Here is a 144,179-nt window from a genome sequence, read left to right on the forward strand (position 1 = left end):
CTTTTGTTGCTGCCCCACGTGCCATTTGGCGTAAAGGGTAGTAAGTAAGTAAGTAATGTTGCTGTTGGCGGTATCTGTAGTCATTTGTTTTTCATGCAATAACTTGAACATTGGTTGATGTTCGGAAATTTTTATAACAAGATATCAAACCACAAAAGAAGAGTTGGTATTGATTTGGAGGGTTATGGTCCCGACTGTTAGAAATGATTTATGTAAGAAATTCTCCAACTGATCCCCTTTTTGGTTCCGCTTGATAAAACATGATGGCCACTAGAGGCTGTTTTAGCTTTTGATTGGTCAATTTTGTAAGATCCACACTCCTGAAACCACAGGTGCCAATATTTTGAAACTTAGGGTATCACCATATATTTTCTTTTATATCTCAATCTTAAATTTTAAAAATCTTAATCTTTTTGGCTCGAAAAGATCTATCTTCCCAGAAATTTCAAGATAATCGATTTATCGATTTTGGAGTTATTACCCTTTTTTGCTGATTTTACCTTCTTTTGGCTGTTTTGATTTGGAGGGCTATGGTCCCAATTTATGAAATGATTTAAGCAAAAACTTCTCCAACAGATCCACTTTTTGGTTCCGCTTGATAAAACATGATGGCCACCAGAGGCTGTTTTAGCTTTTGATTGGTCAATTCTGAAAGATCAACACTTCTGAAACCACAGGTGCCAATATTTTGAAACTTAATAGGATAAGTGACCTCAATGCCCTCTACAAATGATCCATGCACTTTTTGTGTGACTCAGCTTGTGGCTATGGCCATTCAAAGTTGCCATTGAAATCCTTTAGGGAAATACAACTTGGCCTATAACTTTGCCTTTACTTAGCCAATGGTGTCCAAACATGGCAAAAATAATAAAAGGGAAAAATTAAACATGTGATAAAATTTTGTTAAAAGGCCATGTGAGATTTTTCCGTCACTTGGCGTCTGTCGTTGTCTTCGTCTGTCGTCCTTTGTTAACATTTCTTTAAAAATCTTCTCTGGACCATTGAACAGAATTTAATCAAACTTGGTGACAATCATCCTTGGCATATCTACTCCCAAAATTACATCCAGTATGGTCCCTCGCCCAAAACGTTGCCGCCTTTTTTCTTAATTGAACATAGGGTTTCACAATGTATTTTCGTTTATATCTCAAAAATTTTAAATCTTGAAAATCTTAAAAAGTTAAAATCAGCAAAAAGGACAATATCTTCCCTGAAATTTCAAGATAATCGATTTACCGATTTTGGAGTTATGGTTATTGCCCTTTTTGCTGATTTTAACTTTTGGCGGTTTTTGCCTATCATTTAGAAATGGAAAGCAAATTGATGATAAATATAAAGTGATAAAATATCCAGAGTTTCAATATATATTTTTTTCCAAATTGCAGAAAAAAAGAAAAAAAATTGCAGAGTTATGGCGGCAGAAATTGTCATTTTGACCATATTTCAAATTTTTTACTGTTAATAAAACAATAGCAGATTAACGTAAATTGTAAAAAAAATACAAGTGTGATGCAAATTTGGAAAAAAAATCTGTTGATTGCATTTGTTAATTTTTTTTTTTGCACTTTTGGCCTGTTATTAATTAACATAAGTAGAATGATGGTTGTTTTTAAAGTAAGATTGTTCAGTATAGTGACAAAGATTATCTGTGCAATTTGGTCAAAAGTGTGTGACTATTTTTAGTTTTTGCATGTATTTAATTTTTTTAAAGCTGTTAAACAAGGTGAGCTTTTTGTTTATTTTTAGTCGGATTTCGATAAAAAAAAAATAATGGATTCTTTAAAAATTCCCTGCCTGGTTTTTTTCTATCATATTTCCAGCTGTATTTGAAGCTGGTTTATTGAAATGTTAATGGACTGAATTAACCAAAACTTTGCAGAATGTCTGGCTATATGATGACCTACTATAAATATGGTTTTGATAAAAATATTGCGACTTAGCGTGTCAAAAAAGTAAGAGTGCACAATTCCCTGCCCTTAACTTTTTGTTATATACAAATATACTTTCTGTAAAGATATTTTTTTAAAATGTTTCCTTTCAGAATTTTTCATACTTTTTGTGCTCAGATGGACGAGGAATAATGAATTTATTTTAAGTAGATGTCTTGAAATGAGAAGGTTGACATTTGGTGAGGTAAAAAATTATTTCCAGCCTTCTTGAGTGGCCTTTAATCCGGGCTATTACCGAAAATTTCAGTTAATTATTGCATAAGGGCTTATGGAACCAAAGATTAGGGTTTTATCCCCTTTTGTATTTCAGTTAGTTGAGCACCATGCTTCAATGAAAGTAGAATAAATATTTGCCTTCGTCTGTTACCGTTTAGGCACCTTAAATCTAATTATTGTTTGTATGTGTGTTCATCAATCACGTGTTAATATTTCATCACAAACCATGGAATCTTTTAAGGTGTAGCTTTAGCTTGATGGGTTGTACTGTGTTGACAATTTTGGACTTAGATGTGCATCAACTTTATTTTGTCAAGTCTTTTGTTGATTAAGGTTTTTTTTTGTTTTTGTTTTTTTTTTGGGGGGGGGGCAATGATCACAGCAATCCTTCGTTGGAGCAATTTAATAGTAAGAGTAAGCTTAATCGAGAATTTACTTCATCAAAATTTTCGATATCAAAAGATCTTTAAAACATTCACAAATTGTTTCAACTGATACAAGGAAATCACTCTCAAATACATATGTACATGTAAATGATTAATACGTGCGGGTATCTCTCACCCTATGCTTTACGGTGATGTTCTACACAAAGCACGGAAAGCTCTGCTGTCAAATCGTTAAGGATAGCATTTTTTGTTTTAACATGGATTCGCTCATATTCTCTACATAGAAATTAGAACACTATATTTTAAAGCAGTTTTTTTTTTGTGACATTAGTTATGTCCTTATTGTATGACTTTAGATGTATCGTAATTCTCGACACCGCGTGGAATGAATTTGGATTGATTTTACATACGATGGGGACTTAACTTTTTGTAGATGTAAACTGGTCGAGGCTGGCATGTCAGTTAACTTCTAGTAGTCCTTAATTTGTACATCTGTGTTATTTATATTCGTTTTCTCTGCGTTCTTTGTAACAAGGGATTCAGACCTTTTTGAACTGATTTAGGTGTGTTTAATTGTGTAATATTTTTCCACAGTGGTCAGATTTTAAAGGGGGCTATGATCACGCCAAAGAACTTTATCCACCGCATTTTCTGCACCTGTTCCAAATCAGGGATTTCTGGCCTCTGTGTGTCTTGTTACGTTTTCATCTTAAGTTTATGTTTTATGTAACATAAGTATTTAGGGGCAACTCTTTTGCTTTACCTGTGTATAATAATGTTTTGGGGGTCAGCTGCAGCCTGCCCTGTGGTATGAGGAGTTCCTTGTCGCTCACTGAAGACAAATGGGTGGCTTCGGGCTGACATATTAATCCCGGTGGGTCTGTTGTCTCTTTGACATGTATACCATACCTATTATCGTTATATTAGGGAGGTCATGATAAAACCAGACAGGTTATCTATAATCTGAGGACAAAGATGAGACCAAGAAAATAAATAGAACCCCAGTTTAAATAAGACAAATTTGCTTATAGAGTATATACAGTAACTATATAATCCAGGGGCAACACGATTTCCAATAACATCTGGGGATACAAACCACCGACCAGCAAGATAAGCTTCCTTTTATTTTCTAAAGTGCGACTTATGGGTCGTCTCAATCATGGGTCCGTACATACTTAAGACTTTAAAACTGGTATAATAGAAAATACTTCTCCACTAAAGGGCGCAGCGTAGCACATGGATTAAATATTGACAATTGGCTGACTCGAATTCAGAATAATGAGGATGACATAAACGGCGGTTTGTCTTCTATCATATTAAAAATTCATCTTAGTGTCTAGTCTGGTACAAAGCAGGGTCTGTTCGATTGGTCAATCGTACTTGTCCTGAAATGCTTGAAATTTCTGCCATAGGATGTTAAACGACATCAATAAATCCCAAGTTTTCTCAAATGATGTCAAATCCAATGTCGTATGATATTTTGACCCCCACAAAATATTGACCCTGAGGTTAAACTAGAAAAACAGTGAGCAATGCTCACTAACATGATACACTACTCACCCATTTGATAACATGCACCCCTTTGCAAGTGAAAATTTATAAATATCAACGCGAAATTTCGGCCCTCCCCCCCCCCTTATGATAATTTGACCTCCCCCTGCATGATCTTCATTTCAGTACAAGTACGATTAACCTATGATTTTTTTTAACACTGTTTACTTCTATTTCCCATACTCAGTTAAATTCGCGACTTAAAAACATTATACATCGTTGTTTTTTTCTAAAAAAAAAAAAAAAAAAAAAAAAGAATGGTCAACATAGATACAAATATATAGTTCTTTGTAGAGATTACTCATACTTTGTAAGAAATAATTCCAAATCATCTTCCAAATATACAGAGGAAGATGTTTACAAAATATATTTTTAATCAACAACATATTTGTCCATTGTAGTGGACGCGTTTTTCAACAAACGATCGGCATTCCAATGGGAACAAATTGTGCTACACTACTTGCTGACCTATTCCTTCACTCTTATGAGGCTGACTTTATACTTGATCTGATCCGAAAGAAAGAATATCGTTTGGCTAGATCCTTTAATCTCACTTTCCGCTATATAGATGACGTATCATCTTTAAACAATCCTAATTTCGGGGATTTGATACATCGCATCTAAACCAAAAGAACTCGAGGTAAAGGATACTACAGACACTGTGACGTCAGCCTCATATCTTGACCTATACTTAGAAATCGGTGATAAAGGAAAACTACTGACCAAAATTTACGACAAACGTTATGACTTCATTCAGAATTGTCAACTTTCCTTTCATCTGTGGCAACATCCTTCAGCCCTTCGTATGGAGTATTCATATCAACTCGTACATTATGCCAGAGCTTGCCGAAACTACACAGACTTCTTGTATCGCGCTAGAATTCTAACAAATAGGCTTCTGGGACAGGGTTATGTTGCTACATGATTGAAGTCATCACTACAGAAGTTTTATGGTCGTCATCGTGAACTCGTGGATCGTTATGGTGTATCCATCTGCGCCATGAAAACTGATTTATTCAGCGTGTCATAGTTTTCCTTTCCTCGTTTGTTTACCTCGCACTTGACATTTATGAGCAATTCGGCGGGTGTTTCTAGAAATCTAAAGCAGAGGACGCTGACCCTACCGGTGCACCTGGTCCATGCTCCTAGTTTTTAGTGGAGTCCGAGTTGCTCGTTTGCTTTTGTTACTATGTATGTATGATTTTAGTTACTTCATGTTCTTTATTGTGTATGTCTGTTTTCCAGGTCTGGTCTTTGTCCCTGGATTGCATCCTTTTGATTATCGCTATAACCTTGGTTCCCTTGATTACTTGATTACATACCTTCAGCAAACTGAATAAACAAAGGGGGGTATCAACCACAGGGGAAGGTTATAACTCTCTTGGATATTTTAACCCTAACCCCCTGCTGTGATAAATTAACCAGGGGCGGGTGCAGGTGAGGGCGTAATGGGTGTACACCTCCACTTAAAAAAAAACAAATCTATCGTAATCTATTAAATATTGTATTAAATATGGCAAAGTGTCATATTCATTCATTAAACATGTCATAATATGGTTTCCTCTTGCATTCATTCTCGTTAATACGCCTCCCCTTCATAAAATCCTGGATCCTACCCGGTAAACCCCATTGATTTCATATTTTAAGTTCCCAAATGACAATGAATACACTGCTTCAATCAATAAACACCATTCAGGGAGTTACATTATCATAAGGGGGTGTATTAGTACATTACATTATCATAAGGGGGTGTGTTAGTACAACCCTGGAGGTCAAAATATCATGTGACAACGGGTAAAAAGAAGGACCCTTAGACATAGTAAACAATATATTTTCTGTTTTGTTTGAGTATAGGGGATTTATAGAAAATTCCTTTCGTGGCAGCATTACCTTTCTTCAATTTGTAATAAGCACAGTAATAAAATTACATGTAGATGTTACAGGAAACGCATGTTGTAAATTCAGAAATTATTGTTAGCATTAATTAATGCGATTTTATCATTAATTCAAAATGCATTTTTTTGTAATTTGTGGAAAAAATGTATAGAAATACATGATGAGAGATTGATATGGTAATCTTTAGTTTGTTGCATTGTTTTCTTTCACAATTAAAAAGACAACATAAATTTCTGTATTCGCAGTATCATTTTAATTGTGATATAAAAACCATATACACAGGAGTTAAAGGAATTTCACCACAGTTGACAGAGCCATTTTCACCAAATTTGGGTGAAAATGTGCTTTTTTAATGACAAAGTAAAAAATTGGAGCAAGAGAATAAAACTGCTCACGGACAACTGTTCGATACCAAATGCGTGTACAATTAGATTGCTATGCTAAGCCATAAGTCCCCCACCTACTGCCGCAGTTGAAGTGCTAAGGTACTATAACTCCCTTAAGATTTGTCAATTAAAAATGTGGCAAATTATGTAAATAATTATGATAAACTACAAATGGTGACTAACAATTCTCCAAAATGTTTAACAAAATCTGTTGAATGGTTTCTGAGGAGCTGTGTCCACAAAATGTATTGATCTATATTGTAGTTTTCAAATTCAACTTTTGAAAAGTCATGTCCTTATACCTAAACTAGAAGCCCTGTTGTGTGTTGTGACAGGAGCCACCGCGTCATTTGTAAGTAGTGATTTTTCTTAGTAAATCAAATGTGTCTATAAGACACTAATGATGACCCCGCTCGCTAGATTTGCCAAATTAAGAACATGTTAATTTTTTGTATGAAGACATGGTTGGCAGATTCAGAAAGGTTATGTACTGTTGGTTGATGCAGTAAATATCCGATATGTTGATATGTTAGGCTAAGCACTGCACAAAATACTTGCAATGAGAAAAAGAGGACTAGTGGACGGACTGGCAGATACATAAGAAATATTATTACCCCCAAAACAAACCCCTAACATTGCTGCTTGGGGTATATTTGTGACAAAAATTACGAAGTCCAACTATCACCTAGTTCCGCAATATTCCACAAAAATCAAGATCCTATGACCTAGAGACATCCAGCAAAAATATTTAAGATGTAGTTCAAAAACTACAAGAGGAGAAAGCAAGACAAGCCATATAGCCCTATTTCTGAGTAAAATGACTAAGTCTAACTATCACCAATTTCATGAAAATCGAAATCCTTTGACCTGCACACCTTCATCATGTGTAGAAATATCCTGTAAAATATTTTAGACATAGTTCAAAAACTGTACGGGGAAATAGCTGGATATATTTCTGAGTAAAATGACTAAGTATAACTATCACCAATGTCCGTAAAATTTCACGAAAATCAAAACCCTTTACCCCTGCACACCTTCATCACGTGTAGAAATATCCTGTAAAATATTTAAGATGTAGTTCAAAAACTGTACGAGAAGATAGCTGGACAAGCCAGAATCCATATATTTCTGAGTAAAATGACTAAGTCTAACTATCATCAATTTCCGTAATATTTCGCGAAAATCAGAATCCTTTGGCCCTGCAAATCTTCGTGTGTAGAAAATCCTGTAAAATATTTTGGATGTATAGAGATAGTCGGACAATTCATGATCATATGTAATCCGGACGGACGGACAGGGGTAAATTAATATGCCCCTGACTGTTTGTCGCCGGGGCATAAAGAAGGATTATGGTCACAAGTAGTTACATGCATACAAATTTTATCTAGGTTGACTTTTTGTCTTGCAAGACAATATTTCTATCGACACCTACTTCATGTATTTTATGCATTTCATTTTTGGATATCAAATGGAATAATACAAGAAAAGTACAATTTAGCAGAAATAATTCAAAATTAAAGCATATTTCAACTGAAATAAGAATTTACAAAAATGACAGCTAAATTGCCCCAAGAAAGAACTATAATCAGAGAGAGATAATAATTAAACAAGGAAGTTTCAACTTCAAAAATGGGCTCCTGCATCATTGTTTTTTTTACTTACTAAACTTCATTGCAAGAAAAAGGGCTTCAACCGACCCTGACTTGATTCATAAGTATTATTGGCTGAAAATGGAGTATTGCTTATGTTGTGCTTAAGTACATTTGTAGAAGTGTTTGTATTATCGAGCAAATTATTCAATACATAATCACAAAAAAATGCTACACATTTTAAATTTTGTTAGTAAGTTGTATTATGGGTCTATTTGATAACGTAAAATAATTCATTCCAATCTGTTAGTTTATAAGAAATATCCCATAGTTTCTATTGTATTTCAGTGTCATTCAAAGAATTATCCCCTTAATTTTTAACTCTTACAATACATTGTATATAATTCAGATCTCATAAGAACCAGGGTTATATGAATTTTTGTTCACAATAACATTTAAAAAAATGAAATATAAATATATATAGGCTCACAGTTTGCATGAAACTTAACTGGAGTGCTACTTAAATATTGAATGGGTCAAATCACACATTTGTAAGGGGGTGTAATTGTTTGGGCAAACTTGACTTCTTTGATAGAATGCCATGAAGGCAGCCTGAACATAATGAGTGAAAGTCTGAAAGGAAAAGCAAAGATGTGTCAATTTGTTTAAAAGATAAAAACCCAACATAGATGTCTGTACAATCATATAATCAATACAAATACCTTTTTATTAACTTAATACTTCTTCATAAATGAACACTGCACATACAAGGTTAACAATTAAACAGAAGTATGAAGAATCATTATCAGTCATTTACTAAGTGATTGACATTTAAGATCAGTATTTCAAAATTATTTAACCGCTCTTAACAAATTTGATGAAATTTTATAGGCTACTAAAATTTTGCTTAAAGGTCCTTCTCTTTAAAGAAATCATTTAAAAGCTATAGTTGTGTCAGTCAAAATGTATATCATCCTATAGAATATTCACATTTTCTTATTGAACATAGCTGGATAGCTGTCAAAATATACCAATCCTTCACACAGATCAAAAGATCTATTTCACCAAGTCTAAAACAAATGTAAAAAAATTAAGTCAATTGGTTTAACTAAAGGAGAAGGGGCATTAATGGCTCTTCTTGGCCAAAAATATAACTAAAAATTTAACATCAATTGTTAAACGTGTTTTAAAATGGTAACTTTGAAGAATTGAATCCATGGCAAGTGAGAAAACGTGATGACTTCTGGAAATTCTTGCATTAAAAGGACAAAGAGTAAAAAGCCTCTGGTATTGTGTGTAGTACCTAGCAAATCTCCCATGACTTGGAGGTTGTGGCTTTGATCCCCAGCCAATTTCTTAATCAGAATTCAGAGATTCTGTTCATTTAGTGCTTTTGGTCACCTACTAGAATTGGCATCCACCAAAAAACTTAATATTTAGTAAATACATTCATTTTTGGCTACTTAATACATGAAAATAAAAAGTTGTTCCTTGAGCATAGCTATATTTTCCTGAATGAAAAGGTGCCAACCCTCATGTAAACCCTGGGTCCGCCAATGTATGGAGGAATGTGTATAACCCATGCAACTATTCATTTTGGGAGGGGGTCGATTATGGAGAGTTCTTAAAACATTTTCCATCAGATCCTTTCTGGAGTTCCTAATTAATACATAATTAAATAAGTGAATTTATATTTGAGCTTTGGCCACATGTACCAGCAATCAATTCCGACCTTTTGCAACCTACAGCAGTATATCCCATGCATCGCTATGTGTCTGTGGTTGGGGCAGTAAAATTCAAGTCTCTGAATTTTCAACTCCGATCCAATTCTTTCCTTCGGCAGGGACATGAAATCTCTTTTGTCGTGGCATGATCTCATAGTTGACGTGCTACATGTATGTGAGAAGTGTTCAGAATTTTGGCGCGAAATCGGGTATTAATTATGTAGCAGTCCATGTAAGAATTATGCAAAATGATTCATAGCTGGAAAGCCTACATATTTTTATTTTTGATATTTTGTTTAAAATGTTATAGTTGACAGAAATTAACAAGTGGCTTTTCACATAACCCGTGCTCTTAGGAGATAAAAATTATATAGAATGTAAGTGTAGAATTCAAAATTAGGGGAGATAACTCTGCAAATTACTCTAAAATACAATAGAAATTATTGGGTTTTATGTGGATTATCTTCTATGAGCAGAGAGATCAGAATGAATTATTATACATTGCATGGTATAGACCCACAAAACAACTTAATAACAAAAATAAAAATATGTAGCCTTTTTTGGGGTGTATCATATTTTACAAAATTTGCATGATTCTTACAAAAACTGATACTTAATAAACTTACATACACATGACTTTATAAAAAAAACCATACCAAAAAGAAAATACTCTACTTATTTCTAAAACAGATTCTGAAAATATACAGTACTTTTAGTGGTTATTCTGTACAAGTACCTCACATGAACAAGGATTTACGGAAAGCAGTGTATGAAAAGAAAATGTGTTATACACAATTTTTGAATAATAAAACCTCCAGAACATAGAAACGTAGGTCAGAAAACAAGTATTTTTAGAAAGGTAAACTGGTGGCTGCAAACAAAAAGTTTTTTGGCCAACCATCAAGCCATATATTAAAAAAAAAGAGAGTACGAATTCAGAATAAAAAAATATTTTACAAGAAAATGACGATGTAATCTCAAAAATGAAGATGTGGCAGAAGTTTTTAATAATGTGTTTGTGAATGTGGCAAAAAATATTGAAAAAAATAAATTTGATGTAAAAAGGCTATGGGCTTGACAAAAGTTCTGTGAAGTGATCAAATGTTATACTCAATTGTCAAACCAATTACTGCTATGGTAAATTTTTTAATTGAATCTTGTTCCTTCACAGACGGGATAAAGGATGCACGTATTACCCTGATCTACAAGAAGAGCGATCCTTTCCTGAAAATTAATTACAGGCCTGTCAGTACCCTCCCCCATTCCTCCTAATTTTGTTTAAATGCTAGCAGAGCAACTTTCAGAATTTCTTGAAATATTTTTGATAAATTTCTCTGTGCAACCAGGAAAGGACATGGCTGTCAAACAACTCAACTTAAACTTTTTGAAGACTGGAAACTTGTTTTGGAACATAATAAATATTTGGCTGATATTCATATGGACCTATCAAAAGCGTTTGACTACCTCCCCCACGATATATTGATTTATAAACTGTTCTCCTATGGCCTGTCTGGGGAAGCCTGTAGTTGAATGTTATACCTTTCTAGTAGAAAACAGCAAATAAAGGTAGGTGGTATTGTAGCCAATGGGCAGATATCAATAAAGGTGTACCCTAAGGCTCAATATTAGGACACTTATTTTTTAATGTATTTATCAATGATATTTATTGATAAAGAGATTTGAATAATTATGCAGATGACAACACATTATCTTATGCTTCTAATAACTATAACAAACTTGTAAATACTTTAGAATTAGAGAGCAATATTTTAAAAGATTGGTTCCATATTAATTGTATGCAAGCAAACCCAGAAAAGTTAATTAATTATTTTTCCCACATTTATATTGTCAAATTTCAATTGTGCACTCTTTCTTGGTAACGTTTGTTCAATTACTAATACAAAGAAAATAAAAAATACAAGAAATAGCTTTACGGTATGTCTAATTTGATTAAAGCCATTCTTATGATGATTTTTTAGCAAAGGCTAAGAAGCCTACTTTACATGTAAGACGTATCAGAGTAATCACATTAGGAGCTTTTAAAATTTTATATCATCAGGCTCCACCTGTACTATCTGATTTAACGTGTAAACAAAATAATTCGTATAATTTCAGATACAGCAACGTATCACTGATACAACATGTTAAACCAACAAAATATGGGAAACGATCATTCAGATACGCTGCTCCAACCCTCTGGAATTCTCTGCCCGAAAACTTCAGGCAGTGCTCGAACTTCAATCACTTCGAAGTCATGATTTCAAGCTGGGAGGTAAAAAATGTTCTTGCGTTGCTTGTAGCAACTGTTAATCCATGCCTTGAGCAACGATCCTGAAATCATATTTTTGCTGATTTATCTTTGTTTTTTTTTCTGTCTCTATGCTTTAAGTTCCTTTGCTTGTTTTGCTTGTAATTGTTACTTATGTTTGTGTGCTGTATTTGTCTTTAAATTGTCTTATTATAACTGTTTGTCTTATTGTGTTGTCTATGTATATTACATGTATGCATGCATTGCATAGCTATTTATGTACCTCATGTCGGTTATAAAAGCTCCCAAGAGCTTACGTTGTATTGTTGTAATGAACTTGTCGACTTATAATAATGCTTATTTGAATCTGAGTAAAATTTATGCGAGTGACCGACATCTGATTTTTTTTTTGGGGGGGGGAGGGAGGTAAGAATCACCTTTTTATTTTGAGAAAATATAGGTCCTACCTTTTTTCTACGGAAGCGTATTGGGGACATGGTATTTTTTTTTAATTTGTTATATCAAATTGTTAATTTGTTATACATAGTTAACATACCATTTCATTTCAGATAAAGCGATTAATCTATCTTGAAATGTGAAGATTAAGTGTACAATCTTTAAAAAAATATATGGACCTCTGCGAAAAATACACTTATTGCACCCCATTCAAATCCATCTACCAGTTTTTACTTAAATTTAAATCAAATATGGTCTTGTAAATCATTAAGAGGCTGTCCATGTGAAAAATCAGGCTGATCCTATGATATGAGTGGCACGGGGTAAATTTTATTCCACTGATGTTTTGTTCTGATGTAATGTGTACATCATATGTAATGTGAAAATGAATTTCGATGATTTCTATGTATTTTTTTTTCTTTATTCGTTGCAGTTAATCAAAACTAACATTCAACTTTGACAAAGGATGCATTTGTGATATGGATAGGTAAAAAAATCTTGAAATCAGTGTAGTCATATTTCTTTGGAATATTGACCATGTGGTTTAATAACCGGTAAAAACGTGGTACTGTTATAACCACCCAACATTTATTTTTGCCTGATTTGTACTAAAATATATGTACATGTAACAATATTTCCCAACAATAGGAGGTTTCCCCATATCATATGGTTAAAATACATGTATATTTTCATGACTTTACATTGTAATATTTTGCATATATCAGACTCTGTTATGATTTTTCCTTGATTTCTTTTCAGTGGTTATCACTTAGAAGTTTCACTAGATGAAGTGAGAAGAAAGCAAAAGTAAAACAGACCATGAAACAAAGTTCATGATTCTCAAGTCTGGTACATGTATGTGTAGAATGAAGCAGCTGTAAATGTATATGTCAACATCTCTTAATACAAAACTATAAAAAAAAAAAACTTAAGCACTTATTTGCAAACCATAAGAATTACTTGAATTGTAATCTTACACATATTTATGAAACAATCATGCAGAAAAAGTGAAAGAAATGCACATACATTATTGAATGCAGACAGGTATAAAACACTCAGCAAATAGTGATTCATCATAAAAAAAGTGGTACTCATAAGGTATGGGTTCACTAGTAACTTTTTTGTTTTGGAAAGAAAAAAAGATGGATTTATATTCAAAGTGCATGTGTGATTAAGATATCATATTCCCTGTACTCACGACATACCATTGACTTTCCAACTCAACTGGAATCCTATATGGCTCAAATCTATGAACTACAAAGTTGTTTTTAGTTTAATGGTCTTTAAACTACATAGTAATTTTTATAACAAGAGTTTCTATCCTTGTTTGAACTGAAAAATTCCTAGAGATAGGTAATCATTTTTTGTACATACCATAGCCTAATCTAGACAACAATGACAAGGACAAATTTTAGTTTTAATTAGTTTTAATTTAGTGCTCATTTCTCTAGTATTAAGCCTGTCGAATATTTTATCTGTCCTTAAAAGATACCTCTGGTAATATTACAATTGACAGGCCTTGAAATGGCTTTAAGTTTCCTATTGTCTTCTTTTTCTGGTGGCAGCCCTTGTGTTCTTATTGTTTTGGGCAAACCTTTATTTTTAAGTAGAATGTTTACTTTTGAAGTGCACATTTGTCTTCAGTAACACTTAATTGCATATTCGAATTTAATCAAGTGTTAAAATATCTAAATATCTATGATAATACGCAATGGAAAATCATATATATTATAGTTGCAGTATAAATATCTAACCAGAATCTGCTTTGCAGTTCAAAGTCGAAAATTAGTTTTAGAAATGGAGGAGGTAGTTACTTATTCCGGGATCTGCGAGTCAAATGCGGATCCAGGCCCAGCGCAATTGGTGCGCGTCCTCCCGTCTTTCGGAGGATGTTGAAATAAAAAGAATTACTTAATTAAGCGTGATGGTTTACGTCCCCACTTTGATCAATTACCACTCCCAGGGGTCGCCCAGGCTAAGGCATATATTATACAAAAACTTAAACAGAGAAAAAAATTTTATTTGTCACAACCTAGTTAGTAGAATTTCATACATTACAGGGGTAAACCGTGTACAAAAAAGCTCACATATAACAACTAGTATCTGCTATTGATTGACCTTTTACGAATTGTGCTTAATGAACACAGCAATAAGTCTTTCGTCAGTTTCATACTGACTTTAAAGATAAAAACTATGTTAATTAGTATCTAGCTCTTTTTAGACATTAAAAAGATTGATGTTCTCTGTAATGGGCTGGATTTTTTCTCCTCTAATATGTTTTCAAACCGTCCACGTTGTCAAACCAGGCTTTCAACTCACTTTTCTGGATACCAGAGCACTTAGAAACAAATTCATACAAAAATATGTATTAAATAACCCTAATGAGCACGCCCACAATACAACTCTCCCACATTTGTGCTCTCTAGATAAGTCACGTTCTTTGCAAAATCCTCAAAAGCGACGTCGGTGCACCTGGTCCATGCTCCCAATTTTAATTGGAGTCGAGTTGATCATTTACTTTTGTTACTTTGTGTGTATTACTCTGGTTATGTTATGTTCTGTTGTGTTTTGTCTGTTTTCCTTGTCTGGTCTTCGTCCCTGGGTTACATTCTTTTGATTTCCGCTAGAATCTTGATTACTCTTTTAAACAGTTAAATGAAAGCCCATTACAGCAAGATGACCTCATGCTCATTTATGTTGATTTTTTTAAATTCAGTTTTGGACACTGGCCATACCTGTGGAAAAACATGTCCACCACACATGGCAAAGATCCCGAATTTTGACAACAAGCCATGCTGTTTGTTGAAAGACGAGTTTGGTGAACAGGAAAGATAATCTTATCAGTTAGATGTAGCTGAAGCTGACCAATGGGTTTAAAGTGAATTGATATGCCCCAGAAGTGCACTAAATGCCAGTGAAGTACAAAATGGCAAAATAAAACCTGATAGATATGCCCCCTCCCCCCAAATATGCAAAAAATATGGAATAGGGTGTAGGACGCATGATTTTTCCCCTACTGTTCGATATCAAGACGCAACAAATAAAACATAAAAAAAGACAAATATTTGTTCTAAGCTTCGAGACTATTTGCAGATATGAACTTGAGACTCCCACCTCTAATTTGACAATTGTCATCTCAGTACAAACGTATATACCGAATGAGACGATTTTGATTTTTATATTATTAATTTCCCTTTCTTCTGCAGTAATATACCAGTTTGCCCTACATATGGTGTTTATATTTCTCTTTTGTTAAGGTATGCCAGAGCTAGTAGCGACTATTCTGACTTCTTAAAAAGCCACCGTTGCTTGATAGACAGGCTATTGGACCAGAATACAAGAAAATGAGTCTAGATTTCAAACGCTGCCTAAATTTTTTTTTATTTCCGATATCCATGTCTTATTGAAAAATATTTTGTTTCTGACAAACAGATTATAGATTATGGATTTTCATACTGTCTACAAATTAGTTTTCTGTAGTTTTAAACTTGTATATTATCATTAATACTTTTTGAGACTCGTGGCTAGGATTTACATGATTTCTATTGTATTTATTTCATTTTTATTTTCATTTAATTTATTGCATATATCTTCTGTACTATTTTGACTACTGGTTTAACCGATTTTGACCGATGGCAATTTATGCTGCCATTTGTGTTGAAATATAACGGAAATAATGAATCGTGACGGAAGCAGGAGTTTTAGCGCTCTGTAAAACCTGGCTTAGGTAGTACAATACAGTTAGGTCATTTCTGAAAATTTGGTCTCATTTTGTTGAAAAAAAGCTATTTTGAGACAGTCCACACAGAATTTTCTAGTGTTTTGTCATAAAAAAGTGCATATTTTCTAAGTCCTTGGTGTGTGGAGGTTCAAGTCTTATAAGTAATTTAGTGATTATCCTTATAAAATCCAGTAGCCATGGTAACATACTGAAAAAATATTACTGAGTTTAAGTACAAATCAGGGGTGCCTTTCCAAAACTAACAGCCAAATACTATGTTTTATAAAATATCAGGCACTTAGACACTACCACAGAATGAAAGCATGCATGGAGTAGGCGGAAAAAGGTAAAAATAATAAGACCGTAAAAAATAAGAAAAAATAAGACCCTTTTCAATTCATTCCCTCACACTTTTAGTCCCAAAAGTTCGTGCGAAATAAGGTATTTTGAAAATCAGCCATCTGATGCTGAGGAGAAAACCTAATACGGCAGGGGACCGAAACATTCCGGATACCATTTTTCATTTAATTTACACCTGTTTACCATAACAAATATTACATCTGTCCATGTATAAATGCTTATCTACATTTAATCAATATATTCACCAAATTTTAACTTTTAATTTTAAGTTTTACAAAATTTGACCGGGGTAACTTGGTGTGCGAAACAGTGCGCCTTAATGTAACTGTATAGTGCACCCTTAACCCACCTTTCATTTTGAAATGCCTGTTCCAAGTCAGGACAATTGCAATGTTTTCAACTTTCCAGTTTTTACCCTGACATTGCTATTTTTCATACGGACTCTCCTTTTTAGACTATTCCTTTTGACAAGGAATTAAATGTATAATTAACTCCTTGCTTTCGACTACTGCCTAGATTTTATCAGTTCGGTAATTTTGTAAATACTCTTTTCAGGTTTTAACTGTATGACATTACTTCAGTGTATGAGCAGATGGATGTTCAATTTGAAATTTGCAAGTTGCACTATTTCATTCAAACGAAAAACACTTGATTTATGACATTATATAAATACAGACGTATCCAAAATTTCCCATTGTTCATTTTACGGAATTCTCAGTCTAGTTCGATTCCCGCTATTAGAATCATTTAGATAAAAAATGAGGAAACGAATTTATACTTTATTATGTAATAAATGAAAATGTAAGATAAGCTGATATCATTTTCTTTAAATCCTAAGCGATTTCGCTTTTAAATAAAATATTTTTTGTTGAAGAATCTATTAAAATAATTTCAAAACAGACATAATTAAAACTTCGTTTTGCCGGTTTATAACTTTGTATTGACCTACTGTGAAGAAACTTTTTTTTTACACTTTTGTTTTGATCAACGAACAAGGCCTTTAAGAAACTTCTGTCATTTCCAGCACTGAAAACGGGTCTTTAGTAGATCACATATAAGGAGTGCATGGACCACCGCGCTAGAAAGCGAATAAAAGAGGCTAAATCGAAGGCAAGACCCGGTAAGCTGCGAAGTTGATTCTAGTCACGTTTTCGCTTATTTATGGGTTACTGTGTTGTTCTCTATTTTGCCACCTTCAAAAACTTGATGTTTAAGCATATTAAACTATCCAGTACTCTATAATCACTAAGTATAGTTTACAATTTACAATTGTGTGAAGTTAAAAGTCAAGGGGGATAATTTCATTTTCAATTCTTTTTCTTTCTCTGCTTGTAGCAATTAGAACTACAATGTACTGTCCCACTAGTCACTACATTTGTAAATGTTGATCTGTCTACTTCAAACATAGACCTGTGATTTACAGGAACATACATGTATTTACAGTAATAGTAACTGTGAAAAGTAGTTCTTTTGAAGGAGAAAGTGCTCAACCACACGTATACAGCCCATCTTTCTTCCTTATTCCACAAACTGTATACAAGTCATACATATATCTCAAAATTTATACAGTAAAAGCAGTCAGACCCTGGTAGATGCCATTGCTTTGTTAAAAAAAAATTAATTTGGTTCAGTTGTCCAAAAATTTCAATTACTTCAAATGTGCATAATTCAGCTCTTTAGTACACTACTTATATGTATTTATTATCAGCAAAATGAATATTATAAATGTCAAAAACTATGTAAAGTTTTTGATGTTACTGTCTTCAAAGTTTATTTTAATTATCAAACACTGGTTAAGTGATGCCTCAATTCGGGAATTTTCTATGGTTGTAAACAAGTTTGCCCGTTGATGATGTAACACCTTTCAGAGTCTTCCTTTTCATTAAGATTGATGGTGTTATTGTCTACTTTAATTTAACAAAATGTTCATAGTTGAGTAAATTGAAAATATTTTAAATCTGCAAAAACATTAGGAAAAATTACGGAGCACTGGTCAGGCTGAGGCTATGTCATTCGTAAGGTTATATTATGTTTGAGCCTAAACCAATTAATGAAATTATATTTGGGCTATTTGAAATCAGATTTCAGTAACTATAAAGGTTTTTGAGTTATAAGGGGTCAAAGTAACCACACCCCACACAGTCTTTTATTTTTGGACTAATTTTGAATATTTTTTTTAATTGGATCACTTCTGACATCCCATCCTGCACTTTTGATTATATTTCAGATATGTATTACTGTTCTTGAGTTATAATGGGTCAAAGTTGCTACACTCCAAAATATCCACTTATTTATTTTCAATTCAATTTTGAAAAAAAATTTAAAGTGTGTCAAAAATTAATATTGCCTCAACTGTTCAGGGTTCTACCACTGTGGTTGTATCATGCTGTGCACAGAGCAGCTCTTTATTTTAATCTAGTATTTATGCCTCAAGAGACCACCAAGTAAATTAAAAGTTAGCCTAGGAACGGCATAATTATTTGGACTAATTACATGTGGGTCTTTTCCATTGTTATTTTAAATTTTGATCAAGGTCAATTTCAGAGTGAATTCAGTTTTTTTTTATTTTGCATCAAGCATCCACCTGACCATTTTATTTAAATAAAAAGCAAATGGAATTTGTTGAAATATATTTCTTCAAAAACATGATCCATAAGTTTTATGATAGACATCTATCTCATTTTCTGTCTATCTATTTTGTGATCTTATTTGACAGTAACTTGTACAGATAAGAATTCCATAGGATAAATAAGCCATTGTATGTTTGGTTTTGTTTTGTTAATTGTAGAGTTATCAACAGAGATAAATGGATGGGATAAATTTAACTACGCCAAAACATTTGATTGTGGACTTCATACAGTTAATGATAATGTAGATAGAGTTGACTCCAGATTTGTCTCTGTAGAAGAGTTCAGAGAGAAGTATGAAAAAACCTACACGCCTTGTGTTATTGTTAATGATCAACTTGACTGGCCAGCCAGGAAAAAATGGTCTGTTAATGTAAGTAATTATGATGTCAATGTAAGTTACGTAGATTTAGTTTTACATGCATTTAATGTTACGAAAATCTTATATTGGTAATTATCAGTTGGAATAACCAAAATATGATAATTTGTGACAAGAATGCTAAAGATTTAAAAGATTTAATTTGCGAGGGTAACAAGTTCTGCACTCTTAAATCTAGGGTTTATTGGGACTCGTGATCATACTTTGGTTATTCACTCTTACCATCATCTTAATCATCCTATCAGTACACTATTGTCTAAGACAAAATTATACTCAGGTTGAATGCCAAGAAGTCGTCATCTTCAGATATTTTACTAAATGGAATGCTAACCATCAGTGTGTATCATGTTGAGGACTATATTGGATTGTATTGTGAGTTTATTGTTTTAAACAGCACCTACTGGTTAATTTTAATTTAACATAAAGTGCTAAGTAAAGTATATATATATATATAATTTTTTTTCTAGAGACTGGCCAAGAAATACAGGAACCAGAAGTTTAAGTGTGGTGAGGATGATGATGGATATTCAGTCAAGCTGAAGATGAAATATTTCACAGAGTATATGGTAGAAAATACAGATGATAGTCCACTTTATATATTTGATAGTGGCTATGGAGAGGTATATTCCTGTTTTTTTTTTTATTATTATTAAACTGGCAGAGATGAACTTTCAATTTAAAATCCTTTGTATCCTTTTTAACTTAGTGTATATTAATTTATAAATGAGATTCTTTTATCTTTGTCAATGTCCCCTCCCCAAGTGGTGTTTTTAACTGAAATCATATTAATGTCCCTTCCCCAAGTGGTGTTTCTAACTGAAACCATATTCAATGTCCCTTCCCCAAGTGGTGTTTCTAACTGGAACCATATTCAATGTCCCTTCCCCAAGTGGTGTTTCTCACTGGAACCATATTCAGTGTCCCTTCCCCAAGTGGTGTTTCTAACTGGAACCATATTCAATGTCCCTTCCTCAAGTGGTGTTTCTAACTGGAACCATATTCAATGTCCCTTCCTCAAGTGGTGTTTCTAACTGGAACCATATTCAATGTCCCTTCCCCAAGTGGTGTTTCTAACTGGAACCATATTCAATGTCCCTTCCCCAAGTGGTGTTTCTAACTGGAACCATATTCAATGCCCCTTCCCCAAGTGGTGTTTCTAACTGGAAACATATTCAATGTCTCTTCCCCAAGTGGTGTTTCTAACTGATACCATATTCAATGTCTGCTTTAATATGGTAGTTGAACTGTCAAAGCTAAGTTCCATCGGTTTAAATAAATATCTTGTATCTTGTTAGAAAAAGTTCTTTAATCAGTACACATATGGTCATGCAAATCGTTATTGATGATTTGAGTAGAAAATTTTTGATGACTTGTTTAAATGTGATGGTGAGGTTAAAATACAAAAAAAATACATGTACATTAGTCTTGTTCCCGAGTCAAATGTTGGTTTAACTCGATACATTGTGAACTTATCTGGTTCCAAACAGTTGCAGATCAGAAATAAAAATGTTGTTCACTTCCATATCAAATTCAGTTTATTCAGTTTTCACTGTATTATGGCTATTAAACATGAACAATATAGAAGTAGATCGTATAGTATATCATATGAGTTTTTCTTTCATTTCACATACCATAACAACCCAAAGACACTCCTATTTACCCAAGAGCTTGCTCAAGGCTATATATGGGTTTAGAGGTGTTATTGCATGTATCATATCATATTCTATTTATCAAATGCTTCAATGCCTATTCATGTCATTGTCAATCACTTTATGTCTATTTTTTGGTGTAGTGGATTTCTTTGTGGTCTGAAGTAGCTGTTTTGGAACCAAGATGTTCAGTCTATTATACATGTAGAAAATCTTCACTTTTTACTAAACATATCATGATATGCTATAACCACATAAACATTATACCTCTTGCTTTTCAGCACCCTAAAAGAAAAAGGTTGTTAGATGATTACTCAGTACCCAAATATTTTCGTGATGACCTGTTTAGGTACTCAGGAGAAGACAGGAGACCCCCATATAGGTGAGAAAGTCCTGTAAATAAATAGGGAAGTATACAACAGACAAATGTTTCCTTTCAAGATTTGTAGCATTTTGGTCAGTAAATTAATCTTGAACTTATAAAATTAGTGATGCTTCAAATGTATGATTGTGATTTGCTCATTTAAAGACTGAGTTTTTAGGAAGACCACAAAAGTGCACTTTTATTGGGTAATTAATATAATTTTAGGCTTTGAGGGATGGAGCTATTTGTACTGAAATTACTTTTAACTTTATTGATAAAGCACCATTGTGTTGTTATATCACTGATGTCACAACCAATATATATGAACTGAATATTACATGTCAAATGCTGTATCAACCCGAGACTCTTATATCATCCCAAGGGCCACTGGCCTGCAGGGTGATATAGTTGGAGCGTTGATACAGCATTTGATACAGATTTTAACATGTCATGTTCATTATATCATTTATTTTTACTATACTTTAAGTATGATCTGTGAAGGGGTGCAATATAAGATATGATATACAGGTCTAGGGGAGTGATATAGGTCTAGAAGTGCGATATAGGGGAGACGATATAAGGTTTAAACAGACACTTATAATGCATAAACAAAAAAAATATTTTTTAATCTACATATATGATATAAATGAATGTTGCTTGTAGATGGTTTGTGATGGGTCCTGGGAGATCTGGAACTGGAATTCACATTGATCCCTTAGGAACCAGTGCATGGAATGCTCTAGTCAAAGGTTACAAAAGGTAGTGTAATAAAAAAAAATGTAAATCTATATTGGGATAAAAAAGTCCGACAAGCATAAAATTATATTCTTCATCAGTAATGAGTGATACACATTATTTTTACAATGGAGAAATAATTTAATTCAAGAACAAGCTGAAGATGAATCCATTTCTCCCATGACATCTGTGAAAAAACATGGAAAATATAAAATATTAGGTAAATTAATCTTTCAAAGAAATTTAAGCACCATTATTTAAAAATTCACATGTATTTTTTTGTCATTTATTTATAATTTGAGAATGCACTGTTCTTTCTATTGATAGATTGTTCTCACCCTGAAATACATGAAATATCTGCTAGTGATTGTTGTTAAACAGTAATCAGTCTATCAGCTCTTTCTATAACATATGAATGTTTTTTGTTTTATTTTACGTTTCAGATGGTGCTTACTCCCTACAAATACACCCAAATACTTGTTAAAGGCCAAGCGAGAGGAGGGTGGTAAACAGAGAGATGAAGCTGTATCATGGTTCACTTATATCTTCCCAAAAATTAAATCACCATCATGGCCTAAAGAATATGCACCTGTAAGTTAAACTGTTTTCAATAATTTTATAGAAAGAAATAATACATTCTGCACCAAAACCTTTCAATCTGCCAGACTAAAACTAATATCAAGTCTTTCTACGGTGCTGTAGTCCACATAAAGTTTTGCCAATAATCTTATGACTCAGACTAACAAAAGGAAATAAAGGGAACAGTTATCCAAAGAACGTAATCCAGGGGATAACAATTAGATGAAGAAAATTGACTTGCACAACAAAGAACATGATAAATGATAACCACAGAGAGACAGAGGAAAATAAAAACAAGCAACATGGACTCCACTAAAAACTGGAAGCATGGACTGGGTAGACAGAAAAAAGAGGCATCTATGAGATTTAAAATTGTGGACTTACAATCTAAAGGGGTTGTTATATACCATTTGATGACTTTCAGGTGATATTAAAGATCCTTTGCTTTTAAAGGGAAATTATTACATGTGTATTAAATTGATAATGGTGATAGTAATAGATTTTGATATTTCACATATGATTTTTTTTTTCACTTTGGAATATTGCATTGCCACAGTATCAGTGGTTGATTTCACAAAATGACACATAAGTAAAATTTAAAGTAAGTTTGTAGGTTATGAGGTCACAATGCTATTTTCTATTATGATGTCACCATTTGCAAAAAATTTTCACTGTATACCTTTGTGTGAAATCAATCACAGAATAATTTGATATTGTGACATACTGGTAAATGGTATATTTTCTGATGTCACTTATAGTTTGGAATCTGCCATTCATATAAATCATATACATGTATTCTCTTGTAATAACAAAAAAATGACACATTAAGAAAGTATGGTTCTGCTAAAAAACTTGGCAGGGGTGATTCATCATATTTTAAGATAATCAATGAAACTGTATAAATACATTTGTCAGGTCCTAAAAACAGCTCTTCTTATGTTCATGTCCATGGATCAGCTACTTAATATGAAATATTTTTTGACTGGTTATAGTATAAAACTTCTGTTGGGAAATTTTCCCATACTTTTTCTGTAGTAGAACATTAGCTAATTTTAAGTTTTAATATCTCCAGTGGACTACTTTTATTTGCCTTTATATTTTTCTAATAAAATTTTATTTGGCCAACAGAAGGATTTGCAATATATTTGGAATTTAAAAAATGCATGAATCACCCATTATAAGCCTCTGTCTGGTTTTTAGGCAGACCTGTACTTAATTAAACATTCCTAAAAATCACCCAAAAAAAAGATCACTCACCATAAATGATAATCTTCAAAAATTCTAAAGCAGGATGTCTCCCTCTCAAAATTTTCTCAAAGCAGGAGATTTGCCAAGTTTTTGTTTTTCCCAACATGTTTTGACAAGAGTTAAAGTAATTTATTATGATTTGAAGCTGAAAATTCAAATAAGACAGGAGAGATCTCCACAATGTGGATAAATCTCACATTTTGACATGGGCACTTAAGCTGGAATTGATTGAATTTTCATGAAATATCTGGAGGCTCTGGCCGAAAGCTGGAGACATAACACCCATATCACTTACTGACCGGAATGCTACATGTAGTTGTAACTCATTGTTTTTTTTTTTAATTCTGTTGACTTAAGGCTATGTAAATGTTATGATTCAGCTTGAGATCCTACAAGGACCTGGAGAAACAGTATTTGTACCAGGTGGTTGGTGGCATGTTGTTGTTAATTTAGAGGACACTATAGCAGTGACTCAGAACTTTAGTAGTGTAACAAACTTTCCTATTGTATGGCACAAAACAGTCCGTGGTCGTCCTAAACTTTCAAAGAAATGGTACAAAGTTTTACAGGTATTTTGAATTCTAATCTTTTTGTGACTTTAAACACCTCATGCAAACTGTTTTTCTTTAAAGTTGATGTCTTTATATTCTTATTCAGAAATTCAAAATTAGATAATGGATAACAAATCAAATTCAACTGATAGGATAAGGGTATTTATTGTTGGCGTTACATATACACAGGTTTTCTCACCCAAAATACAGTATGAGGCATATATTGATAATAAAATAAGAACTTAATTGAGTGTGTGGAGTATTAAATTTCCATGGTACATGTTCATATTCTGCATTAATCACACATTGAAAGCAAATGGATAAAATAGTCACCTAAGATATTTCAAAATTTCTTTGCTCCTCAAATACAAACTCAGTTGTTCTCCCTTTACTTAATCTTTAAATACATCTTACTGAAGGTAGAATCTGTTAGATAACCAACATATGCTCCCTTAAGCTTGCATTGTAGATGTACATTGTGAGTTATTATATCCCAAAGTAGCTGTATATAGGGATAGGGCTATCTGTCCTGCCTCTCATTCATACATCCTTCCATTACACAGAGAGGTACCCATTCCTCATACTCCCCTGAATGAATTTTAATGAAATGTTCATACAATCTTTATAACATATTCTAATATATCACAATTTGGATGTCAAAAGGTGTTTGTTATCAATTAAGGGAGTGGGGGTTATTAATTTAGTGAGTATTGCTCACAGTTTTTTTATAGTTTCATCTTTAAATACAAGTGGGAGAACCTGTTTGATAATATATTGTAGAAAGAACGCCCAGAAGTTGCAGCAATAGCAGACAAAGTTGATCTGAATCAGCCAACTGGGTTTAACTCTGACAGCTCAAGTTCAGGATCATCAAGTTCAAGTTCTAGTGAATGTAGTACTTGTGAAAGTTCTGATGATGAAATAGAATCAAAGTCTCGAAAGAGGTATGTACAAACATACTTAGGCCACTAGTGCAAATGATTTCTTGATTCCCAAGCTCTCCGTCATGCTTTTGTAAGGATGACTAATTCAACAATTTTAAAGTGGTATCAATGAAATGGAAATAAAATAAAAAAAACACCTGCATGGTATTTTTTTTTTCAGAATTTAAAAACAAAATAAATGTCTATTGTAAATGGAAGGAAGACATCTCTCTTTCTCATTGATTGTTATGAAACATGATCTGAAAAGCCAGGAATTAACTTTGAATGTCTTTAGTAATGTAAAAAGGTGTTGAAGTATTTATAGTAGAGCTAGAAAACCAACATTAAGTAATTTTCCTTCTGACTGAATTGCATTTTTAAACTAAGAAGCCTGTTGAAATGATGAATTTAAACATGCGTATTTCCATATAGAATTTGAATGCTTTCTTTAAATATTACAGGTTCTTGTATATCAATGGTATATATGTAGTTAACAGTTTTTGTAGAAGATACTCCTCTTAAAAACTTCATTATTTTATTTAGTATAAGTGAAGATCTTGGTAATAAATCAGATACAATTTTGTATTTTTTTGTTTTTAGTTCATTAATGCATGATTTTTGCTTAAATTTATGTTAATAAACTAGAAAGAAGGACAAGATGTTCATAAAGTAATTTCTTCAATAGAATAAATACTCAAATCTTCCCATTCATCACTATTACCAAAACTATGGCAATTTTTGTTTGATGGTCACAGAAACAAGTTTCTGAATTATAGACTTGCCTTTAGAAGATCAATGTGTCCATTACCAAGGCTCAGGGAATTTTGACAGCCCATTTGGGTCATTTTATCAAACTTCTGCAGTTGTCATTTGTTCAATTATCTGAATGAGTGAACAAGTTTGGTTTCGACCATGCCTGGACGTTCTAACATGCAAACAAAATATTGTATATCTTGGATCTTTTCATCACATAGGCAAACAGCGTAGAATTTCTGAGTGATGAAAAAAGAAATTTGCGAATACATTTTGTACATGTTTATTGATTTAAATGTTGTTGTTGACATCTGTATTTAAAGGATTCAACCGATAAATTAATCATTTCAAATTACGATTGATTCGTAGTTTCAGTACCAGGTGCTTTTGTTTCTACTGAAAGGTTGGCGGGAAAATGATGGATTTGTAAATCTTTTTTCCTAACTTTATGAATCAGTTATGAATGGATGGAAATTCTCTGAGTCAGCTTCAGACAATGAAGCTGACATTATAAAGCACATACCGGTACATGCAAAAAAAAAAAGACATTTACTAAAATAAATAGAGAAATAAATCCTTGTTTTAGACCAACTTGACACTCTACATTTCACGTTTTTTCACGTATTTGACAATAGTACAAGAACATCAGAATAAAGTTTTGAACAAATCAGTTCCTTTTTAAAAATAACTATAGTTACCATGCAGATACAAAGATTTATTTTGCAATAATTTTCTCTGACTTTTCCGTAAAAAAACTGAAAGTATTTGTAACTAAATTACATCTTGTAATTCAACCAAATTAACGCAGTTTGTGAATTTTTGTTAGAAAATTTGTATTCAGAAGGTTTTCCATTTTTTCTTTCTAAAATTCTGAAAATTGAGATATTTTTACTGAATGTTTTTAAGTATAAACATTATTTGATGATATGATTATATTAATCATCTGGATAAATTTTCTTGCAAAAAATAAAATCTTAATAGTTATATCAAATGCATAAAATAATATTAAATTTACTTGGTCATTGAATATTGAACTATTTTGCATATTTTACTTATTCCCATAATTTTCACACCTGAGGCTGCTCTTCTGATCACCAATCTATTAGCTTCTAGTAGTCAGACATCTGTAAATGAAATCTAATAATGATTTTTTTTTGTTTTGTTATGTTTTGTTTTTGTTTTTTGCTGCTAAAATAAAAACAATAATCAGATACTATCATTTCTGAACTTATTGCAATAATTTTTTTTATAATTGAGAAGAATCTAACAGGGTTTTAATTGCAATGATTTAACCTTCCATTTGCACTAAGACTTTTGACTAGGTGCCATTTACATGTTTTTTTTTTTTTATATATATTTTGTCAACATAAATATTAAAATATAGATACATATGTACATTTGATTCATTTAATTAGTTTTTTGATTGAGCTTTAAAAAAAATAGCTTTTTTAATAAATAATTAAAATTGCATTCCGTTTGGGGAAAAATTCTAAGTAGAAAGGTAATGTAGAGGCCTGTTCAGTCATCATATCAAATTGCATCCCACAGGATACTGCAAAGAATAAGAATGTGTTATGGTTTGAAACGGCAAAATGAAGATAACAGATTGAAATGCACACACTTTTCTTTGACTTAACACTGTTGAGTCTCAACAGTATCCAATAATTTATGTTATCATTCTTCTACCCTTTAGGAAAAGAACTGGCAGTAATAAGTCCAGATCTATCACACCAAATGGCACAGTTCTCAATTCTCCGAGGCGTAGAAGGTCCTACTCATCAGACAGCAGCCAAGGTAGCAAAACCACAGGGAGGAGTATCTCAAGCACACCTAAGAACTCAAGATAACAAACATTGAATTGATTTGTATAGTATTTATTGTTATGGTTGACGATGCACACAATTAGAACCTCACTGTAAACCCAAGTCTTTATTGGTTTTTCTATCCTTTAAAGTTCCAGTTTACACTGACAAACATTATTAGCATGAAATTCATATGGTTATCACATGGTTTTCATGTAAACTTCATCACAATTTATTTGACTAATTCAAGTGAAAAGAGATAATACATGTCTTCATGATAATTAAACAATAAATTAGAACACAAACCAATAACACAGAGAGCACTAACTTGTTACCACCTGTGGAATTGATTTCTACATCTAAGTAGGCTATTGTGTTGACAATACCGCAGAAGAAATCTTTCATTCCTTCCTTAGGCAGAGTTACGTGTATATTTTAGGAAGTTCAGACATTTTTTACATTCTTTTGTATTAAAATAGGTACACATTCATGACTGCTATAAATTATGATTTTGAGAGGAAAAATAACAGAAACTTCATTTTTTTTATGTTCCAGAGCATAATATGAACAATATTTTTTGATAGTTATGTATTTCTTTAGATAAATGAAAATAACTATTACCTTTAATTAATCTGATAGGGTTATTAACAATTTCTATTGACAAATGAACCCCATACTTACTGTCAAGTAATTGATAAAACCAACAATACCAAATTTGGTTGTCCTAAAAGGTAGTATCACAAGTATTATGTCTAGCTGGGATAATGATGCTTTGATAGCAGACACATAGTGCCATAAAATACCATAATAATGTAGATATAATAAAGGCTTTCTTTCAATTGTCCCAACTATCCAGATGTTTTTGTACAGAAAAAAGTTGAACTGACCAGCTAAACTATATATAGCACGTCCTTATGTAAAACACAAATTGTTAATTCTGAATGACATTATCAGGGGAGTAGCTAGACCTGTTTTATTTGTGCGCAAAATTACGGCAAAGGTTCTTGTGGGGGGGGGTCGCTCAAGGCCCCCAGTGAGTCATTGCATAAAACCTTTATTTCATCATTAAAATGTTTGTTTTTATTTCTGTTACTTTTTCCGAAAGTACGCAACTGCGTATTTGCGTATAGGCAGCTACGTCCCTGATTATCTTAGCCTGTTAGATATTGATTAGAAGGAAAATCATAATGAGGAACAAAATGATGAAATTGGTTTATTTTTAATATGACTGTTTCAAGTAATTTTAAGTTAATAATATGTAAGTGCTCAATAATTTTTATCATTCTATTAAAAAGTAATATTTATTTGAGTTACTATTACCCAATAATGATAGGTTGTTTCTAGCTTGTTCATTTGCTTTAAAGAATAGCTCTCAAATGTGGCTCTGTAAGGTTGTACATTCTTAATACCATTAAAAGGTGGTCAGTAACTTGTTTATTTTCCTTTGTTACAGTACTTTACAATCCCATAAAGTACATGTTGAATAAATACAATGCCAGTTAAATCAATAAAAAAATTTTAAGTCCAAATCAACTGAAGAAAAATGCTAATTGACAGTGCTTACAATTAGAAGATAACTGAATTGTATTTGAAGATTTAGAAGTCATCAATCCAGGATTTGTGTGCACCTGGCTGATTTAGGAGTCATCAATCCTGGATTTGAGTGCATCTGGCAGATTTAGAAATCAATCCAGGATTTGAGTGCACCTGGCAGATTTAGAAGTCATCAATCCTGGATTTGAGTGCACCTGGCATGTTTAGAAGTCATCAATTCTGGATTTGAGTGCATCTGGCAGATTAAGAAATCATCAATCCTGGATTTGAGTGCACCTGTCCAATTGAGTTTGGTGATCATATGTACACAGAGCCAGTTTGTAGGTATTTGCCACCGTCAAATCTAGATTGACAGCAATAAATCTTCAAAAACAATACAGTTACCTCCATTTAACTATCAAATATATTTGTGAAAGGAAAAATTAAAATTCTTTAAAAAGATGACAGTATATTTGAGTCAGTGGTGGATTTGACACTCTGAAATTTATAGTGTTATCCAGTAAATTATGCGTAACAAACATTGTTGCATTAAAATGGAAGTGTGATTCTGTAGGTGTTGGAAAAATTGCTTCTCAAATTTACGAATTAAATTCCTCAAATTTTATTTTTTTTGCCTTCCTCAGATCAGTTTCACTTATTTTAATGAATGATTGTGAAAAAATATTTCGTCTTTAAACAGTCAGTTGCTGAATAATCAGTTGTGTTCAGCAACTAAGGTTTTAGAAAATAATGATTTAAAAATATCTTTAAGAAATTAGGTCACAAAAAAGGTTCTTTAGATTATTTACTTATGTGTTTGTATCTAGGCATTCAGGCTTTTCTCTGTAAATGTGTACATTTAGATATATACATTGTATAATAACATAAATAAGAACACTGTACCTGGAATAAACCATAATTATCGTAAATACTTTATGTCTCAAAAGACCAAGATATGTACATGTATGGTGTTTTACTAAGTCTCAATGTGCAGGGTAATTCTGCTTTTCAGTGTCCTTTCAACATTATGAAAAAATGTAACTCTTATACCTTTTTTGTCTCTTTCAGAGGGCATTGTAAATCTGTAAGAGTGTCGTGGGTTAGGAATTATGTGATTTTTCATACTTCACTTATTGAACAATGTGTTAGTTTAAAAAATATTGTTTATTGTACAAGTAATATACTACTCTCGGTGGTCCTATTGTCATTTTAGTGTCTGTTATTAGTTTTAGCTTAAAACTAGAAAAACTTTCTATTTGTGAAATGATCCTTATGACAGGGTCTACAAAAGTCTTCCAGGATCCTAGTTGTATGAGGATTTCTTATTGAATGACCAAATATGTTTTTAGATTATCACTTTATAATCATGATATATATATATATATAAGCTTTCAATTGATGTCATGATTCTTTTTACATGGCTTACAAACATCCATGGGGATCAAAGATGTATAACAACTCCTTGTAAGAGTTTTTGCCCTTAAAATGTCAAAAATGGGGAATTTTGTGCATTTCAGCTGGTTGATTGAAAACCATCATAGATACAAAGAAACTTTCAATAGATGAAATGATCCTTACAACAAGGATCTTAGGATATAATTTGCTGAATGGCTCATAATTTGAGTTATTGCTTTCAAAAGCCACAAAAAGACTTATTTTTACCATATGTGTGAATCAGACTCTGTAGAGCCTCCAGTTACTTGTCCCAGACATTAGAAAAACTTGCAAAGTCAAACCCAGGATCAGAGTTCCTAGTCAGGGAAAGGTTTTGTTGATTTTTTACAATTATACATAAAAAGAATATTTCTTTATGCAAGAACTGTTACAGTAGACCTGGGGTAAGAGACATGACTTTTGAAATGAGTGATATGTTTCCATCATATTTAATTTCATCAAAGCCTACCAAGCTTTCATTTGAAATAGAATGAAATCAATCCAAGTTACTTTGATCTTTAGATGAGATTAATGTAAAATGCTTTACACAAGTATTCCAATGATTTGTAAGAGTTATGTCTCTTATCCCTTACCACAAATTACGTAGAAATAAGACTACTTTTGCTTATGCAGATTAATTTTTTTTTTTCAACATGACCTGGTGTTTCTTTATCAATGTATTTTTATTGTTAATATTTCCATAGAAAGATCTGATGTATGTATTTTAGGTTAACTCAGCCAAGTAATATTGATTAAAATATCAGTTTATGCATGTACCACTTTTATATGACTTTCTTACTTTGATATTATGTATAAGTTCTGATAAGGACACATGTAAATTACATATAATATTTCCATTTTGCATTTGTTTTCATACTTAAGAAACAACTCATTGCACAACCTACTTGACTGATGAAAGATTTCAATAATATTTATGAGGCAATATAAAATTTCCTACTTATTCTCAGCCCATCACAATTTTGGTTGCAAAGGTTTTTAGTCCAACATTCCTGGCTTTTCATTTCATGCTTAAGGTCTTTTAATTGTTTTTTTTGTCCTTTAAAGCTAAAAATTGTTACTGGTTGAGAATATGGAACACTTGTTTTAGCTTATTTTTGTGCAGCTAAAGCTTACATACAAATTTTGTTACTGTTGGTCAATGAATATGTATGTTTATTTTGAAATAAGTACATTTTACAACACAAGACATAACCTCTATTGAGCTTTTAACTGAATTACTTTTACTTGTAAATCTTGGTAAATTCCTCATTAGTATTGTCCTCATAAATATTATAATATAAACATGATAAACAATTATCATTGTAATTAGTTTATTAACGGAGAAGGGTCTTATTTGACCTAGATAATTGTCATTCAGGTAATTAACATATCTTGATATTTATTTCTTTATCATGATCTAGGCCAAAGTTCTTGAAACATCTCAGATTGAATTTTCCTTTAAATATTTCTTCATGCAATAAAGTTGCTAGAAAGTATTGACTTGACAAATAATGAAATAATTAGAATAATATTTTTAGATTGAGATGTTCCATTGAATTTGGACCAGAGAATTTTCCATTTTGAATTGCCATATCTAATTATGCACTGTATTCTACTAGCTAGAGATGTTAAACAGGAAGCAACTCCAGATTTTGTCCATTGGTGTAACTTTTAAGTGCTTTCTACAGTCTCATGTGCTTTCATTGATAAAATTCCCATCTTACTTTTCATCATTACCATGAAAGAATTCATGGCATTTATTTGTGTAACACTAATCTCCTCTATCTTATTTAAACTGTACACAAATTTTGGGTATATTTGAATTATCGTGTCTGTCCGTATGTATGTCCACAACTCATATATAACTGCTAAATAAACAGAGGCATATGCAGATGGGGATTTCTTGTAATAAAACAGAAAGATTTTTTTTAAGCTTCCAAGTGAAAGCAGGGGTATCTTTTTGGTCACATTTCTATTTTAATTTTGAAATTAAATGAACCCACTAAAAGCTTTTTTATAGTATAAAATATGAAGTAAACATGGAGCACAGTACTGTTTACACTTGTGAAACCTAGCAAGTTTGTATTGTATTATTTTATTCATGTTTCATCTTGTCTTAAGGAAGTAATATTTGTTTAATGAAGTGAGCCAGTGGCAGATTCATCGCCCTTTTGTTGGAAAATTTTGTTCACTTTTCCATACTTTTGGACAAAAATGAGCAAATGATCGCCTGGATCTGCCCCTGTGAACAATCACTTATATATTTCTATATGAAAGCCTTTTTTCCATTCATGTAAAAACCTTTTGTATATTATTGTAGATTCTATTGCCATTGCCAATCATCCAGTATCATTAGGATAGTTAAAGGATTTGTTATATTAAAACTAATTAGAATTCTATTGTCAGTCTCTTCTTTGCTTTATTTGTTGGTGTCCAACACCCCCTCCATCCCTCATTCCCCTGGATCTTTCTCTGGCATGTGACTTGGATAGTTATCAATGCATGACATAATTGATATGCTCATTTATTAATTTCAAGTGAAAAAAAAACAATGAAAATAAATGGGAAGGTATCATACAGCAAAAACTGAGACAGATTATCAGATTATTGCAACTGGCAATACATAATGCCCTCTCCCCCACCCCCGCCCCCACACCAAAAAATGATAGAAATGAAAAGGCAATGGCCAAACTTCACACAAAATACATATCCAATCTAGGTCAACCCAAACAAATAACCTATTGTCAATTTAATATTCAACTGACCCAAAAAAAAAGACCCAAGGTCCACAACAGGGAAATAAGTAGAGATGCACCAAAGTCTTACAACTAACTAACTATCGATTTCACATATCAATTCAAAACGGTTTTCACAAAGAGGATAAAGAGTTTGCTGAGTGCAGCGTGATATGACAGCAGCATGTTGAACTCTGTTCACTTAGGGCAAGTGTGGATACAATATTAGTTTTTGACACTTTTAAACATAGGGACTTACGGTTCATTTTGGACAGAGCAACTGGTTTCGATACAGTATTGTACAAAATTTGAAATTCCATTGAGGTTGAAAAGAAGTTCCAGTTTAAGGGTGGTCATCTAAGACTTTTGCCATCAATCACTATACCTCGAAAAGAAGAGATATCTAAAATCTGATTGGCAAACACAGACATGGATTTTCTTAAGGAATCTTATAATAGAATCCAAAATCGGACCCTAAAAAAGTTGATTTTTAGGTGTGGTCCTCTTTGGTCCATTGTAACTCGAAAACCGTAGGAGATATTTAATTTGAAATTAGTCAGTCTAATCTGAAAGAAAATATTCTTGAAGAATTTAATTTAAAAAATCTGACAAAAAATGTTAAGAAACCTTTTTTTAGCACGCCCAAATTTCGTACCCCTATAACTCCAAAAGATTTAAAGATATATAAGTCTATTCTATAAAAAAATACTCCTAAAAGCAGAATTTCAATCATCAAAATTGGATAACAATGAACTATTTCTTATCAACTCTTAAGACAACAACTAGTTTGCCCCTTTAGCGCCTTATATTCAAAGGAGGCCTCTGGGAGGTTTGGGTCCTCCGCCATGTCACCAGTAATGTGTTAAAATTTCAAAAAGATTCGATAAGTTTTAATCAAGTTAAACGTAAGTAAACGGACGCCAACGACGACAGGAAATGATCATACGTCAGCATCGTGTCAAAATTAATGTCACAGGGCCATAATTGTCAAATTTAATTGATCGGGTTCGAAGTTGGCTTGAATTCCTCTCGATCTAATTTGTTTCTATTTCACAAATTATAACTTCTATCCGTTGATACTGTGACATTATTTGATAGACCTGTCATTAAATTTAAATTACAGGTCTATGATTATATCCCCCACACTTTTCAAGTGGGGGTATATAGTGATAGGGGTATCCGTTCGTCCTTTCGTTACACATTGGGGACCTATGTCCTATCCTTCACTCCTTCCACACCACTGAATGGAATTGAATGAAACTTTCACATTATCTTTATTACATGTTCTCAATGTGCACCTCCTATTTCATAATTTGATCTGAATCAATTTGGGGGTTTCTCATAGCAAAACATGGACTTTTGCCACCACTTGACGTCCGTCGTCGTCGATCGTCATTTACAATTTTTCTTCCCTTTGAAACTACTGAGCGGAATTACATGAAACTTTGCACTGATGTTCCTTAGGATGTTTTGCACAAAATTTATGTGTAGATTGTTTATACATCAACCGTTGCTATTTTTAGTTTTTAGACCACAGGGGGCAAGTCACAAATTTCTACATATATTTCAAAAACTGTAAGAGATATTTGAAAATAAATGAGACCTTAATTCTTCGGCTTGAAAGGCCAAGTTGGCAGACAATTCTTTGTTAGAATAATTGCCCTTGAAAGGTGAAAAATAGGTTTTTTTTGGGTTTTTTTTTTGCAGTTTTCAGCCAGTTTCTTGAAAACTATATATACTAAGTAGATTGAAAAAAAAACTTTCAATTGATGAAAATGATCTTTATGATAAGGCCTCAAACGTCTTTTTGGATCGAAGTTTTTGGACGACTCCTTATTGGAGTTATGGTCCTTGAAAGGCGAAAAATTGCAGTTTTCAGCCCTTTAACTTGAAAACTGTAAACTCAATCGATGAAATAATCTTTTTGGTAATTAAGGCCTACAAAAGTCTCTTTGGGTCGGAGCTGTCGGATGACTCCATGTTGATAATTGTTGGTAATTTTGGCAAATTTCTCGTAAACTATGATAGATAAAAAAAAAACTTATTTGATGAAATCATTCTTATGATAAGGCCCACTAAAGTTAAATGGATCATCAAAGTTGTATGACGACTCCTTGTTAAAGTTATTGCCCTTAAATGGAAATCTCTTGTCGGTTACATCCCCTATGCCACTCATATGTACTTCCTATTTTAGATTTTGATTCATCGGAATTAAGTTTAGGGTTTCACATAGTAAAACCTGAACTTAGTCATTTGTTAGTATGGGAGACCTATTCCTTACTAGTTACTCCTCTTATCCCACCGAATGGAATTTAATGAAACTTTCACAGAATATTTATTACATGTTCTTATTGTGCACTTCCTATTTTAGAATTTGGTCACAATCAAAATGGAGGTTAAAAGGTACATGTTATCAAATGGGGAGAAGGAGTATCAAGTTAGTGAGCATTGCTCACAGTTTTTCTAGTTTCTAATGGTATAGGTCCTTACATGCAACCCATGTAGACACAAATTTCGGTTCGGGAAATGGATGAAAATATTTATTTGATATGGGCAATTTAGCGTGTGTGGATTAATGTATTTGAAACTGAATATCTGCGTAAGGAGTTTTCATATAACTCATACCTTATGCCAGAGCTTTTTGTATCGCGCTTGACTTCTTATAATTAGGCTTCTGGAAGGTTATGTTGCTACAAGATTGAAGTCATCACTACAGAAGTTTTATGCTCGTGGATCGTTACGGTGTATCCATTTGCACCATAAAAACTGATTTGTTCAAAGTGTCAGAGTTTTCCTTTTCTCATTCATCTACCCCGGTCTTGCCTTTTTATGAGCAACTTGGAGGGTGTTTCTAGAAAGGCAGAGGACACTTACCCCATCGGTGCACCTGGTCCATGCTCCTAGTAATTAGTGGAGTCCTAGTTGTTCATTTACTTTTTTTACTTTGTATGTATTATTTTGTTTATTATATGTTCTTTGTTGTGTTTGTCTGTTTTCCGTGTCTGGTCTTTGTCCCTGGATTACATTTTGATTTCCGCCAGAATCTTGGTTCCCTTGATTACTCATAAAGAAAGAACTGACGGAAATTTTACATTTAACAATTTAAGATTTTTATTTTGACTGCAAATCGTTCATTATTGTTGCCACAAGTATTGTGTGTTTGAAATTTCGTTTATCTATGTGAATGATAAGTTGACAGTTCACATGCATATTGCAGTTATTCAAAGCAGGGGCTGTATTATTTACATGCCGTCCCTGCCCAAAATAAATTCCCTTTTACAGCAATACTAACAGATGCTGTAGAAAAATGCCGGTTTTTTTTGTTTGATTTGATTTGATTTGATTTTTTTTATTTGTTTTTTGTTTTTTTTTTGTTTGTTCGTCTGTTTGTTTGTTTTTTTGTTTTGCTTTAATTTTTAAGGAGACCTAGCACTGTCTAATTTTGAAGAATATGTACATTCAGTGATTTTTATTCCACATTATCGTGATTTGGTCCTAAGATCGACTATAATATTTTAGAAGTCATCAGTGCAATACTTTCATAAAACGTCACCATCAAAGACGGTCGAGTGAGACGTCATAATTCCACTGCTAAGCGGTGAGCGACTATGTTTATACATGGTGGTAAAATGTACAGCAGCGAAAGCGACAGTGATAGCGATAGCATTGAAGAAATACAGATTAGGCGGTATTTAGGCAGTTTCTCGGATAGAATACGACAAGCGAAAGTTCAAATAGGCATTAAAAGTGGTCTTAAACGTCAACCAGGTCACTACCATCTGAGAGACCGCAGACATACTGATTTGGAACCGCGTCGACAGGGTTACGATGGCAAAAACTGGGAGGTCTCCTTACCCATTCAGCTTCAGCGATCAACGCCTAGGTTAACGAGATATATGATCGGAAAACTAATAAAACAAGAGCAGAAGTCCAGAGTACAAGGGGATCAAGAGGGCCAACAAATGTTGGCAATTAAATCCTTAGAACCTCTAGTACAAGAGTTTAAAGGTATAATTTTGTACAACTCCAACAGATTAGCCAAAGAACGCGGTCACCAAATTGCAGAAGTAGAAAAACTCAAGGATTCTGTGCAGTGGGAAATGTTACGAAAGAAGTTAATTAAGCAACACAGTGAAGAAGCTGAAGAGGAACGTACGCAAAGGATTAAAGTACTCAACGGTCTACTGGATAATGATAAACGTACGCCGAGTATTGAAGATTTGCTGATAGGTATGGCCGAAACAAATTATAAACGTTCGATGTTAAACAAAGACTTGACGGAAGCACAAGAAAACCTTGAGCACAATAAAAACGAGGAGAGTAATAATTACCACACAGCTATGTCGGAAATGCTAGACGAATCACTTGGTAAAGTTGTTCATACATTTGCCACAAACGAAACTAAAACCTTGTGCGCAAAGGAACAAATACGGCAAGTGGCTGAACAAAATAATCAGCAAAATCCGTCAAAAAATCAGAAAACGAAAATGGAAGTACTTATGGAACTAAAAAAAGCTTTTGAAAAGGTGGAAACAGAAGAACAACGTGCAAAGCAAAAAGAGCGAACCAAATTAATTGATATGAAAGTAGCAGTACAAGAAGAGCTCCTTCGAAAAGTAGCATCCAAATGGGTTGATGTAGCGATCGCTGAAGAACGCTCTAGACGAATTCTTGAGGCGAGCAATACGAACCCAACTTTAAACAGAATGCGTCATCTTGTGTCAAGGGTTCAGCGACAAATGCTTTTAGAGAAGTTCAGAGGTACATGGGTCAACATAGCTGAAAAACTGGAGATGGAAACAGAAGCTAGCGTAGATAGAAAGAAAGAAACAGAGGTGGATAAACAGCTGCGGAGACAGAGAGAGAACCAAAGACGTGCGATAGGGGTCAGGAGTGGAGTGGCTATCTGAGTTTCTGTTCTTCAGGCGATTCGTCTCTTTACATTGACAACTGTATCCCAAGATAGAGAAAATTTTTCGTATACGTTTTGTTGTTACATGTATCCAAATGCATCTTAAAGTATTATTTGAAGAGTAACATGGATATCAGTATGACAAAATAGAAAATCTTTAACTTACTGTCGTTTTTTTTACTTGTACCAAATTGCATCTTAAATCATATTATGTTTGATAGCCAAAGCTATACTCTCTTGTCCGAGTTTCATAGTGTTATCAGTAGTACTTTGGATAATGATTCAAACACAGACACGTCCTATTTTTTTTATTTCTAAAACTTCCTGATCTTTTTTTAGTTAGACACTGGTATTAGCTCTTTATTACTTTCACAATTCCTTTATTAATTATACGAATTAAAGCACTGTACAAATATTACATGTAAATAAGCTTTTCCCCGTCCTCCGTTCTAAGATCTATTTCTACAAAGCAGATAAAATATGATGAAGGAAAAGTCAAGAGATGGTGACTAACCTAAGAGTTGTAGCGGAGTTTTGGTTCAATGTGAGACATTGTTTTGACTATTAGCCTTAAATTAATCTTTTGTGGTAACATGGTACTTTGCTGTACGATTTCGTAAAGATCCATTAGGTCAAGTTATTACTCGGAAACCAATAAAATGTTAGTCCTAGGTCCTAAAACCTCCAGAGTAAAGGTCATTACTCCCAAATGAATTCGTTTGACTGCATATCGATAAGTTATGAGATGAAACCTTGCTATCAAATATAACCAAGATCCACCGATTGATATTCAAGTTATTATGCGGAAACTCAGGTGTCTATGGGTGACGAAACAGAAATCGATGTGAACCACAACAACGACGATGAATTCGCCATATCATTATACGGCCTAATAATGTGGTCGTATAAAATGATCTAAAAATTATACCTATATCTATGCGACAAGTGTCATTTGAGTACGCCTATTTTGGTAGTGCCTAATTTTTTCAAGGTTTTAGGGGGTACATTTTACGGTTACAGCAACTTACATAGACTGGAAGGTATTATTGACAAGCAGATCTTATTTAAGTAAAATCTCTATTTATCTGGACTTTCTTTATCTATCACTGAAAAGAGACCATGAAATATTTCTACATGGAAAACCATGTTATAATTGGTATTTGATTACAGGTACTATAACATACATTGTAGTTATTATAGAAGGTAGACAATGTGTGTTTGCCTTGTCAGGAATAGGTGTAATGATGATGAAGCACTGTGTTAGTTAGTACATCAGTTTTATTTTTGTCCAGATACATGTAGTTTATTTAGATCTTAAGCCTTCAACATTAAGGTACTCTGGTATAGTTAAACATAGTTGCAATTGGTTAAGTATTCCATAGTTAATTAAGGATGGGAGATACAACAAATAAATTCTTGTTCAATGGCAAACAGAAATATATATATTTTATATCAGAAAAAGAACTATTTCAGGTAAATCCTTTATTGAAAGACAGTGTCAAATAAGCATTGCATAGACATAGGATGTATGGTTGCATACAATAAAAAGATGAATAAAGCAATATCATAACAGTGGTATATCAAGGGGTAATTAGGTAAGGGATGAAGAAACTGAATATTACAACAGGTCTGGCCGACCTCTCGTACATATTACACAGAATCTTCTAATAACATTTTCATTCAAACAGACATGAAGATTTCTTGTATATTCCACTGAACTAAAGTTCATCTATGACATTATAAAATCCATCTAATTATATGACATTATTCTATTAACTTAATAACTAAAATTGAGATGGGAAAAATGGGAATATATGTAGTAAAGTGGGTTAACCCTACTCCAGCGGTCAAACCTCAGATAAAACTTCAAAACAACAATTAATGGACATGATTTGTTTCTATACACATAGCTTGGATATTGTAAGAAATGTCGAAAAAAATCTTATGATTGTAAATGCTGACCTACTTAAGGAATGGATAAATGACAAGGGTCATCGGCCGCCATTATTGTTTCTGTTTAACCTGGTTCCAGTGCAAAGGTGAAATTCTTAGTCATGTGTGCATTTAATTATAATCTGATTTTAGTGATGAATGTCTCCTACATAGCAAACCATTAATAAGTTCTGTTTATTTAATTGTATGTTGAAAATCAATATTAAAATATGAATCTAATTTTGAATGCATAAACAGATTTTTAGGGTGTACAGTAAATCAATGGCTAACTTATAAAAACAATAATATACCATTGACTTGATGATGTATAATCCACACACGCAGACCCCTGTCCTTCCTTACAAAAAAAAAATCCAAATTTGTGATTGCACTGGAAAGAGGTTAAACCACTCTACAATGTATCTGTACTCTGATTGGTCTATCTTTTTTCTATAATTACATTGAAATGAATGTCACTAAATGATTTTTAATTGATATGTTATATCATAAAATGAAATAGTAGTCTAACCATTTATACATATACATGAATTATTTCATTTATTTGTCATTATCTCTAGTACACCCAAAGATAGCTGAATTTTCAATGATCTAGGTTACTTCTTCATGTATAATACTAGCTAACTGTGGAACTCAATAAAAAAAATATTTAAACAGATGCAAGTTTAACTAATGTATTACCATTGTTTTTTTCCAAGTCTGAGGAAACTTTCAAAGGTTTAAATGGTGAATAAAAATACATATATAAATTTCACAAAAAAAATTACATTCCTCTTTTCTGTTTGGAAGATAGTAACAACAGGAATATTGACTAGTATTTATAGTGCATAATATAGTAAATATGAACATCAGTTTTGAAGCAATCACCAAAATCTTACCTATTATATTGAGCCTCTTTAGTCATCTTGCAAATTCAAATAGAATAAGAGTTTGCACCCTATTATGTTAAGAATACCCCATCTCAACCTGGGAAAGGAAGACACAGAGTCGATCAGTAAGCAGGAATAGTAGTGGAAACTACATGTACTTGTATAATCTCTATAAAATCTTGTGTAAAATCACTCACAACATAAGACTCAATTATCTTGAAATCATGTTTGGTGATTATGTTTCAAATTAAAATTCCAAAGTTCATTGAAGAATCAATAGACAAACCATATTACGTATCATCTACATGTACCAGAATAGAAAAAGTTTAGGACGAATGACCACAGACACCATGTGATAACAATAGCAAAAATGGACATTTTGTGCAGGATAGATATTTAGAATATAGAACAGATACACAATATTTTAGGATATAATTTGGTAAAAAATAAAAAAAAAAACAACACTACAACTGCATAGTTAAACAGAAGTTAAGATAACTCTGCCAAAATGCACACTCCTCTTATATTCTATAACATTTCCAAAAATCTGCAGTTGTAGAGATCAAATAATGACTAATTTGTATAAAATAAATTGTTAGATTAGAAATTTAACATGTAAGATTTAAATAATAACATGGATATTGCCTGACTTTCTCAATATCCTTCACTCATATCAACACTAAATATCAATAAATAACACTTAAGTTGAAAAAAAAAACAACACAGACACACAAATAAAATTAAATAACAGAAAAAATATCACACAGGAATAAATAATATGGGTAAAGAAAACACAACAAATCACACTAGAAGAATACATCACAGATTAAAGAAAGATTAGTTCAGAAGACAATGCTCCCACCTCAGTAGCAGATAGAGTGTTGATCCCAAGTTTTCACGGGAAAATTATTTGTTAATTTTGCGCAAAATTTTTGTAAAAAAAAAATTAAATAAAAATGACAGCCTTGACCCCACCCCCTTCTTATTTTTATCACTAAAGTCTCAGCACCTTGTGCAAACTAAAGCAATCTTTACAGTGAATGTTCTATAAAACCCTGTGTGGTATGAATTTTATGATTTCTATGGTATTGTTGAACCACAAAATCCAATTTTTAACAAAATGTGTTATTTTGTTACAAGCTTGGATGGTAAAAATCATCATTTTAAATCTATTTCATCAACAAATTCGGAAAATTTAAGCCAAATTTTTGCAGTTCACAGCAATTTGAAGTTAATCTGAGTTTAATGACTAATAATTCTAGTAATGATTGGAAAAGTATGGTGAATTACATGATTCAAATACTTCTTTGAACTGATTTATAAAAAGTGATATGTTATTGATATTTAAGTATTTTGCCATAATAGAAAAAAAAACACTACAAAAACAGCATCAATAAATTTGCCTATTTACTACAAGGTACACATGTATATATATTGACTACAAGGTACACATGTATATATATTATAAATGTAAATCAAAAATTTAAATTACATGGAGACATGATTGAATTAACATTAGTCAATGCACAGAAAACAGCTTTGTTGGTTGTTTTCACAACATTAAATGTAAAACTTAGTTCGCTTCAGAACTGTTATGCAGATTTGATAAAAAACAAAAACATTGAGTGGTATCAGAATTAGTTTAGACAGAATTAGATGAGGGAAAGAAAAAGCATCCTCTATCTGTAATGTCTCAAGGAGAGTAACATGACATCACAATCATTAGTTTCATTCATTCTGTTTATGGGGTGGTAAGAAATCTTTTGCAGGACAAAATGGCTCTGTTTTGATATTTTTAAAGTTCTCTTGGTTGTATGGACAAACTTTCAGGTGTTCAAACAGTCCACTTGCATTCTGATGTTCCCATTTCTTCACAGGGGTGAAACTGGTACTAAAACACCATTTCTGAAAATATAATACAAAGATTGGAATATGAGACAAAGTAACACATCTTTACAGTTTCTAAATTTTACAAGTTCACATGTACAATGTATTTGCATTCATTGCAAGATGAAATAAGAGAAGACCAAAAGATGATACTTTAAGAGTTGAAAATTTCATCACTGTAGCTAATATGGTTAAGTTTTATCCAAATAATCGGACTCATAGCTAAGGTAAGAATGTTCTATTTAAAACCCTAAGCAATTGTATGTGTACATACATGTATAATGTATACAAACTAAAGCTTGAACAAACATGTATTAATCACATCATTTAAATGAATTTTATTTTATGCTCTTTAAATAGATAAATTCATGAAAATAGGAAATTCTACAGTACACATAATAATTAAATTTAAAAAGTATCTAAATCTTCATTGAGAAGTCTTGAAACAAGAATGATTCAAAACCTGTAATTTCCATCATCACTAAAAAGATTGATATTAATGTGATACAAACCCAACACGCAATGGTCCATGAAGTTTTTGCACCGTTGCCTTTTGCTTGCCAAACTGGTACAACCATGCCTTTCTGATCAAGTAAAGAGGCACAAACATCTCTGAACAGTTTACTTGTTAGAGACAGATTGTTCAGACTGAAACTATCTAAATATTTGACTATATGTTGTAGCACCTCAAATGGAAGATTGGCAATAGTCCATTGGTCATCTTTACCAGTATGTAAAAGACTACTGTTACTTTCACATATAGAATTGCATTTATATTTTGGTAATATTTTTATAACTGAGTCATATTTCTGAGATGTTGTAATTTCAGGAGTTGCCTCCCTTAGCTTTCTGCGTTCATTTTCAGCTAATGAGCAATTTTTGCATTGAATCACTTCTTCTCTGTCACTCTTGTTTTCTTTCTCTTCCAAAACAAGTCCAAAGCTTTCCTGTAAGGAACTATGCACAATTTTACCTTTTGGAACAATGGGAGATAACTTCTGACAAGAAAATTCACATCCCATATAAGCAAGAGGACATCGAAGTTCCATCATGCCATTCAACCCACAGTGAATGTCATTGTGGACATTTTTAAAATGCCAAGGGTATTCTTCTCTTCTGAAATTTTGGGCACAAAGAAATGTATACATTTTTGTTGGTTTTGCAATATACTTAGATATGCACTCAATATCTAAGCTAACTCCTAGCAAATCAAATAATTTTATTTGCTTTGTGTAAACTTCTTCCAACTGTATATCTTTATTTGTGGAGCCTACTGGTGCAGTTGATTGTTTATCTTGTAATCCACAAGATTCAGTCATTTGATCTGGGTGACATCTTGTTGTCTCTATGCCATCATTTACCACACCTTCCTTGCTACATTTTTCATTACTTTCTTGTTTCTCAGATCTTTCTTCATTTTCATTGATTCCTGATAACTTTTGTGCTAAATTTTTTAACCCTGCTCTTCCAAAATGATGTGAAAAAATGTCTAAGGCTGCAGATACACATTCAGTAGTTTCCTTAGATGCCTTATGGAGCTGGTTTACAACTGTTTTTTGCAAGCCTGGTGGATTTTTGTGACTACTCCATGGATTATCATCATCTGAACTAGCCCCTGATGTGTCATCAACTGACACATCAAATTCTAATGACAGACTTCTTGCTTGTTCCAAAGGAACACTAGGGTATCGCTGCGTTAGTGAATTTTGAAAAATTTTCCGTATTTTTCTTGGGACTTTCATGGATTCAATGAGCATTCTCTGATCTCTCAGAGCTAATGCAACATCAAATTGTGTACACTTAACATTATGACTATCAAGTGGTAGGGGTGTTTGTATACAGTCTTCTTTAGAATGCATAGGCCATCTATTCCACTCTACAACACACCTCTGAACACTGGCAGGGCACACTCTCAGGTGTGCTGCAGTTTTAAACCTTGGCATCTCTACAGGACAGCCATAGATACTGTTAATGCAAGATACTTTTTGCTGAGAACATAATAATTCATGTTCTTCCCTCTTGCACCCATGAAAGCGGAATCCACATCCATTTTCACAGTCAACAACATTACAGCTACTGAGTTGATCAGGAGATATATTGCATCTTTTGTTTACACAGGTCTCACAGTGAGCATGGAGTAGAGACAAACTAAACATCATGTCTTCCATCGACCTTAAACTTTCTGCAGCATTCTTTTTTTGATCACCTGGAAAAAAAAGAAAAAAACTTGTATTTTTATCAATATGAAAATCCCACACTTTACCTTTTTATGCTCACTGACAGCATGGTGATAAATACCACATATCATTTATACACATTTGTAGTAAATGCAAATACATGTATGTTTTAAAGCACACATTTACAGCTTTTTTTCAATATACATACAGACAATGCACTTGCATGTACATACATAGATTACTGTATTTTTGATACATTTGTGGTGTATCAAAAAATAAACAATGAGGGTGGCCATTTGAAATTAAATATTAATAAAAATAATACTTTATAATACTTTATTTGTCATTAAGCATAATATATACAGCTTATGACACAATGAAAATGCACACAAACAACATATGGTTGAATAAATCAGGAGTCCCCGACCTCAGTTCTAATGACTGTTTAATAAATCAGGAGTCCCCGACCTCAGTTCTAATGACTGTTTAATAAAGGACCCGAGGTTTTTAACCTCCTGAATATTTATTGGACTTAAAATAAACGATGATTTTTCTATGTTTGGTAATGTGTTAAAAATTATCAGCCAAAATTCAGTTCAAGAACTGATTTCGAATCAAACTGTTATTATCACAGTTGAAAAAGAAATGATTTTCATTGTCTACTTCGTCTATGGAAAAATACATTAAAGGTACCTAAAACCAATGAAATTGTTGCATTGCTTCCCTTATCAAACTCAAATAAAAATGCTTTGCAGAGTGCAGCTAAGAAATGAGACTGCACGGGTAGAACCCTGAACAGTTGGGACAAATATGGACACAACATTCAAATTTGATACAGCTCTTAATTATTTACAAGATTCTGCCCAAAATGAAAGTGATTTAAGAATTTCACAACTTGCAATTAGACATACATTGTACAAGAAATAAGTAAAAGAAAATAATTATTTGATCCTAAGTTCCTTAAATTTTTTTTGATCCATAAAAACATTCCTTTTGTGGTATGTAACCTTGATGTACAATTTCATAGAGATCCATACACTTTAACTCATGTTACTGTCTAATACTGACAGTAAACCAGAAAAATATTTATTTTTGGTCCTATTGCCCCTTTCTTCTTTATACAAGTAGATACAGTAATCCCCTCTCAAATCAATATCAGTTTTGGTATGGCCCAGTGAGGTTATTCATGTTCTCCTCTTACTCCTCATGTTTTTTAAACCATTATAAAAATTGAAATGTTAACATTATAATAAACAAAATTTATGCAAGTTACCTCCTGAAAGGAAAAAAAAACTTACTAAATTCTTACTTGTATAAATATCATTTTTGAAGAAAAAAAAACATGGCCAGAAAATTTATTTAAAAAATCCCCAAAAATGTCTAAATGTCATATAGTTTGCAACTTTTCAGATATTGAAAAAAAAAGACTCAACCAGCTTCTGAAATGATATTTCATATACAATAAGTATTCCTACTTGTATCTAAAATACATTGTACATGTGTATATCATTTTATTTAATTTCCAATTTCATAATTGTTAAAAAAAACACCATATCAGGGGTAAGCAGAAAGCATAAATTACCTCACAAAATTATTTTGCCTCCAACAAGAATCACAACACTGAGTGGCCAGTCCAAATTTCAGTCACATGCTGAATGATATGCCAGTTGTTTTGTTAAAATGGGCAAAAAGGAGAGAACAAAGTTTGCATGTTGAATGTTGTATTGTGAATCAAATGTACATGTTTGTAATACAAACAATACAATACATTGTAAATAATTTCCCTGTCCTTGAATTGTGTAGTTCAAAACACCAGTATTCAAACAAATTATTATTTATAGCAGCTTTTCATTTATAAAATATGTCAAAAAACATTGACTAGCATCCACCCCCCCTAATCATGGCTGGGTTCAGCTTTATATACTGCTGTACCCTCTTCCTGACATATACCTAGTTCCGATGTATTATTAATATCCCTTTTTGTACGGAACTGATTGCACATGCTTGGGTCAGAGATTGCCAATATTGAACCAGGCCTGTTTCATGAAAACAACAACAAAGATCAGATTGCCGGTATTCCAGGTAATTTTCAAGTTTTAAGCTCAACAAAGAGTACTTCAAACTTTTCCAAAACCTCTGTATGCCATATTATTTAATCCCTTTTAGAAATGTAGAAAATACGCATGAAACCAATCAATCTTTATTGATTTATCGATTAACAAAAAATGAACATTTTCTGAGGATTTGACAAATTAAAATATCAAACATATTTTCCATTATCTTAAAAACATTCTGCTTTTTTTAGAAAAATTCAACAGAGATTAATAGTTAAGCAGTATTTAACACTAGAAAATTTTCACAATGAACAAATTTAACCCAATTTGAGATATTTTTTTTATTTACAGATATGTAAAAACAAATGAAGAAAAATTAGTATCACCCTGATGCTTAGAAATCTGCCTTCAATGCTGTACAGAATGGATATTTTTTAGTTTTACAATTTTTGCTTTTTTTGTTTTTGTTTCTGCTGTTGATTTTATGAAAGTTGTTCAAATGTATAAATGATTTAATTATCTAAGTTAGAATTATATCTAATGAAAAATAAGTTGCACAAAAATGGAATGTGAAATACATTGTACTTATATAAGAAAATTTAAATATTTATCAATTAAAAATTAGCAAGTTTCAATAACCTAATGATTGAGATCACCTAGTATATCAATTTTAAGTAATCTAAAATATTCCAAATGATTTCAATTCTTAATCAATTTCAATCAAATGATTATTTGAATAGGAATTGAAATAAGATAAACATCATTTTGAAATAATTTGCCTTAAATAATGAAGTGTTTAAATTCTCACATATAAATATTTCTCTTGAAATAGACTAAAAAATAGATTCTATAAAGTTATTTTTGTCCAGTACTGTATTTTTTTCAATAAATCCAATACTAGCATATTTCTATTTATTTAGTGGAAATGTATTGTATCCCATATGGCTCCCCATACTTGTTAAATCTCTGAACCAGAAATGCACGGGTTCGAAGTAGGGCAACAATAATGGCGGATGATTGACATTTGATTTTCAGTCGCTGGTGTAATAATTAAATATAAAGACATGTACATAACATAATTTACAGAAGTGGAAAGTAGAATGTCCGAATTTTATTTTTATGAATAATATTAGCATCGTCTGGTCAAATCGGTAACTCGATCGGAAGAAGATTATTTTGACCAACGGAATGGTGGTACCCCTGAGTTTACATCCACACTAAGAGGGCTTTTTCTATGACTATGATCTCCTGGAGAGCTTACCTATCTTACAACCAAGTACGAAAAGGATGAATATTGTACATGTTACACCATGTTACAGTGCAATACATTGCATATACAAGTACAATGTATTACATTTGGCAATGATTTGGGCAGTCAACAGGTCAAGACTTACTGTTACAGGATAATATTAATAATAAACATCAATTACGTACGGTGCCTTCCTCTGCGTTCATCTGCCAGTGATATAAATGGACATGATCGGGAAGTCATTTGGTGATAAAAAATATGTACATTACTTCGGGTTACAAGATCATAGATCTCATTCTATACAGCAAAATCAGCTGATGTTGATGCTCCCTTTCATTAGTGTCTAATGAAGCAAGATGTTCAAACGCAAACTTAACAAAAAATTAAATGTTCTTGTCACAGGATAAAAAGAAAATTAAATTGTATACACATGTCAATGTTCTTACAAGTGTTTCTGATTTTCAAAAATAAAATGGAAGTTTATGTATGTTTTTGTGTATTTTTTGTGTGGTGTACACTACAAACCGGAAATAGGAAGTCTGAAGACCGAAAAGAAAATGATAGTGTGAAAATTTTCCTTACTAATTCATCTACGATTTCCCCTAAATTTCAGATATTTTGTAAGTTAAAGGAGTGGCGCTGGTGATTTGTATTGTATACGTTTGCAGATTATATTGACAATGTTCCATATCACCATATCAGCCCATGGTGGTATTTCAATTTCAAAACTTCGGGATTCCGGATATTTTTTAGTATTTTACATCGTACTCAAAAACAGCTATGAATACACAGGGGCTTGGTGAAATGTATTTTAAGTAACATATGCTCGCTAGGCAATGGGAACCTTGAAAAAAAAACCTGCTTTGCCACTTTTCTTGTATTATCATTCTGAAATTAAGTCGTACCTCTTCCATTGTCAGTCGCCAAAATGGAGGAAAAAGAATTATATAGAAACCTCAATGTCACCACTTGATGGCAGACTTGTTTGAAGAGAGATAATACAGCAGTTCATATAGCAGGCATCTAGGTTTTTTTCCAAGGTTCCCATTGCCTAGCGAGCATATATGCTACTAAAAATACATTTCACCAAGCCCTCGTGATGAACGAAGATGGGACTGGCCTGTGACTAATAATGGTGACTCCCAGGTCTTCACATAGGGACAACTTAATAGCTATATATACTACATTGGATTTATGCACATTACAAGTCCAGTTTTAATGTGAGGTTTATGCTTAGCAAAATAAAAATGATGAACTGGCTACTGTTACTCGAATTTTCCTGGAAATGTAACAATAAGAAAAATTATTTTTGCCTCTTGGAGGCTTATGTAGACGTAACTACCTGAATGGATGATGGTTGCCAACCTGATTAATTTGCTACACTTGTAAGGATGAAAAACAATGCAACCAAAATTCAATTTAGGCATTGATACATGTACATCATGATTAGAACGACATTATTTAGACTAAAAAAAATAAATTTTGTATGTTTCGGGTCACCCTCCTGACTCTCCTTCAGACCCCCTACCCAAAGGATTTTATTTGTGATTTTGAAAAAAAAATTAAAAAGCCTATCTACTGTCTTACACCTGTTTTTAATACAGAAAAGAAGAAAAAAATGAAGCCGAAGATATTTTCTTTCTATCCTAGATAGAAAAACAGAGTTAGAAATACTGATTTTTGTATATTTATAATTGATTGTAAACACACATTTGAGTGTGCTTTTGACCATGGACTATTAGTCTTTTACATGTACATGTTTAATCTTTGCAGTTTTGGGTTTTATTGAATTCTGAGTTTGGTGTCACACTTATTTAATTTCAAAATTAAAAATTAATAAAAATAAAAATTAAAAAAATCCCTATCTACTGAGGGGTGATCGGAAACGCATCATTATTTTTTTTTTGGTTTATGAGTTGCTTGAAATATCAGTAGATATGTTCTCCAGCAATTCGTAATGAGTGAGCTGTTTTTACACGAGGGCCCATGGCAAAATGTAAGACTAAACACTAATGGTAAAAATGTAAACTTTATTTTTTTTTAAGTGAATTGATAGTAGATTTATCAACAGTTAAATTTAATTCGCATGAATTTTTATCAATTCATTCATAGTTTAATATTGATTCCAGTTCACATATAAAAGCAATGATAATGATAAAGCAATAGTGAATAGATAATAAATTACATTCAGCATCAAAACAAAGAAAAAAATATCACTCAATACATAAAATATTCATAATGCACATAATTATTCACATTCTACTCTCATTCATAATATTCAATATCAGTAGATTAATAGAGAATAACAAATTTAGATTTGTATCTGTACAACATCAAGTAACAATAAGGCCATAATGACAAAAATAATTATTGTTACTTCAAACAAAACATGTCCACAACTGATAATAGTCACCATTTGCCCCTCAAGTAACAATAGCCTTTTTTTTTAATGTGACTTTGCCAAGAAACTCTATCCAGAGCCTAAAAAAATATCCCCTAACAGCCTATGACAGCATAATTATTTGGACTAGCATATTACAGGAAAGAAAAAAAAATTATAGAATTTAGTAATATATACCATGTAAATGGTCCTGAAGAAACGCTAGTCCCAGACTATGTACAAAAATGTACATGTAAATGCATTTTGGTCAGATTATCTAACCTTGGTCTGACTTCACATGTTTTTGTGTTTGATAAGATTGACATGTTGTATACTCCTTTCCTGCTGAGATCTATATTTTTAGTATATAAGATCTCTAAATTTCATGTTACAATTTTTTGACTTTTCTACCATTCAGCTCTTTTTTGAGCTATAAATGTCTTGACTGAAAAAGTTATTGATACATGTATACTGAGAATGACATTATGTCTACCTTATAAGATAATGTAGATGCTCTCTTCTTAACTAGACATTTCAAATGATTTGGTAAGTACATGTATGGGATCTTTTTCTGTATCTGGGCACAAAAAGTGACTTTAGGAAATTGATGAATTGACAGTCACATGAAATGCCTTAGGACTGCTAAGGTATTTGGAAGAGTATTTAAACTTTCTATCATTCCATCTTTGTCTGATATAAAGTTTTAAATATATATATATTTGTTATCAGTTAATCTCCAAAAGCATTTCATTATTTTTATTAAATGATGAAATGCTTTTGGAGGTTAACTATATTTTTATCAAGACCAACTTTTCATTGTATGCACTGTTAACATTATAAACTTTTTATTTTTTGCTTTGAAGGTTGACAAAACAGCTTCAAGATGACGATGAGTGAATTCTTTGGATGTTCTTTTATAGCATTTGGGCCACCATTTGGTTTGTTTGTGTTCACCATAATGCATGATCCACTAAGAATCATAGTTATGATAGCCAGGTAATAAAAATAATATAGAGAAAGCATCATGTGCCTTAAGTGTGAACAAAGAATAAGGCTTTTCTTTTAAATGCCATTTACCACTTTTGCTGAGTTTGACAATGGATATTTTATCTGTTGGACTCAGCATATGGATATTCAAAGTATTTTACATGTACCAGTCAAACAGTTTCAGGTTCGGCATTCACCATTGAACATTACTCTGCAGATTATTAGTGAAAAGTTATCGAAGAAAACGAAAGAAACTAACCTGTACTCATAGAATAAATATCCACCAAACAAAATAATAAATCGGGATTTATGATAAGTTCAGCGTTAAATATCCCACTCAGTATTTGATGTGTACAGTTTGAAGGTCAGGTTAAGAGTGCCTGTGAGAGAATGAATAATAAGAATTTACCACCAAAAACCTGAGAGCCAATAGAAATAGAAGAAATGTGTGGCTAACTCGACCATGAAAAATACTACTGAATTTAAATGAAACCAACATCACCAGAACTGAATAAAATGTCTTTTGTCAACTGTTGTAATTTGTCAAGTGAAAATGAACACTTGTCAAACTCAATACATACAACATTATCATTATTTCATGAAGACAAACTGAATACAAACATATTACACATATACAGTTGAAGCAATATGCAATTTATACAATAAATAATAGGCTACCACATATTTATGAATTATACATTTGATGTACAACCTTAAATTTCTAGTTGATTGACTCTCATTATTACTTTTTATAAAAATCACTTAAAATTATCAGTATACAAATGTATTATCTAAAAACCAAAATGATTTCTAAGTATTACTTAGAAGTTAAAATTTGAAATACAATGCTAGTTTTTTTTTCTACAGTGGGTTCTTCTGGTTGTTAGCTTTACTTCTATCGTCTATATGGTGGTTTGCGGTAGTGCCATTAAGAGAAGAACTAGCTTTTGGTCTGGTATTTTCTGTAATATTCCAAGAAGCTTTCAGGTTCCTTTTCTACAAATTGCTCAGGTATGAAACTATTTTGTATCAAGTACCTTAAGCAGTCTAAAAATACTGAAAATTAACTGATTGTTTGTAAGGCCAGTATTCTATAATGTTTCAGTATTTTTGGTTTCCTTAGACAAGCTCAAATCAATGTCTGCTTTTCACTCCTAACAAATCCTTTCAGAAATACTTGTTAAAGGGAAAGTGGGATGTAATATATAACTTTCCTTCACCAAAATTTTGCTCCCCTGGGTGACAGGAAATGGGGACACTAAAATTCCCACTTGTGGTAAAGTCTTTAATTGCAATAAAATATGTACAAAAATGTATTACTGTTAAAATATAGATAGTAAAGTATAATATCTGTACATGTAACAGTACTTTACAAACAACAAAAATACCAAAAATACTTAATCTTAAATTAAATTTGAGATTGTTTTAGAGAAAAAAAAATATTATCAATTTGCAATGAAAATAAATTAAGCTTACCTCATAATATACAATATTCCTACCAAGTTTGTAAAGTAATGACAAAAAAATATATGTAATTTACAATATTATATTTATATATTATTGGTAATTACTACAATTATATTTTTTGTCATTACTTTACAAACTTACAGTAAAGTTTTGTATGCTGCATATGCGTTTCAAGGAGTAACATCTCATCAGCAGCGTAAGACCACATAGGAAAATTGAGAACCATAAATGAAGTATTAACAAAAAGTACTAAAAACCAAAAATTTTGAAGTAGGAACCCAAATCCAGCACTAAGAAGTTAAAAGTAATGAAGCCTCAGGTCTTACGGGGTTTGTATTCTGTATTATTTCCTATTAACAAATTATAAATATTCTTTGAAATGATTTAATGTAAGATAAGTCTGACTATTGGCTGGTAAATATCCAAAAGTGTCCTTTAGAAATGATTAGTATGGAAATGTTGGTTTTTTTTTTCAAGTTGTTTGTTTATGGTTTAAAGTCCTATGGCAGATATTTCAGGCATTTCAGTTCAAGGCGATAATTAATTGGATGATATAATGGATGTATCTGAAATATGCCTCATTTTATATTTTAGAAAAGCAGATGAAGGATTACAGAAAGTGAACCAGACAGAAGGGAGAGAACTTCACACAGCACCACAAGATATAACAAATAAACATATAATGGCTTATGGTATGTACATGGGGTGACAAACTGAAATAAAATATATCTTTTTTTTATTTGATTTTTAAGTTCTAATCACTTTAAACTTAAAGATGAGTTTTTAAAAACCATTTTCCATGTCTCTTTTGCATGAAATGTACATATTAAAAGCTTAAAATCATATTATATTGTCATAACATTATGAATAAAATTTTGGAACTGACGAGCATCTGTTTACAACAAAATAGTTTAAGATCATATTAAGTTTTTTTTAATACATGTAGTTCAATTCAACATGACCCCAGAATGGCAATATTTTTCACTGCCAAAACATGCACTGAAAAATGGACTCGTTACAGTTTCATCGATTACATCGGCAAAATTAACCGATATGCTGCGAATCTTTGTTCATTTTATCATTAAAATATAGGAATAAAAAAGCCAAAATATCTCATAGAAGAGATTCTGTCAGCTTTTTCCAGAGTGGGCCTTGTCAAAAATTCGCCACCTAGTGAAATAAAAATAACGATATCTCAATTTCTCGATTTTGAAACACTTAGATATTTCACACAACGAAGGAATGATATATATTTCTGAGCTGCAGTGAATGTTTTTACTTCCGAAGTGGTGTTAAATGCAATTCTGTCAGCTTATTTAAAATTTTGTTTTTGACAGGGGAGGCAACTGTGTTTGGAAGTGTCAGTAAAATTCGGAAATAATAAGTACTTGTAGCATTTTGATGCCTTACCTCTTTATATTACACAAAAAAGATATATACTATAATTTTAAATACGTTTATAAACAGAAACATGTAGGAACACATTTTTTATTTTAAAATTCACTGCCATGAAATCAATTTGTCAGTAGTAAGTATTAAATGTCTGTGGCTACATATACTTGGAGGAAAAACAGAACACCCTCCCTTGCTTTAGACTATCACCATACCATTCCATGTGTCTAAGATTTTAATCATTGCCATAACATAATAATAAAATATTGGAAAATACATGTACTGTGCATGTATTTGAAATAATATTTATCTAAAAAGTAAGTATGATGAATCTATAGTTCTACTGATTTGTTGCTGAAATAATGTTAGGGTTCAGTTTGATAGATTTGATATATTTTCAAAACTTGGTAAGTATATATTTTGCTGTCTATTAAAATAAAAAAAAAATAAAGAAAGAATCTGTGAACTACCATCTTATAAATAAATAAACTTTAAAAATTATAGTAATTATTACAAGCATGCATTTTTAGCTCACTTGGCCAAAGGCCAAGTGAGCTTTTGCCATCACTTGGCGTCCGTCGTCCGTCCGTAAACTTTTACATTTCAATCTTCTTCTCTGAAATCACAGGGCCAAATAAAACCAAACTTGACACAAATGTTCACTGGTATGAGGGGATGAAAGTTTGTGATTTTGGTGCCGATCGGAAATTCAAGATGGCCGCCACCGAGGATCTTAGTTTAACATTGGACCCTATGGGAAAAACATGTAAACATCTTCTTCTCTGAAACCACAGGGCCAAATAAAACCAAACTTGACACAAATGTTCACTGGTATGAGGGGATGAAAGTTTGTGATTTTGGTGCCGATTGGAAATTCAAGATGGCCGCCACCGAGGATCTTAGTTTAACATTGGACCCTATGGGAGAAACATGTAAAAATCTTCTTCTCGGAAACCACTTGACCAAATTAAACAAAACTTGACACAAATGTTCACTGATATGAGCGAATGAAAGTTTGTGATTTTGGTGCCAATCGGAAATTCAAAATGGCCGCCACCGAGGATCTTACTTTAACATTGGACCCTATGGGAAAAACATGTAAACATCTTCTTCTCGGAAACCACTTGACCAAATTAAACAAAACTTGACACTATTAAATGTTCACTGATATGAGGGGATGAAAGTTTGTGATTTTGGTGGCGATCAGAAATTCAAGATGGCCGCCACCGAGGATCTTAGTTTAACATTGGACCCTATGGGAAAAACGTAAAAATCTTCTTCTCGGAAACCGCTTGACCAAATTAAACAAAACTTGACACAAATGTTCACTTTTATGAAGGGATGTAAGTTTGTGATTTTGGTGCCAATCGGAAATTCAAAATGGCCGCCACCGAGGATCTTACTTTAACATTGGACCCTATGAGAAAAACATGTAAAAATCTTTTTCTCGGAAACCGCTTGACCAAATGAAACAAAACTGGAAACAAATGATCGTTGGCATGAGGAGATGAAAGCTTGTGATTCTTTTGCCATTTCAAAATGGCTGCCACTGTGGATCTTAACTTAACCAAAGTTACGCTCGAGAAAATATACATCTAGAGGTCGCCACATGATCTTCAACAAGTGGGAAATTTCCTCCATGTAGCAAGCTCTAAATTGCCCCAATAAAAACAAAGTGGATAAATCAGTGAACACAATACTGAGGGGGGGCTGGAGGGGGTCTGATCCCGGAATCCCGACTTTATTTTTACTAAATCCCGAAATCCCGAACAACAAAGGAACTTAAAAACTGCTAAAATCCTGATTCCCGGTGGATTTATTTCCCGAAATCCCGGGCTTAATTCTCAGAAATCCCGAAATCCTGAGCTTAAAAACCTCTGATCCCAGCATCCCGAAAAAGGTCCGGCCCTTCCTCAATACTATATCAGTTTATCATTTATGGTAAGAAACTAAAATGTTTTAAAAAAAGACAACTACATGCCAGTGACTATATTTCCTGCCTTGGGACAGGCGCAAACAATATGCAGCGGGGTTAAACTAGTTTTGTTGGATCCAAACCCTCCCCCTCTATACGGTCAAAGGCTAAAATAAATACAAAGTTAGACACACAGTAAAAATCAACCTGAAATACATCCAATTCATTAGAAAAGTACCTCAACAATTATTAACAATAACATAGAAGACAAACAAATGAGGTATAAACAATGAATGCTCGCAGTTACTGAAAGCAAGCTCAGGACACAAATAAGGATGACAAATCTTCAAGCCTCCCAACACAAAAAATATCAGTTACAAAACTTCCAAAGGATTTAGAACTGCAACATCATAGACTATGTTGGTCTAGCAAGAAGTTGTGCAATGACTAAAATGCTAAAATATGAATGATTAAGTTATAATGTAATGATCTAATAAGAGTATCAATATTTTTTCCTACAAAGACAAGATTTAATGATCTGACAACAATGTCGAATTTATATCCTTTATGAATCAGTCTATTTAAATAATTCTTAAGATTTGATGGACATTGTTTGCATTTATGTGCCTTGTAAACTATATTTCCATACAAAACTGGATGTGAAATGCCTAGTTTAATAAGATTAGTTTTTTAGCAAAGTAATCATGTTGGAGGCTAAGAAACACTGTGTTTTGCAGAAATTTCATGGATTCCGCAAAACAATGGCAATTTCTGCATTTTTAAAGGCCTGGTTCCGGATTTTAGTATGTTGGGGTTGCAAACTATGCATTATGTCCCCTTTCCAACCTGTCCCATGCAATAATTCCTGTTTACCAATGCTTTAAATTGCAAGAAAATCTTCATCTAAGGAAAATTCCTTGTAAATTTACGCAAAATTATATGAAATATTTAGCAAGTAATTAAACCAGGTGAGCGATACAGGCTCACGTGAGCCTCTGGTTCTTTCCCCAGTGATATTTTTTAGATAATAAAAATCCTTGCTACCTTTAATATATTGAGTGAAAATACTTTGTTCTTTTCATGAATTTTATTTCAATGAAAAATATTACACCATTTCATTACATTGTATTAAAACACTTATTCAAAATAAAATTGTCTTTGTAATAATTTAAAGGATTGAAAGCAAAAAAAATGTACCAGCATATCACCTTACTTTTTAGAACGGGAATTAAAATTTACATAACCATAAGGTAAAACACTATATTTTCACTTGTACACCTAATTTCATTATACATTGTAAGACGGTATCATTTGAATATGACATAATTTTAATGTTTAGCAAAACAAATTTCACTTCTTCTTTACCTTCGAAAATTAATAACCAATTTAATACAATAAACCAAAATATACCCAAATATTTGACAAAATACTATATGTAATATTTTTGAAGAATGTAGGATTTTTATAATTTTTTTTTAAACTGATACCAGAATTAAATAAATGTACAAATAAGAACAAAATACAAGTATATGTGTGAAAAAAAAAAAATAACTATACCTGTAATTCTGCATTTCCAATTATCCAAAGCTCTAATGAGTGAAATAGGTATTTTCATAGAATTTCATTTCTATATTAAAAAAAAATCATTGGTGAAAGAGAATTAGAATGACTATTTTTTATAGATATATATAGCTACACTCACAAATTAATAATTCATTATTTGTTCATTAAAATAATGTATGCAAGGATATTTATAGTATATTTTATACTCCTTGATGTATGTAAAGAATAAAGACACTAAAATTATGGACCATTCTGACTTAGTTGGGCCAATTTGCATTATGGGGAAATATATGTGTATACGTGGTGTATACTGATGATAAGAATGAGTGTTTACACCAGGCTAAACACAATGTTCGCTGTTTCAACGTAGATTGTGTTATAAAATCCGAGAGAAGTTTCTTTCCTACGCATGGAAAAGGGGGGAGGGCTTGAACCATTTCATAAATAATCCCATAAAAAATAATACACAAGATATGGTAGGGTGGCATTACTAATCTGAATAAACATGCTCTGGTCCCAATTTTACCCTTTATTGTGTGTATCAACAAGTATTTTGGCGAGATAGCGCTAGATTTTGTCACTGACAGTGATGTGCACGTCATTTCGATGGTCTCAAAAGTTTGCAAACAAACAGTGATCCCGACTGAAACAGTTAATCCCCCTAGATGGTCAAAAATCATTGGTCAATCTACAGAGAAAACCCCTCTATCTTTAATTATGACGTGTTAAATGCAATTCTGTCAGCTTTTTCATTGGGTAATAAAGTAAACAAGGGATCTTGTTTTCCGAGAGACTGATTTTATTTCGATCTCATCGCTTATTGGTCCAATGAATTCACTCCAAAAATAGATGTAAACAAACATCAACCATTCTTTTCATAAATGTTACTTGAAATAACCATTTAAGTTATTTAATTATTAATACTTTAAATGATTTTCTGAGGCATACAAAACTGAAAAATTTCGCGCTGTATTTAAAGCATTTTTTTTTTCAAAAGTGTTTGACTTGTTTGTGTTGGAGATGCATTCAGACTTTAATAGTGTCTGTCAAAAAAAATGGCAAAAAAATCTTAAGGGTTGGTACAAAAAGTTAGTCTGTAAGGTTATCAGAAGCACAGGTATTTTTTAGGCCTTGTACTGAATTTGCTCAACTATGTTCCAAGTGAATGTGGTGAAGACTTGTCAGATTTTATTTTTTTTTGTATAGAGAATTCCATTTCTAACATTTAAACTGTACAATTAAAAAATAATCTAAAAATAGATCTTTGTTTACAGTTTCAGGTTTTGGGTATGGTATTATCTGTGGTGCTTTCTCAATAGTTAATGTATTGGCAGATATGGTAGGCCCAGGTACCATTGGAATCCATGGTGATTCCAAATATTTCTTCATAGCAACAGGTATTCATATTTTTTTTTTTATCGAAATTCTCCAAACAGTTGTTTCAGTTTCATATAGAAAAGATAATGAATGCTGGAACAAAATCATTCTATGTTCTTAATTTTAGTATTTGTGCTTAATATGGCAGAAATGTGAAATGGTATTATTTTGACAAAATATGACTTCTGAATTGAAATCACCATTGTAAAATTGTGTAGCCATTAGGATCTGACTATCAAACAAGAAAAATAACCACATTTGGTTGGAACTTGAGAACTTTGTTTTGAAGGTGAAGATCCAGGAAAATTATAATTAGACCAGCAAAGCACACCACTTTATTAGTCTGAATGTCCAGTAATGCATTTCAGAACTTCACAAAGATAGGAATATTCAGTGAAATGAAGGGAAATCATATTTAAAACTGAATTATTAAAGTCAAGAAAAACAGACAGGATAAAAACAAAATTCTTATATGACGCTCTATTAATGTCAGATGATAAATTAACCAAAATATATAAATCTACTTCTGGGCAATTCAGAATTTCAGAGGCAAAAAATAGTCTATTTTTGTCATTCTAGATTAGAATTAATTCATCTTAAGTGTAGTGTTGTACATATTTACACACATGTTGGCCTTTATGTTCATATTTTAAACCTCGGCAACATTCTCTATAATAATCAAATATGAAGACCCAGTCCGTGTGTCCGTGTGTACAACATCATCCTTATCATCAATAATTTCTTAAGCAGTTACCATAGCAACAGTTGTAATGTTTTGTTGTGTTTGTCTTTTTCAGCATTCTTGACCCTTTGTTTTATATTCCTACATATATTCTGGGGAATTATATTTTTCAATGCCTTGGATAAGAAGAAATACCACATGGTTGGTTTAGTTGTAGCATCACATCTGCTTGTGTCATGTTTGGTAAGTACTTGTAGGTTGATATGGTGATGACAGATGCCCTCATATTTCATTTATTAAGTGAAAAAAGTCTGTTCTATTAATTCAATTTACACACATTAATCAAACTTGACCTATCTTTATATGGTACATACACTAGTGTACATGTATAATCGATTGTGACTGACAAAAGGTGAATGGACATGAGGATCACTATTTACATTGATGTTTAGGGAATATGAAATGGAGGTACAGTTTCCATGCCTACCACAAATCTCCTTACCTAATATGCTATTATACAAACATTTTGTAGTCTATCACTACGTCATGTGAAAAACATTTACATTTTATGGAGGGATAGCAGAAAGCAGACTGCTTAAAAGTAAATATAATTTAGCATCATTGATGTACACATACATGTATTACAAAATAGTTTTAAATAGTGATATGGTTTGTGAATGACCTTTGAACTTTAAAAGTTGTCAGCATCAGCATCAGAAAAACCAAAATGTGGAATTCATTAGGTTACATTGTCCAAACCACAAGATTAACCATCTTTTATGACAAGTTATAATGGTTCATTTTGAAATATCCATATTGACAAAAAAGTTATCTTGTGACAGGCTTAAATGTTGAGACCTGTGATTAAATAATGACAATCATTCACTTATAGATAAAAAAAAAAAATTTACATTGTATGTTCCTGCAAGTTATGTAAAATATTTTCCCTTTCAGACATTGTTAAACCAGAGAACATCAAGCCGTCCAGAACCTCTGTACCTGGCAAATATACTACCAGCATATTTTGTCATGTTAACCATGGGAGTTATAGCCTTCTTCACAGCTGGAGGAACACTAGAGAACATTAAAAATGCTTTCAAATGTAGAACCACAGCTAAATATGAAATTGACTGATCACATTTTTGAGACAGACCTAACCATGTGTCTGGTCTTGTGGTTATGTTGGACCATGTTACATTGTCTAATCATTCATGGCAGATGTTAATTTTGTTTCATTTTGCCCTGTTTTGTATTCAACTAGTTATTGGTACTTGCAGATAAATGGTAGTTTTGAAGTCCAGATATTTTGTTTAGATGTTCAAAATTGATATTATTCTGTTCATTAGAGGAACTACAGTTGTCATAGTCTAGTATCATGGCAGTAGCCTGAGCTTGAAAACATCAGGGAATGAAAATGTCAGAAATTGTTGATAGGTAGGGGTTAGTTGGTTTTCTACACTGTTCATGTCAATGTATCCTGAGGAAAAAAGTGCATTCATGTCCTTTCTGTGTAAAGGTTGCTTCTGTCTCATTATACCAAAAAATCCATTGAATATACTCATTTTTGTTCAGGTAATTGTTTCAGAAATAATTTTGAATATTTAAAGAAAGTCATTTGCATTAATGCCATATTACAGTGCATTAGATAACTAACATCTAAAGAAGAAGGTTTTTTTTCATGTGTGGCTAAGTTTTGGAGCTGTATGATTTTTGTTTTTTTATGGTAAATCATTTCATTTTTTTTATATGCTTATTTTGCTTTGGACTTTGTTATTATGTTATTTTTCATTTCAAATCTATGGTCACAAATAATACCTTTTATATAAAACTTGAAAAAAAGAATTTGTTATCCCTGATATTATTTTTTTAGCTGATAATTCACAACTTATTGCACACATTTATTATTGCAAATTTGTCATTTTAGACATGAATGTGAAATCCAACTTAGTTAATGTCTAAAATTACATGTGCAAGTTTTAAACTATACCAATATTATACTGTTCACAACACTTTAGAGGTTTAGATTATATTGAAAATCCTGAACAAGAGATGTCAATACAAAAACCAGAAGAAATTGAATGTTGCTTAGCTTAACTGGTTTTGTGATATCGCAATTATTGTGCACAGTAAGATGTAATATTTATATTTTGGCAAATATTTTTAGCCTTTATAATTTTTCCTATTGATTCCTTTACTCAAGCTACAAAATTAAAATTATTAAGAACCATTGCTGTAATATGTATATATGTATACTCACATGATGATAACGCAACATTAGATAAGTCTTGTGAATTTTTTTTTAAATATAAGAAGTCATGAAATCATATAGTTGTGAATTGAGACAAATACAAAATATTGGGTTGGTTGATTATAATATTGAAAGTAATTATATTTATTTATTGTAGTCCCCTAAGGCCAAATAAAATTATACCTCTATTTCCTGTCACAAAATGGGTGGGTAGGGCAGGGTTTTATCTTATTTTATTTACTAATTTGTTTGCCCAAATTACGTAGAAAATAACTTCAAAAACATCTTTTTAACTACCCATACTTAGCGGAAACCGAAAATTGACTACCAGCTGTAAAATGTCGGGTTGTTTGGTGGTACTTTTTGTTTTTAGTTAACTCGAGCATGAGTCAGTTGGGTAACAAGAAATAGAGATATAATTTTATTTGGCCTAATCCTACTATTATTGGTAAATAATGCATGTTTCATTCAGGTCTTTTTTCTGTTGATTATGCTTTGTTTATTTTGAACTGTCAACTATATATTTGGGGAATAAGTGTGCAATGTGTTAGTAGCTTGTATATATTGTCTTCTAAATTAATTGTCATTGAAAATGAAGTATGTGTATTTTTGTAAATAATAAAATAATAAAAAGAAATACTTATTAATGATATCGTGATCTTTTATTGATAATGAATACCAGTATTAGTTATTTCTGTCTAATATTTATATCAGTTGCTACTGAAACTCACAGAAAAATGTTTGCAGAAATATTTCAGAATGTACTAGTTCATTCAGTCATGAAGGACTGTTAACATATGAATTTTTTTTTTAGACCTCTGTGATTGTACTAATTTAAAATCTTTCATCCTTCACTGCTAGATGTACTGTAGTGTGAATGTCGTCTCTTCTTTTCTTGTTTATGATGATGTTTGTGCTTCTTGTGTTTCTAAAAAAATACAAAATATATGTTAAAACCTGTTAATCAAAGAAAACATTGAAAACCAATCAAAACTAATCAGTTCTTCAAGGTTTTGATAATAATTTTTACAAAGATGGATTTTAGACATTGAGAAACACACAACCATAGAGACATCAGATCAAGTGTTCAGATCATGTGTATCACTTTCAAAATATTTATTTCAAACACAAACAGTAATAAAGGGAACCAAGATTCTTGCAGAAATCAAAAGAATGCAATCCGGAGACAAAGACCAAATGGAAAACAGACGCACACAACAAAAAATACAAAAATCCAAATTAATACATACAAGGAAACAACAGTAAATGAGCAACTCGTAATCCTCTTAAAACTGGAGTTTCCTATGCTGAGAGTAAGGAATTTCTCAATGGTTTGGTTGTTTTTTCAACTTTTCAGGCCATATTCATTTAAAGAGGTAGATTTAGGATAAGGGACATAACTCTTGAAAACAGGGATATGTTTGTATCATATTCAATTTCACCAAAGCCTATCAAGCTTTCATTTGAAACAGAATGAAATCAGTCCAATTTAAATTTGATGCTTATATGAGATTGATGTAAAATGCTGGATACAAATGTTCCAATGATTTGTAAGAGTCGTGTCCCTTACCCTAGGTCTACCTCCTATAACTTTAAAAGCTGGTTGTTCAAAAGCAATGTGACATTTTTATGTTGTACTCATAAAACAACAGATGATATTATAGAGGGACAATCACTATAATTTTGCCTTGATGGATTCTGATGATATTCATGATATCACTATTAATTTACATATTCAGCTTTTGTAGATGAAAGAAATTTATTCCTTGATACAAAGTTTAGGAATAGACCATGCAACTTTGTACTTTAATGAACAGTAATCATCTTCCTGATCTCAATAATTTGTGCAATTTTATTCATATCATTAACAACAAGAGACTCCCAGGAGCCTGAATCACTCACCTGGTTAAATTTTGTCTTTCAATGGCAATAAATTTAGAAAGAAGTGGTCTAACAATTTTGACTCAAAAAAATTTTGGTAAAACTTATCATAAGTATTATTTCAGCAGTTGGAAGTTTCTTTCTACCTAAATTGGCTGAAAACTGTAAAAAGAAAAAGTCATTTTTCATCATTCAAGGGCAATAACTCTTACAAGCTGGTGACTGACAACTTTGATCCCAGGAGATTATTGTAGGCCTTATAATAAGGATCATTTTAGCAAATGACAGAATTTGGCTAAACCAAACAGTTTTGGAGATATAATGTTAAAAAAACTACTGTCTGACCAATATGTTTTATTTTTAGTAATGGCAGCCATGTCTTTTGATGGATCAAAAATTTCAACAAACTGTTTGTGCAAGATAAGCCAAGGAACATTCATATCAAGTTTGGTTCCAATTGGTCAAGTACTGTCAGAGGATAAGTTTTTTTTAAAGAAATAACATTAAAAATAGCAAAAAACAACAAAAAGGGCAACAACTCCAACATCGCTTAACAGATTAAAATGAAAATTTGACCACAGATAGATCTCATCAAGCTGAATACTTTTAACCATGTCAGAATTTGGCTAAACCTAATGGTTTTGAAGATATATGCGATAAACTACTGTCTGAACTCTGTGTTCTATTTTTAGTAATAGCGGCCATATTTTTAGACAAATCAAAATCTAAATGCAATAAGATGCAAGATACCCTAAGGAACATCTGTGCAAGGTTTCACATAATTCTGCTCAGTAGTTTTAGAGGAGATAATTTTTGAAAAATTGTTAAGGGATGACGATAACAACGGACACCAAGTGATGGCAATAGCTCACATGATCTACAGCCAGGTGAGTTAAAAAATTAGACTCTCCCAGATTATAACGTTAAATTAAATTTTCTAGTCCACCTCCTAATAACTTTACTTATTGTATATATGTATTTTATCATGATTCCCAGTGTTCTTATATTTGTAGTTTATGTGTAGCTCTGTACCAAAGATGTTGGTGTTTAGAGAATAAAAGATATTCAAGATATACCAAATGGAATCATCGGTAACAACATTTTATGACTCAAAATATCATCTTACTTATACAGTACTCCTACAATATAAGAGGTTGGAATTCTGTTCCTCCATACTCCAACCTTTTACTTGTGGGCACCATATTGCATACCGATCGTTCTGATGTTCTTTGAAATCGGCAGAAATATTGTAAAATATTTACCTTTTAAAACAATTTTACCATAACACGGGAGAAGGTGAATAAACTGATGAACAACAAATGATCTACCTGATTAAAAATCCAGCAATCTTGGAAATCCTTTGTAATAACAGTCTAAATGAACTTCACATTTGGTGCAACTTAAGTTGATAAAATTACAGATTTTAAAATTTGCAAAACGAACATATTAAATTAACCAATGAATTGCCTTTACCAACTTGCAGTTCATTATGTCAAAAACTATATTGTATTTCGTAAAGTCATTTTGATAAATATCTTCATTACAAATGTTTTCTAGGTATTTAACAAAAATTTAGGATTTTTATCACTTTATTTCCAAAAGGTTAAACCACTTTTATATAAATAAAAGACTTAATTCATTTTAAAACACATGTTAAGCTAATTCACATTTGCGGTGGCTTTTAACAAGTCAGATGCTAGAGGTTAGGAGGTCAGAAAATAGCTTGCCAGACAACCTCTAGTACTGCTGGAGTAACTTATACAGAGGCGTTGAACTTCAATAACATTAGTTGATATTTTATGATATTTAACTCTGACTCATGTGTATTTGGTATGAAGACAAAGATGAAGATTTTATTGCACTATCCAAGTATTTATGCCTCATAACCTCCAGAAATAACCATCAAAGAATTTGGAAAGTTTGCCTTTTTAAGATATTGATAGGTCAAATTTAGTTGAAATACACAGTGGAAAATTAACACTTTTTCCCTACATAAGCAGTTTAAATAATAGCTATGTCAAATATGCTTCAGATTAAATTTAAATAGGTTTTTTGTTGTTTTCTAGATGTACTGAATATATTTGAGACAAAGAAGACCAAATTGAGAAAAATGATGTGACACCCATTGCCTGATATTTACACAGAATTGTACTTTTAAAATACCTTCTTGTGAGATTTTACTCTTTCACTATCAGAGGAAGAATCACTATGGTGGTGTTTCTTCGATTTCTTAGACTTTTTGTCCTTCTGTAAAAAACAAAACAAATGCTCCTTACAACTGGAACTAGGAAGCACAGTTATTAAATTACAACATTACATGATATGCCACCTGTCCCCCTTTTCTGTGTTACATGTATGTTTGTTTACATGCAGGCATATAATGCCATAATACATGCATGTTTGTCTACAGGCAGACATAGAATGCCATAATACATGCATATTTGTCTATGGGCTGGCATAGAATGCAATAATACATGTATGTTCGTCTATAGGCAAGCTCAGAATGCCATAATAAAATAGTTAATTTTGGTTGTAAAAGAGACAACACTGGAAAATTTCAGTGTGTTAGATATGTAAGTCAATAAATGACAATTCTCTACCAGCACTGTACATCTGTTGAAGGTAAGTACAATTCACATGCATTATAATGATAAAGTTAGTAAAAAAACATGTCTCTGTCCTCCTTTTTATACACCTTCCTTCTTTAAAATAAAAAAAATTGATACCTTTTTCCTTTTCTTTGATGGAGTTTCTTCTGTCTTTTCCCCAAGTTCTGCAGCATCCTCTGGAATCAGATCATAAACTTTGTCACCTTTTGTATGGAAACAGTCTTGTGCTAAATGTCCTGAAATAATAACATTTTTTTATCTAAGAAGTTCATACATACTACAGAACTGTTCAGTTAAAAAAAACACAACTCATGCTCATAAACTAAACAAATGTATGCTTTTAATAAAGATGTTAGAACAAAAAATAATATTGCAAAATGAAGCAAAAAGTTTTACTTGAAGTAAAATAGCACTATACTCGGCGTCACATAAATAACATACTGTTAAAATTTGAATAAAAATATTTTCTACGACTTTATTGACACCTACCGTCGTTTAAATTGTCTTAAATGACTTGCTCATTCGTTTAGCCAAACAGCTTCTCCCTAAACATTGAATCGTTAAATTCCGGTCAGATTTTAATTCTCGGATATTAGTATGGGATTTTCCCGTAAGGATTTGTTACGCATGATTTAAGCTAATAAGCGACTTGTTTAGGGAGAAGCCGTTTGGCTAAAGGAATAAGCAAGTCATTTAAGACAATTTAAACGACGGTAGGTGTCAATAAAGTCGTAGAAAATATTTTTATTCAAATTTTAACAGTATGTTATTTATGTGACGCCGAGTATAATTTGAGTATTTCTTAGAGACTTTAAGGTAAACTTCATGTTATTTATTAGAGACTTTAATGTAAACTTCATGTTACGGTACCATATTTCTGACAAATGTGGATGGGTAGAGAAATGAAAAGATGCACAAACCCTAAATGCCCAAAGCTCTAAGCTTTGTTTGTGGAATGTTGTCCACAAATCAGTTGAAAATAATCATTTTAATGACAAAAATCATGATCAAAAGCATTCATCTACCTAAGATATTAATAACTATAAATACCATGTCCACCACACTTCCTGCATGTTGTGTCTAGTACTGCTCCTAGTTCTATAGGTGCCCTTTCCATGTGTCCTCCTTTCCTCTTCTTCCTTTCATCTAAACTAAAAGAAGGACTATGATTACAAATATTAAATAAATGTCAACTTACAACTAAATCAAAGTTTCCTTTGCTCCCAAGAGCTTGTAACCATGAAATAACCTAAGAATACAGACAATACCACGTCTGAAAAATGTCATCATATAATCATACAAAGAATGGGGTACCATAAGGCCCGTATTTGGCTCCTTGCATGACTTGAAAATAGAAATTTGATATACAGAAGTTGTCATGAAGACCTCTGAAAATAACAAAATTAGCATTTTTTCTATTATTGTTCTTCTCATAAAACTAAAAAATTATTCATGTACTTAATAAATTTAATCACCCATTTAACAGTGCATATCATATTTTTGTTATTTACTCTAAACTTATTCTTTCATAAAAATATAGCCCTTAACTTACCTCATTCTTTCAAAACATTTTTTTTTCCAAAAACTAGAGTGATTCACCTTTCCTTGTAATTTGTAATAACCATTATTATACTATTAAAGGAACTTTCAGTGTAGCAACTATTAAATTATCTCAAAAAAACATCAGGTTGAGAAGTAAGATTAAGAGTTTTGAAGAAATTCTGTTCACAACAAATACCTGCATTACCTTTTCTAATCTTAGAAAACATTATATTAAAAAAACACATATTTAGGAGCTTATACTATCTAGGACTGCAAGTTTAGCTGAAGTTGGTAATTTAAGTAGCACTCTTTTTGGGGTGTGTCATGCATGATTCTTGCAAAGACTACTACTTAAATTCTTGCAGATTTTAAATAAACAGAATTAATTTGCAAGGAAGGACAAAAATAATTATAAACTTACAACAGCCTATTGAGATTAAGTAATGTAAAGTTACAGGGAATGTAAACAAAGTTATTCATCATGAAATGGTTTTTCTGCTGGCAATTTAAAAAAAAATGAATTGCAGTATGTAATTGGAGATTTTTTTTAAAGTCTTCACTGAGATACGCATTCTTTGTGGGAGAGTGAGCTCACATGAAAAAAATATGGGAAGGTTAACTGGTATGTAGGTATTGATTGAGCCTTTGACTGTTACCTGAGCTGTACGTTGCTGGAATCTTCATCTTTTCCAGTGGTCTGATTAACAACTTTCATAGAAAGCCCTATTTTATTATCCTACAAAGATAAATGAACTTCTGAAAATAAGGGTGTGAAATTCTCTACACAAAACAATGGTAAACAAATTAAAAACAAAATCAGAAATTATAAATACAAGAAAATAAAGAAATCCTCAAGACTGAAACATAATTTTCTAAAGGTACTGCACATTCTAAACAGAAAATTTATTCTTCTAAATTCATTTATAAATTTTAAAATATGGACAATAAAAATTCATGCCGACTTTTTATTTACCTAAGTACAATAATTAGTCTCTATCCTCACACCAAACACATAAAATCCATTTTTTACATCAATGTGTTAATTTTCTTGAATTGTCATCTTACTTCAAGCAAACAAACTATACAATAGACTATATTACTAATTCTACATTTTTGAGAAAATTCAATCATTTTTTGTGGGGGGTGTTAATTCAAGTTTTTTTAATGGGAGTTAATATTACAAATGCCTTAGTTTTTGTGTACTGTCATTTTTCTTTGTTGTCAGCTTTTATATGTCATTGGAATTCTATTTTGTTGCCTACATTGTGTTAATAGATTGTCTCTGTTTCTTGTTGTCAAGTCTTGTCCATATACTTGGATTCTGATGTCTTTGAGTTTTTTTTTCTATTATTTTGATGCTTCTGTAGTTTTTGCTGATACATTATCTTGCAACTTACTTCAAGTGATATAACTTTACAATAAACCAGCTCTCCAACAGCCAACATTTCAGAAGGATCTTCAACTCTGGATTTAGACATCTGGGACTTGTGTACAAGACCTGTAATGTATGTAACAGTAAAATTTAACTTCTATGTTGTTAGGTTTAAAAGGGTCTAATGTTCTTTGGACTGGTTCCTGGTTTGTTGGTAGATTTAAAAAGGTCCAATACTTTTGGACTGGGTCCTGGTTTAAGAAAACTGCCACTGTTCTTTGTGGCATATTAACACTCTCTGGTTGTCATGCTGCTAACAAATTTAAACATCAGAACTACCAGGTGAAATACAGATCTAACTGCATAAACTTAATCTAGATCCCCAGTTTTGTAAAACTGTTATAATCCAACACACTGTTTAATTCTTATCATGCCTTAAAATAAGACCTCCCACCAATTTATGTTATTTTAAAGAAGTAAGCTACAAGCTGTAAAATATTGTTTCTTTAAGTTCATGAAGTAGGAAACTAACATGTTTTTTTTTTCATTGTTCAATGGATTCCAATATTATGTTATGCTGTTTAACAACACTTAAAAGCACTTACAATGTATGCTCCATATATAAAAAGTTACATACCAAATTTGAAACCAATCCATCCAGTGCCGAGATAATTGGGACAAAATTTGAACAAGATTATTTCAATATACCACCCATTCGTTGAGTGGGGTATAATATAAGTTTACCAAAAATCAGAAAATATCACATATAGTAAATGTAGTTTTTATGATTAAATCAAATCATCCAGATTGCCCTAATAATGGTTTTCAAAAAATTCTTACCCTGTAGTCGTAAGAATATTAAAAATGAATTGTTACAAAAGTCTACATTCTTTTATGTAGTACTAGCTACCTTGCTTTTTATAACCAGGAATCTTGATAAATGCTCCATACGGCTGTAAGGTGGCAACCTAAAACAAAGTTTAAAATAAATTCTAATGTCGGTTAAAAAGTGAAAGTCATTTTGTATATATGAAATTTCTGTTTTCAATCCATTGTTTTTTTTTTCAAAGAAATAAAAAACTACTATATTTACTAATACACTTTCAAATTAATAACAAATCTGATCTCTAAGTTTGAGGGATTTACACAAAAACTACTAGAAAAAGCTTTTTTTCTAATTAAGTGTGAATTAAATAAGAGACTACTGTATTTTATTTTCTACAAAAGAAGTTTTCACCTATTACAATGTATATGTAGGTTCTTTCCAATAATTATAGAATTACAGGAGTTGTGCTTCAGGCCATAATTCTGATTTGAAAAGGTAATACTCAACCAGGCTACTTAAAACCAATCAATGATTTCTCAATCTATACCTTTGTAAAATATTAGTCCTTCAGAAAACAGATCTGTGTATATATTTTGGAGAAAACAATACAGTCATAATGAAAGAACTTCAATTTTCATCTAAGCTTTTAATATACTAGTAAAACATATATGAACTAAAACATGAATGGTTCAATATCGTTCCTCAGAGGTGACGTATTTTAAAATGAAGTATACAATAGAAAATTGTATGAAATTTTAATGCAGATGCACAGTGTGTTATAGCATAGACTTGTAATTAAAAAGATGCATAACTGATTTTGAAATCTTGTAACTTGGTTTGGGAAAAAACTGGAAACTTCAATACTTGTGTAGTATCATCGCCAGTTTGTGTTGCATTATAATAGTGTGAATAGTGTTTGACACGTGTTTGGGAGCTTCATTTTTGTTGCTAGATTATTACCGGATTAACTTGCAATATGGTGGGTGCCACTGGTAGTGCAGGACATGCTTATCATTCCAGAGCACCTGTTTCACTCCTTGTGTCTTGTGGGAGTTCATATTGCCTGTGCTTTAGTTGTTGTGTGTTTTCTTGTTTACCTTAAATCTTTAGTTTTCATGTGTAATCTTTAGTGTATGTAGATCGCATGTTCCATGTGTTCACATTTAGGCCATGTTTTGGGACTTTTATGCATTTGAATCATCCCATAGCTAAGTATTAACTATTTTTTGCATATATTTAAGAACCGATTCATACAAATGTTTTAACATGGTGCAGACAAGCCTGAAAATAGGAAATAAAGGGTTTGAAATCCACATTAAAGCAAATGTTTGCCATAAATGGTCAAAGAAATTGTGTCATTTTTACATTCCATAATGTCTTCAACATGTTAAATTTCTGTACAATAAAACTTTTCTTCAACTATGAAACTTCATCATTTATGTTTGAAATGGCAGTAACAATGTTTGGAAAAGGGAAGTTAAGAGTTTTACATCAATGTCACCAGTTGTCCTTAAATGTTAGGGGTGCATATACATTTTTTAAGTCCCTGTTAAAAGTAATTACTCCTTATTACAAATCTTGATATAGTAATCAAATCCCACTCCAATCACCTGATTAAGCAGAATTTTGATGTCTTGCTATTCTCTTTAAAAACAGGTCAATAATTCAATGGTTATTGGAAGTCTTGCATATTATCGTTGGTAGAAAAATCAGGATAGAATAACACATAGTGGTGTATTGTCAACATAGTCTTACAAGAGTAAAAATAGCCCTGTCCCTCATGGGCTTAGCCTAAATTCATATTATGACATATATGCACTTGCTGACGAGAATATTGTTTTTTTCATCTTTTCATCAAGTAATGACAGTGTTTGGACTTTTGGATAGACACTGTGTGGATAGAACAAGTCTGTGTAGACCAAACCAAGACATGTTCACAAGTAAAGTCTTGCATATTATCTAATATATAAGATATACTTCTCTATTAAATTTCATTACAAAGACACAAGCATAGAGATAAAAAAAGTGTACCTGTCCCTGAAAGATGGAATACAAACTTGGAGTATCTGACGATTCTACATTTTTTCGTTTAGAGTTCATTTTGTGACAAAGAGGGTGTTCCAGGCGAGGGAATGGAATATGAAGGAATACGATAAACTTTAGATATTGGTGGTGATGACAAAACCTGAAAGATATTCCGTACTAAAAACATTCAAAAGCGTATCCATAGGGTCGAACCTATAATTTTTATGGTCAAGATCCGTTGATTTTTTAAAATTTCTATTTAACTGAATTACAGGTCTCAATCAATGCTGTAAAAGAGTTAGATATGATAACGTACCCCCCTTTTTACAGGAGGGGTTGTCATGTTATCTACCCGACGTTGGCTATATGTTTTGAAGACAGTTATCATACTTGTAGATCTAGAGCGGAATATTTTGACCTGTTTGTCGAAATATGGTAATTTATTGAAAAGAAATCAAGGAAAAATCATAACAGTGGCTTTGATAAATACAATATCTTACAATTTAAGTTAATTAAAATATACATGTGTTTTAACCATATGATATGGAGAAACCTCCTATTAATGGGAAATATTGTTACATGTGCATATAATGTCGTGCAAAAATAAAGGTTCGGCGGTTATGACCGTTCCAGGTATTTACTGGTTTTTAAGCCACCCTGTCAATATTCCCACAGTCGTCAATACTGAGTAACGGATCCAGAGGGGTGCAGGGGGTTGGCACCTTCCACTTTTGGGAGAATTTGTCATTTTCTTGAGTAAAATTTTTAAAAATGGCAAATAATGTCCTTGCATCCCCTTTTTCTGAGGAACCTTGGCTGGCATACTTCCTTTTCAAAGTGTCAGGATCCGGCTCTGGCTTATTTAATGGATACTAAGAACAAAATTTCAAAACAAATAGGATATGACAGAGCACTTCGATAATAACTTGACACAAAGGAGCAATTCCCAATTCTCGTAAGCATACAACAATGAAGAGGCAAATTAAAATGTTCATTAACATACAACAAAGATTGATCAAAATTGTAATAAAAGCATGCTTCCAGCAGAACAAAATTAAAAGCAACAGCAGAATACAGTTTCAGGCTGACATCAGCAGCACAAATGTGAAGGTTCATACACCATATATAATGATCAGTAAAGCTTCAAGATGTTTTATGCTGCATCTCCAATCAAGTGGATGCTGTTCTTCTCACTGCAGTAGTCAGACTGATGCTGAATATACGATAAACTTCTTAATCTATTTTTTGACTCGGGTATTATGTCCGACTTTTTGCTAATCGGAAACATAAAACAAATTTTCAAAAACAAGGTGGATTCATTGGATCCAAAATTTGTCCTTCTATTTTGAACGATAGACTGTACACTTACTCAAACAGCGGGTGTTGTTAGAAAAGCAGAGGACGCTTACCCTACCGGTGCACCAAGTCCATGCTCCCAGTTTTTAATGGAGTCCGAGTTGCTCATTTACTTTTGTTACTTTGTATGCATTATTTAATTACTTTATGTTCTTTGTTGTGTTTGTCTGCTTTCCATGTCTAGTTTTTGTCTCTGGATTACATTCTTTTGATTTCCGATAGAATCTTGGTTCCCTTGAATACTCTTTCAACTGTCATTGTTAAACCAACATCCCCTCGTAATAGTCCGGTGATCGGAAATTTACTTCATAACATACAGCTGAGAATTTTCATGCAGTTTGTTCAATGATCATTCTTTAATTTAAGCTTAATCATCAAAAAGTCGTATGGTGGGATTTGTCTCAAAATTGTTTTTTTCGACAAATAAATGGTAAAACTTGTTATAGAGGGTTCCACAGCAAAATATGGGTTTATCTCTATATCTTCTGTCTTATTGAAAACAAAATAAAATGATATTTCGCAGCAAACATTTTGGGCTATTGTAAAATATACAATTAGTCAAGACAAGTCAAGTAAACTCTATTTAAAGTCGATATATCAAACAGGAAACATAAGCTCTATAGAGCTTTTAAAATCGACATATATAAACACAAGACATACACATAAACTTATAACAACATGACATACAAATTATGAATAACATGCAAGTAATCAGGCACACAAATAAAGCACTAAAATAAAAGCAATGCAATGTAGATTTGAAGGCGATGGTACTAAGCAGCTAAAAGCATTAAAAATTAAATGCCAGCGAAATTAAAATAATAAATTAGAGATTTTAAGGAGATGACGTTGCATCTGTCAGTTGGGTAAGCCAAATTATTGGCTAAAGGAGAAAGAACATCCCCCTCCCACTTATTTTTCAAACTTTTAAATTGACCAAGTCCCATGTCCCCTCTTAATTCATTTGGAAGTTGGTTCCATAGTTTAGCTAACCCATAACTAACAGAATGCAGGCTATATCTGGTTGTGTTTACTCTTTGTATGTTCACGAAGTTTGTATACCTAAAAGAGTAAGAACTTTCTTTAACAGTTATAATATCATGTAAGTATAAAGCAGTAAGCTTGTTTATTATTTTGTGTAAATGTATGGCTATAAATCTTAATTGTCTAACTCTTAAGAATGGCATCTTAGATTTTATTAACAACTCTGTACCTTTATCATCATTATAAATAAAGCGTAAAGCTCTCTCTAGAATATTTTCCAACTTTTTTGTACAGCTCTCATTACAAAAATACCATACTAATGGGAAATAGTTGAAATTTTCTAGTATAAAAGAATAATATATTGTAAGTTTACCAAACTTTCTGAGATGATTACCAATTCTTTTTAATACATGTAATTGTTGTGATGCCTTATACAGACATTGGAGATATGGCTATTCAAGTTCAATTTAAAATCAAAAGAGGATATCATTTCTATCTTTATTAAAAATAATGTTCTCTTTTTGAGTCTTGCTGCCAATTGCAATAGCCTAAAACTTGTCAGGATTGGCTTTCATATGAGTTTCTGAGAACCATTTTCAAGATGAAAATACTACTCTCTTTTTTCAGACTGCTTATAATATCTTGTAGATCATTGCTGCTATATGATAATGCATTGTCATAGTTATAAAGGTCACTTTTCGAAATAAAGTGAAATATATCGTTAAAAAGATACTAAAAAGAACAGGTCCTAAAATTGACCCTTGTGGAACCCCTCTATAAATGTCAAAAAAAAAGGACTGCATATAGAACCAATTTTAACACACTGCTTCCTTTTTTTTAAATTACTATTTAATAAAGAAAGGGAATTTCAGACAAACCGTAGCTTTTCAATTTTAACAGGAGCAGATCATACGGTAGACAACTTAAACGCTTTTGACAGATCCATCAATATAGCAGCAGTGAACTTATTTTTATTTTAAGATTTACACCAAACTTCAATAATTTCGATCCAAATTTTCTTGACAACTGTAGCCAGGCCTAAAAGCAGGCAAGAAAATGTTAAATCAGGTTTTAAAAAATTCACATATCTGAGATTCAACAGCTCTTTCATAAAGTTTTGAGATGTTTGGTAGTACACTAACTGGTCTGTAGTTTCCTTTTTCTAACTTACTGTTTTTCTTGTGAATTGGTAATACCTGTGCTATTTTAATTTGACTGGAAAAACTGTAGTTTCAAAAGTTATGTTGATCAGGATGGTAATTCATAATTTCAGGTGAGATTTCATCAAAACCATTTAATTTGTTGAACTGTTTTTGTGTGAATGCTTCTGTAATAGACTTGAAGTGTAGTTCTTCGGTATTTTCTTTGGTTGATGTTTCTTTGATTTTAGTAATGCCGGGGTGGTTGTTATCTATTTTAGTAATGCTGGGGTGGTTGTTGTCTATTTTAGTAATGCTGGGGTGGTTGTTATCTATTTTAGTAATGCTGGGGTGGTTGTTGTCTATTTTAGTAATGCTGGGGTGGTTGTTGTCTATTTTAGTAATGCCGGGGTGGTTGTTGTCTATTTTAGTAATGCTGGGGTGGTTGTTGTCTATTTTAGTAATGCCGGGGTGGTTGTTGTCTATTTTAGTAATGCTGGGGTGGTTGTTGTCTATTTTAGTAATGCCGGGGTGGTTGTTGTCTATTTTAGTAATGCTGGGGTGGTTGTTATCTATTTTAGTAATGCTGGGGTGGTTGTTGTCTATTTTAGTAATGCTGGGGTGGTTGTTATCTATTTTAGTAATGCTGGGGTGGTTGTTGTCTATTTTAGTAATGCCGGGGTGGTTGTTATCTATTTTAGTAATGCTGGGGTGGTTGTTGTCTATTTTAGTAATGCCGGGGTGGTTGTTATCTATTTTAGTAATGCTGGGTGGTTGTTATCTATTTTAGTAATGCTGGGGTGGTTGTTACCTATTTTAGTAATGCTGGGGTGGTTGTTGTCTATTTTAGTAATGCCGGGGTGGTTGTTATCTATTTTAGTAATGCTGGGTGGTTGTTATCTATTTTAGTAATGCTGGGTGGTTGTTACCTATTTTAGTAATGCTGGGGTGGTTGTTGTCTATTTTAGTAATGCCGGGGTGGTTGTTATCTATTTTAGTAATGCTGGGTGGTTGTTATCTATTTTAGTAATGCTGGGGTGGTTGTTACCTATTTTAGTAATGCTGGGTGGTTGTTATCTATTTTAGTAATGCTGGGTGGTTGTTATCTATTTTAGTAATGCTGGGGTGGTTGTTACCTATTTTAGTAATGCCGGGGTGGTTGTTATCTATTTTAGTAATGTTGGGGTGGTTCTTATCTATTTTAGTAATGCTGGGGTGGTTGTTATCAATTTTAGTAATGCTGGGGTGGTTATTATCTATTTTAGTAATACTTGGGTTGTTGTTATCTATTTAGTAATGTTGGGGTGGTTGTTGTCTATTTGAATTTCCCCTTTTCCTGTGTCTTTGGATGCATTGATAAACAAATCATTAAATACACAGCGTATATCTTTCTGATTTGTCAACAGTTGATCATTTTCTCTAACTACGCAATATCTGATTCAAAATGTATACCTTTGTAAGTCAGAAAAGGTTTAATGGTGATATCAGGGTTGATCTTATTTGCCAAATTTCTTTGTACTCTATAATTTTCCCATGATTTAGAGACTCTTTTGCTTTTGAATTTATTATGAAGCATTCTTTTCTTAAATACCGCTTGCCGCAATTTGCGGTTCATTAAAGAAGCTGCTGCTCTTTTTTGTTTCTCCTTTTCATTTACATTTTTGCTATGAAATAATTCAATTAAAATCAAAATAGAATAACCAAAGTAGTTGTAGAAAAATGATTTTATCTTACTTCGTATTCGTTATGTCCACAATTTTCTATACCCTATCAGTTTATATCTATTTGTTACGCTATCACCATGTCAGAGAACACGCACAATAACTCAAATATGGAAATAAAATTATTTAATAATATTTTTGAGGAAAAATAAAAAAAAAATCCTGGTCCAAAGTGCCTGTGGATTTAACGTCCTTCAAGTACCGTTGTTTCCTATGATTTCTAATGTGGATGGTCATGCTATGTTTTTCAATAAAAAATGAATATGTTCATATAAAATAAAATGTATATTCGCTAAGATCATACGACATGCAATTCTAGTTTCCTTTTTTTCTAAATGACATCTAATCTTTGTTTTGTAATATCTTATATAGATCAGTATTGTTCATTAAAATTAAGGATGAAAAACACTTATAGTTGTGTGCACATTATTTATATGAGCAAATTATTTTTCTTATGATAAAATTATACTTACACACATGTAACAATTTCCGAAATTTGGATATCAATTTAAAATTCAGTTGGTTTGAAACTTCTAAAAAAATGGGACAATGTATATCTAATGGACTAGAATTATGTAACAAATAGTTGTGGTAAATATATCACTTACACATGATTGTAATTCTGAATAGTCTTTATATTTATGATCAATTAATACACTGGCCTGTCCCAGCATGCACATCATTGTTAATATTTAACATTGACGGGTGAATTCCAGTGTTATAACAGACAACACAGACGAGCGTTAAGGCCGACAGCCATTGAAAGTTTTGTTCGTTGATTTTAAACTCTTCCAAACTATCCCAACATGTTTAGAAGAAGTAACTAAAGGTGTTGTGGCACCAATCCATGCATAAAATGTCAGTTTATTTGAAATATTACGGGGATAAACACCATAATGTAGAACCAGACTTTTGGACTGAGAGAATTTAAACGCTCATGTGCTTTATTGTTCTAATAAATCTTTGAGATTTTGCATTTCGTGTTCGTTTGATGATATCAGATCTATATCGTCTGCTTGCACAGAAATGCCGACGTAAATGTAAAGTAACAAAATGCCACAACCAGAGTATGTCAAAGGAGCTACATAATTGAACCCATGTTAAATACGTCTACAATTCACCGTATTTCGATCGTGATTGCTTCTTTTTATTTTGGTTATTATATATAATACTTGAATTGGTGTCACAATTCAACAGCCACAGAAAGTTATTTTATTGCAGTACAAGGATACAAGGACACAAATACTTAATTCACAAATAACTGGCCCACTAAGGGCATTGCGCACAGTGAACATAAAAATACAGCGGTCACAATAAAAATAAACTATTAGAGTTAATGATTGAAAGAATACCAATGCACACTTGTAGATATGTCCTGATTTCGGGTCTGAATTTAGTAAGTATGAATTTTGTCACCGATTACATATAAAGCTATAAGGATATAGATAGGTCATTGCAGATAACTTTATGACAATTTGTGGAAATAAAGCTATATTGAGACACTTAAACAAGCAAATCCAACATTTTTTCCTGTAAAAAGTATATATTTTTCAAAACCTAACTTTAATATGGAGATCCATGAAAAAAAAAGATAGATTTTATTTTTTATTTTGTTATGAAAATCTGTAGCCATGGTAACACAGGGGCGGATTCGGGATTTTAGATGGGGGTGGTGGTCGGGCGCACAGTTAAAATTTCGCCGAGCGGAGGGAGGCGACAGTTTTTTTTAGGTTAAAGTTTTGAAATATTCTTCTAGAGTGGATGCAATGTAGATATCTTTTGTAGTGAAATTAAAGTTTAAACCTAAAACCGCCTAAATCTACCCCAGACAACCCGTACTTTGCAAATTTTAGGGGCGTGCATGGCCGTCACGCCCCCGCCTGAATCCGCCCCTGTAACATAATAAAAATATACATTATATTTCATAACAAATTTTGACCCATGCAGGTCCGGATGTCGAAAGAATAGGCCTGCAGCAGCGCTAAGCTTGTCGTAAAAGGCGACTAAATAGTGCTCAGAACCATAGCCGGTCAGGTTTTCCGTGTTATAGCCTGACAACCCCAGCATGTAACACGCCAGGGGTACCCTATTCCACCACCTGCGGCACACAACCCAGTTGCTCCGTGGGCACAGCGCCCTAGCCCCCGGCTAGGGTTCTGGGCACTATTAAGTCGCCTTTTACGACAAGCTTAGCGCTGCTGCAGGCCTATTCTTTTGACACCCGGACCTGCACGGGACTGAATGAGATTTTGTCTACCGTTCAAATGCATGGAGATTTGGCATTTACAAGAGTGTTGAGTTCAGTATTAAAAGCAAAACATGTTTTAGTGTAAAATTACCGAAAAAAATCACAAATTTTTAGTTTTACATGTGAAAATTTTAAGAAAAGCCTGAAATAGAAGATTTTGCATTGTAATGCGCTGTCCAGATCCCGCAGTAAACAAACTGCAAATCTGTCTTCAGATTTCAATATGTTCTACATCAGAAATTCCGGAAGGGAAATGAAACTAGAACGAGTCTTACAAACCCTAACAGTTGAGAAAGATGCTACATTTCCTGAACTTTTTAAACCATGTTCATTTCCTTTTATTTTATAGAAAAAGAATTAAAAGACTTCAAGCCTATCAGAAAAGATTAACATAATTTTAGTGAGACATTATCTTTAATCAAACAATTTTATTTGTTTGGCTCATGAAAATGTTAAATTTTCTCGGTTTTGAATTCTGTTACTTAATTTTGTAAGGAGGTGTTATAATTATATTAAAATGGTACATTTCATCTAACAGAAAATCATACAATCAGCAATACACAAATGTTCATCTTAAACTTTAAAAAATGCATGTGAAAAAGAAATAATATGTGAAAAATCAAGTGAATGACAGTTAACAAATCCATGCATCATTGTAACATCTCGACAAAAACAAATGGAAGACTTAATCACAGCATAACATGATTGATGATTGAGGTAGCAAGAGTAAGTAAAAAAATATCAGAATAATTCCTCTTGTGTCATATACAGTCGTTTTTGTCAACTGTAGTGAATACCTACACCCCAACCATATCCCTGATATATAAGAATACTACATGAAATATATAATTCCCCTATAACTTGCATAGAAAATGGTGGATACATCCTTTATGAGACAGAACCCTAATTGCAGTGTTACACTAAAGCTAGATAAAGTAGTCGAGATCAGATTCACCAAAAAAGATCTACATAAGACCCTTAGCAACTAGGACCCTTTCAAATAAAATTATAGTCTATATTTGAATGTATCTATTTATGACGATAGTCCAACCATTTTCTCAGAAAGTTCCCATAGTCTACGAGCAGTTTCGTCGTCCTGAGCTTCCTTGGACGGTAACATTTCTGAAACATCACTGTAATAAAAATCACAAAATTTATACATTCAGTGACTTTGTCACACAATCCATAAACAACTGCAACTGATTCTAATTTTCTTCCACCACAGAAGTTCCACAATTTACAATTTCCCAAACTTTGGATATTGTTTCCCACCACAGTCAGTGTGCATCTTTTGCTATAGTGCATCGTGAGCTGTACATAATTTCAGAAATTCTAACTATGTACACAGTTTTGCAATTTTTTCTACCACAACAAAAACGCTCTTGTAATAATCCAATGCTTCCTGAATAATTTTATATTTAAAATTGATTTCTTAAAGTTAAATTTATAGATGGAATTAATATTTCATTAATGATTGCATTTTACCCATCTTTTCATTTAAATACCTGTAATATTTTCCGGTCACAGATGCTAAGGATTCCTCTATGGCACAATATAAAGTCGTCTGTGCCCCTTCCTCGGGTGTTTTGATGAGATAACCTAGCTGTAACGTATCAAAGATATAAAACATCATGTTTTGTTTAACCCCATGGCGAATAAGTTCTGTATATATAACACCCGGATGGAGGGAATATGTTGTGACTCCCGTTCCTGAAATGAAAATGAAAGAAGTGGTAGGATAAAAAGGTACGATCAGGCTCTTGAATGGATATAATACTGTACAAGTAATCAATTTATCAAACTTCATCAGATTTCAGCTTGAATTAAAGTCAGATAATGAGAAAAAAGTGTGGTTTCTAAATGTTTACATATAATTTGAGGTCTTCGTGCAAATAACATGCAGAAATGTACATATCTAGATTAAAAAAGATACAAGCTTTATATGTGAAAGATACAAGCTGAAAGATACACGCTTTATATTTTGCTTTGAATGAAAGATCTTTAGAAATATAAGTACACTCTGGTTGTAAAATAAAGCAGAAACACTTTGAACAGAAAACAAGAGATGAAAGATGAAAGCACAATAAACTCTGAAGTCACTGAGGTGATGGCTACTAAGGTATGATAAAACCAGTTTCTGGTTGTCTGTTTGTATACGGCAGGGGTAAAATAATAATTAATTTTTAAACCCGCTGTACACAGTGGCGAGATATCATGTGACATACAAATTTTGCAGTCACATGTCTGTCTGTGCATCCATCCACCGCGAGATTTCACTCTTTATAATCCCCAATACTTGTTTCCAGATGATTAATTGAAACAGAATCAATGAATTGTTTTGAAATTTGCCTAGTTGTATAGTATAAACAATGTGGTGAGGTATCATTTAATGTCTCATTAGATGCCCTATTTCCAAATGACAGCCTATAATATAAACTTATGGATGAATCATTAACAGAAAAACCAACTTTGGAGCCTACTCGGTTCCGGTTTTAAAAGATTACCAAACTTACCTTTCATCCGCTTTCCCAATTCCCTAGAAAACAGTACATTTGCCAATTTACTTTGTGCATATGCAAATTTGTAATCGTACGTCTTTTCTCCGTTGATGTCGTCAAAATTTATAAAACCTCCTGAAATAAAAAAAAATAAGCATGTATTGAGTACCTAATCCCACTTTGTCTAGATATATATAAAAACATACATGTATTGAGTGCTTGATCCGACTTGTAAACCAATGGAAATTTCTAAATGATGATTAAATTAATACAAACACAATGTACATGTATTTAAAATATTGGTTAAATTCATGAATTTTCAAATCTATGTCAACAACTTGTTTAAGTCACATATTCCACAAGAGTACGGAAGAATATAAAAATAATAGCTTGACCGCACTACCACAGATTAAAATGAGTAGAATTATCTGTTTTACACTTGCCCATAAGGCCTGAGAAATAAAATAAGTGTCTGTTGCCTATTTTTTCTGCATACCATAGCACATTTTATTGGTTTTTTTTAAATGCCGTTGAACTATAATTTTTAGCTGAGCACTATCAAAGTCAAGAAATCCTCCCAAAAATGATTTTGCCTACCTACCCATCACACTATTACATCCAATATAACCTTAACAGATATGTATGTTTTTCTTGGTGTAAGTTTTACCATAGAGTAAATTAACTGTACATGCCTTACTTTCGTGTGCTTTTGAAGACACCGTGACAACACGGCTGGGAGCAGATTTCTTCAGGAGATCTAAGAGTAGATTTGTCAGTAGAAAATGTCCCAAGTGATTAGTCCCGAATTGCATCTCAAACCCATCCTCTGTCTTCCAATGGGGACACCACATAATTCCTAAAACCAAGAAAATTTCAAAATATAATTCAGCTGGTATACGCTCTTAAAACTCCTTTTTTTGGTTTATACTTTTGTGCACATGAAGTGAAACTTAATCCCAGTAGCATTATGTATATCTAATAATATGAGATAAAATTGGAGGAAATGACTGCGAAAATGAGTGTGGACTAATCGACGTTAATGACATCGTAGTACCAAAACCAGGTTATACAAAATAGCCTGGACTTATTTGGACATATTTGGGCCAGTTTATCCTTTCAATAAACCGCTTCCCGGTTTATAAGTGTAAACTGTTGCAAACCAGATTATTTTGCATAACATGTTCAAAACTTTTAAAAATTTGAACATTTCTGTTCTTGTATTTGTCAAAAGGGATACTGATTCGAGGGTGTATGAGCACAATCAAAATCGGACGTTAAAATAGAATTAGCGCCTTTGGATCATTCGGTAAAAAAAAAACCCAAAAAAAAACACAACTATGTACTAAATTATGATTTAAATACCAGCATTGTTTATCAGTATATCAAGTCTCTGTTCTTGCTGAATTATATCTTTGGCAAACAGACGGACTGACTTTAAGGATGCTAAGTTAAGATGTTTGATCACTATACTGGCACTTCCAGTTGAGTTTTTAATATCATCTGCGGCTAATGTTGCTTTCTCTAAATTTCTACACGCTAGTATAACACGCGCTCCTGAAAAGACAAACATATAACGAGTAAAACTATATAGATAAAAACATATTATTTTGAAAACAAACAATTAAAAGGGTGTATATTTCGTATGTCAAAATTGAATGTTCGAATCCGATAAATTGTGGTGTATCAAATTTGTATCCTCAGGCCTCATGCATACAAATGGGACTTACTTGCTTCATATCCGTCGATAGGCTCGCTGATAATAATAAAATCGTTAATAAATTAACTAAATATATGATTATTATTAATTCATCTACATGTTTAACCTTTCTAATTAAAACCTCGCGGCTAATAACTTGAAAACTAGGACTAACAGCATAGACAAGTCACAATTTTGAATGTGTAAAATATATAATAATTATAGAAAGAAAAATACGTACATCGAATCAATCAATTAAAAAATATATTCATGGAGTCCAAGAACGTCCCCACTCCAGTCTGATGGTCTGTTTCATTCTAATTTAATTTTTCGAGTTTATGTCAAAGTTGTAAACCCCCTATATTCCAGTTACTCCATAGTCCCTTATAACTCTACTAGCTTTATCAGATGTTACATTCCCCAGTCCAGTTAAACGTTCGATCTTACGAAGTGTTGTGATTGTCCCTCACCTCTAAGCGCCAAGTCACGGGCTGTTTCTAATCCTATTCCAGTATTTGCCCCAGTCACTATCACCGTTTTACCATCAAGTCGAGTTGTTGTGTTTTCATACCTTGGTCCACATAAATACTTTTTTATTCCAACCAGAGAAACAGCTGCAAATAAGGTTAATAGGTTTCTTAGGGTTTAGATTAACTTTTTAGTTGCAATTTAACACAGAAAATATTTCGAATGAAAGGTATACGGTCAGATAAAGTAAATATACCAAAATGCCAACGTAGTATTGGTAAATAAAAAAGTAAACCTGGAACACCGAAAGAACGATAGACGGAACCCATTGTCAAAGTTAATTATATATAACGCAAAAGAAGTTATAAAAGTTCAAGTCAAATGAACAAAACGGTCGAACCACATTAGAAGTGCATTAAGGTGGTCCTAAAAGATACGCGTACAAATACATGCTTTTTACAAGATACACACCATGTTGCTCCATGAAGGCTTTGTACGTTGAAGGAGGAAGTGGGAGACATTTTGTTTAAATGGAAACTGGCACTTCATGGTGTTCAATTAAGCCAAAGTCCAAGTAACATTTGCGTAAGGTGTTTAGCGCAAAACAACAGTTACTAGTAAAACAAGAATAGCTTTGATCATGCAAAGCTTGCTAAAGATACTCCGTTCCCTACCTCAGTAACCACATAGTCAAAATATAAACAGACTTCAAACACGAAGTTGATGCCACTTCAGGTTGGAATCGAATTCCGCGATTTGGCATACCTTTATATTGCTTCTGTCAACATAAAACGGCAGGGGTATAAAAACACATGCGACAAAAAAGTTGCCTCATTGGATTTGTCAACGGTGGGTAGTACCAGCAATGAAAACTTTATGAATTGTTATGAAATTAAGACCGGTATGATATACCAAGATCTTCGCCTTTTGTATAGTCCTACTAAGTTAAGTTACGACTGATTTGTGGTTGTCTACTATACTACATGTATCTTCTGAAACGATACCTGTTTAAGTGGGAGTGTCCTATGCACTTCAGATTTCAAGTTATTTTATCATATTATTTAATTATCACCGACAAAGATGGTGTTGAATGGTGCTTTAGCAGCCTTAACTATATATAAGGAGAACAGAAATGATGGTGAGTATGTCAAAGAGACAACCCCATCGGGACGAAAAAATGTTACCTCAAGGTCACCCATGGGTCTTCAATGAACGACGAGGAAACCCTTCCACCATGTTTAGAATGAATGGTGAATTTATAATATTAGAACATGAATTTGTAATATTAGAAAATGAGTGTTTTCTAATATAAAAAATGATTTTTTTAATATTACAAATTAGATACTTTTTAATATTAAAAATTCAATGGAGTTTCTAACATTAAAAAAAACCGATTTTTTAATATAAGAAATTGATTTTCTAATATTAGAAAGTGCATTGGTCGTATTCAGTTACGACTTTTTAATATTAGAAAATCATTTTGTAATATTAAAAAATATCAAAAAAAAAAGATTTTCTAATATTACAAATTCATTTTCTAATATAACAAATTCATTTTCTAATATCACAAATTCAATTTGTAATATTACAAAATGTGTGATATTTTATAATATTACTAAATCAGGAATTTGTAAAATTAGAAAGAATTTTAATATTACAAATTAAATTTCTAATATTAAAAAATCTTTTCTAATTTTAAAAAAATGACTTTGTAATATTAGAAATTCATTTTCTAATATTACAAAATATTGATTTTTGTCCACTTTGGCTTGCCATATGCTTGTCATTTCTTGTCGCTAATTAGTGAGATCGGCATCTTGAAAGGCAATCTTACGGCATTTCGGTTACGAAAAGACGTGACTTCCTGTTAGACCAGTGTTCCAGATACTTTGCCGAAAAGGAAGGGTGCCAGCCGAGGTTCCTCAGAAAAAAGGGACGCTTGGACAATTCATTGTTTGCCATTTTTTCGTTCGTACATGAAAATGACAAATTTCCAATAAAAAGGGGGTGCCAACCCTCGGGATCCGCCACTGCTTCCAAGCTAACATCTTGGTAACATGAAACAGTTACACTGCAAATATCGGATTAAACCAGAAACTGGAAATGCCCAACACGCCCCCTCCCTACACACACCCTGGACTACTCTCTCTCTCTCTCTCTCTCTCTCTCTCTCTCTCTCTCTCTCTATATATATATATATTGACCTTTGAACCAATTTGTGTGATATGGCAATTGCAAGCGAACTCGTTTTCAAAGTTACTGCCAGCAGTGTATGAAAACAGAGTAGAGCATCAGAACAACTTTACTGAAAAGTTTTGAAATATAAATCATACAGCTTACCTAAAATTAGTACAGCAACCGCTATTTTCTTCAGCATGTTTTCTTCTGAACTGAGTTAATATCGAGTTGTTTCCCTTTGATCAATTGTTAAATGATTAGACTGTAATATCCCTACGAATTCAGAACATGTTATTATACTTGTTTTTATCCTTAAGATATATTTCAGTACTTGAGCTAAGTAAATGATTGCTATTTTGTCATAACATCTGATCACAATTCCAACCACGATCACGATGCAGTGGTGTCAATTGTAAGGTCATAAAATAGGACAACGTTAACTGTAAAAATGAATGAGGCCAAGAATTTCCTATTGAAGTATAAAGTCCAATTTGGAGTAACAATTGGAGTAGGTAAGACTGATGATGAAAAGCTAGGGGGTTTTATTTTCATAAATCTGTTCTAAATAGTCCGAATTTCCTCTGCCCCCGCAACTCTCCTCTTTTTTATTTGGATGTTGGTATGTCGGGATGGGTCGATACTGCTCCAAAATAATATGTTAGCTCGGTTTAACAGTGGCGGATCGGGGTGGGGCGGGAGGCCGGCATCCCTTTTTATTTAGTATAAAATTGACCATAAAAAAGCAAATTATGTCCTAGCACCCCACTTCTTGCGAGGAACCTCGGCTGGCATCCCCTTTCAAATTGTCTGGATTCGGTCCTGGTTTTAATACAAGCGGATGTATCTGTATACGACTGTACACTTCAACATTTTTTTTTATTTAACAGCAAAGCAGTTTCAGTGTACAGTGCTTCTACGTATAGTATCACGCGGAACCGTACTTCACAATGCAGTCATAGTCATATATTTTCAACTTTATGCCTGTACGATACTTTTAACATAAACAATACTACTAGAAGTATTATCTCTGAAATAAAATGTACATCTACAGGCGCGGATTCAGACGGGGGCACGCACGGCGCCCGTCCTCCACCCCCAGATTGGGAAAAATATTTTTTTGCATGAAATCTTAATTTTTCACTATATTTACGTCAAATGATTTTTTTGGCCCTCTTCGCTTGGCCATTTCTTCTATTAAGGCCCCTAACCTGAAATCCTGGATCAGCCCCTGATTTATGCCACGGAAATTCCACGCTTCTTTCATATATTCACTGTCACTGATTCTGGCTTACTTTCAACATCCGAAATGCATGGTACGAATGCGATATGCTCTAAAATCGGGTGACTTCCGCTAAAATCTTGGTTCCCTTGATATGATTGCGTACTTTTTCGTAACCGTGATGACCCGAATGTTTTCAACCATCCGGAACAAGATTAAACAATTGGCAATCGCTATATATAGATATCGGGGCCCTGATAATATCTATGACCTTTATATAGTCAATTGTAACGAACGTCGGTGTTTGAATAGGAAACTGGGTAATATTACATAAATTCAATGCTAAACGATCATTTTATCTTTTAATGTAAACTTTCTGTTCTAAGACAAGCAAAAAAAAAAACCAAAACAAAACAAAAAACAAACAAAAAACAACAAAAAACCAAAAAAACGCATAGACATGTGTATACTATGTTTTCAAAGAGGTACATTATTGTGCTCTTCGGATCGCTTATGATATTGACCAGGAAACCAGGGTTAGGAACCAGATTAAGCAACTGGCAATGAATATTCGTAGCTATTGGGGCGTGCTAATTTATGTGACCCGTATATGAAGTCTTGTAACGAGTCCCAGTGCCTGAATCGGAAACTGGGTGATGTTCAAAGTTAACCGATCATTTTATTAGAACTTCCTGTTCTTGTACAAACAAAAAGTACACGTCAAACACAGGTGTATGATACTTAAACGGTACATTTTTATCTCGTATGAAGCTAGAACTATAACGTTATGGTGGTAAACACGGCGAGGATCTGCAGCTTTACGTGGCGTATAGCTACATATTTATGCAAATTATATACGATTATTAGGTACTGAAATTACGAATGCGAGAAGTCGCTAACAGTATTAGCGACTTAAAAATAGGCACAAGCACAAGAGGCAAACAATATTATATACATGTACAAAGCATACTAAGTCGTTATAACGAGATACTTAGTCGTTATATAACGACTTAAAAATAAAACAACATCTTGCACTAATCGGCTTCCGTAGGTAAGACCTTTAAACACAAGATTTCGCGCTTGTAAACTATCTTACTACATGTAGTACTACTTGAAGAAAAAAATCGGAAATCACGGACCTACATATAAACGGCGAAAACTATTGTCCAAATTTCAAGTATCCATCCATACAAAACTAAAAATTAAATTTTTCTTGAAAAAAAAAACACACAAAACGATGGATATAATTTATATAAAACATCTCAAAATATCTGAAAATTGAAACTTCGGACTGCTACGGAAATGCCTAGAATGCAAGATTTTACACCATTTATCCTAGGGCTTCTGGGGGCTTTGACTTGTCCCAGACACCTGATGCCAAAATGTTCTTTGCGATAACTTTTGCCCCTTTAGAATATTACGCCTAGTACGGTCTAACAAGCACAATAAATATTTTCTGAATGAATTCCCCTTTGACTTAAACCAAACAAAATTCTAAAAACACCCTACGAAATCTGAACAGAAAATGGCAAAAGTAGTTTATGTATTCATTGACTGTCGTATGTCACTTTTATGTGTTTATAGATATTTAATAAAACAAAGACGGAACTTGAAGAGATATTTGACAATCGTAGATCCGTTCTATCTCCTTTCGGTCTGTCTATAAAAGACGTGGATTGTGATCTTTGGTCCATGTATTGGATTCCAAAAACCACATGAATCCATACCAACAGCACGTCATAGCTCGATCTGCAAAATGTACGAACCAAACCTATTTTAGCACTCTGCCAAAAAAAAGTGTTTTCAGTTTTACCACGACACTTGTTACTCTAGTAGCCTTATCACACTCAATGTGGATCCTGAACAATTCGAAAGATCTCATGGAAACTCTCCATGCTATGTCATCGGACTATGATACACCAAGACCTGTGATTATTCAACCCTTTATATGCATTCCTATTTTCAATGCGCAGTTGAAATCCCAACACAAAAGTATAATGCATTGTTTCTACGCTAAGAAAGATGGAATACAGGAGATATAAAAACGTATTACGGAGATTCTTCGTACTGTGTATAAACGATTCCAAATCAGCCTTTAAGAATATCTAAGAAGATGTCAAAATGCTGGAATTTTTTTATCGTCAGCATATTGGTCAAGATTTCAACAGACTGTCGACATGGGAACAAATTTTGCTCCTCTTCTCGCCGACTTATTCCTCCACTCTTATGAGGCTGACTTTAAACCCGATCGTATCCAGAAAAAGGAACATCGGTAAGCCAGATCCTCAGTTTCCGCTATACATATGGCGTTTTTTTTTTATAATAATACTTCTATTTCAAAAAGTTTACAGCAAAACAAGATATATGTATACAATTAATTCTAATTGCAAACACCTTTCACATACTTATACGGACATGTTGCAGTGTATCAGAAGTTTCAGTAAAATACAAATAGAATATGAAAATGAAATTCATCTTCAATTTTACTATTATTTCAATATCATTTTTTTTTCAATATTAAAAAATCGACCTGTTTCTCTACTGTAACAAACGTTTTATGGTCGTCATCACAAACTCGTATATCGTGATGTTGTATCCGTCTGCACCTTGAGAACAAATTTGTTCGCCGTATCAAGTTTTTTTTCTATTCCATCTACTCCTGGCGTGACAGGGCGCGTGTTTCTAGAAAAGCAGAGGGCGCTTACCTTGCTGGTGCATCTGGTTCAAGCTCTCCGTTTTAAGTCCTGGTCGCTCTTTTACTATGTACAGGTTAGTTTGGTTATTCTATGTTCTTTGATGCGTCTTGTCTCTTTCTTTGTCTTACACTTGTCATTAGATTATTTTCTTATTTATTGCCATTCCAATCCTGGTTCCTTCGATTGTTATTTTTTTTAATTAACTGAATAGTTTTTTAAAACTGTATTTAATATTTTTATTCATGCTTTTTATACTTTTATTCCGTTTTTTTTTTCTCAACACAGGAGCAAGCTTGATTTTTTTAAGGAGATGGTTTGCAGGTGTGAGGTATGATAGCACAACACGTCTTGACGGCAAACATGTCCTTATTACTGGGGGTAACACGGGAATAGGGAAGGAAACAGCGATAGATTTGGCGAAACGAGGTTATTCAATTATATATTTGACTTTTATATAAGCGAAGAGCAAACTTTTCCTGTTTTATTTTGTTATCCTCGTCTTCAGCTAGCATTTTGTAGTAGGACCAATCGTTCGTGAGATTTTTTAATATGAAAATTCTCGTCCAACTCATTTTAGTTCAAACTTTAATTAAACAGCAAATGTTATTTCATAACAGTAAAAAAATCTGTTTTACAACAAAATCAACGAATTACAACTTACGATACGAACCCTCTGAATGAAGAATCCTATCACTTGGTAAAATAATGGCAGAAAAAATGTATAATACAACCACGTTAAGCATGCATATTTTTTTATTTTACTGTCTCTTACTTTCATAATATTTTTTTCAACATAAAATGCAAAATGATGCTGCATTTTATTCATGATTCAGAGACGTGTGGGAAATTCCAATCAGAACGACCTTAGGAAAGAAATCCATTCCAGAACTATACAACATTTGAGGACCATTCGACCCCGAACGCGGAGAAAGATGTATTCTTATCAGATCATAGACAGTGCTCTGTATTTTTCAGGGACTAAAATAACTATAGCATGTCGTGACCTGACCAAAGCTCAGTCTGCTGCCCATGAAATCAAACGAATATCTGGAAACCAAAACGTATTGATACGACAGTTAGACCTAGCTTCATTAAAATCTGTCAGGAAATTTGCCGAAGAAGTCAATAAAGAGGAACAAACACTTGATATTCTAATCAACAATGCAGGTAACTTAATAAACTATCATATATATTTATAGCTTAGTAAAATATACTTGCATGGTAGTGGTAATTTGTTCCTTAAGTTTACAAACACTTTTGAACTATCTGTCTCATGCCAATCATTTCTATATTTCCTAGTGTTGTAGTTATAGAAATTAAATCCCTTCAGTTTCGGAAACACTAGTAGTCTTACTGTAGTTCTACAGTTTAGATATTTTTTTCGTTCCGGTTGGGTTGTTGTCTTTTTGTCATATTCATCATATCCATTCTCGTTGAATTGATATGCACCTGTGTATGCATCTACGGAGAGTGTAAAATAATCAGTAATCAAGTGTCAATAATTTCAATATTATTCAAAAAATAATCTGAGGTTTTCCTTAAAAATTGTGCACATAAGTTCTTAAACTAGGACGATGACTTTTCTTTGCCAACCATGGTTTCAACGTCTGTGGTGTTGCCAAGTAATATACATAGTAAGGTTTCGGGACTGTTGCAGTATAGTCTGTCGAGGTACAGAAAAACGGGTTTTCCAAAAGAGTTCAAAATGTCGGTTCAAAACACATCGCGAAGAATGGAAGTACTACGACAAAATAAAACGGAGAGTTCAATAGTGTATCCACTTTTAATACAAATTTTGGTCTCATATTGAGGTACACAGGTTACAGTTTTTGCTAGGAAAAATGCATTGTTCATTCTAATGTTGATTTAGCAGCACGCCAACCAACGAACGGACTATTGTTCACCACTGTATTCCTACTATATAAACGTCATGGTCACTGTCCATGGTTTCTGCCTTTTGCTTGTTCGCATACATCATTACATGCTGTTTCACTACTCGTCTCCATAGGTTTTTCGTAGGAAAGTCTTATCTCTAATGAAATTTTCAATGTAGTTCACGAGATCGTACTTCTGGAAGAACGTAAAGCAGTTGGAAATAAAACCAAACGAAGTATGTTCTTTACTACTCAGGTGATTGTAAAGCCTATACAGAAGTATGCATTTGGTGATGGTCTCTATTCGAAGTGTTGTTAGTTTTTGGAAGAATTGAAGCCTTTTAATGTCAATTTCATACAAAATGTCGAGGTAGCCTAAAAGGCTTTCTACCATTATTAATCTTGTACATTTCCGCAGACCCTGGATGCGTTTCAAACAGGTGTGTTGAAATGTTCTCAATACCCGAATGTCACGTATTGGCATAGCACTCCATAGCTCACATCCATATAGAATTGACAGAATTATGACGACTAGATACAGTCTTAAATTTGTAGGAGGGTTCACATATTTCTAAAACCCGATGCGCCAAACATCCCGTAGAATGACCGTCGGCCTCTTTCATATGCTGATGTGACTGCTTCATTTGATTTCAGCTCAGTCATGAGGACTATACCAAGATGAGTTTTTGTTGTTTTAATGTCTATTTCGTTACTACCAAAAGTCAAACGAAACGGGAAGCTCGAGATTTGCTTGTTACGTCTAAATATCAGAATATCGTTTTTTCGGCATTAAATTCAAATTTCCAACTCTTTGAGTAATTGTAACAAATGATCAAGAGATCATGTAAACCGGCTGAACTCCATGATAACAAAGCAATATCGTCGGCGAATGAGAGCGAATGTCGGCAAAAGGTTATTGATGTACAATTTGTACAAGAAAGTAGATAAGACTCCTCCTTGCCGCACACCTCGGTTTATTGGAAACCATCGTGACCGTTCACTATTCATCATAACCGCACTGCTCATGTTTGTATAGCTTTGGTCCATAATGCGTAACATTGAACCTTTAATCCCAAGGTCATAAAGTTTACGAATCAACCCAGCATGCCACACCGTATCACAAGCTCATTTTATGTCCGAAAACGCTGAAAATATAATGCTATTCTTCTCTAACATTGTCGTAATAGTTTTGGTACACACAAACGACGTAGACAAACAATTCAAGTCCTTTGTAAAACCTTGTTGCTACTTGTTTGGAAATGAGTCAGCATACAAGTCACACCATGTTTGAATTCTTGTGTGTAAAATACTTTCAAACAGTTGTAGAATGACGATATAAGTGCAATTTGTCTGTACAAGTCACATCTGTGCGTCAGCTTATTTCCACCTTTATGAATAGGAATGATAAGCGCCTTCTTCCATGATGACTGTATATAACCAACTGCCAAGATAGAGTTACTTTTGTTTTTAATAAATGGTTTTTATTATTGCAATGTATTTTTATTTCATTTTTTGCAATGTATGATATTATTGCATGATACTTTAGGCGTCATGAGATGTCCATACTGGAAGACTGAAGACGGGTTTGAGATGCAGATAGGAACAAATCACTTGGGTCATTTTCTCCTCACAAACTTACTTCTAGACTTGTTAAGGAAATCCTCTCCTAGTCGTATAGTCACTGTATCGTCAATAGCACACACACGTAAGTTTTGATACATCAACCTTCTTTATTTTTCCACATTGTCAGGAGATATAAAAGAAGTGCTAAAAGTGTGAGTATTATTACTCGAAAGTTGCGAAACAGAAAGTTTAAAAATGCAAAAGTCATGTAATGGTGTACGAGCACTGATCCCAAAGATCAAAAATACTATTTGATGTGGCCGTAGTGTTAAAAAGCAAGGTTGAAAGCAAAGGTAGCAGTTTAGAAGGGTGAGTCTGATGCAATCAAATGTTTACTGGCATGAAATAAATACAAATGTGTATTGTATTGTGCTTTGATATTTTTTCCTGATCATGATCATGGGGCCTTCAAAAAACCCTTAATCGGAAAGTACATATTCCGTATTTTCAAATGTGGGAGAATCCGTTGACAACTCACAAACACACACAAATTTAAAACCATGGTCGGAGATTTTATTTGCTAGAATTTACGACAAAAATATTCCGAAATTTAAGTCTCCTTTCCTTAGTGTATACAACTCAGCGATTTAAAAAAACTAAAGTATCCATTTTTCCTTGTTTTCAACATGGAGAATCGTAAGTTCTTGAGAAATCGTTCAACGAAGTATCGCGTCTCTTTAATTTGTCAAAAATTGTCCCTTCTTGTACTTAAATGATAGTCATTTTGGCTTTTTAATGTATCCATGCACATATTACGTGCTATGAGTAGATTTATCTCTTTCAGTCGTTTCGAAGAAACTTACGAGATAAAAGTTTATTAAAAGCAGACAAAAGCATTATTATATCCTCTCCTCGTATTGGGGACTGGAGATGGGTATTATATCCTCTCCTCGTATTGGGGACTGGAGATGGGTATTATATCCTCTCCTCGTATTGGGGACTGGAGATGGGTATTATATCCTCTCCTCGTATTCGGGACTGGAGATGGGTATTATATTTTGTTGTTGTGTATTTTCCAGGATTTAAGATAAACTTTGATGACATCAACAGTGAGAAAGATTATGATCCAGGAAGTGCATACTCTCAAAGTAAACTTGCCAATGTTCTGTTTTCGAGCGAACTTGCAGAGCGATTAAAAGGTAAGAAATAGAGGAATTTCAGTCTTATATCAATTTCCCGATTGTAGTCCCGCATGTACAGTGAGCAATTCACAAAAGCTAGTTTTAATTGGAGCTTTCTCAAAGAATTTGAATTTATTAAGCGGCTTTCTAACAATACAAAGAAAACTTTGGATATGAAAAGTACTCAAACTTGCTGTAAATAGTCTCACTACATAATATGTCTTTGTACAATAAATCATTCATTTGCCGTTGCTGTTTAAACCATTCATATTAATAAGGATCTGTTGCTTCTTTCCTTTATTACACCCACCATTCCGATCATTGATGTAATAATCCAAAAGGGTAATTTTATGTATAAAAAATATAACCAATCAAGTATCATTCCAGGTACTGGTGTTACCACATATTCTTTACATCCGGGCATTATAAACAGAATTAGCCAGACATGTGTCTAAAAATTTGCTATGGAAGGTTGCTTTAGGAGTTTTTAAACCTTTCATCAAAACACCAGTAGAAGGAGCGCAAACAACAATATATTGTGCTGTAGAAGAATCTATAGCAAATGAGACAGGGAAATATTACAGGTAATGATACCCGGATTGGCAGGGAAATATTACAGGTAATGATACCCGGGTTGGCAGGGAAATATTACAGGTAATGATACCCGTATTGGTAGGAAAGTATTACAGGTAATGTTACCAGGGGCGGATCCAGGATTTGAGTTTAGGGGGGTGCGTTAATTGAATTAAATGCCATGTAAAGCAAGGCAAAAAATATTCTGGGATGAAACTTGTGGTGAAATTTTTTTCTTACCGATTTAGAGGGGGCGTACGCCCGGCACGGCAGTCCTTGGATCCGCGCCTGGTTACCCGTATTAGCAGGGAAGTATTACAGGTAGTATTACCCGTATTCGCAGGAAAGTATTACAGGTAATGAAACCCGTATTGACTGAGAAGTATTACGGGTAATGATACTTGTATTAGCTGCAAAGTATTAGAAGTAATGATACATTACTCTCTGGCAAGGATTACAGGTAATGATACCATATTGCCTGGAAGGATACAAATATGACGCATGGTTCTCAGTGACAATTCCAAAATGTCGTGTTTTTCGTTTATTAAGGCATTGTCAGTAAAAATTAACGTGAAATAAAAAAAAAATCGCAAGAAAATGCTTCCACAAATAAAAAAGTGCTCCTTTACAGCTAATGATTTGTTTATTTTTTAGCTTTTCCTTATTTAACCCCTCTTTAGATGTTTGATATCTGTATAATATACTCTCATCAACTAATCTTCTTTCAGCTCTGCATGATTCAGAAAGATAGCTACTAGAAGAGTCATAAGATACCGACCTTTTTTCAAGTTCATCTACTCTGGAACAGTTTGCTCAATAGTTTTTAGTTTTTTCGTTGATAGCGATGTGTTTTTTTTTCCTATTAATCCACCCTTTTTTATTTTTTTGCCGTAGATATGAAGAAATAATTACAAGATGCAATTTTGAATTAACATACTAATTTGAACCTGAATGCACGTTTTGCTTTTTGTATTGTTTCGTTTTCGTTTTTTTTTTGTAGGCATTATATATTAGCGACTTCTTGCACTCACAATTTCAGTACTGAAAATTCGTATAGGATTTGATATTTATATATTACTACTCCACATTATGCAGCTGGTCAGTGCCGTGTTTACCGTCATAGCTTCATAGTTCTAGCATTATACGGGGTTAAAATGTACCTCTAAAATATCACGCAAGTGTGTTCTATTCAGACACAGGGGATTGTTTAATCTGGTTCCTAATAAGGTTTCCTGGTCAATATCATAAGCGACCCAAAGATCGCTAAAATTTGAGTGAAACTTGCGGAACGAAAACATTATCCGCACTTCCTGATAACCAGTTGTTTTGATTGGAAAACATTCGGGTCATTATGGTTACGAAAGAGTAATATCAAGTGAACAAAGGTTCTAGCGAAAGTCACCCGATTTTAGAGCAGATCGCATTCGTGCCATATCGGATGCTGAAAGCAAGCCAAAATCAGTGGCATAGAGTATTTGACGATGAGCGACTTTGAAGACTTTGGTCTTTGATTGAAACATGGAATCCCATGTAATAATTTTGCTACTCCTTTTTCTGTTGAGAGATATTGAAATCTACTTTATTAGATACATATGGTTATATTTTGTTACAGTAACCATTTTGTGTCTGCTGTTGAAATCATATCATTTTAGGTGGTCTGCCTCAAATACAATTTATGTATACAAGAAATGTATGATTAATGAACAACTTGGAACTAATAAAAACTACACATTTAAATCGGGTTTAACAAAATGGCTTTCTGCACGTAGAACTTTCTAGATTTTCTTTGATGTTTCATGTTTTCAACTCTATTTGAGCATGCTATACCTGTTTCTGTGTTTGTAGTGTTCTTGGCTAGGAATATTTCTTTCACAGTCGGTCTATGCCAAAAATTTGTTTTGAGAGTTCTATTCTATTCGTAAGATTTATGGTACAGTTTAATTCTGAAGACTTTTCAAAGATGACAATAATTATGTTTTGATTTTTGTTTACAGTGATTGTGCAGAGAAGACTCCATCCAAAGAAGCTTTAAACAAGGAAAACGCACAACGGCTTTGGGAATTGTCTGAGAAGATGGTTGGATTAACAAGCTAAAATAATTCATTCCGAAACAAACTGCGTCCAACAAGCCTACTTAGTGTGTTCTTAAGTATTGTCTTTGTTTCTAAAAAAAATGAATTATATTTTTATATCCGACTTCGTCGCCGTCCTCGGTATAATTTGGTTTCTACACATTAACTCTTGGATAGAAGAAGGACAAAGAAAATCATAATCTTGATGAATTAAAGAACAATCTTTACCTCTCTTTAAGGATAAGTTATTGATAGCCATGCTATATATAGTGCATCAGCTAGACGACATGATCGAGTCGATACCAAAAATGCTTTAGAGGACACAGCTTGATACACAGGCAGATGTTCAGCCAGAACAATGCTTGTTTTGGCTCCACTTATCTTCCAACTCGGTCACATTTGAGACACAAAAAAACTGGAAATCCAACATAGGCCGATTTTGGTCATAAATACGTACACTTTAACTATACAGATGATAAGGATTGTCATCACTCATTTCCTCTTTTTGTGGTATGCAATTGGTAGTGCAATTTTATAAGAATGTATTAACTTTTACTCAAGCATCAAGGTCACTCTTTCATAAAATGACAAGATCAGGGAAAAACAAAATTATTGGTCAATTCACTTGCGTTTTAAAGGCTTAAGAGGTGTTTTTTTCTATACAATTGACCAAGCCTATTATGATACAAGTACTATTGTTAACATCTGCATTTTTTTTTTCAAATTTGAAATTTGTTCACTTTTAATTTCTGTCAAAATGGAGATCCCTAATAAAAAAGTTAATTCCTTAATGCATTATTCTTATTATATTGACATTGTCTGAGATAAGGAGTAGAGATGGAGATATGGATTAGACCTTGGATAACCAGAAGAAATCAGTACGGTACTTATCATGGATAAGTACAGGAGTTAACATCAAAAGACCCGAATAGACCAACCAATTTTTAATATGAATATTTATCATGTGCTTTTATTTACCTCTGATGTTGTGGCCTCTATGAACCGATAATTCTATTTTTTTATTGGTCGGAGATTCAAAATTTCATGAAACCTGTATCACAGAATAGAACATGTTTTATCTTAAAATGAGAAGCGTGTAACTTTGTGAGGTAATACTACGATTTCTAATTCACTAAATGTTCGGTAAGAATTTTTTAGTTGCAGATTTGTCATAAGCAGCTTTGGCAGGTCATTATCAGCACAATCACTGCAAATGTAAAAAGTAATCAAGGGAAATCACTGCAAATGTAAAAAGTAATCAAGGGAAATCACTGCAAATGTAAAAAGTAATCAAGGAAAATCAATGCAAATGTAAAATAACAAATAGAGTAGAGATGTGAAAATAACAAAAATGCATTTGAGAGCTTTTTTATAACAAAAAATAAAATAAACTTAGGGGGTAAGAAATACTGATTGGTGCTGTGCAATGACTGAGATCTTATCAAGTTTATGACAATCGTATATAGGTTGGCAAATCACAATATCAGGACGGGAATAGGCTACAGGAAGATGAGTCTGCGAACTCTTTATATAAATTGTTCTTACCGAAGCCCAACCAGTCAGTTTGGTTAAAATTGGTCAAGGTGTTTTCATGTAGTCGAGCAAAATGAGAACAGTTGATGAGCAACGGACGATGGACGTAAAGTGATGGCCAGGGTGACATTAAGAGCGACAAATGAAGATTCAATTCTATAATATTAGTAAATCGTTTTTTATTCATCTGTAATAATGGCCCAAGGAAGCAACGCCGAATACTGTAATAGTCTTCCATGGATCATCATTACTGATCGAAGATATATACTGGTATATTACAATGAAAAATTCATTTCTTAATACATTTTTAACTAGTTTCAAAAACTATTCTTTGTCTTAAAAGTCAACATGTAAATGGAGTTTTATTAACAATATATTTTCTGAATGCTCAGTTCAAAATTAAAAAGGCAATCAACCAACTTTTTCCTTGTTTTGCGTATGTTCTAGCCTCTTGTAACATTTAATTAAACTAAAGGACAATAAACAAAATCAGTGGCATTTTGAAAATCAAACCCAAAATTAAAAAGAAAAAAAAACAAGCACACAAAATACTAAGAATAAAACAAACCGTTTGCAAAGAATCTGGCAATGATCATTGACCAGGTAACATAAATAGGACAAGTGTCATATGCTTTTCTCATGTCATCTCCGTTAAAGTACGACAGATATCAAATATTACAAAAACGATTAGATTCCCTCCTCCTTGAAACATATTTTTAGCATACCGAAATTAAAATAAGAATATTAATATGATTGGTATTTTTGTATTTAAACACGATGCCACTGCTGGTGGACCAAAGGTTCATGAGAGCATCCTCAACCCTGTAGTCTTGTCTGACCTCAAACTATTTATCACACATTATTTACGAAGGTTTGATTTTTGAATTTTGAACTTCCTGTATGGTGTTCTAACACTGCTGATAAGATCTTACTCCTTGAACCACGTAAACCGAGACCAAGATTGGTAATTTTTATATCGTTGGTATTTTTGTATCTGCAAAATGACAAACCGGCATTGGTAAATAATGATATGTTTACTGAGGACAGATCTGATTGGTAATGTAACGGGACGAGTGATAACATACAAGATATGAATTTGGATACAGAAATAAAAATACGATTTAATAACAATTTATTGAAAATAAAATTATTTATATAGCCAAAGTTTCCCCCATGAATGAGGTAATTAGTCATTTCGTGAGTTGGCGAATAACTAGAAATGTGTCACATGACAGTTACAATTTATCTCCATCTAGTAGAAGTCTTAATTTTATTACTGGTGAACTTTTTCAATCCATCACCACCCCTTTCTACCACCTTTTTCATTGATCTGCTATGTTATTGTGTGTTTTATTCATGTATAAGTGTTGCTGTGAGTGGCCAATTTTAATGCCATCCTTTTTTGTTTTAAGGAGACTCTCCAAATTTTTATGGGGAGTAATTTACTTTATTTGTTATATAGTTCACCATTTTCATAATCCCAGTTAATGTATATATGTACATATTTTCTGTGTTATTTTATACGTCATTATAATAAATGACATTAACTGTAGACTGTTTTCCTTATTCATCGCCCTTACCGAAAAAACCTAGTGGAGTAGAGTGTCTTGTCATAGCTTAATGAGATCTGAACTTATCTCCTGGAACTTAGTAGAACATAAATATTATCGCTATTACTTACATTTGTAACAATGCAGATTTTCAAATAAAAATTTAATTGCCAGCGCTGCGGAAAAAAGTCCAAGCCACCCTCTCAAGAATAAAACTGTCGGTGCCTAAACATTAATTAGAGCAGAATCAACTAGGGTAAACTGACATAACGAATTTAATGATTACTTTTGTATTAAAGACATTAAATCGTAACATTAAAAAATCAAGAATGAAAATATGCTAACGTAAGTAAAGTGCTTTCTCATTAAGTAGAAAAACTGAGCAACCGAAGTTTCTGTTTTATGAAGTACAATAAATGACGCTCATTTCGATTTGTTCGATAGTTTACCGGTTGAAAAATCCAGTTATGTGCCCTTGAATGGTGGTTGTTTTGCAAAAGGCTCCGTAAGTGTTTTGACAATTGTACTCTTATAGCAAATATTATGGTCTGAGAATTGGAATGGTGCTTCAAAACCAAGTTAAACGCATAAGTATGTAATTTTATATCGTAATATTACAGAAAATGCGATTTTCTTAATACTGACTGTTTTCTAAATCGAATGCTTGTGAATAGCACTGACTATGGGTGATCTAGAGGATTTAAATACTAGTGATAATCTAACGGTACAAGATACGGATTTAATCAATGATCTGAGCCAGAACTACCAATATGTTATTACTGATAGTTAATTTAATGTCCATGATATATATAACTTAATAAAGTCTGAGTTTGGTCAACTTGACAGAAAATCATTTTAATCAGACTTATTAAGTCACACTGATCTCAGTGACCTAAAACCGATCCGGTCATCGCTTTTTGACATCATTCGGAAAACTGACTCAACTTTATCTGAAGTCAAACTCATAGAACGGTCTAATAAGGATGGTCAAGCTTTTGGTGAAAAAATTGCAGATGACATTTACGTCATGTTTCAGTACATCGAGGGCGCGAACAACGGTTCTGAACTACGATAATGTATCTCCAAATGTGCATGTAGGAGATCTACTACCGTGTCCGATGAAAACGATTCGATTCTCCTTGATATATACAATAAACTATCCAATAAAGTCAGAAGTGTGGTAGCGTCTCACGATAACAGGATTGTAGTTTCGATGCTAATGGAAGTGAAACAGATGATAAATGATGGTCTGAAACCGCTCTCCGAAAGGATTGATTCAATTGTGAAGAACTTTGAAGGAGAAATCAAAACCTTAAAGAAATCATTACAACAAAAAGATGCAGAGATTTTAAATCTGCAAGATCAACTTTCAACTTCAACGTATCGTGATCGGATTTCTCAACTCCAGGCCGATGTAAAACTGAAAAACAAGAGCTGAAAGATCGCGACGAAATACAAGACTATAACAAAGTGCAGAGAAAGTTATCAGATAGACTAAGCAACAAGCTTGAATCAATTGACAACAGGCTTAAACAGCAAAATGCCAAAGAAGCTAAATCCTCTTATAGTAAAAAAAGTATTGGAGCAAATACCACAATCTATTCCCGTGGTAATGTCATCACGCGTCGATACACCAACACAAAAGGAACAGTACATCGATACGAGCATCGGCACTCAGAGAAACGAACTTGTCGATTACGATAAAGCAACAAGTGACCACCGTGCGAACGATTATGACAATGTTTCTGAATACACTCAGTGCGAACAAAGAATCGGACAAAAAATTATTGATGATACAGACGCTTTCTGTGCTGTTGTTAGAAGACGAACGAAGCGCATTGTGTTGTATAATGTGCGAGCAGACAAGTATTATGCGGCAGTTGAAAGAGCATTGCGATTATACACAGAAAAGAGAAGAGCTCACGTGACATTTACAAAGTTACTGAAAACGCATGAAAGTAGCCAAAGTGCAACTTACATTTTGAGCGTGAATATAAATGAGGATGATTTTTATAGTAAAATAGAGAACAACGAGTCATTCTGGCCGAAAGGTGTATATTATAGAGACTATGTACCTTACAACAAAACACAAACAGAATCACAATGGGGAGAGTACAGGTAAAGACCACTTCCAAAATTACCATTGTACTGGTATTTTTTATACAAATAGCTTTATTGTTCAATTTTTTACTTATGTAACGATTTTGTGCATAGAATATGAGAGGCGCGATGTATGGTGCGCCATATTTTCGAACTTTATTAGATAACAGCGACATATGTATGTTGACTGAACACTGGTTAAATGCATCAAATATCTCATTTTTAGAGAAGTTTGATAATAGGTTTGTTTGTGTGTTATAATAGCAATAGTTACTTAAAAGGTTTGGGGGTACATCATTGCTTATTTGAAAATCACTTGGTTTTAAAATACATAAATTAGATACAATGAACTATCGAATATGTGGAGTCAAACTAAGTTCAAAACATTATATGAGTACTTGTGTTTTATGTGTATTGCTTCCATCAACAAACCATGATAAAGAAACATACTTGAAATATTTAGATGACTTGTGTAGAATCTATGATATATTTAATGATGAAAATGTAGTAATAGTGGGGGGTGATTTTAATGTTGATATTACTAAAGCACAGACAATAAACAAAGTCTCTAACTTTACTGACTTTTTAATGGATCGAAATTTGTGCCTGGCCTCTTTTTGTCAAAGTAGTGTAGGTCCTTTATACACATAAAGATTTAAGGATTTTGTTACTAGAACATTATTGGATTATATTTGTTTTCCAGATAATATTGCAAATGATAGTGTTTTAAACAAAGTATGTTCTAATTCTCCTCATTCTGTATCAGATCACTTTCCAGTTAGTGTACATGTCAATATAGACCTGCTTGGTACATCAATGGAAATGTATAAATCCAATAGACATGCTTTGAAATGGTCTGATGATTTTGAAAGGAAACTTTACCAGTCTGAAATTTGTAAGTTACTTAATTTCTCCACTGGAACTGTAGATGTTGATACAAATGACGTTGAAATTTATACAACAGTGTTTACTAATTCCTTACATAAAGCTGCAAGTATGTCTATCCCGACAGGTCAATACCGAAGTTTTTTTAAAACCGTACTGGAAAAAATGTCAATTAAATGATTATCATTTTAGACAAAGACAGGCACGGCGGACATGGATAGCTGAAGGTAGACCGCGATCACATACTGATCTAAGCTATTTTAATTACAAAGATAAGAAAAGGGAATTCCGAAATCGTAAACGTTTAGCCGAAAAATTGTGGCGAGAAGGAAAATTCGAGGAAATGCATAATGCTACCGAAGTAAATATCGAACAATTCTTCAAACGTGTTCGTCAATTTAAGAAACCGAAGTCGTCAATCAGTAAACTATCCTATGACGGAAAAGTCACCTGTGACGAAATTTCTATTAGTGACTTATGGTGTGACTATTTTCGGGATTTATACTCAGAACAAAAGGAAAATGATAACGATTTTGACAAACCTTTCTTTAATGAAGTAACTAGTAATGTGCAGTCGTATTTTACTATGAAGGCTGAACGCATATACGAGATAGAAAAGTAAATTACTGTTGATGAAATTAAAGTGCAGTTAAAAACTTTGAAGTATGGGAAAGCCCCTGGTCCAGACAACGTTTGTAATGAACATATTATTTATGGCGGAAAACGAGTATTAGAACACTTGTGTAAACTGTATAACATGATTATGACTTCTGAATGCATACCGGCTTCGTTTTGTACAAACTTTGGAAGTTAGGAATATCTGGAAAGATATGGAGATTAATATATGTATGGTACAAATCTGCAAGTGCTAATGTTCAATACAAGTCAATATCTAGTAAATCATTCAAATCTGTCAGGGAGTTGGACAGGGTCGTGTTATGTCTGCCTGGCTCTTTTCGTTATTTATCGATGGATTAATTAAACTTCTTGTGGAATCGAAAAATGGGTTAATTATAAAAAAAACTTACACATTCCTTGTATATTATTAGCTGATGACACAACATCGTTAAGCTCCTCTAAAAAGGGACTTCAAGACTCGCTTTACATTGTCCACAAGTATGCGAAAAATTGGCGTTTGAAATACAATGCTTTGAAAAGTAATGTGTTACTGTTTACTTCTAAGAGACATTTGCAGAAAAGTAATTTAGATTTTCAATTTGGTGATCAAACTATTAACAGGATAGACAAAGTCACATATGCTGGAACTCTTATAGACTGTCATGCCCGAACGTTTGATAGAACTGATAATGCGTGTAAAAAACTGAAACGTAACTTGCGCTCATTACACACCGTAGGTGTAAACTCGAATGGCATGTCACCGGTGGCAAATACCGTTGTATGGAAACGTGTAATTCTACCTACAGCTCTTTACGGATGTGAACTTTGGGGTCATTTGAACAAAATTGAAACATCTATTTTTGAACAGACTCAAAGATACTTTATTCGTTTTATATTGTGTTTTGACAAATGTTCACCAAGTGCTTCTTCTGTAAGTAACTTAGGACTGTGGTCTATAGAGGGTTTAGTAGAAAAGTTTAAAATGTTATTATTTGGTCTGTTGTGTATAACAACTCATAAACAGTTATTTAACTAAGGCTTGCAAATGTAATTTCTGGCAAACCTGATAAATCATCTTTGACTTACGATCTCCTTCGAACTTTATTGAAATATGATATGTCATCATTCCTTGAGCACTTTATTGAAGAAACTTTTATTCCGGACAAGAGACTCTGGTCAAAAGTCGTAAGTCAAATAATAACTATTTATGAAGAAACCAAATGGAAATTATTGGTACAACAACGACCTGACCTTTGGCGATATTTTAAAATCCACCATTGTTTAACAGAACAAAGATTGATTAGACTTTGTTCCAAGCACCATTGCAAACGCAATGAACTTATGGTATTAACTTATCTAGGGTCGCTAGCTATTAAGTGGACGATGCTCTCTTTGTGACCGATTTACTGACGACATAGTCAAACATTCCATACTTCCTTGTGAATCGCTTATGAATGATAGAAACTCAATATTTAACGGCATTGCAGACTTTCTTCCAGTACACGATTCAGTTAAATTATTTAACCAAGAGGATGATGACATTCTTATAACATTCCTTGGTACCGAATTTGCTAATGAGCTAGACTCTGACATATGGTACCAGCTAATGCTATACGTCGCAGGTCACATAAATAAATTGTACACTAATTTCAGGAAAGTTATTTTTGTCAAGGAAGGCTATTCAACCGGAAGTGGATATTGCCACCTAGAACTCCCTAAATATTCCGCGATCTGTTCTCTTTACCCTCCCCCTTTTCCACCTTGCAAATATACGTTAGTATATCGCTCCGCCGCCGATCAATATGTGATGCTTTATTTTGCGTAAGAGATGGAACTACTATGACATCAAAGCTTTTGTAATATTTGTTGAATTACTTTTTCTAATTGACCTGACGCGGGTCAAAGACGGTACCTCCAATAAACGAAAACAATATGGCGTCGGAAGGACAAGTGGCTAATTTCAAAGTACTGACGCCATATTGATTATTACAGACTTTTGTTAGGTATCTAGAAAGTGCTGGAATACTAATAAAAAATTATTTGCATGTGTGTTTAAATAACGCATTGAGCAATTATGTGGCAGAGTGGAATTTAACCAGGAATTGACTATGGATATAATATTCATTTAATGTTACTCTTTCTATATATTTATGTATTGTATTTTATTTATTATATGATATATGATTTGAGATTAATAAATGAATGGTTAATATGTATATTAAAACTTACTCACATTTATATTAAAATGTATACATGTTGTTACTTGTATCAATGTAATTGATAGTCAGTTACTTTGACTGATGGATTTACCAATCAGCTGATGAGCTATTTATAGAACTCTTTATTTCTCTTTTATTTATTGGTCTATTCAGGTCACATATACTTTAAAATTCTCATTGGGGTTTCCTTTGGAATGTGAGTATTATTCTCTTTGAGTTTGCTGAGCTGGATGGCAGACATATTGATTTCCTTGAGATTTTTATAACTTAGTCTATAGTTTCTGCCTAGTATTTCAACATAAATCTACTTTGGAAGTTTAGTTGTATTGCTGAGTTTCTAGAACTTGTATTTGAGGTTTGTTTCTATATTTCTAGCACTTAATCCCATTAAAATAACTTTGTCTTAACTGAGCAGCTAGTATGAGCTTGAATGTTTAGTTTGAATTTGAGAATGAATTTGTAATATATGAAAATGAACTGAGTGAATGAGTAAAATCTATTTAAATCATTTAAAGAGACTAAATGATATAAAGGATTATAAATAATTAAAATAGTTAATAATTGAGCTATTAAACCAAAAGTTTCAAAAGAGACAAATCTTGAATGAATGTGATTTCTTATAAATAAATAGGATATAAATAATTGATTAAATGGTTAGATTTTAATATGTTAAATACTATTTTTATTTAATGATGTACTCAAAGTGTTTGGTGTTTGTAATGAATGTTATTATTGTTCCATGAACACATCAGATATGAGACATATTTTTGCTTCAGGTTTCATATGATGTGTCATACTTTATGAAGTACTGTATTATACCAGACAGTTAACCTGACCTTTTCATCTATTTCAGAGGTAAGCATTAAGTTGTGTTTTTATTATAATTTTTTGTGTTAACATACCATTTTTGGCAATGTTTGGCAAACTTATGTTTTGCTGTTATTTTAAATCTTACATGTTGCATACAATTTATAGAGTATAAGAGATCTGAACGGAATACCATTATGTCATAAGATACAAAATTATATTGGTATGAGATTTATGTCAATCATGAATAATTATAATTCATACATGTAGACGCAAAATATATTGAGTCTTAGAGACAGACAAATACATGAAAACATAATCTATATTTTATTCTAAAAATATTGTACATGTTGACAGAATATGTTCTTTATTCAAAAATAGAGTTATCTTTCTTTTCTCTGTACTTATAGTATTTTATTGTATTACAGGGTCAATTAATTTATTTGTAACAGATTCCAATCTGCCTTATCAATAAAAGAACCCTAAATCATCCATGTTTATTTTGTGGATCCCAACATGGTTTCAATTATACCCCCCAAAACGTGTTTTATCGGATTTTCAATCTGGTTTTCGGTTAACACCGAGGTTTTTGGTTATTCGAGCAACCCGAGAAGATGTCGGAAGCTTTTAATTACGGATTTTTTTACCTGCAATGTACACTCTTTGAGTTGTTAGTATATTGTTAATGTCTACCATTACAAGATGGGTCATGTAGGTTTGAAAGTGTTAATTGTTTTTCAATCTTACCAAGGAGTTAAATATAGACTACTATCATGACTGTAAAAATCTATTGCGAATGTCGGGAGCTTCTAATAACGGATTTTCGGAGCTGCAATGTACGTTTTTTTGTGATGTACAAAAAAACGTAAGTATAGTTTTAATGTTTATGATTACAGTGAGGGTGTGTGTGTGTGGGTGGCATCCCTCCCTCCTTTTTATGGGAAAATTATAATTTTCATGTGTAAAATTGACATAAATAGCAAATAATGTCCTAGCACCCCCGTCTTCTGAGGAACCCAAGCTGCCATCCCTCATTTTCAGTGTGTGTGAATACTGTATATCACTCCTCTAGACCTACATGTATATGGCATACTCTATATCACACCCCTAGACCTATATAGCATACCATATACCACACCCTTAGACCTACCAGGTATAGGGCATACCATATATCACACTCCTAGACCTACATTGCATACCCTATATCACACCCCTAGACCTATATTGCATACCTTATATCACACCCTACACAGAACACACTTGAAGTATAATTAAAATATATGTTTTGATGAACATGACATTCCAAAATTTGTATATGATGGGGGTATCAATTCTCGACCTATATCACCCTGCGACCAATAGCCCTAAGTGGGTTGACATAGGAGTCTTTCGTTGATACTGCATGTGATACAGATTTTGGCATGTAATATTCAGTATGGAATGTACATGTGTATTATATCCAAATACATGTAAGTCATAATAGATTATCAATATGGTTCTTTTTTAGTGCATTGTCAAGATATACATTTAGATTGCAGATCTTAAAGTTAGATACAGGATTTTCATGACACACGAAGGACACAGTCAATTAAGTTAGAAATTCTATGTCCATGAAAGTGAATTTAAAGTAATGGATATCAAGGCACCCAAAAGTAGCTCTTTCCTAAGAGCTGATTTTCCGGGACATTCATACATGTACAACGTATTAGGTAAGTGAAGGTATACATAAGTTTGTTCATATACTTCCAATGTACACAATGATTTAAAATTTCCAGAACTGGTGATAGGTCTACTGTAAACATTGCTAGTAAAGAACAGTTGTCATATGTCTTAGCAAAAATTGCAGTTTACATTTGTATGTCTGTGAACAGGAAATTTATACTGAAAACTTCAAAAATACATGTGCATGTACTCTAACTATGGTTACTGGCATATGCAATACAGTATTAATTAAAGATTTCATACATGAAATTATGATATTTGTAATATAATAATACATGTATCAAATTTGTTATTTACTTTACAGTGTGACATTAATTGCTCATAAATAAATCAACATTCAGGGATGGATCCATATATATTGAAATGGGGGTCCAGACATCATTATAAATCATCAGGTAAATAGAAACCATACATGGGAGAAGCCCTAAAGCAAAATCATTAGTAAATTTTCCAGTTTCTGTATTTAGAAGTTTTGTCTAATACATGAAATGGTAGAATTTATTGTTTTAAACTCACCACTTCAAACTACTTTAATGATCTTCCGGGTTATGAGGGATATTCTTTTTACAATGGCCACCTGTCAGTCAGGTGAAAAGTAACCTATTCTACTCTTACTTATGTTACCTGTTATTAACAGTTAATGAAACAAAGATGTGCTCATGACAAACTGTACTACATTTTTTAAAGTTTGTTATGTTTAATTTAAGATAAATTTGAATTATTTTAGAGAAAGAAATGTTTATTTTTTCTTAATTAAGCTTATAGAGATATTTTAAGAATGACATTTCAGAACACTAAAATATAATATATATTTCTTGTATTAACTTTTTATAATGTAGGACAGAAATTATAATGCTAGAAAAATACTGTTTGCAAAATTTCAATCAACCAGTACTGACTAGGTGGCTTAAAAACCAGGAAAAACCTGGGACAATGATAACCACCCAACCTCTATTTTTGCCTGATTTTGCACACAATTTTATGTATATGTAAGAATATTTCTCATCGAGAGAAGGTTTCTGTACTTCCATATGACGTGGCTAAAATACATGTATATTCTAATGCATTTACATATTGTAACATTTTGCAAGTATCAAAGGCACTGTTGTCATCTTTTCCTTGATTTCTTTTCAGTGGTAATCCCTTTTAAAGTTTCACTAGATGTAGTGAGAAGGAAGCAAAAGCAAAATGAACTATTTTTGCGCTGGTACATGTCAACATCTCTTAATAAAAACTACAAATATGAAGTCTGATTTCGTAGCACTTATTTGCTACACAAGAGTAACTTGTATTATAATATAATACATATCGATGAAACAATCATACAGACAAAAATGAAAGAAATGCATATACATTATTGAAGACAGACAGGTATAAAACACTCTGCTTAAGCGCAATAATGATTCATCATAAAAAGTGGTACTCATGGGGTATGGGTTCACTAGTAACCTTTTTGTTTTTGAAAGTAGAAAGGATGGATTTATATTCAAAGTTCATTTATTATAAAGAAAGATAAAATATTTCCTGTATTCACAACATCTCTTTATCCTTGACTTTTCATCTTGATTGGAATCTTAAATTGCTAAAATATATGAGGTACAACCAAAGTTTTTTTAGTTGAAAGATTTTTAAACTGCATAGTAGTTTTGATAACAATAGTTTGTATCCTTGTTTGAAATGAAAAAAATCCTAGAGACAGGTAATTATTTATTGTAAAAAAGTGTATAGTTTTGGCATTTTCAACTCGGGGCCTAATCTAGACAACAATGATAAGGACAAGCTTTAGTAAATTCTGTTTGAAAACTATTGACATATTTGTTAATTTAATCTATTACAAATCACTGCCAAAGACAGCACAAACAAGGAGAAGTTTTTTTTGCCCATTTCTCCCTTTGCATTTGGTCCTTGGTCAACCTAGCTCTCCTAGTCCACGGGATTTATTTCTACTTGATGCATCGCCAACCCGAAATGTCAAAGTGTGGATTTTTTTCTTACTTTGAAAATCCATATGGTATTGATAGTCAGTGATTCACATTGGAGATCATATTTTTTAAGGAATGCTGGTTTAGGTGTGTAGTGTCAAGAAATTTGAGGACATAAACGTACACAGCCAGAAATACAAAAAAAAAAAAAAAAAAAAAAAAAAAACAATAAAAGAAAAGAAGATCCATAAATGTATTAATAAACAAGCACTATTGATATGTATTTCCTTAAAACAGATGGTTCTCTTTAGAATGGCTAAGTTTTTTTATCGTATTTTTTAGCTTGCAATTTGGTTACATGAATATTTATGAGGTCTTCCTTGACTCATTGCCTCAGCACTTTGATTGTGTTAAGATTCAATACTAGTATTTAACATTCAATTACATGTAAGTGTATCATACTCAATATATGCTACCTAAAATTTTGTATTGTCTACTCTTTATTAATATAGTATTATTTACATGGTATAAAAGGTATTGCATCAGTTTGTGTATATAATTATGTGTGTGTGGTTTTCTATTTTGTAAAGTGATTTTTGTATTATATTTGTGATTTTTTTTCTTGTTTAATGAATCTTCATCTTTTGGAGGAAATAAAGAAAATCAATCAATCCCCCATGAATGAGGTAATTAGTCATTTCGTGAGGACCAATAACTAGAAATGTGTCACGTGACAGTTACAATTTATCTCCACCAAGTTAAAGTCTGATTTTATTACTGGTGAACTTTTCGAATCCATCACCACCCCTTTCTACCACCTTCTTCTTTGATCTGCTATGTTATTGTGTGTTTTATTCATGTATAAGAGTTGCTGGGAGTGGCCGATTTTAATGCCATCCTCTTTTTTGTATTAAGGAGACTCTCCAAATTTTTAGGGGAGTAATTTACTTTATTTGTTATATAGTGTCATGTTCACTATTTTCATAATCCCAATTAATGTATATATGTACATATTTCCTGTGTTATTTTATACGTCATTATAATAAATGACATTAACTGTAGACTGTTTTCCTTAATCATCGCCCTTACCATAAAACCTAGCGGGGTAGAGTGTCTTGTCATAGCTTAAAGAGATCTGAAATTGTCTCCTGGAACTTAGTAGAACATAAATACTATCGCTATTACTTACATTTGTAACTATGCAGATTTTCAAATAAAAATTTAATTGCCAGCGCTGCGGAAAAAAGTCCAAACCACCCTCTCAAGAGTAAAACTGTCGGTGTCCAAACATTAATCATAGCAAAGAATGCAGAATCAACTAGGGTAAACTGACATAACGAATTTAATGATTACTTTTGTATTAAAGACAATAAATCGTAACATTAAAAAAATCAAGAATGAAAATATGCTAACGAAAGTAAAGTGCTCTCTCATTAAGTAGAATCAAGGCACCGAAGGTGCTGAAAATCGGAAGTCGCTTGGCGTGCAATCTGCAAGATAGGTTCCCGATGTTTATTTTTTAACCAATGTGCTAGCATGGACTAAGGTTTGAGAATGTTTTGGTGTTGAACCCATATTTCTCTTGCAACCTGCAACAAAACAAAACAAAGATGAACACAAATATCGTGAAAATAACATTATTGCATTTGTTTACGTTCTTGAGACCTTAAACTTGAAAAAAGGAAGCTGATGATGTTGAATGTGACGCTTCTTGATAAAATGATTTTGATTATAATACCATCCACGGGGCATAGTTAAAATCCAACACCACCCAAAGAGAGATAACTCCAATTAAATTGTATTGGCTTTTAATTAGACTGGTTTCCGATCGTATTCAGTAGTCCCGGGAACCAGGATAGCTTTTTAACTATCTTCTTTGAAATTACTACGCGGCCAAGCGGCAAAAAATAGTTTGGCGTCTCGATTTACCAGTTCGACAATATTGAGCTCAAAATTAACACTTAGAAATGTTTGAAATATCATTCATTTGGGATATCGGTGAAATATTTAAAGTTTAAAAGAGAATCACGCATTAATTTGAAGACAGCATTTTCGACCGTGAAGTTATCTGCCGGAAGCTCTTTTGTCTTACTTATACTAACAATACTCGAAGACACTCACGTGACTTCCGAGTAAAAACTGAGCAACCGAAGTTTCTATTATATGAAGTACAATAAGTGACGCTCTTTTCGATTTGTCCGATAGTTTATCGGTTCAATCTAAAGAGTTATGTATCATGTATCAATTATAAAACCAAATTAAATATAAAAAAAATTAATGTAAGCAAAGTTAAAAACAATACAACATAAGCTGTTAAAGAGATTTTATAACCGACGTCAAGTGAATGTCATTATTAACAGTGCATGGAAACATATGATATAACAATTAATTAAAACGAGATGTAGATAGACAGCCATACATAGGACGAAGACACAACAAATACAAACTTAGCACTAGTAAGCAATAGAAATGATAAGCATGTGAGTAGCAACTTGAAAACTATCAAACGTAGAATTTAGGTACATAACAGCGTTACTAAAAACAAATGAAACAAGCAAAAACAAAAAACAAAAATGAAAAGCCGACAAGAAATATGGCACGGTGCTCCAGTCATGACCTAATAAATCAGATTTTGCAGGCGCGTGCACATGAATATGTTTTCCCTCCCTACTCTAAATCATAGTTTTAAACTGGTTGAAGTTTGAGTACTGTTTGAATTGTTTGAATTCTGGTCACGTCGTTACGGGAGATTTAACCATTTTCGAAAACGAATCTCTACGTAATATCCTTTCTAAAGGTCCCAAGTACCGTGAACCACGTTCCATAAATTGGAATTATAACTTAAAGGTTCTTATGGATGCCGTCGAGGACTATGCAAGAAAATGGATAAAACGAGAACAAGAAGACATTCATTCCCTATCAGAGTGGTTAAAGGCCGTGAGGTCTTTAGTTTTGAAACGAATGAAAGTTTTAAATAGATCAATGAGTGCCAAGGCTACATCAGTTTTCAAAGACCCCGATGTAGCAAAAACATTGTCTACTATACATGACAAATGTTGTCGTACCAGCAGACAAAGCCCAAAACAACATGGTTTTTGTCTGCAAAACGTTTTACATCCAATGTTTATTATCAGAGGTAGACGTAGAAAATAATAGCACTGATAAGACCTATACTGCTACCACTCTCTCCAAAGAAGAGATTGTGGAAAACCATAAATCTGTGCTATCCTCTTTTCGTCTCTCTACCAAGGACGATGATTGTGATTTACCGTCTATGTACTGGATTCCTAAACTCCACAAGAATCCATACAAACAACGTTTCATAGCTGGATCTGCAAAATGTACCACCAAACCTCTTTCAAAACTTTGAACTTCTATACTCACAACTGTCAAAGAGGGTCTGCAGTCCTACCACAACACTTACTCCCGTAGTGGTATCAATTCAATATGGATCCTGAAAAAAATGAAAGATCGTTTGGAGACAATCAGTTCAAGACTATTATCTGAATATAATAGCATTAAAACCTATGATTTTTCAACACTATATACTTCTATTCCCCATACTCAGTTAAAATCCCGACTTAAAAACATTATACATCGTATAAAGAATGTAATCCAGGGACAAAGACCAGACATGGAAAGCAGACATACAGAACAAAGAACATAAAGTAACTAAAATCATACATAAAAAACCACAAAAGCAAAATGAGCAACTCGGACTCCACTAAAAACTGGGAGCATGGACCAGGTGCACCGGTAGGGTAAGCGTGCTCTGCTTTTCTAGGAACACCCCCCGAGTTGCTCATAAAAAGTCAAGTCCGGGATAGGCAAACGACGAAAGGAACACCATGACCCGTTGAATAAATCAGTTTTCATGGTGCATATGTATACACCATAACGATCCACGAGTTCATGATGACGACCATAAAACTTCAGTAGTGATGAATTCAATCTTGTCAAAAAGTGGTATCCTATATGTTTTCTGCAAGGTTTTCGAGAAACACTTCTCCAGTACCAGAAATCAACAAAATAACACGACAAGGTATACTGTGCTAATACTGAATACATTGAAATAACACGACACGGTATAATGCTGTGCTAATACTGAATGCATTGAAATAAATTTTAATAAAATGATGCCACTTATTGATACATTCAATTTTGTTATTTAGCAAAAAATCTTCGAAATATTTTTTTAAAGACATAGACTTTCCAAACAAGGACTAATACATAATTTTACGGTTTTTTGTCCATTACGATGTATCCATCTGCGCAACGAGAACCGATTTATTCAAGGTGTCATAGTTTTCCTTTCCTCTTTCGTCTACCCTGTACTTAACTTTTCATTGGAAACTCGGTGGATGTTTCCAAAAATCCTACCGGTGCTCATTTACTTTTGTTGCTTTATACGCACTGTTTTGGTTATTTTATGTATTTTGTTGTGTGTGTTTCTTATCCCTTTGTGGCCTTTGTCCGTGGATTACATTTGTTTTCGCTAGAATCTTGGTTTCCTTGATTACTCTTGGCATATGATGGACTTGCGACTCTAGCACATCATGCAGATGAAATAAGCATCCGGAAAAGAAATGTTGTTGAGATAATGCAAAATTACAATAAGAGTCTCCAAAACCTTTTTTAAATAAATCAAGAAAGGACAGTAAAATAAGATTGATTGATTGATTGTTGGGGTTTAACGTCCGAGCACCAATATTTCAGCTATATTCAGACGATGAACATGAAATGGATGATAAAATGAACATGAAATGAAGATTAAAAGAAAAAAGGGATGGGACGCAAGAATATTGGGGTCGACAATTTCTTATTGCCACAAGAAAAAAAGGAGGGATGGGTAAGGTCGGGCAATTTAGCCTCCTGTGGCGGAGCGCAAAGGTTCCTATTTTCTGTTATTGAGAAGAAACTTTTTTTCTTTTTTTTATTTTGTTGATGAGAACTTGTTTGTGTACTTTATAGGGTGGACAGTGTATGAAAAAATGCACTTCATCTTCAATTTGTGAAGTAAAATGCTGTAGTCTGTAAATACGTACAGATCACAATTTCAATCACTAGGGCACAGATCGACAGGAAATCATGTGATAATGCATTTAATGAATGAAGGTGGTCGCATGACAACTAATTTCCCCGAAAACACCATGACCCACATTCATGGGTATGACTATGCGCGGTGACTGTAAACGCTTCAATGCTTTACACGTCCATGCGATACCCCAAATGATAGCCATGGGCGTTAAGAAATTACCCAGTCCGTCATGTATAACAAATACCACATATAAGCGCAAGCCGGGTCGAACAGTATGTGTACTGTGTTACGACAGATTTTTGTTAAATAACACTATAACATAAATGTTAAAAAAATATAGAAAGTGCTATATTTTTTTAACATTTATGTTATAGTGTTATTTAACAACGATGTCATGAATATCTTATGGCATTAGAAGATTGAAAGTACGTTTCATCTATGAAAACGGCACATTACAATCATTGTCGGACCATTTACTTTCGCCCCAAATTCAGTTCCGAAATCAAAGAGAAAATTTTAGTCGGTAATCAGCAAATGCATTTGCAGTTCAAAACATTTATATGTGTTTTTTGACATTTCAAGGAAATATCACTATTCCGAATATTCAACGATCTTAGCTGATTGCAGCACATGTGCCTACAACTTTTTTGTCAGTAACAGTAAAACGAAATAATGAAATGCTCGCGCTTATAAACGACGCCATCTACATTAATCCTAGCGACGTTTGCTAAAAAAAACCAAACAAATTAATTGAATGTAAAGACAAAACACTGTAAAAATTTGCACTTATTCATTCGTGGATTGTTGCGCTACTCCAAGTAATTGAAAATAGTAAGTAGCCATCAAGCAATGATCGACCATTAAAAATACTGATTCATAATTTAAATAAAACTTAAACAATTTAACGATTGGGTGGATATTTTTTCAGAAAGGTAGTGATCTCAGTGATTTTCGGAAAACAAATTTCTGAATAATGTTTAGCATAGATTGTACACCGTGTCAATAATTTCAGTACGACAATTCTGTCAATGGTATCAGTGAGTCCGGTAAAGGATCTTTTTAACTTACTAATGCAACGATATAACGTGTGAAAGTAACATAAAAATAATTTTAAAAAATGACATTTTGTTAGTTAACGAGAAAGCTTTTGGTCGACTTTATTTCGACTACCATAGTTTTTATGTTAAAGAAAGCATAGCAGTGCCATAACCAATTTTCCATAGGAACAAAATGTATGAACATACGTATAACTGTATACACTATATATGTCATTTGCACAAATTAAGAGGAACACCCGTGATGAAGTACTGTAGCATCATTTGAGAAAAATGGGTTCATTTTCAGCATTTTTAACCTAAATTTAAAAAGATTTCACACGTCTTTTTTAATATAGAATTTGAAAGTTGATTTTCAGGAAACAAACCACTGAAAATTCCGTTTCTATTTATATATAACGTACAACACGTCATTCCTTCGAGATAAAACCGATAAGACAACCAGTGAAGCCGGTAACACGGTAAGTTATTGTGTTACTAGTATTTTAAACGTTTTTAAAGGAAAGTAGTGAAGAACCAAATATTCAAAATATCATAGAGTAGTATACTTCATACATTTTTTTAAATGTCTTAGACAGATTTCTGGATGGTTTGAGGCAGACCTTAATCGGGGGTAGTGCATTCATGTATATGTAAAATGCAAAAATAGACAGGAACATTAGTGACTACGTACAGGAGTGTCATTTGTGGAACATTTGGCAATTTTAATCAATTCTAAGCTAAATATGAAAACATTTAACTCAGGTTTTTATTAATATTAGGTGTGAAAGTCGAATTTTTGGAAAACAAACTACTGAACATTTCTATTTACATCTAGCGAAGATAGTACAACACGTCATTCCTTTCAGATCGACAAAATCGTTAAAGCAACCACTGAGTCCAGTAACATTGTTAAGGTATTGTGTTATTTGAAATGTTTTAAAAGGAAAGCAGTGAAGAAGAACCAAAGTATTAAACGAAATTATTACAGGAAAGTATACTGCTTACTTTCTTTTCGAATTTCTTACACAGATTTTAGGATGGTTTGGGACCGAAGTGAATTAGTGGTAGTGCACACGTTTATTTTTAAATGCATGAATCGACGGAGACGCCAGTGACTACGTACTGTAGTGTCATTTGTGGAACATTTGTTAGTTTTCAGCAATTCTAACCTAAATTTAAAACATTTAACAAATGATTTTATCAATATTGGGTGTGAAAGTTGATTTTAGGAAATCAAACTGCTAAATATTCATTTTCTTTCAATATCCAGCGTAGGTAGTACAACATGTCATTCTTTCAGCACTACAAATTTGTTATAGCTATCAATGAGTCCTGTAAGGTATCTGTTTCAATTACCTTGCAGAGATTCTTCATACTTTGTAAAAACGATTCCAAATCATTTTTTTAGACGAAGGATACTACAGACAATATGAAGTCAGTTTCTTGTTTTGATCGACAACATCTCTTTACCACTTTCGTTACGCCAGAGTTTGCCAAAACTACGTAGATTGTATATAATGCTAGGCTTCTTACAACACGCCTCCTGGAACAAAGTTCTGTATCTAATATACTAAAAGTTTCATGACCGTCACCATCATTGGATTGGTATATTGTATCTACCTTCAACTTGAGAACCGATTTGTACATATTTTCATTATAGTTTTCCTATCCTTTTTCGTCTACACCGGACGTGACGTTTTATAAACAACTGGGCAGGTATTTCTAGAAATAGAAATACAAGGACGTTTACCCTACCGGAGCACACAGTAAATGCTAAAACTTTTAGTGCATTGATTGTGGGTTGCTCATATACTTACGTTTCAATACGCATGTAATTTTTTTTTCTTTGTTTGGTGCACTTTCTATCTTTGTCAAGTCGTTGTCTTTAGACTGAAATTCTGATTCCCTTGATATTTCCTTCAACTCAAGTTTGAAATAAGCTGCGAAATTTGACAAATTATCTTTTAAAACAATATAAATTAATTCCCTCTAACATTGTGACGAATATAACGATTTGAAAATAACATTACTTGTCAAAAATCATTGTGTAATTTTAGGATGTTTTAAAAGGAAAGTAGTGAAGAAACGAACTATTAAATTATAAACATTTATTATGAAGAATTATTCTTCTAACTTTATTTTAAAATTTTTTAAAACAGATTTTTAGGATGGTTTGGAAAAGATCTTTATTGGTGATAGTTATAGCTTTAATACCGTCAAACCTTGGAAACTGTCATGGGAAAACAGGTAAAATAAGATTACTACAGAATCATACTTGCTTAACAAACAAATTATAATATACTACCAAAGTCTACAAATAAGATAAGTGATTTTTACATACCTGGTGATACTGAAACAAAGTTTTACCTGTAACATGTTTTAACCTAAGACTGGAAATACCGTATTTCTAGTGACCAAAACATGACGATCAGCAAATTTTCCATATAAAACAGAACAACAAAACAGACATAAAAATCCATGAAGATCAATGCCTTTCTCATATTAATATGAAACTCTGTACTGCCTCAATTTTTCAGAATTGATGAATCAGTTTGGATGAATGACTTTGATTCAATATTTATGAAATAACGCGATATGGCTACTTTATAAGCTTATTCTTTGTCAAAATAAAGACATAGATAAAATGTGCGGATATTTCGTACAATTTCGTAAGGCACGTCTAAATTGGTGTGTTAACTATACACTCGTTTGTGCTGTCTACTAATATATTTTGTTTCATATCATTGTCTTCTAGATGATTCGACGGATCAGCATTGTACAAGTACTGATGAATACATAGGTAATGTATATATTATATTGAATGACAATGTATATTTTACCAACGCAACGGCGAGGGTTTTGTTCATGAATCTTAAACTTTTGAATATGTAGTTTTCAATGATTTCATTCAGAACTTGTTAATAATGCTTAAGTAAAAACTTATGACAGTCATTTAAATATATAAATACATGATTATTCACATAATATATATATATTACATATTTCACTGCTTTATATGAAGAGTTATGATAAATAAAAAGAAGAGATTACATTTGTAATTTTAAACAATTGTGGGAGAGTATTTTTTTAAGTTCTCGATTGAAGTCTGTAGTAAGTGTATTCATAATTACGTCGTACTTGACCATTTACATACATTTGTTTACATGCTTCTACAGGTGTCGATAAAACAGAGATGCGGGTTCTTTTAATTGGAAAAACTGGTGTTGGAAAAAGTACAACCGGGAACACAATTGTCGGGAACACCGTATTTCATGCCAAAATGTCAGGAAAATCGGTCACTAAAAAAGCTAAACTTGCAATGGCCACTAGGTTTGGAAGACAACTAGTTGTAGTGGATACACCTGGGCTTTTTGACACACAACTTTCAAATGAAAAAGTAATGTTTGAAATTTCAAAATGTTATGCTATGACTTCGCCCGGCTTACATGCTATTATTTTTGTCATAAGACTCGGACGCTTCACGAACGAGGAAAAGAAAACGTTAGAGTTTTTCGTTAAACATTTCGGAGAAAGGGTATTAAAATACCTAATAGTTGTTTTCACCGGAAAAGATGAACTTAAAGGTCAGTCGATAGAAGATTTTGTTGAAAACGAATTTGAAGTGGAATCCGACTTGAGAAAACTGCTTCGCAAAATTGGAAATCGGTACGTTGCGTTCGGGTTGAATGGCCATCAAGAAGACAAGGATAAAGAGGTAAAACATTTGATTCACCTGATTGATAAAATATATGACGAAAATAGTGGACAGTTTTATACTAATGAAATGTACGAAACGGCAGAAAGGATTCTAAGAGAAAAATTCGTACAAAAACAGCGTCAAAAAAAGGAAAAACGCGAGGCTGAAATCAATGAAGCTATAAAACTCGTTGAAAAAGACAAACAAGATCTTCTACGTAAACTGCAAAGACAAGAAGAAGAGCAGGACATACTTGTTTTACAGGCAGAGGTCAAAGCTGAATCTAAGTACCAAAAGGAACTCAACATTGCTATTCAGAAAGTACAAGAAGACGAAAGGATGAGATCCAAAGAGAGGGAAAGAGAATTTTTACAACAATATAGGTATGAACAAAGACAACAATCTGAGCAGGGAAGAGGCGATTTATTCGATGCAGTTATTTGGGTTAAAAAGAAATTGAAGGAATTTTTACGTTGGATCGGATTTTGATTCTGTTTTATAAAATTGATTTTTATAAAATGAATTTTTGTGTGTAGCATTTACGTAAAATTTAATTTAACTTAAAGGTGGCGAAAAATTAGTAAGTGCCAAGAAAAGAAAACCACAAGGAATGGAAATGAATAAATTAAAATGAAAGATTCTTTGCCGAGTGATAAAACCAACATTTTCACATAATTATCTTTTACAGAAAAGAAAAGTGACTGACGAAAAAAAAGAGCCAGGAAAAAAATGACTACTGGAAATCTCGAAATACAAGAAATGAATATTGCCACTAATAAATATAACTCGAGTATTCAATGCACGCATTCACGCAAGCTCCAGACAGCGTCTGACTTTCACTCTAGCCACTGTTAGCAACACTCTTAGTATTATGAAATTTGTTTAAAAGTGTTTTGAAATTGGGGATGATTTTACTCGACATTTTCGGATTGTGAAACGAAGTCTGACGTGCAAACTGTCCGAGATTTTTAAAGGCTTGTCTACAGCAATTAGTACAAGAGTGAATGAACATCCAACGCCGTGAAGGGCTTGACTTGTGCGTACATTTGATTAAATGTTTACGGACTCTTGTTCTTAATTAAGTACAGCTCTGCCTTAAAACCAGGCAGATACTTATAAGGGGTGATTCATGCATTCATGCATTTCTTAATACCAAATATTTTTTATTTCAAATCTTTCTGTATGCCCCATAGAACCTGTATTAGGACATGTAAAAGCTAATAAAAGTAGTCCACTGTAGGTATTAAAACTTAAATTTAGTAATGATCTACATTAGAAAAAGTACGGGACATTTACCGCCAGAAATGTTACACTATAACCAGTCAAAAAAAATATTTCAAGTTACATTGGAAAACCCAATATTTTTGTATTGAATATCATTCAGTAGGCCTCATAGAAACTGTATTCAGAGATAAAAGTGCAAATGGAAGTTGCACACTGAAGATATAAACACTTAAATTTTGGTAATGTTCTAGTACAGAACATATGTATGGTTTTTAGACAGAAAATCGGTCATAACATTGAAAAAAAAACAAAAATAGACATACATCATGTCAACGTAGTAAATGCATATTTAATATATAATAAAACGAACGAACTGACAACAAAAAATCGAAAATAAGATACCAGACAGCCAAAAAAAAAAAAGCGATAGCGATATGCACAAGTAAGAAATATTACAAGAATATGTATGGTGAATATGTCACAGAGACAACAACCCCATCAGGATGAAAATTTCAGACCATGGCGACCCATTGACCTTCAATGAACGACGAGGAAAACCTCACACCACATGGCAGGCTGTAACTGGCTCCAAAACATTAAACACGGGTTCAGCTAAAGCGTTGCCCCTATATACACAAGTAACATAAAAATAAACTAACAGTGCAAACGAAACAAGACATACATAGGCCAAATTCCTGGTTTGGGACAGGCGCAAAAATGCGGCGGGGTTACAATACTCTGGTTTGAAAACAACCTCTAAACATTTCTACAACGGAAATTTAAAAAATGACGTCATTCTAATTTGTACGAAAGTGTAATATTCTAACAATTTAATGATGTTAATGTATCGCAGTGATTAAGTACATGAATTGAACGACTGAAATGTCGAAGTGTGATAGGACAGGACATTATTGATTAAATTGTTATTTTTGAGAAAGGGAGGAATGTATGATGACTTTAAGAATTAATATTGTCTATGTTAACTATAATTGAATTATATGCATATACGGGTAAAAAAAAAGGGCTTACGGGTATAAAACAACCAAAATGGGGAAGTAAAAGAACATATTATGAAAAACAACACGTAACAAGTAATAAGCAAGTCAAAAGAAATGCATTGATACCTGGAGGACAGAAATACTTGTACACAAATAATAAATCGGCGGGTAAACTGGACACATAAAATGTTTATGTCTAGATTCACATTGATTGATGGATGAGTCTTATATAATTGAATAGTATATATATTTGAACATTTTGTATATTCGGAGAGCTCGCTTTTACTCTTGTAATAAACGTTACAGTCAGTTTTACTTGTCTTGGAATTATTAATCCGTACCAGACCTACCACAGAAGGAGAATAGACGTGAAGCAATTTCTTGAAAAATGTTGTAATAACCTGTTGTATTACATTAAGTATTCAATCAGAAAGAGTAGAAATTATTATTAAAATGTTGAAATATAAACCGATAATGCGCTTTGAACAGTCCATTGTTTAGAGATAACGGTGTAATCGCTGCACAAAATTCATAACTTTATCTTTTACGTACATGTTGTATCATTTATAGTTGTTTGCAATAAATGAGCATTTTGTGCGTAATAAGACTCGTTTTAGAGGGAAATTAATAGTATTTTTGCTGCATAAAGAGCCTTAAAGAAGTTACAATATAAGTTATTTGAGCTCATTAAGACAATAAAATGTTTTCAAGCATGTTAAAGTTTGTTTACAGTATGTTATATCGGAAAATGTCCTATTCATTTGAAATTAAAGGAAATATGAAATTTCTACAATACGCCCTCTTTTACGATAAGGTCAGTCACTTCAAAACCAATTACACAAAGCGCTTGGAATGAACAGATAGATAAAATACATCGATTTCTAAAAAATGTATTACCTGTGCTCATTTGGAAGCTAAAATACTATATAAGTGTACTATATCATCAATCAAGCTTGTCTAAGTGTGGAACTTCAAAGAATTGAATACAACGGGTGAAATAGAACAAACGGTTCAAGCCCCTATCGCTCTGCAAAAATGGGTCGAGAGGGGTAAAAAAGGTTTTCATTGAAAAATGATGTAGGGCTAAAGTGAGCCACACCCTAAAATTCAACTTTTTATTTTCAATCCGATTTTGATTTTTTTTTATTGAATTCGTTGTGAAAATCCCTGTCTGCATTATTCAATCAGATTTCAGATATGTGTTATGCCTTTTGAGTTGTAAGGGGCTAAATGAGCCATAGGGGCGAAACATAAAAAAAAGCTTTTTTTTGTTTGGGTGTCTTAGTAGAGTTCATATTTCCTGAAAACGTTATAATGTTCGCAAGTAAAATAAGATTGGAGATAAGGTATGATTGTCAATGAGACAGTCATCAACCATAAGGCAAGCAACGAACAATTAAACTTCAACATGTTATCATAAAGCAATACCATAAAAGATGAAGTGAAAATATTCATCAAAGACGAAAATCGAACTAATCTATAGAAAAAATGTAAAACAAATAATAACAATAAAAAAAAAAAAAAAAAAAAAAAACAGCGACAACCTCTGGACTACAGGTTCCTGGTTTGGGACAGGCACCTAAAGTATGTGGCGGCGTTAAACATGTTTGAGAGCGCTTAACCCTCCCAATAACCTAGAAATTTGGTGGGAAATACGGATAACAACAAAATTACCGAACACTAATCCGACCCATAATCAAGTCAAGTCAAGTCCAATATAAATCTGGCAAAATAGATATTACCCCAACGGAGCAGCTGGTACCGCAATGGTTCTGATTTGGTTTTTGGTTTCAACACATTTTATTTGTTCAAAACAAAATGGATCGGTCACAAGTAAATCATACTTATGAAGTCCTTTCCTCAATACAATATTAACAATGAAACATTTTTGTACATATGAGCATGCGAGTAATTGTTTATATCATTAAACATATAACAAAGTTTTTCTGAGAAGTTAGCTACAAAGGAGAAGAAATGATTTGTACAGATTTGACGGTGTTGATGAGCATAGACCATTTAAGACATGTTCGCTAGTAGTACATTAGACTATTATGATTTTTTAGACCGCTTTATGAAACCGAAAACGTGACTAAACACACTCTTGTTTTCAGCTAAAGATACCTCTTGATTCCTTGAAACTAATAAATTAATATCAAACGGGATGTTGTTAGGTAGCCAAATGAGATCATTGATAAGTAATTCCCTGTATTCCCTGTACAAGGGACACTAAAAAAATAGTATTGGGCATTTTCAATTGAATATCCACAGCGACAAGCCGGATTTGAGATAATTTTAGCTTTACACAAATCATTATTTAAAAATGAGACAGAACATCTTAGTTGTGTAAGTATAATATAAAGTTTTCTTGGACCAAATGAGGAATATTCTGGAATTTCAGTGTCCAATTGATTTTGAGTGGCGTATTGAGAGGTCAAGAGTATTCCATTCTTTAATTGTTGCAGGTATGAATGAATCCATAGTCGAAGACAATCTACAAAAAGGTACAATGATATCTTCGCCATTTCTTAGGGGGTACGTTATTGTACTTTGTATATTAGGAGGTAAAAGATTACAGAGATAGTTAGGAGCGTTATTATTTTTCATATTAAAAAGCATTTGTAGTCTTCTTTTCTTTCTTCTCTCTGCTAATGTTTCCCACCCAACTGCTTTATAGATTAATTCTTTTTTTTTGTAACAACTGGCAAACCAGTTACTATTCTTGCACATTCTAATTGTAATTGTTCCAATTTATTAGAATTACCAACACCACAGTTATCCCAAACTTCAGTTGCATATTCAAAAATAGGTCTAATAAAAACCAGGTTTTCCAAGGTTTTCCTACCTAATTGATATTTTAATTTACGTAGCACATTTAAGTGTTTGGATATGCTTACTATTGTATTGTCAATGTGCTTCTGCCATTTTGCATCATTAGAAAAGGTAATACCCAAGTGCTTATGGGTGTTTGTAATTGGAATATTTTTTGCATTTAATCCAAAATTGAGAGTAGGTGAAGCATTATTGGAAAATATCATAATTTCTGTTTTATCAGGATTGAAGGACATTTGCCATTTCTTTGACCATTCAACCAGCTTTCCCAGATCTTGATCAATTACAGGTTTAATTTGTTTATGATTTTGACTGGAAAAGTTGAATGAAGTTTCATCGGCAAATAATCTACACAGTGAAGTAAGTGTATCTGCTATATCGTTGATATATATTACAAAGAGCAAAAGGCCAAGTACAGATCCTTGGGGAACTCCCGCCTGAATATTACAGGTGAGGAAGATTGGTTTATTAATACCTTTTGGTTTCTTTCAGAGAGGTAACTTTTTAACTAGTAATCCTTTATGCCATACTTTGTCAAACGCTTTTGAAAAATCACAGAAAGCAAAACAATTTATTTATCTATTTTCAAATTAATTCAATATGCAATTGTACATTTCTAATAACTGGTGAACTGTGGAATATTTTGGAAGGCAGCCTGACTGGTATTTTTAAATTAAGTTATTATTGTACAAATGATTATATACTTGTTTGAAAATAACTCTTTCCATAACCTTTCCTACACAGCTTATCAACGAAATCGGCCTATAGTTTTAGGGCAATGACTGGCCCCCTTCTTAAATACAGCAATAACATTTCCCATCTTCCACTGGGAAGGAAATTTACATTGTTGCAATGACTTATTAAAGATTATTTTTAGAGGAATTGCTATTTTTTCGGGGGACATTTTTAACATTTTATGACTAATGATACCTGGACCAGATGCTTTATTTGGCTCAATTACCTTGATAATATCGATGATCTCATTTGTTTCAATATCAATTTCCGATAAAAAGTTTTCTGTCCTATCACAAAATTCTGGAAGAGAAATATCAGTGTCATCTACGCGCGATATATTTGAAAAATATTCATTAAGAACATTTGATTTGTCATCGTAATCAAAGGCAAAATCTATAATGTTTTGTAGTGGGGGCATTTGACTTTTCCCTTTGGAAGATTTAATTAACATCTTCATTAGTTTCCAATAAGTTTTCCGATTGCCGGCATTATCAAGTATAATATTGTCTAAGTTTTCTTTAAATTTGCGCTTTTCTTCATATTATTGACTTTGTTTCTCTGCTGTTTGTACTTTGTAATATCATTGTCTTTGTTTGTAAGGAGGGAGCGTTTCCGTAATCGGTGTCTTTTCGATATTTCTCGCCTTAGCTCACTATTAAACCAGGGTTTATCGTTTTTTTCTAATAATTACATATTTGGTGGGTACGGAGTCTCGGGCGTAAAAAATTATCGGTAAAAATGTCACATGCGCCATCAACATCTATGCTGTCAGGAAGTAGTGTTACCCAGTCAACTTCGTCTAGTTTAGCATTAAATTGAACTGTGTAAACTCCGTCATAGACCCATATTTCACGTTTATACGATTTTGATTCCGTTTTAGGACATTCAAGAAAAGCTACAGGTTCATCATGATCACTTATTACTCGGGGGATTTCTAGTACATCTGAGTATATACATTTGAGAGAGTCGTTTAAAATTATCGGATCTAGGAGAGTCCTACTATAATCAGTTATCCTCGTTGACTTTCCTATTACATTATTTAAATTGAAAAGATTGATAGTGTCAAGCAGTTTACTATTATTCATTTTGAACAAGTCTGAGTTTAGGTCTCCGACAACCACAACATTATCACATATGTGACTTGCAATTCCTAATGAATGATTTAACCGTGTCCAGTAAAGATCGTCCGTCCATTCTGGTCGATATGTATTACAAATAAGTAATGTCTGGCCTTTTGTCCTGATTTTTACCCGCAGTGTTTCATCAGTCTGATTTTCTAATTCGGGTACACGATCGATGCCCACGTGGTCTTTAACATAAACGAGAAGACCTCCCCCAAACATGTTCCTATCTTTACGTACTATATTTGAACTGAATGAATCGAATTGGATATCAGTGTCTTTTATTGCTCAATTTAAATGTGTTTCAGTAATCGTTAATACGTCGAACTCCTCAAAGAAGTCATTTAGGAATTCGAGTTTATTTCTGATACTACAGATATTTATATTACATATAGACATACATTTATCGTCAGAACTACTTGCTTCGGTTGACGGACTTGGATTTTGTTCCACATTACCAATAATTAAAATGAAGTGGAGTACAAACAGCAGGAAAACGATGTCAATTTTTGGGAACCCTGACTGGAGTAAAGTCAAAGCTATAATAAAAACTGTACAATGTAAGTTAATTTTAATTAGTTCTAAAAAACTGAATTGACGAAGGTATCCGCGGTCTTTTTCTACTCTACAATGAAACAGACCTATGGCAATCCTGTAGGTCACAAGGTCACTACCCATCACCTTTCAGTTCAAAGGTAGTGACATGGATCAGGGATCGCCATATTTCTGAATTGTAAACGAACAGTGAATAGGCTATTTCATCAATACCATACAGGTTAGATAAGAAGGAGAGAGAAAGAAGTAAAAGAATTGAAAAGAAATATGTACAAAGGCATGTTTTTCTGTTAAGAGCAGTGATCATTTTACTTTTGGGTTTGATAAATAATTTTGTAAAACAATTTTTTTTGGCTTTTAAGTAGTAAGTTACTGTAAAATATTACTTTTACTTCAAAACTGTCGTTACTATGGGCAAAATATTAATAAGGAACTGTTGCAATTTTCGTGATCATGTGAAATGTTCACAGCCTACATTTTATACATATTACACTTCGAAACATAGAAACAGTGGGTAGCAAAATCTAAACACAAGCAAAACAATACATAACATCTACACTACATGTAAATTATCTTAAATACTTTTTCTTTAACCTAGTGACAATTGAATTGATAAAAGGGGATAATAGTAATAATATCAATGATATTAACATTGATAATAATAATAATAATAATAATAATAATAATAATAATAATTGACAGCTGCATTATGATTTTAGTTCATTATGTGGATCGGCTTAATAATTATTTTCCAAATTTATTTTTCAATTTTTTCGCTATTATTTAGTATAGCATGACATATGATATTGTAACATTGAAGTGCTCTAGTTTTTTAATCTCAAATAAGACATACAACGATGGTTTGTTTTACTAATCATATTAGATGTCTTTACAAACAATTCGTTTCAGGTAATTGTATTGTAACTGTCACGTGTATCAATCAATACAGTACTGTAGAATACCTGGCTAGCTAAATATAGACTGACAACGGTTAATTCACCTGTGTATTGGACAGCTAGTAGAGCGGACCTTAAATTTACATATATTTATGATACACATCCGTCAATGGTAAACAAACAGAAATAATCTAATCCATAGACATTAAAATAAGAGATATTGTAAGCATAAATTACAATTGACAACACAAGAGAAAATAAGTCTTTGAGATTTGAGCATTTTTGTAGTTAGACACGAAGTCTAAATAATAAGTTCATGTATATGATTGTTGCTCTTTAAGCTTTTTTTCCATCTGTGAAATATCATATTGGGTATTGTTGATCTTTTTTGATTCATCATCAGCAGTTTTGACGAAAATCCGACCGTCTGCCGTCCAGTAAGCACTGATCAGTTTCTTTGAATTTAAATCAGCCAGTCTTTGTACTAATTCATTTCTAAATTGAGTAAGATTTTCAGTGATGAAAGTTCCATTGGTGTCACCCTTCGGAGCTTTTTTATTTGTATACACTAAGTTTCTGGTTCTATACGATATAAACCTCACTATTATTTGTGATTTACCATTGCGTGCTTTTCCGATCACATGGGAACGACTTGTACCACTCACTGTAATATCAATGTTCAATTTGTTTTTACATATATCTATAACAAGTTGGTCAGTGTTTACTGGATGTTGAATTTCACCATGATGGTTGACAGGGACAGGTACATTATGAAACCTGAGGCTTGTCCGGCGTGAATATTGCAACTGTATTTCAAGTTGGTTTTCAAGGACAGCTACTCTTTGGTACAGAAAGTCAATATCATTTGCATGTTCTTTGCCAGACAGACTGATCAGATGATGCTAATTCAAGCTTGTTGATTTTAATAGCCTGTATACAGAGTTTTTTTTTTTGTTTTTGTTCATCTATAATTTTTTGTTGATCATTGATTTTGTCATGCAATTGTTTTGTTTGATCCTGAACACAGTTGTCTACCTCAGATTTAATATCTTCAGAGAGGATTTCACTTATTTTTTCAGCAAGTACAGGGATTATTGCATTTAATACGACAGTACTAGTTAAAGCTTCAACAACTTTTTCAGTCATACTTTTTCTGGTGTTTTTTTGGGGTTTGCAAGTTCTTTAATGGCGGTACTGATCTCACTCATATCACCTGTCGAGTTTTGTCTACGAGTTAGCCTAGACTCTTGTCGCACGGTGGCCGGCAGATTATCGGGACTATCGGGACTAGAACGTTTATTATTAATAGTAGAAATGGAGGTGGTTGTAGATGAATTGGACTGGGTGAGGGATGGACCAGGGTCATCAATTTGGCTATAGTTATTGTCCATGGCGGCGTCCATATTGTTATCACCCATTGTTTACATTTGTAAAACATTCCGTCACTATAGTAATACAAGATTTAAATGCTTCTAAAACAGTTCACACACTAGTGCTTGCACATTTTAGGGAGTTAATCTGTCATCAGTTTGGCAAATAATATGTGAATTTCCAGTATAAACCCAAAATAAGCAGAGACTGGTCTTATCCTACCATATCTGGTGACGCATGCTCTATCGATTTTAATTTTGTACAGGCACTTCAAACGAAATGACAGGTTAAATCTAGGTTTTACAGCGCGCTACCCGCCCTCTTCCATTGCGGCATGACTATACCAGTGATGATTAAAAAGCATTTTGCATGCTTTTGTCATATTAGGTAAATCAGTGGTCACATCAGCACAAAGAACATTTTACAAAAAAAAAACAATCATTACTCATTGTTTTAGAAGAAATTGAATATTTTTCAACCAAGGACTGATATCTAAAAAATAATTTGATAAGAGACCTTGTAAGACGCATTTCCTCATATCCAAGAGGCAAAAATACAACAACAACAACAAAAAGAACTATAAAAATCTGTTGAATTCAGATTAAATTTTAGAGATCGATGCAGAATATAAACATACTTTAACAAAATGACAAAAAGAGCAAGCTGTCTCCACCTCGAAGAAATACTCGTTTTTCTTTAAACTAGTTCAAAATCCAAAAGCAACTGATTAACACACATTATCTACTCAAACAAAAAATATCGATGAAAACAAATACAACAGGATTTAGTGAAAATATATCATAAAATGTCTAAGTAAAACAAGGTCTTCATGCAAATACCAAGATAAAAAGCATAGACGTTACGTGTGATTCGTTTATCTTGAACTTTGTGAAAAAAAACTATTGAACACCATGATACGCACATTAGGCACTTATATAATAAACCCTGAACTTATTTTTGATAGCGAAAACATTGACTCAGCAATTTACCAGTAATACAGAGATTTCGTAAATTATAGTAAAAGAACATTGCTACAAACACATGTATATCTGAGCGAAAATTAACAATTGGAAACGAAAAATCGTCCCTCTTGTCGTAAATTTTAGTTTTGAGCTAACCTTGTGGAATGGAAACATCCAAATACAGATAAAGATAACAAAAACATTGCCCTTATTAGATTTATTTCAAGTCAATGCCTATGGGTAAATTTCAACAGTGTATTTGAAAAAAGTTAGGATTATTCACAGCAAAATATCATCAAGTTAGCCATAAGTATTATAAAAATTGTCTTTTAAATCAGATTATGAAGTATCGTTATGAAGTTTGACCTTTTTAAACTAAGATTCATAATAGTACAGCAATAGATCTGCTAATTAAAGGAGCAAAATTTGTGCCAAACGGAGTACCAACAACCTGCCGATAAATTTCATCACCAAAACTGATATAAATGTTGTCAAGAAGAAAAATGACGATTTAATCATGTAACATTGGTTTAAAATAAGGAAGAAAATAAATACATACAAAACCCCGATTTATGGAGGAAGTTAAAGTGGCAGAATTAATGCGTACATCTTAGAATCGAAATTTTAATGCTGCATTTCGATTTCTTTATAAGTTAACACTCATTTTGAAAGGTCATTTATACACATGTTACTTATTGTAATATTATTTGTATTTTGAAGCCTACACGTCTTCTGAGTAATGTTCATTTAAGAGACAATTTCAAACGTATTTCCTAAAACAGACATGATCGTACAAAAGATAAATGCTGTGAAAAAAATTGTGTGATATACAGCAAAACTGATCACTTCCGTTCATACACCGTGATAAAGATGCTGTCAAAATATGAAGTGACTGCGCTAAGTAGTTGCAGAGAATTCTTAAGTAAAATATGCGGAAGGATAAATGGGTGGACACACACCACGGTCATTATATACCCCCGCTTTAATGGTGCATTACGAAAATAAAGTTAGGCCCTACTAATTAATACAGAAAAAGAATACAGTAAGGAACCATCAATACAAGGGTCTAGTGTTATTCCTAAACTACAGACAGATATTCTGATATATCTAATCGCTACAGACTTGGATGCCATTTTTTTTTACGTTTATCAAGATAAAATTAAGCAGCTTAGAAAGGCATTTAGTAATTACTTGGCTGACAAAAACTTGGACACTCTTTATATGGATCTTTAGGATTTCAGCTATAAAAATTGAAAGACAAGTTCATCAAAGGTTGACTTGTTAAGAAAAAACATGACCATTAACAATGAACATATATGCCAAAAAAAGAATACCAATAAAACCATCAAACAGAAAAGTTAAACCAACAACAGCAAAGCAACTGAACATTAGCAGGAACCAGAACATAAATAAAAGATATATAACAAATAACTTGTACAAAATTTAGAAATTGAGTTAAAACACTGTTGTCGCTTGTTGTCATTGCGATAATGATTATGGGTGTTTTTTAGTCATTCTATATGACCATTTATCATTGTATTACATTTTCATTCATTTCTTTATCGAGTACTATCCATGTTAATGACGTTAGCCCCCAATTTCTTTTACCATGAGGTGTACATTTTAGGGCTTGGCAAGTGATATTTTTTTTACCTTTACATTATGTGTATTATAGCGATTTCCATTTCTGTTCTTTATTTCTGACATGATTGGTAACCATCTTCTCTGCAGACCTATAACCGCTTCCTGATTTACAATATATCAATCGCTAGCTTACGGGATCAGCTATACAGGATGTAAAAAAAATCACCTGTTTATCAAATTGCACTCAAGATTAATCATATTGAAAACTGCTACACTCTACGTAGCTGCTTTATAAGCAACATCGAATTTACATTAGTATCACTTCACTGGGTTCTAGTTTAAATCCGCCTGGACTTTTATTAGCATAAAAACAGTGCAAGCTTTTGAATTATTCATTTTGCATCGTCAACTGTGCCACCAAGATGATAATCTACACAACCAGATAGATTTATGTATATGTATATTAATGATGTCAATTTTTTAATTTACCTTTTTCATTTCTATTATATGTATCAATTAGTGTAGTCTTTGTTTTTTCTTTGTTGATACGGAGCCATGTCTCTGCTGCACTTTTCGCCAGAAACGATGTTTTTATCTTTTATTTGTTTTTGTGTGTAAGATAGGAAAGCAATATCATCAACAAAGTCAAGGTCATTGAGTTGTTTCATAATTTAGACCTTACTGTGTTTCATTTCTTTCCCTGATGGTTATTTTTCTAATAATCGAGCCGATGGACAAAACAAAGATAGAAGAGGAAAGCAAGCTATCTTGAATTCTAAATTGTTCAAATGTGTCTTCTCCTACATAAATGTACTTCAACCTAACATTTTATTATGAGAAAACAAAAGCAAAATGGATGTGTTTATCCCCATTCAAGAAAAGACAGACTGATATGAATGTGGTTAAGTACGTTGGTTTACATTTATGTTATGATGAGGTTTGTTTCAAAACTTAAGTCGCATTAATCGTTTCCTTTACTAATAAAACATTTGGTGTGTTTTTATTTTTACATATAACTACCCACAATACGTTAAAATATGTCAAAAACTGACCAATTGATATGAATTCAAACCGGCCATCTATACGGGACAAACATGAAAAATGAGGGCCAATATGGATCAAACCAGGGCCAATATGGCATCCTAACTTCCGGTCGTTTGACACCGTCATTTTGAGTTATAATTGGATTTAATGAATTTTGATTACCAGGACTAAAAGCTGCAGAAACACAAAAAAAAAACTTCCATTTTATACAAAAAGGATATTTAAGACTGAATAATGCAAATAAACCTACATGTTCTCGGTAAAACACGAAAACAACTATTCAACTTAATCATCTAGTTGAGTAGGTTATTAAAATTGTCAATAAGTATGTAATGTCATATTGGCCCTAATATAGGTTTCGGTCAATCATGTTGGCCTCGACAGCCGTATTGGCCCTCGGCGATGTCTCGGTACCAATACGACCGCCTCGACCAATATGACAGACCTCAAATCTACATGTATAACAGGGCCAATATGAAATTACATATCTATTAACATGAAGCTGAAGCTTTATCATATAGGATATTGTTCATCATCTGGCTTATTTTCCCAATTAAGCATCTCTTCTATAGTAAGTCCAGTATCTTTATCATTCCAGGGACTATTACCCTTTCTATAAATGTAGCTTAAAGGATGTTGCCTCATTTTAGATATTTTACGGCCCACTGTCTCCACGAAATCTTGATTTAAGGAGTCAAACAGATTATTTTCAGGTATGAAATAGTGTTGAAGCGACCTCTGATGCAGAGCATGTAACATTTGATCAAGAAGGCCGAGATACCTTTGACCCAGGTTTTCCTCTGTCCACGTGTCCGGTGGATAACGTTCTAATGTCCACAAAAACAACGTTTTACAATGGTAAGTGGTGATGATACAAGGCCGTGACACATTATATTTTATCATACATTTTAAGATACGGTAACAATGCTTGCACCATGAGTATTTGTGAATGCTTTTTAATATCATATTTTCTGCAAACGAAAACGATATTCGCCATTCATAACCTGCCGTGTCATCAGACGATGATTTGGGTACCACATGATATCCCCTCTCGACAACTTGCTGCACGAGCTCAATCGATGGCCATTTTCTTTTCCGGTTAACCCAAGCTACGGCCTGTCGTGGCCACAAAGAAAAATGAATGGCAGGAACAAAATCTACCTCCAAGTCCTTTATTTTGTTTTCATAATCATCTATCGAACCTAATAACTTTTCTACATAATACCGTTTCCCTGCCCCTTCCGAAAGGTGACATGTAGTGCCACCAGAATAACAAATTTCGGTAGTACCATCGTGCCTTTCGTTTTGTTTTTCCCTATTATACAAAACAGTAACTTTTCCATCCACTTCCGGCATATTTTCTTGTTTATTGAAAGTACACAAACTATTCTGATTTTCATTTCCCACTTCATCTTGTGTAGCTATGTCAAAGTAACATTCATTGATATCACCATGAGCAGTACCGTCTTGAGATTCTTTGTCATTACAGTTCAAATCTGAAATTTTCAATAAATCCATGGTTGCATCATTCTTACTATCTGGACTTTCGTTTTCTCCTAGGAATGTCTCATCCAAGTCGGATGTACATTCAGCATTGTGATCACTGATTTCAATGTCTATATCATGTGTCGCTACCCAACTAGGCATCATATGAACAGACTTAGGTGAAAAAATTAACCGAATTGACGGACCTATAATTTCTGATCGAATGCTATAGCCATCTCTAAATGCAAAGTCCATGTCAAACATTTCAGCAAGTTCTTGCACGATTTCGATTCTGGTACGGACCACCATTTTAAACGTCAACGGCGACAAAATAAAGCCGTTCTCAGTCGACTTTAAGCCACTGTCTATTACTTCGTGGTTGTTCTTATTATTTTCAAATTTAACTGACACGAAACCTGGCGTTTTTGTGCTTTCAGTGTATATGCTCTCATTTATACAGGAGTCTTCAATTATATACATGTAATCATTGTCTGGTTGGTATGTTACCTGCCGCCCTGCATATGTAGGAGTCATGGTTTCTTCTGCTCTACTTCCTGTAAGACCAACCAAAAAACTTTTCTTAAAACAGTACTTTTTTATCATTTTAGTCGATTAGCCCATGCATATATAGCATGTCGGAACTTTTCGATGGACTTATGCACTGTTTTGTCATAAATGATTTACAGTCTAAAAGGAAATAAAAAGGCCTTATCTTAATAAAAGAATAGTATTGTTAACTTCATTGATACCTATTATTATATATATCCAGCAAATCTGTTAAATCAAAGAAGAATGTTATCTCAGCTAAGGCAACAAAAAAAATTTGAGCTGAGCTCACTGATACTTCCCAGTACCTCAGCAGAAACAATATAGGAAACCCCAAAAGTCCTCAGAGAGAAAAAAAAGACAAAATGGGAGCATCACGTGGTAGAGAATGTGTAAAAGGGTAATTGAATTCCATTTAGTGGTTTAGGATACCCCTTGGGCAACCAATGACAAATCAAATATTTTGCATCAATTGCATCAGAATTTGACAGTAACATCACGTTTCATTCGGCGGTTTCAGAGAAGCAGTTTTGAACTGGGGACGGACAAATGGACAGAAAAACAGACGTATAAGCGAAAGAAAAGCATGATCGCTATATTCCTATTGCTTTGAAGTGGGTATAAAACAACTTAAAAACGTATAATAGGAGAATTTATCTAGTGTAAAGGAGTGATTACTACTAACTAAAAGGATTTTTAAAAAATAATTATAAGTTGAACTTAAAGTGTTATTACCTGATATTTTAATTTCCCCGGGTATGACATGTTGAGTTATTTGTCTGGTCATAACTTCTACGAGCTCCTGTAACCTATCTGCCCCAAAACTCTGCGTAAAACAGTCCACAAAGTTCCTCTTCAGCTCTTGGCTGAACAAAGATAAGTTGACACCAGAGACAAAATCATCCATTGTAAAGCTGTAACGATACATATATTAATGTAACACTATGACGTATATCTTATATGAGTATACGTGTAACTAGCCTGCTATACACGAACTTTCTTTTTTCAATCCTTTTGATTTTGACAAGTGTTTATCAGTTCGGTAAATAATTGCACAATTGTACGGTATAGAAAATATTATTGGAAAATACAAAAAATACAACGACTAATTCCCATTTAATGCATAGGACATTTATTTCTTCCTTTTACTAGTCATAATACAATGTATTAAAAATAGCCTCTTATATATAGTAAAACCTATAATGAGTGCAGCGAAGCGCACATTGACTACATAAAGCATAGTCATGATTGAACAGATTTTGTCGAGGCCATTGTATGAAACGCCGCAGCTGCCTTATGTATATATATATGTTTCTACTTTTCTATTTATCTACATACTTTTTTTAAATATGCTCATAGTTTTTTTTAAATGGGCGTATTACATACTTGTTGTTCAAGTGTACACTTTCCCCCTATTTTCTTGTTATTCTTCATGGATACACTCGTATTGAACATACAAATGAGCATTCATATACATTACTGGTTCCTGAGTGATTGAAGGAATCATACGTAATAGAAAAACTACAGATGCTGACTGTCTGTGTTGAGGAATGTGGGATTGCAAGAATTTTACGAAAGGTTTGAACAGGGAACCATAACTCCTTATATCCTTAGTCTGCTTTCGCGCTAGAATTTTAACAAAAAGGCTTCTGGAACAGGGTTATGTTGCTACAAGATTGAAGTCATCATTACAGCAGTTTTATGGCCGTCAACATGCACTCGTGGATCGGTACGGTGTATCCATCTGCGCCATAAAAAATGATTTGTTCAACGTGTCATGGGTTTCCTTTCGTCTAGCCCGGACTTGACTTTTTATGAGCAACTCGGTGGGTGTTTTTAGAAAAACAGAGGACGCTTACCCTACTGGTTGCACCTGGTCCATGCTCCCAGTTTTTAGTGGAGTCCGAGTCGCTCATTTGCTTTTGTTACTTTGTATATCTGATTTTAGTTACTTTATGTTCTTTGTTGTGTTTGTCTATTTTTCATGTCTGGTCTTTGTCCCTGGATTACATTCTTTTGATTACCGCTATATACTTGGTTACCTTGATTATTCTGTCAAAACAAAATTTGCAGTTTTCAGAAATTCCAATTGAAACGACATGATACAATTGCAGGTAGGATGTGTTAAACATGCAAAATCCAAATCTTAGAAAAAAGGTGGATAATCGGAATTATCAAAATTTGATATTGAAAAATTAACATAAGACAATTTGTGAGATTGTGGATTCCAAATATCCGAGATTGCAAAATTTTTATTAGGATCGGAGCGAACAATATATAGCCAAATGGCTCACTTTGAATTATCAAAACAAAGATTTTCGGAAATAGTAATGATGAATTGAAATCATTTGTTTTGGAAACCATTGTAGATTTCCCAATGTGTGGAGAGCAAATCGATCGGGGACTGCATTCCGGACATAGATGTGTCTGGAGTACAAACAAGAAAAGGTTTCGTCTCCATCGGAGAACTTATAACGTATAAATCGCCCCTAACCATTTGTGGCACAAATTAGTAGACCCAACTATAAACTAATTCGATGGAGTTTGTAATAATTAATGGCATTGACGAATTTAGTAGGGTGATTATGTCTCTTTCGTGACAAGAACAGTCTAGTACTTCTCCAACTGTTTTGGGAAGCTTCCTTACTTGTGTTGGTAACTATGGCATACTATTGAAAGATAGATCCGATAGATTCTGTTGCAAATTTGATGCTGCAAAAATGAGGTAAAAATATGATATTTTCTATTCCATGGAGAATCTTAACGTTCTTGACCTCTTAAACGATCTACATCTGGTGGCTCTTCACTTTATTTTCAAGGATGGTTGAATGTACCGTCTACAGCGTTGGCTTGTCACAGAATAAGGGCTATAAAGTTTCTTCTCTGCAGTGTTGGGGCTCAGGGCAAATGCAGAACCCAGTTGAACTCGGCTATTGGTTTGGTGATGGTGGGCGGACGTATGGGCTGGAGTGCGTCGTCATTGGTTTCCTCCGATAAATATAAACTTTGTGATATTGTTATATTCCAGGTAAGTGAGATTCCTATTTGTTTAAAGAAAATTCCGTTACAGGTTAAGGTCGCAGAGGTAAAAACCGAAAATTGAGGTTCCCAGACGATACCTAAATAAGTTTACATCTGACTCAAATATATTGCTACATTCCAGCAGGTAAGTGCAACCCTATCAATTTTGGGGAAATTTCGTCTAAGTTCAAGGTCACAGCGGCCATTTTTTTCTCTAAAAAAGACGCTCTAAAAGTTTACCTCTGATTCAAACAAAACGTTAGAATATTTTTACATGCCAGATAAGTGAGATACCTACTGATTTGGGAAACGTTTTGGTCAAGGTCAATATCAAATATGTCCACAACATTCTCCATTGTTGCATAAAAATTGGAATACCAGACGATAACTAAAAAAGTTTACATCTGATTGAAACCGGAACTCAGGGATATTGTTACATTCCAGATAAATGAAAACACTATTGACCATGGGGAAAGTTTTGTTTGCAGTCAAAGTCATCTGTTAAAATTAGGTTTCGTGACGATAACACAAAATATTTGTATCTGATTAAAATGGAACTTTGGGATATTATTACATACCATGTAAGTGAAAACCCTAATGCTTTAGGGATAATTTCGTTCATGGCCAAGGTAATAGTTACAAAAAATTTGTATTTTTCTTTATATGAAAATTAGGTCTCCATCTGTCTGTCACAGGAATAAAAATGATTGCCGGAACTCTTTGATGTCATGAAAAGGAATGTACCTGTAGTTACGGAAAACTGAGATTTTCTTCTATTTACAGTATCGTGAATACGTATGGTACCCCCACAATTTTCCCATAATTCAATTTTCCTTACATTTGTACATAATATTACCCTATCTGCAGTACATCATACACTTTTTAAAGAAATTTCACCAAGAAGATTTTGAACAATATGGACTAAACGTGGATATTTTTTAGAAATCTTAGAAACTTAACCATATCTGGTGTTTTATTGTAATTGTTTTTACAGAAAATTGAAATAAACAGTTCAAGTTCACTTAAAAAGGATTAATTAATAAGATTTAATGTGAACAGTATTAGAAAAAATTCTTTATCACTCAAATTAATGGCTAAAACCATGTAAATATTAAATATATTTAGATTGCCCAATACATGCATCAAATTATGATGTCTTATATCAAATAAAGAGCATTGCCGACAGCACTGAATGATGCAAAGTAATGTAACATAAATACATGTTCTGCGTGATAGATAAATTTATATGATGGACACTGTTATACGATAGATAGAGTCTATGCTGAACGCAGTTACATATGAACGGTTCATAAAGAATTATAAAACATTAACTTTTTTCTAAACTCTGAGAACTCTTAAAACTGGTATGGTTATTGGTTGTCCATACTGTCTCATTCATGAATACTACTAAGCTAGTCTATATTTCATATTTCGAGTTATTTCAAAAATTTTACCACCTAATGAAAGATATATTCCTCCATGTACTCATTTGAAACATTTAATCAATCATAGAACTATTTCCTAGTTTACAAAGTTTCAAGTTGCTGGAGGCTGACATCTTCGTTCTAGACCCCCCTGCTTAGAATTATTTCTCTTTCACATCAGTGTCACTTTGAAGCTTGAATATCAGGAGACATTTAAACGTTCCAGTGACTGAAAACCTTTCTATTTGGATAACCTCCCTTACCCCAGGTATACTACCTTAGGTCAAAGTATTATTTTGTAGCTTCCCCCTTTATCATCTTAGCTTTATGAAGCATGCATATTCTTTAAGTACATGACTTAATAAAATCTGAGAAATATATTTTGTTTGCAAAAGGGTTTCACTATATTTCATATGTTCCACAACATTCATTTTCTCTTTAGAAATGAATTAAGGATTATCTCAAAACATATTGTCATGAAAACTAATTAAAGAGAACAATTTGTTTTGTGTTCTTTGAAGTAGATTCATTAATCATAGAAATTCATTGTATCGAAACCCTCGCGTGATCCGCTTCCTGGTAGTGTTCTGGGACTGTCCGCACTTTATTAGTATGCTTCTCCACATAAATCACAACATATTAGATATGCATATCTCATGGCTTTTCATATCTCTCTGATGCACTAAATAAATGTTGTATCACGATTAATATCTTATAAGCATACTAAACTAGAATGGAAGGACCATGGTTTTGCCCAGTGACATGGATAATGGCTGCAATGACTGGTAAATATTACTTAGAAGGGGTATAGACTATTGAAAATTGTTACTTCAAAATCTTGATAGACCCTATTAGTGAATTGTCCACACCGGTAAATAGTCCACACACCTATTCTGTTTAACTGCAACATTGCGTGACAAAGCATTTTCACATCTAAATAATAGAATTTGCATCTCTTCTCATTCTCTCTGGCATGCATTACCACCATGTTCACATATATTTTAGCTGATATTATTTTAATTGTACTTTTATTAAGGGTCCACATTGAGGATGCGGGTGTTTTGTAATTTTCACTTTATCTTTCTGAATATGTCTGTCAACACCTTTTTTTGGTCAATGCTAAAACGGTGTCATTTTTCTAGATTTTCTTTTGTACCAATTTAGTCATTTACAAATTTAGATAATTACCGTATAAAAATCGCTTTCATATTTAATATGCACTTTCCTCATTCCAATGATACTATGTTATACTATAACACAAACTTTATAATGGATCAGGTTAAGAGAGGTCTAACTACCATCAGTGAAATTTAACCACAGGTAACGGAATTTACATACAAGATAAACCAAGATAAGACTGCGTCTAAGGTAAGAATGAAGCAGTTGAATGCATTGACTGAAATAATTGAAAACAAGGCCAAAACATTTCTGTATAGTCTTTCTTCTTTAATGGACTCCAATGGAGCTTTAAACGTTAAAAATGAAAATCTTTTAAGAAGGCATTGTATCTCCAAAAAGAAAGATACCCGTAGAAGCAATATTGCTGTCAGACACCTACGATGAGGAGAATAAAAAGCTGAAATAAGAATATCACCCCTAAAAGAATACATATCTGCAACTTAAGAGGTGCTGGTTTCATTTTGATACAGATGAATTTTTCTTCTTATTTTTTCTTTCCAGGAGATATCCAAATATGACACAGGACAGCTGTTACTTCCACAACTTAGCACTCTAGGAATATCAAAATCGTCTATACTGCATGGCATGCGGGAGACTTGTTATACTGGACTATGCAAAAGGTGTATTAACAAAGCCATTCAGTATCAGGAATGGTAATGGACTTATGCCACCATCAAATATTCAGTATTAATAGGTAAGGTTACCGGACTACCAACATATACAACTTAGAGTCAATGCTATGCAAAAACATTATACTAATTCTCATTATGTGACATCATATCAAGATGGTGTTGCTGGTGCAATAACAGTATAAACAGAACCGTCTACAGAGTATGGAACCACAACTTGGAGCTGTGTATGCGTCATTGAACAGAAGAACATTTCCTAATGTGCGATACATAATACCTCAGTCTTAGGATCACACGTCTGACTGTGGAGCATTTGCCATATCCAATGATTTTCTACTGGTTTCTTAAGTTCAGCAATATTCATTTTACTACCTACAATCGCAATTAAGAAAACACCTACTCTACTGACAGCACAGCGATTCACACTGCTTCCTACAACCAGTAAGCGTGCAGAATACCACTTAAAGTACAAACAAACGCCGCGCATCCAACTTTTCAAACGAATGAAAATACAAGGAGAAATATGACACTGGAAAAAAAGCACAGGATTCAGATTTTAGAACTGATGAGTATGCAAAGAAGAATAAAACTCGTTGACAAAATCGACTAAATGAAAACTTAAGAGTTTATGAAAATTCAAGGAGAAATGTGTCACATGGAATAAATCATGAAGACTCAAATTATAGAGCAGATGAAAATGCCAGGAGAAATGTTACACGTGGAATAAATCGTAAATACTCGTAAATAATTATGGAGCTGATGAATATGCGATGAGGAACATTACCCTTGGTACAAAACGTGACGACCCAGGGTATAGAACTGAT

General features: G+C 32.9%; 9 protein-coding genes and 1 long non-coding RNA gene across 16 annotated transcripts; 6 read left to right on the forward strand and 4 right to left on the reverse strand.

The window, feature by feature from the left end:
* The first annotated feature begins 17,407 nt into the window (after positions 1 to 17,407).
* LOC148609541 (bifunctional arginine demethylase and lysyl-hydroxylase JMJD6-A-like) lies at positions 17,408 to 28,215 on the forward strand. Of its 2 annotated transcripts, XM_088540512.1 has the most exons (10): positions 17,408 to 17,602; positions 19,271 to 19,482; positions 19,956 to 20,108; positions 21,419 to 21,519; positions 22,165 to 22,260; positions 22,680 to 22,827; positions 24,444 to 24,632; positions 25,395 to 25,558; positions 26,081 to 26,097; positions 27,984 to 28,215. In XM_088540512.1, exons 1-10 carry the CDS (start codon positions 17,548 to 17,550, stop codon positions 28,145 to 28,147), a joined length of 1,299 nt encoding a protein of 432 aa, XP_088396638.1. In that variant the 5' UTR covers positions 17,408 to 17,547; the 3' UTR covers positions 28,148 to 28,215. The 2 variants fall into 2 exon arrangements, with proteins under 2 accessions (XP_088396638.1, XP_088396639.1); XM_088540513.1 differs by lacking the exon at positions 26,081 to 26,097.
* Positions 28,216 to 37,274: 9,059 nt separating this feature from the next.
* Positions 37,275 to 38,871, forward strand: LOC148609542 (uncharacterized). The gene has a single exon (XM_088542184.1). The coding sequence runs from the start codon at positions 37,403 to 37,405 to the stop codon at positions 38,702 to 38,704; it is 1,302 nt and encodes a 433-aa protein (XP_088398310.1). The 5' UTR covers positions 37,275 to 37,402; the 3' UTR covers positions 38,705 to 38,871.
* A 1,302-nt stretch (positions 38,872 to 40,173) lies between these two features.
* Positions 40,174 to 49,234, reverse strand: LOC148609543 (F-box only protein 30-like). The gene is made up of 3 exons (XM_088540949.1): positions 49,078 to 49,234; positions 43,925 to 45,618; positions 40,174 to 43,430 (listed from the first exon to the last, which is right to left on the reverse strand). Exons 1-3 carry the CDS (start codon positions 49,133 to 49,135, stop codon positions 43,254 to 43,256), a joined length of 1,929 nt encoding a protein of 642 aa, XP_088397075.1. The 5' UTR covers positions 49,136 to 49,234; the 3' UTR covers positions 40,174 to 43,253.
* Positions 49,235 to 49,408: 174 nt separating this feature from the next.
* Positions 49,409 to 63,553, forward strand: LOC148609544 (gamma-secretase subunit Aph-1-like). Of its 2 annotated transcripts, none has more exons than XM_088596382.1 (7): positions 49,409 to 49,512; positions 52,136 to 52,268; positions 53,127 to 53,270; positions 54,321 to 54,418; positions 59,871 to 59,993; positions 60,771 to 60,898; positions 61,610 to 63,553. In XM_088596382.1, the coding sequence occupies exons 2-7, from the start codon at positions 52,156 to 52,158 to the stop codon at positions 61,787 to 61,789; spliced, it is 786 nt and encodes a 261-aa protein (XP_088452508.1). In that variant the 5' UTR covers positions 49,409 to 49,512; positions 52,136 to 52,155; the 3' UTR covers positions 61,790 to 63,553. The 2 variants fall into 2 exon arrangements, with proteins under 2 accessions (XP_088452508.1, XP_088452510.1); XM_088596384.1 differs by lacking the exon at positions 49,409 to 49,512 and adding an exon at positions 49,958 to 50,112.
* Positions 63,544 to 73,290, reverse strand: LOC148609545 (zinc finger CCHC domain-containing protein 17-like). Of its 2 annotated transcripts, none has more exons than XM_088596386.1 (8): positions 73,165 to 73,290; positions 71,218 to 71,275; positions 70,333 to 70,433; positions 69,592 to 69,671; positions 68,444 to 68,544; positions 67,511 to 67,629; positions 66,948 to 67,031; positions 63,544 to 63,822 (listed from the first exon to the last, which is right to left on the reverse strand). In XM_088596386.1, the coding sequence occupies exons 1-8, from the start codon at positions 73,231 to 73,233 to the stop codon at positions 63,748 to 63,750; spliced, it is 687 nt and encodes a 228-aa protein (XP_088452512.1). In that variant the 5' UTR covers positions 73,234 to 73,290; the 3' UTR covers positions 63,544 to 63,747. The 2 variants fall into 2 exon arrangements, with proteins under 2 accessions (XP_088452512.1, XP_088452511.1); XM_088596385.1 differs by having other exon boundaries at positions 63,544 to 63,831.
* A 6,264-nt stretch (positions 73,291 to 79,554) lies between these two features.
* LOC148609546 (retinol dehydrogenase 13-like) lies at positions 79,555 to 87,838 on the reverse strand. Its single transcript, XM_088540501.1, has 7 exons — positions 87,609 to 87,838; positions 85,271 to 85,414; positions 84,467 to 84,658; positions 83,802 to 83,960; positions 83,120 to 83,239; positions 82,112 to 82,316; positions 79,555 to 81,739 (listed from the first exon to the last, which is right to left on the reverse strand). The coding sequence occupies exons 1-7, from the start codon at positions 87,643 to 87,645 to the stop codon at positions 81,640 to 81,642; spliced, it is 957 nt and encodes a 318-aa protein (XP_088396627.1). The 5' UTR covers positions 87,646 to 87,838; the 3' UTR covers positions 79,555 to 81,639.
* An 11-nt stretch (positions 87,839 to 87,849) lies between these two features.
* Positions 87,850 to 99,415, forward strand: LOC148609547 (retinol dehydrogenase 12-like). Its single transcript, XM_088540500.1, is given in 8 exon segments — positions 87,850 to 87,958; positions 91,647 to 91,787; positions 92,337 to 92,528; positions 94,782 to 94,940; positions 95,878 to 95,997; positions 96,367 to 96,406; positions 96,408 to 96,563; positions 98,547 to 99,415. Coding segments are annotated over 8 exon segments (972 nt in total). The 5' UTR covers positions 87,850 to 87,894; the 3' UTR covers positions 98,647 to 99,415.
* A 7,663-nt stretch (positions 99,416 to 107,078) lies between these two features.
* On the forward strand, positions 107,079 to 113,041 carry LOC148609548 (uncharacterized). 4 transcript variants are annotated; one of them, XR_015914663.1, is made up of 5 exons: positions 107,079 to 107,313; positions 108,306 to 108,384; positions 109,844 to 110,045; positions 110,363 to 110,453; positions 111,193 to 113,041. It is a non-coding gene; the product is annotated as an uncharacterized LOC148609548 (long non-coding RNA). The 4 variants fall into 4 exon arrangements; XR_015914662.1 differs by lacking the exon at positions 107,079 to 107,313 and adding an exon at positions 107,689 to 107,884; XR_015914661.1 differs by having other exon boundaries at positions 108,306 to 110,045.
* Positions 113,042 to 118,495: 5,454 nt separating this feature from the next.
* LOC148609549 (GTPase IMAP family member 7-like) lies at positions 118,496 to 122,991 on the forward strand. The gene is made up of 5 exons (XM_088541106.1): positions 118,496 to 118,534; positions 118,922 to 118,969; positions 120,215 to 120,302; positions 120,811 to 120,855; positions 121,232 to 122,991. Exons 3-5 carry the CDS (start codon positions 120,224 to 120,226, stop codon positions 122,239 to 122,241), a joined length of 1,134 nt encoding a protein of 377 aa, XP_088397232.1. The 5' UTR covers positions 118,496 to 118,534; positions 118,922 to 118,969; positions 120,215 to 120,223; the 3' UTR covers positions 122,242 to 122,991.
* A 12,282-nt stretch (positions 122,992 to 135,273) lies between these two features.
* LOC148609550 (uncharacterized) lies at positions 135,274 to 138,271 on the reverse strand. Its single transcript, XM_088541127.1, has 2 exons — positions 137,838 to 138,271; positions 135,274 to 137,110 (listed from the first exon to the last, which is right to left on the reverse strand). Exons 1-2 carry the CDS (start codon positions 138,028 to 138,030, stop codon positions 135,585 to 135,587), a joined length of 1,719 nt encoding a protein of 572 aa, XP_088397253.1. The 5' UTR covers positions 138,031 to 138,271; the 3' UTR covers positions 135,274 to 135,584.
* Between the last annotated feature and the right edge of the window lie 5,908 nt (positions 138,272 to 144,179).

Source organism: Perna viridis, chromosome 8 (genome assembly GCF_037379345.1).
Source record: "Perna viridis isolate PV_CMFRI_1.1 ecotype Kerala chromosome 8, ASM3737934v1, whole genome shotgun sequence".
Taxonomy (NCBI): Eukaryota; Metazoa; Mollusca; class Bivalvia; order Mytilida; family Mytilidae; genus Perna; species Perna viridis.

Coding starts and splice junctions, on each gene's coding strand:
- LOC148609541 (XM_088540512.1), top strand. CDS start 17,548: ATGGACCACCGCGCTAGAAAGCGAATAAAAGAGGCTAAATCGAAGGCA. Junction 22,261..22,679: donor CTAGTCAAAGGTTACAAAAG/GTAGTGTAATAA, acceptor TTTACGTTTCAG/ATGGTGCTTACTCCCTACAA. Junction 24,633..25,394: donor AATGGTACAAAGTTTTACAG/GTATTTTGAATT, acceptor AATATATTGTAG/AAAGAACGCCCAGAAGTTGC.
- LOC148609542 (XM_088542184.1), top strand. CDS start 37,403: ATGTTTATACATGGTGGTAAAATGTACAGCAGCGAAAGCGACAGTGAT.
- LOC148609543 (XM_088540949.1), bottom strand. CDS start 49,135: ATGACTTCCCGATCATGTCCATTTATATCACTGGCAGATGAACGCAGA. Junction 45,619..49,077: donor TGAACGCAGAGGAAGGCACC/GTACGTAATTGA, acceptor TTTTTTTTCCAG/GTGATCAAAAAAAGAATGCT. Junction 43,431..43,924: donor CATGGACCATTGCGTGTTGG/GTTTGTATCACA, acceptor TTATATTTTCAG/AAATGGTGTTTTAGTACCAG.
- LOC148609544 (XM_088596382.1), top strand. CDS start 52,156: ATGACGATGAGTGAATTCTTTGGATGTTCTTTTATAGCATTTGGGCCA. Junction 52,269..53,126: donor ATCATAGTTATGATAGCCAG/GTAATAAAAATA, acceptor TTTTTTCTACAG/TGGGTTCTTCTGGTTGTTAG. Junction 54,419..59,870: donor TAAACATATAATGGCTTATG/GTATGTACATGG, acceptor CTTTGTTTACAG/TTTCAGGTTTTGGGTATGGT.
- LOC148609545 (XM_088596385.1), bottom strand. CDS start 73,233: ATGAACTCTAAACGAAAAAATGTAGAATCGTCAGATACTCCAAGTTTG. Junction 69,672..70,332: donor GTAAAGTTATATCACTTGAA/GTAAGTTGCAAG, acceptor TTATCTTTGTAG/GATAATAAAATAGGGCTTTC. Junction 63,832..66,947: donor GAGTAAAATCTCACAAGAAG/GTATTTTAAAAG, acceptor GTATTTTTTTAG/AAACACAAGAAGCACAAACA.
- LOC148609546 (XM_088540501.1), bottom strand. CDS start 87,645: ATGCTGAAGAAAATAGCGGTTGCTGTACTAATTTTAG. Junction 85,415..87,608: donor GGTTGCTGTACTAATTTTAG/GTAAGCTGTATG, acceptor CCTTATTTGCAG/CTGTTTCTCTGGTTGGAATA. Junction 83,961..84,466: donor TATACTGATAAACAATGCTG/GTATTTAAATCA, acceptor TCTTGGTTTTAG/GAATTATGTGGTGTCCCCAT.
- LOC148609549 (XM_088541106.1), top strand. CDS start 120,224: ATGGTTTGGAAAAGATCTTTATTGGTGATAGTTATAGCTTTAATACCG. Junction 120,303..120,810: donor AAACTGTCATGGGAAAACAG/GTAAAATAAGAT, acceptor ATTGTCTTCTAG/ATGATTCGACGGATCAGCAT. Junction 120,856..121,231: donor AAGTACTGATGAATACATAG/GTAATGTATATA, acceptor ATGCTTCTACAG/GTGTCGATAAAACAGAGATG.
- LOC148609550 (XM_088541127.1), bottom strand. CDS start 138,030: ATGTATCGTTACAGCTTTACAATGGATGATTTTGTCTCTGGTGTCAAC. Junction 137,111..137,837: donor CGGGGAAATTAAAATATCAG/GTAATAACACTT, acceptor TTGGTCTTACAG/GAAGTAGAGCAGAAGAAACC.